This window comes from Chlamydotis macqueenii, chromosome 1, assembly GCF_036417535.1.
Source record: "Chlamydotis macqueenii isolate bChlMac1 chromosome 1, bChlMac1.mat, whole genome shotgun sequence".
In the NCBI taxonomy this organism is placed as follows: Eukaryota; Metazoa; Chordata; class Aves; order Otidiformes; family Otididae; genus Chlamydotis; species Chlamydotis macqueenii.
The window spans coordinates 122,466,996-122,599,907 of NC_141556.1; the positions used below are offsets into that span (position 1 = coordinate 122,466,996).

Here is a 132,912-nt window from a genome sequence, read left to right on the forward strand (position 1 = left end):
GAAAGGTTTTCTAAAGAAGAGTTGGGTTGTTTTTCCAAATATCATCACAGTTATTCAAACCACCTGTAAATTATGTGCAGCAAAATAGAGCAAACGTTGCACCCTCAGGAGTCTCCCAGCTAGAAGAGGAGTCATCGCCAGAACGACCACATGCCACACGGAATGATGTCCCTTCCCTGGGACCTTCAGTTGATATGATATGATCTGAAAGGCAGACAATTCCTGTGCTCAGCTCTTGCTGGCAGCTGCAAAAATCTTGGTGCTTTAAATTACTGGTGCCACCATAGCAATCTTCACCATGGCTGACCAAGCACCGAAAATGTAGAAAACTGCAGTCAGTGGCAGCACAGGATAAAATGCAACTTGTTTTTCTTCATAACAGGCTGGCATCATGCTATGTGTGACTTGTCACTTGATGTGCAGGCTGTAAAGTTGTGATTAGACAATCACAACTTGATTAAACAATCTCGTCACCTTCATGTTCTCACCTAAAAGAGAAACTTGAAAAAAAAAAAGGAAAATGTGATTGCACAGCTGTATAAACTAGCAGAGGGATCCCAGGATCTGTTAGTTCCAGAATTTATTTAGAATGATTTTTTTTTTAACTACCTAATTTCAGTTTGATGGGTCCCTTTGAGAGCTAAGCAGGTCACGTAGCTAAACTAAGCAAGAGCTTGTCTTCTTTATGAACTACTTCTGAGTCATGTTGGTACTCAAAGGGAACAGTGTCATGCATTAATTGAGTCTCACTGGTTTAATTTCCGATTGACAAGTAAATAGTGCTGGTTCTTAAAAAATTACACAACAGAAAAAACACTCAATAATACTCTGGTGACAGTTTTCCCAGGTACTTTTTTTTTTTTTTCTTTCCAGATCAGCACAAACTGCAAATGCAGTTGATATTGCATCATTTTGTTTCAACAGATGTTATCATAATTCATCGTATTAACATGATTGTACTGAATTTTGGCTTTTTTTACAGTTAAATTAACTTTACTTATTTAAAACAGCTGCATGTTTAACACTTAATAAAATTGCTGTCCATTTCAGGGAATCTGATTTTGTTCCAAAGCAAAATTCATGAAATCTGCCAAACTGCTGAGTGAGGAATCCAGAAAAAAAGGGGTATGGACACAGTTTAAGGGTCAGCCTTTCCCAGCTATTTACAGATGCACAAGATAATTTACGCCTCTTGATCTCTCCACAGGGAACTGTGCTTACTTTCCTGATAATAATGATTACAGAGAAATGAGCCTCTCCTTTTGCTGGTTTTGAGATCGTGCTAGCGTGAAGGAGTCCTGGTGGAGGAATACAGGAAAAAAAGGAGGATTGTGGTTGGTATCTTCTCTGTATGGGTGTCAACCCATCACCCTAGCTGGGTAGCACAAACCAGCCCAAGCCACTTTTGTCTCAGTTACACACTTGCTTTTTGCTGGGAGACTCCCATCACCGGGGAAATGCGTGAGATGGCAGTACCCTGAACACAGAATTTTGCCAGAAGCCTGGTAGATACTTCAGGAACAAAGGTATGTGCAGAGGAACAGGCCTCTCAGTTGTGTTTAGCTATGGAGGTCTGTGGGCTGAGAGAGAAAGTCTGCTATCTCCGCCGCCCCATCTCCTGCCCACTACGCAGCTGGGAGAAGACCAATGCGCAGTGGTTGATACATGTGGACGTGGAATACTCAGGGCAGCACAGGAATAAACGCCTTGCTTGCAAGCATGAGGTCCCACCTGTGCATATGCCCAGCTGGCCATTACTTTATTTCTATATGACAATCTAGGAAAAAGACTGCTTAGTTAATCATGAATTTATTGACATCCTTGGGATAGCAGTCTCACTGACTCACATCAATGAAGTCCAACTGTTTGAATAAAATCAAAAATGGCAAGGGTCACAGTATACAGATCGCTGCCTCTTGACATTTTCCTGCCCCGCTTGAGACAGCTGATGAAAAGAGGTGGCTTGGGAGGGACCTAGCAGCCACCTTCCCACACCTACAGGGAGATCACTGAGATGGAAGAGATGGGCTCTTCACAGAGGTGTGTGGCAAGATGGAGAGAGACAATGGACATATGTTGAAACAAGAGAGATTCAGACTGGACATAAGGAGGAACTTGTTCCCTATGAGGAGAAGTCCGAAGCAGAGCAGGTTGCCAGAGAGGCAGCGCACGCTCTGTCACTGGAGGTTTCCAAGTCCTGTCTTTCTCAAGCCATGAGCAACATGCATTAATCTCAGAGCTGATCCAGCTCTGAGGCCCCCAAGGCCCCTTCCAACCTGAGTTCTCCTATGATCCTATGATTACATTAACACTCACTGTTGGCAATGCATCTCCAACAGGTGGGATCAGCCTTACTGGAGCTCTGCCCCCCAACCTCCCCCTCTGCTGCTATTGTACCCTCAGAGAAAACAAGTTATCCCCTGGCCAAGGGTACTTGGTATTTTGTCATCACAGTTGGCTGTTGCAAAGTTGCTTGTAGGCTCTAGGTGAGCACTAACTCACATAGAACAAGATATGGGACAAGATGTGAAAGGGGAAAAACCTGTGGTAGGCTAAATTTGAGCCTTGAAACTTCAACACTGTAATTTCCCCCTTTGGTAAAACACACAAACGTGCTTCTCCTTCTGTTACATGCCATATTGTGGGGCACATCTTGCAGGTCATTTGTGGAGGTAATTCCCTCACGTTAGTGCAGTTGCACTACTGAGTATACAGTGGAACTGCTTTTGCAAAAATAAGAGACCTGATTATTGGCAAAAATGCCTTTGACTAAGGATATTACTCATTTGCTTACAGTAGCAATGACAGAGTCTTGATGCCATTTAGGAATACGTAACATGAATCTCAAATTGACTATGTTTTCACACCGTTTTCCTTGACCCGTTGACAATAAAAAAAAAAATCTGTTCCTAAGAAACTGTACATTTATAAAGTATTTTGCTTCGCACAGAACACATATTTTAATTTACTAATCTGTATGAATTGTGTTCTTGTAAGTTACTCAAACCTGTCCAGTATCTGGTCTGATCACTGCAGCTCAGATATGATGGCTACCAAGCACCACAAATTTTTACATTTCCAAATCTATGACTATGGTGAAGCAGCCACAGAACACAATTAATATGTTCCTACTTTATTAAAGAAGGCAGTTTCACTCATCTAAACATGTCCTAAATGCATAGGTTTAGAAAGATGGCCTCTCTCCCCTCTTCTTCATGCCAAATAGAAAAAAAAAATAAAGTCCAGACGAGAATCTTCTACTGCATCTTGAAGTCCCTTTTATCTTGTCTGTCCAGCCAGCATGGATCAGAAATGGTACTGCATTTTCTCTTTTTACCCAGAGACTGCATCCTTGGTGAGAAAAACAGTCCGTCTAGTCCAGAATCTATACTGCCTCCTAAATGAGAAGGGGTCCTCTAAATAATCCTCTATATACTGATGACTAACATCTACATTGCTGTACAGAGGGATTTAGATCACAGCTACATAAGAAGCTTTAATCCTGGCATCTTCTATTTTTGTAACCAAAATGGTTTTTGCAGTCTTTTTTTTTTTAGATCCTGTATTAATATTAATATGCCAATGAATTGTATAACATGATGGGTGGTATTTGCAGTATCTCTTTGTGATCACGAAAAGAGGTGGGGGAGCAAAAAAGGTGACACAAAGTTATTTAGGTTCAGCTGAAGCAGTGGAGGGAAAATAATTCCCAAAACTTTTGTCCAACCTCAGCACGTGGGCAGTGGGACGGTAAAGCTGTTGGTGCTCCTTAACGCAAAATCATGTCCAGTGGATGGAGTAGCCTGAAGCACTCTGCACAGTGCTTGGTCCTAAATCACAGACAACAAAGTCAGGGAAAGACTGGGACATTCACCTGGAAGCTCAGTGTAAACCAATAGTCAAATCATAAACAAGATGTTGGGGTACATAAGGAACGGGATGGAAAAGATACCCAATATTATGACATTACAGTGCCATTAAGGTTTAGTAATTCACCTGGAACACTGCATTTGGTTCTGGTCAGCCTAACGCTCTAGAGACCTACTCAGAATAGTTAATTTAGCTTAAGGAGCTTACTCTCCCCGAGATCCCTCTGCAAACGAGAGCGAGCTTTGGGCTCTCTCCTAGGAGGCATTTCGTGGTAGGTTACTGTTCTCCACCATCATTCAGAATAACCCGTTTTTCTCCATTAAAACAGAAGTTAATCTTCGCCCTTTCTCTATCAAGACACACAGAAATGTAAAGCACAGGTAATGAAAATTGTTAGGGAAGCTGGGAAAAAAAACAAGTTGAGGAAGCTGTTTGATTTACATAGGGAGCAATCAGAAGTATATAAGCTAAGGAAGTCAAGAGCAGGTAGACCTGGCACCTCTCCCAAGTTTTTCTTAATAAGACAGCAAAACCCATCATTGACATTGAGAGGCAGGGGATGAGAGAGGAAGGCTGTTCCACTCAATGAGGGGATAAAGCTTCATTACCTCGAGAATCTTGCAGGATTAAAATAATGTCATCCACCCCACAACTGATGAGACTACCAACAGTTACGCAAGCAAGGCTTAAAACTCAAGCAGTCACAGGGCTTGGGTAGCTGTGCTTCAAATTACAACTTAACTTTTTAATGTAGAAGCTGGATTCTCGTATTTGCCTTTCTTCCACTAACGAGCAGTTTATTCACTGGTTACCCACTCCCACAGCTTCTGCATTTCTCCCTGAGGTGTCTGGCACTGCTACCCCCTGAGACAAGATATCCCACCTGCTGGATCAGTCCTTGTGATCTCCTCAGCCATTTCCAAGCAAGCATACAGCTGCTAGCTGTGCAGAAGGAAAAGAGATCACAGGAACAGGCCTGAACGTGTACCTCAGAGCAAATGATGAGCCAGATTGCCGTGAGTGGAAAGCCACCCATTCCCTCACCTTTCCAGTGGGGTTCCTGCCAGGCCATTACTGCAGATACACATCATCATATCTTGGGTGAAAAACAGTGCTGAAAAAGATGACACATCCCACTGACCCTGGGGTGGATCAGCTGCACCGAAGCTTCGCCTATCAGAAGTCTGTCTAACCCGTTGTTACAAGCACTGGAAGATGAGGATGCTCTGCTCAGCAGAGGCGTGACGCTTTTCTTCACCATCCTCACCACTAGAGCATTTTTCTGTTGTAACTGCATTACTTTTTGTCTTGTCTTATCTACTATGGCCATTAAACACAGATGAAGAATCACAGCTCCAGAGAGGTATTTTGAACACCGAGCTTTCTTGCATGTAGCATCCTTCCCCACATTTGGTGCTCTCCTTAAGGCATCCAGGATGCAGAAGCACAGCGAGATGCAGTCAGTGCTGGGAAGGTTGGCTCCCTCTTACCTGCAAACCTTTTGAGGTCTTCTCCTTGGCCACACCTTTTCCTGCTATTCAACCCAGAAGCACAGGATACTCAAAGCTACGCAACAAATGGCCCCACCAGCCTCCAAGCGTTCCCAGTGCCCTCCCCTCCTCGCTGTGCATCCTTATTTTTAAAAGGGCCACGACTGCTCTCAGGTGCAGTTGAGCGAGAGATTGAGCGACTGAGATTGCTCAGTTGTGCAAGAGCACACCCACCGCTCACGTCTCTCTCTCCCAGCTCCTTTCAGCTCTGGTGCTCCCTGCATTTTACACCTATTACAGACCTCACAGTCTTCAGCATAGGCAGCTGCATAAGGACTGGCAGCAGGAACCAGAGGGGTTCTCACATTTTGCCTCTGTTTGAAATGCCCCTCCAGTGGTATTTGTGGTAAGCCTGCCCTGTTCCGCCCTGACGCCCCAGCACACATGCACATACACAACACATACAACCTTATGTGTGGCCCATATTGTTTCTCTTGTACCTATGATGCCTGTTTGCTCATCGTAAAAGGAAATTTGGTGGATTTGGAGAAAGGCAAATCATGTCAAGCTGCATCTCATTTTTAAATTTCATGGAATTATAAAACACTTGATTATTTGTTTTAGTCTTTTTTTTTTTTCAGGAGTTACAAAGATGGGGACTATTTCTAATTCCCTGGCTCCACAATTCCCTGCTCCTATTTTCAACAGAAGCACTATGTTTCTCCTCTTCTAGTCTTCTTCAAAAAAGGCACTAAGGTCTCTAAGCTTCTCAGCATCATAACTGCCAATTCTCCTACCGAGTAATTCTTCCCTTGGTTTCCCTTTTTGTTGCTGTCAAAAATGCTCTTAGAATGCCTTATTAGTATAAGCAAAGAATAGGAGAAGTATTTTGTTTTGTGCCTTAGACTTTCTGATTTTGTTTCTGTATGCTCATGCTGAGTTTTTTTTTTACATTCATTTTTAGATATTTGACCTAGTTTCTATGTTCTGTACACTCCCTTCTTGTACTTGAGATCATTGAAGAGCTTGTGATTTCACAGGTATCTCTTACTGCATTTTTATATCTTTTCTACACACTGGGATATTTTGTTTATTCAATCTTTTTTAATGAACCATCAACTCTTTCTGGAGCTCTTTTCTTCCATATATTCAGTTCCCAGAGGAATTTTCCTGCTAATATCCTCTGTGTTCATTAAAGTCGGCTGCCTTCAGGTCCTTTACCTTCAGGTTTATGTTGTCCTTCCTTCGTTCCCTGAGGCCTACGAATCCTGTAACTCTCTCACCAACATTGTCCTCCACCTTCACACTGCCCAGCTGTTCCTCTCCCGTGGTAGGAACTGACTCCAGGATTGTCACCTGGGAAGTCACTTTCTGTGCTGCTGCATGACAAAATGCCAGTGATGCACTCACCAAACAGACTCTGCCCTAGTTTATCACATTCTTCATTACTGTTGCAGTACTTAAAGACCCCATCCCAAGCCAATCAGCTTTGGTTGTTTTTAATGATTCTGCTAGCTGCTCACAAAAGAGCCTCATCTATTTGAGTTTCTTAGGGGAAAGAAGATGACTGTAATGGATGTGATTTTGTACCGTATTATTTCCTGCTGCTATTTAGAGATCAGGTCCATTGCGCTCTACCCTTTTTGTCTGAGAAGAAATGTACGTATCTGCTTTTCCCTCGCCAGTTCATATTTCTCCAGTTCACTGCTTTCCATTTCTTCCTCATCTACGCAGTCGGATGTAGACTCTGCAGAGCATCCTAAAGGGAGGGGAAGGCAGAGCTCTGGCAGCTGCTGAACCTTCCCTGCTCGTGAGACCTGACAGTTGCACAGAGAAGCGCCTCTTCACGGGCAAGACTTCTAAAGGAGATTACTTCATCCTTCCAAAAGGTCACATAAATTAGGCAGTAAAACTGCCCAACCCAGCAGCCACGATTTGTCTATCAGGACTGCTTGATTCCCCGTTTCTTTAATAGGCAGCTTTTCTTCTTGAACACAGACAGTTTAAAATTTGGTGCCGAGACCATGCTGGATCACTAAGTTTAGTCTGATTTGATCTTGTCATCTTCATTATGAACAGACCCTACATCATCTGAATCTGAAACAGAAACATCATAGCTACATTAAAAACCAATAAAACTATGTGCAAATACAAAGATTAACTCATTCCAACTTGACTTTTCGCTGCATGATCCTGTCCTCATCCACATAAAAATTATTCAGCCGCAAAAGGCCCTTGAGCATACCATGACATTTACAGCATCTCTGAGTATTTCTTGCTTATTTCTCATAAATTTCCTTTGGTAATAACTTAGTCACTCAGCAATGCTCTACAGTATACACATACATTACATGATTATCTCATATTTTATACAACACATGTTAAAGTAATTAATTTTCCCAGGCAAATGTCATACCATTTAGTTCATCGTTAGGAGCCAAATATTTGTGCAACCGTTTGTTACAAATATATGCATAACCACAGAACACTTCAGCTCCGTGGTATTTATTAAGTGTAATTTAAAGGGACACTGTCAAGGTTGTTACAGTCTCAACTTCCACATTAGTTTTTGTTCCACTTGAAATTCCCTTAAGGATTCAACCTCAATTCATTCATTCATTTGTTAACTATCCTTGCTACAGCATTTAGCACACAAAAATAAATGCCATCTCGCTGTGGTGTGGAACGTGCTAGTGACCAGCTAATTTCAAGCCCTAGCATGACAGAAGGGTTTCATCCTTCATTTAAACCGTCTTGAAGCTTTTCTTTGAAAAGATCTGGGGTTTGCCTCATCTTTAAGGTAGAACCACAGCAAAGAGGAATAGGTACCTCCTTCATAAAAAGAACGGAGTTTAATCCCAAGTTCAGACTGAACTCTAAGTTAAGACATTTCTTTCTGTGCTTACACAGGTTACCTCCAAACAAACAGACAAAACCCCATCAGGACAGCAGCTCTAATTTCAACAGATGGAAGACAAATTAGCCATGCACCATCAGGACTAGTTGCCTTGAAAAATGCATTTTAAGGGCACAAAACCACCTCTGATAGATAGTCAAGTCTTCTTCTCCCATCTCCTAAATTAGGTCTGACCCATACTCCTCACACACTGATACGAAAGCGCTTCAAAGTATATTTAGAGAGAGGAAGAGCAGCAGTGGAGCTGTGCAGTACAAAATTGTGCTCAGATACTTGACAGGCTGAACCAGACAGCTCCGTTCAAGCTAACAGTCCAATAAATCCTGTTCCCCGCAGACCACTTATTCTTCAGCAAGTTCAATCAACAGGTTTGGAAAGGGGGACGCGACACTTTTCTCACTTATTTTGGCCCTTGATGAGAAAAGCAGCAGTGAAGAAAAGAAGCAGAACCAAAAGCAGTACAAGTGGGAATGAGAAGGGACAGGAGGAAGCGCAAACCCAAGAAAGCAGAAAGACAGGAGAAAGAAATACTGAGAAGACACAGCAGAGCGACAGCAGAGATGAGGTTGGATGAGATGGAACAAAGCAGCACCGTGGTGAGACTTCTTTTAGGTTATTGTGAATAGCTACTTTTATTCAAGGAAGATGCTCTCAGTCTGGAGAGAGAAAAGCAGACCTGGGTGTTCAGAAGAACGATGAACTATAACACAAGCAGAGTGCCAAAAAGTCTGGTTCACTAAAGTTGGCGAAAAGCTGAAAGAAGATGTGATTGCTGTCTGCCATTACGTAAGGAGCGGGCATCAAACAGCAAAAAAGAGACATATTATTCAAAGGACAATGCCAAAACAAGGATGAAAAGGATATGTTTCCCATGAATGCCTTTAGGCTGGAAGTTAGAATAGAGTCCTAATCAGCAAAGGGATTAGGTTTGGGGTAAATCTCAATTCCTAACTTAGTCATAATTGACTGATTTCAGTCAGTTTTGAGAAGTTGGTATTGACCAAGACTTTTGATCCATACAGATGACCTCTTTACCATTAAGACAGAGCTTGATTAATTTAAGAAGCAATTTCTGGTGCAGTGCCTGCAATTGCCAATGTCTTGGTCTCTGCGATGGAGGGGATTACTGTCACTCCCTTTCTGTTATTATTCTGGCAGACTTCACCAGTTTTGAGACCACTGCTTGGAAACCCAAAATGCACTTGCTGCTTTGATATCTTACACTGCCTTAATTTTCTCTGTGGACAATGAGCTATCGTATTTGAAGCAGAATGGATGAGTTCTCAAAGGAGCTTTGATCTGTCCTAGATCCTCAAAGCAGCCTGCAAGGATAGCTTGAAAGCTTTTTATTTAAAATAAGTGGCATTTCCTCCCCTCTCATTTTAATTGAAATAGATGCTGAATGCAGGGCAAATTGTATTGTAAGCTTGATTGCAGAAAGCAAGTATACTGTGTATAAAACAGCCTTGATCAATAGCAGTTTCTTGTAATTGACTGCAATCTATCTATCTATTTATTGCCATGGGAATTTTAAAAATTGTTGGGTTTTTTGTTGTTGTTGTTTTGTCCATCAGCTGAAAAGATTAAGCTGGAAAATGGAGGATGGGAGTAGAGGGAAGAATCAATCAGTCACACAGCCTCAACCGATAGTGTATCCTCAAGGCAACTTGCAAGACTTGGAGAAATGCCGACAAAATTTTCCTAGGCAGAAAGAAGGAAGCAGACTGGCAAGTCTGGCTGAGCAGAGCCAGGGCTGGGGGTTTTGAGTGTCTTGCAGTGCCTCACTGGCTGGATAGGAGAGCTGTGACAATGGGCATGGAGACTCAGGCCACGGGCAAGTTGCACCACTGGTGGAAAGGAGGAAAGATGTGTATTAACACTTCAGCTGAGCTAAACCTCTCATTTTTGTCAGCAAGGCAGTGTTAGAGCTAAAAGAGGAAAGTTAGGAAATGTTCGTGACGTGGATGGGTTCAGTGCCATTGACATCCCAAACAGGTCAGGAGTAAAGGAAGGAAAACCAAATACAGCCAGGAGGGAAATGGCTGCCTGCCTTCTTTATTGTGGCCACGAGCGTGACCCACCATTCTGCAGCGTCTGACGCTGTCATGAGGTGTCTGGATGCTGCAGTGGAGGTGATAGCGGCATTTCCCTGACTTTCACGGGGCTGTCTGCGGTGGCTGCCCTTTTAGGCTGCTCCTGGTAGCGAGTCACCGTGCCCCCCTGCCACTGGGGCTTCGCCTTCCCAGGTGATTTGTCTTCACTCTGAAATAGATGTTATCCAGAGGGAGAAACGTGTGCTTCACTGTCTGTGCAGTTGACAACATAACTTGGAGGCCTCAACGGCATTTTGATGAACGGTTATGCTGCTGCCGAGTGCTGTATTCGTACTTTCCTCCTGTCAGTTTGTTAGGTGCATTACTTATCATGGTTTTTTCCTACTCTTCCCAGCAATTACTGCATGCTGTATTAAATGCGTGTCTATGGTTTAATTGCAAAAAATCTGCATTCGGCTTCGGAATTAAATTAGAGGCTTTTCTGTCAGGTTCATTTTAAGAGCGTAGCTGCATCTCAAATCAGCTCATATAAGGAGGGCGAAGAGGACCCAAACAGCTACTCCATACTGCAGATCTCACTGAATATATGTAGCGGGGGCAACTCAAACGTATCTAACAAGCCCAGAATATTTATTTTTCCTCTACTTTCAGAAGTGTGGGGGACTTAGGAAAGCAGCCCCTCGCATTCTCCCCAACTTCAATGACAGGGAAATCAGGCTGATTGCAAACATCTCTGAAAAGCTCACACCTTATGCAAAAGAGCTGGGTATCAGATGAGTAGGAACCTCAAAATGCGTTAAACAGGCACAGCAAAGTGAAACACGCTCACCGAGCTTGTTCTGTGAGACAGCAAACTTCTTCCATCAAGTTTCCAGAGGCTGATGAATTTGTGAGATGGTGTGATGGGGTGGGGACAGACAGGGAGGAAAACCAGCCTACCGCTCGGCCTCTAGCACACAGGCTGCACCAGGGAGGTAGCACCAACAGGGGTACTACGGTTCCCACCCTCCTCCCTTCCCCACATCTCACTTCCCCAAAAGGCATAACAGATCTGAGCGAGGTGACTCATGTGCTAATGTGCCTTATTAGGACATGCTGAATTGGAGCAATTAGCCATGGAAATGTCATTCTGGCTAAGGAAACCTTCCAGTGAGACTAGACTGGATGTAACTGCTTTTCTGTTCTCCTATGCCCCGCAGCATCGCCAAGAGAAAAAGGTTATGGGCCATAAGCCAAGGAAATTCACGCTTAATACCTTGCCTTCTTGGGGCAGGGGGCAGCTCCAGCAATAACGCACCAAGTGCCCATGTGGTACAGGGCTAGCACAGACCCACAGACCAAAAAATGCCCCATTTTCCCTGTGTGGGTTGTCTGGAGCACTCTACAGCTGTAGCCAAAAACTACAGTCTGAGTGTTGTTTTCTGGCCACTGAAGAAGTATCTTCATATGCTGTATGTTCAGTGACTGGTGAAAACAAAATGAATGAGGTAATAAAACACATGGGAAAACATAAGGAATCAATATTTCTAAGGATCACTGATGACATCAATTGGCCCACACTGCACCCCAATGAACAGCCATGTCAGGATTTGCCCTTTTTGCCCCTACGCTAGCTAGCTACAGGGCTGTAGCTCTCTCTCTCTGTGTACGAGTGTTTGATTCCTCTAATCCTATCGTCTACGTGATTTCTACAGTGACTGCTACAGCATTTGATATTTTTCTAAAACAAGTCTAAGGAAGAAAGTATTAATAGGTAATAATTTTCCATTCTTAATTTCTGGTACCTAATTAAGTGTATGTAAAATTTCAGATTATGTTCAAGTTTTAGTGTGCTTGCATGATGATCCACATAGGGCCATAATTCACTTTCAACTAGGCAGCATGGGAACAATCTAATTTTGGACAGGCCAGCCTTAACATGGCCTGTAAAACCAGTCCCAGAAAGAGGAGGAAGTAACGCGTATGATGGAAGCAGAGACATGTCTTCACAGTGAAGTGACACCAAACTATGCCAATTTAAGTCAAACTTTCCCGGTCACCTCTTCTTTCCAAACTTTCCTATTCTAAACTGACACAACTTGGAAGCGGAAGGTCTGAGTGTCTTCCACTCAGACAAATGGACTAACAAGAGCCTACCACCAACGGCATTTGTCCAAAGTAAGAAACTCTATTTTTTAAAAAATTAAGCCTTTTCTGAAAAGTTTTGAGTTGCTCAGGAGTTTACAATTTGAATACCCTTACTAATTTCAAGTTTGTTAGAAAAACTTAATCCCAATACAGAGACTAGAATCTCTGTCTTTTATCACAAAACCGGTATTTTCTGTGTTTTCCCCAGCTGTAGCTTCCCTCCTGCTTTCTTCCTCCTTTGAACTGTACAACTAATGCAGTCTTATGTACATTCACCCCTATTATCCCTAGAGTACTGTCAGAATATATAATTTACTGCTGCCAACTGCTTGCTTTTGTTGTCATTAACAATCTTCATTTAATAAAAAGCTTTTATCAAAAACAGTTTTTCTGCAGTACTTTTATTTTTCCCAGAAAAAGCATTAAAATCAATTTGTTTTCACTTGGTCTGTATTCTTGAGTGAATATAGCAAGGAACAAAAAATATAAACATGTGAGAGAAACCCCAAAGAGAAGGTAATGTAGGAAGAAACAACTCTGTTCTAAGGTAGCTTTTGGAGGCAAAAAAAAAAAATTATTGAAGACTGGTAGAAAACATCACATTGCAACCAGGCTCTTTGTGTACAAGGAAGATGCTCCCCTTTTCCACAGCTCCCTGCGGCTTCTTTACTGGGTGAGGCAGAAGGTAATCCTCTGCAGAAAGGTTTGACCTGAAGGTTAGAGGTGATTCATGGGATTTTCTGCTGGAAACGCACTGGACTCTCTACTGATGGCGTGTGCTTCGCTAACCTTCCTAAAGAACTGCAGCTGCTTCCCTCACATGTTTTTCACGTATAGCCTCTGCTTGTACTACCTGAAACCTTGGAGCAACTTATTCTTGATATCAGAAGTCTTAATAGTTTAAGACATTTCAACTGCCCTGCTATGTAATGAGCCACAAAAACTAAACAGGAGATACCAATTATGGAGGAAAAATAAAGTGAAAAGAGGCACTAACTCTTCACTATTGTGTTTTAACGATGGTTACTACCACAAATGAGAAGTTGTGCCATGGGGCACAAGGGGATTATGGGGATTCTGCCGCAGCTAGCCTGGTTCACTAATCTCAGAGAGACGCATCGGCACATACTAGTAATAAAACACACTGGATCCACATTCTCCTCACTCTCTAATGACAGCTTCCGAAACTGAAAAGTGTGTTGCTATCTCCCATGCAATATTTGTCAGGTACATAAAGACATATAGAAAGGATATCGGGGGATCACATGAACGTGCAAAGAATAACGGGCGATGCTGAAGAGCTTCACTGCTGAAATAGAGCAAAGACCCTTTCAGAATTTGCACAGCTCTCTTCCCTTCCCCTTCCCCTTCCCCTTTTCAAACTTTTGGGGGAAAAAAAAAATTCACTGAAATTACAGTGTTCAAAATCAGAACATTTTGGCCAAATACCAATTCCGACAGTGAATGCTGCAGAAGCGCTCCATGGGAGCAGTACAGGGAGCGCCTCCTAAACTCATTCTGACTGAACACATGGCCCGTGCTGTTGCACAGAGGCTGTTGCTTCTGTTTCAGGGAGAGATGATATGTTAAGGGAATGTCATGGTCTGATGCTTCATAGAGTATGAAATATGGCAGGGGAGATCCACTCCATCTATGAGAATAAGGACATTAAGCAACTGAAGTACAGCTCCACTGAGACAGCGTGATGGCATATCAGAATTGAAACATTTGGGTTTCAGCTAACTATTTTATCCAGAAACTCTTTTTTTTTTTTCTGTAAAAAGCACTCCTAATAATAAAAAAATATACTCATGAACAGCTTTATGTAAAATGGAGGAACGTAACGTAGCATGGTGCTGTTCTCTGGAGTAGGTTTGGAGATTTGGAATGCATCCTCCCTTATTAACAAGGAAAATGTTACTTCCGTTAAAGACAGAAACAACCCTGCCCCCCACAAGCCATCCATGAGAAACTCTCAGTGTATTTTCTGTTTGAAATTTACATTTGAGCATAATACCACCCACTGTATGAAATGAATGTGATTAAAATGATGGTTCCTTTTATTTTCAATTAAAATACTTTTTAAATGTTTACCTTCCTGCACTAAATGCAAATAGAGGTGCATAATACAGCACTGGGAAACCATAAAGTGGAAAGCCACTGACCTGGTTTCACCATCCCAGTGGGCTAAATTGTACACAAAAAAAAACCCCAAACCCCAAACCCCAAAAAGATGTAAAAGCAACATACCCCCACTCCCCCAAGCCCACCAGGGCCCCGAAGTAAAATGCGCTGTATGAAAGTCACAAAGTGGGAAACATTAAAAGTCAATTCGTGCAGATAATGGCAGATGTGGTGGGATTTGCCTCTCTCCATGACCCCAGTTCCGGAGTTATTTTAGGGAGGGGACACCATGTTCAGCCAGGGGTTACTGAACCCCAGCGGCTGGCAGGGAGGGGCCTACACTGAGCTTTGGGCCGGAGGTAAATTTTGAGATACTTGTGAAGAACTGGCAATGAATTCTGAAAAATTAAATAAACTAAAAACCCCCTAAAATTGTATTTAGCTCTCCTGCTGTCCCATGAGCCCCGAACCTTCACTCTCCCCCTCGCTTCTAGGCCTGCACCACCACACCTCCCACGCCCCGCGGGGCCTGGGCTCCTGAGGGCGAAGGCCGGGGCTTGCCTCCCTCTGGCGCCGCCTGGGCGGGCTGCAACACCGGGGGAAGCGGCGGCGGGGCCGGAGGGAAGGAGAAGGGGTGAGCTCTCGGTGTTCGGGAGCCCCCGGCCCCCCTCCTGCGCGGCACCACCGGGCCGAAGCCACAGCAGGGAGCGCCTCGTTGCGCTTGGCCCCGCCCCCTCCGCAACGTCACCGCGCGGTCTCCAGGCAACGGCGCCCCCAGCGGCGCGGGGCTGCCGGTGGGGCCGGGGCGGCCATGGCGCTGCCGCTCCTGCCCGGGACCTTCAGCGACCGGAACGTGAGTGACGGCGGAAGGGACGCCCCTTCCCACCTCCTCGCCCCGGTGCCGGGGCTGCCGTGGGGGGCGTCGGTTGGCCCGGCCGCCCCCCTCAGGCCGGAGGAGCGATACTGGCGCCCGCCCTGGCCTGGCCCGGCCTGAGGGGAGGGGCGAGGGCGGGGCGAGATGCGCTGTGGCTGTCGGTGGGGTCGGCCGTGGCGGGGGTGAGGCACCCCCCGAGGACTTTCTACCCACCGCCCCCCCGCACTCTTTACCCGGCAGGTGGAAAGCAGGGTGTGCAGACCGGATGTGGTTTTACCGTGAGAGTGGGAATGCTCCGCAGCCAGGCCGGGTCTGAGGGGTCTGGCAGCGGCCAGTTTGAGCTCTTGTTGAGTCTCTAACAAAGGAAAGCGGGGAGAGGCAGATACCCTCTAAATAAACCCAAAAGTCTTTGCAGAGGCAGGGGGAAAATGCTAGGGATGCTAAGGTGGTTTTTCAGAGCTGCCAGTGCTGTTAAATACCGATGGCAATACAATAACAAACTACAATAACAGACAAATAATACAATAACAAACAAAAGAGCTACAATAACAAACAAAAGAGAAGGCAGCCATCGCTAGTTCAGACTTGTTCATCAGCGATAGCTAGAAATTTGCTGAATAGAATCTGTACTGTGAAATGGTGGAGGAGGTAAGGAAGGATTTGGGCATGGCACTGTAGCTGGTGTCTTCAGGAGGCAGACAAAAAAGTCTTGACTTTCTTAATATTGTTAAAATATCTGGAAGGGAATTTGCCATTTTCACACTGCCCTTGTTTCTGCAGCCTGACGTACTGGGGTGCTTTGCTAGCTCCTGAGTCTGGCCCACCTTATGAGGGAGAGTACAGAAGATGATAAGATGATGTTCAGGAACATTTGCAAAAATGATTTGTCAAGACACGTGTATTAATGCCAGTGATACCATGAGCGTCAGTACCATTTCAACATGAGACTTCTCCACACTGGTAGCATCTCTGGGAGCTATGAATCAGCTTGCATTAAGGGTGGCCCAGTGTAAAACCTCTGGCAGCTCTGTGAAAAAAACAAGACAGGCAGACACAATCATAGCTGCCCAAGTGCTGGTAGAGGGAGCATGAAATTGCACAGAAATATGTGGACTCCCCAGCCTCACTTGGTTTGTCAGCATTGCACAGGTGCATTCAAACATAGGACCTTGTGCAGGAGGAGCCCAGCTTACAAGCAGTATCTTTCAGGCAACTGCTTCCCCACAAACAGCAAGCTGGTTGCCATTGTTTTAGAAGGAAAAAAAAATGGATCTGATGGTGAATACTCAGCCTCTCTTGCTGAATTCACATTTGTATTTTAAAGAGTTGATTGTGTATATAACACTTCAGGAGCTACTGAGTGGGCATATCAGCAATGGTGCACCATTGGTACACACCATTCCACCCACCTTTGCTGGGTGGAAGCAGAATAGCTCAGCTCAGAGTTATCCGGGACTTCATTGTTCTCAAAATTTCAATTTAACTTAATTGATAGGGATTATTGGTTTTGGAGCGAGTTGTCTCCAGAGCTCCACAGGAGCAGTGAAGAGGCTTTTTGATAGACATGGTGCTTCCTTTTTCAGAGAACAGGTGCAGTATGTGGCTTCACATGCTTGGGAAGAGTTACGTACGGAGAATTTTGAACACCCTATGCTGAAGTACATATAGTGTGTATATGTGTTATGAGAACTAAAGGTGTGAAAACCAAGTCAGAATTGCCACAAGACAGCATTGTAAAACCATCATTATACCCTTGTTAGGACTCCAAATTGCTAATACTGGTAACTTACCCTTCTCAAAAAGCATTTTTGATCTTTGCTTAGTTGTTGGCTATTAGATTTAATTTTATTTTCATGTAGTCCCACAAATGAGAGGCCAAGAAGAGCACATGTAAAGAAAAATAAAGTGTCACTGCTATAGATAAATTGAAAAGGACGAAAGTATGTTCACTGTTACTACTCTAAGCATTGCCATCAGTGCCTCTTATCACATAGAAACGACAGAGGCAAAGCACCCTTTGAAGAAGGACAAGCAGGGGGCAGGGGATTGCTGTTCCTGTCAGCCCTTGGTTTATAATTATGGGTATTAATTCCACTCTTATCGTTGTTCAAGCTACTGCTGCAATCCTCTTTTCTCTGCCCCTAATGCTTTCACCTGCTTCATATATAGGCCCATGAAAGGCAGAGGAAGAGGAGTACAGATGCATTTTGTCTACTTTGGATGTGTTTAATAAGGTGACTGGGCTGTCTTCAGAAAATCAGAGCTTTAAGGTAGTTAGGGACATGGAGTCTAACTTCAGGGCAGCAGGGACTGCACTGGCAAATGGGAAGTAAGAAATCTTTTCACAGCACTTAGGCATGTGTACCTAAGAGCCACTGGCCCTTGTATTACCCCTCCGTTATGATTATTATTACTTCTAGCTCACTCTACCGGGAACACTTACTTCCTCTCCAGCCAGGAGCAGAAATGCTTCATCTCTGTCCCAGAGCAACAGCAGCAAGGCTGGGCAGCTGGCAGCCACCTCTGGTGCTGGCACTGCGAAAGGCAGCAGCCACTGGCTAGGTTTTACTGGTTTTCCCTCCCTTAACCATAGCTGACTGGTGCCCGATTCAGCAGCTTCCCTGAGAGTAATGCTGCTGCTGCGGTCGTGCATGGCTGGGACAAAATCTTGCTGCTTGGGCATCACAGCTAATGAGACCGGAGGGAAACATAGGGAGGTGATAGGCACTTTTAAAACAGGCAGAGTAGTTCGTATGGTAACATAAGGTAACATTTCCTGTGCACTAAATGAAGGGCTGCGAAGAAAGGGACAGGCATAGCACAAGCAGTGTCACGTTTGGTGTTTGGTTTGATGGGGTGGAGAAGAACGATGGCTAGCAGAAGGCATCAGAAGCATAAAATATTTACTGTTTACAAAGAGAGTAAAAGGAACTGCCCCTGATTTTAAAAATCTCTTTAAAATCAAAATTAAAGTAGTTTGTGTACACACAAGTCCACCCATCAAATAAACCCCCTTCACCTCCTTTTAAAACTCTGTTCCTTGAACAGAAGTCCAAAGCTAAGCTGCTCATCAGCAGTGCTTATCATGTTTGCATGTGGGTGATCAGGAGATCTAACGATAGAGCAGGCTGGTATTTTGTGCACAGATTAGCCCATCTCCTGCTTGCTGGTGAGGCCTCTCTCTTCACAGGGCTGGCAGAAGTCAAACCCCTTCGCTGAGGCTGGGGAGGCCAGAGTCTGTGCTGGGAGTGCTGCTGCCCCTCGGCAAGGCTCGTGCTCCTCTGCCCTGACAGCCTTGGAGAAGTGCCATTGTCTACCTGGCAGTGGCAGGATGTGGTACTCACACATCATTTACCATCCTGTTGAATTAAAGAGTTTATTCATTTCTGTATTTTCACAAACAATAACTCACAGGTTACCTGTTTGAAAATTTCACTTCTTGTTGCCTACCCTTGAGAAGCGGAATTCCTCTCTTCTTTTGTTCCTGCCACTGAAGCCAATGTTTAAGAGCCATAGGGAGACCTAGGTACTGCATCTTCTGTCTACAGAGTCCAACTGATATTGAAATTGTGCAATAGCGAGATTTTCAGCTTTGTCCATACAAGTTATATGCATGTCACGTGTTTGTCAGGACAGAAAGTTGTGAATCTTGGTAACCATGTTTTATACTGCATGGGATGGAAGTGTAGTATGTAACAGGTTTACTCTGTTACTGCAGAAACAAGTTTGTGCATTCAGGATCTGGGCTGTGTTAGGCATGACACTGGTTGCAGTGCAGCAGCATCAGTACTTTGTTAGTGTTACTGGTCCACCTCCTGTTGTCCAAGGCAGCTGCCCCTTCTGATACTAGATTGATGTTCTTGCCTTATATCAGCAGCTAAAGGAGACGACCACATATTCGTATGGGTCAGGTTTACCAGCTGACCGGTATATTTTTGTGCCTGAGGTTTGAAATCCCTCTTGGAGAGAGAATTCTGTGCAACAATTCTGCATGACATTTCTCGAGAATGGGACAATGAGTTTATAGATGTCAGGAGGAAAATACATTCTTGAGAATATAAGTTTCTGTTGCAAACTTTAGTGGCGCAGCACAAATTCCCCATCTTCCTTGTTTATTGTAGGAGCTTGGAATTACTCTCAGTTATGCTACTGTTGCTGTCTCTGTTTCCTGGCTTGAGTATTTTCTGCTGCTCTGTGGTGCCAAAAGGGGACAGTTTTTCTTTACAGAGTCCTTGCCAACCTCTTTATAAGTAAGCCTGCCTGCTGTGCCTTCCCTTTTCTGTGCCTTGTCATTCTTTCCCAAACCCTTTCCACTACCTCCTGTCCCTCAGCCCACTCCCTCAGATCTCTGTCTGTTCACAACCCTCAAACTCTAATCTTCCTGTAGCTGCCTGTCAGGGTTGCATTTTGGACCCTTTACATTCATCTATTGTCTTCTCCCATGGTGTACCAGCTCAGGCAATAAGAGCAAGCTAATGGAATCATAGAATAGTCTAGATTGGAAGGGACCTTCAAATGTCATCTAGTCCAACCCCTCTGCAAGTAGCAGGGACATCTCCAACCAGATCGGGTTGCTCAGAGCCCTGTCCAGCCTGGCCTGGGATAGGGCATCTACCAGGGACGGGGCATCTACCACCTTTCTGGGCAACCTGTTCCAGTGTTCCACAACCCTCGTTGTAAAACATTTTTTCCTAATGTCTAATCTAAATCTACCTCCCTCTATTTTAAAACCATTACCCCTCATCCTTTCACAGCAGGCCCTGCTGGAGAGTTTCTCCCCATCTTTTTTACAAGCCCCCTTTAGGAACTGGAAGGCTGCTAGAAGGTCTCCCTGGAGCCTTCTCTTCTCCAGGCTGAACAGCCCCAACTCTCTCAGCCTGTCTTCATAGGAGAGGTGCTCCAGCCCTCTGATCATCTTTGTGGCCTCCTCTGGACCCATTCCAGCAGATTCATATCCTTCCTGTACTGATCCAGGCTGCTAATATTGACGCATCTTGTTCTGAGATGTGTTAGAGAGACACCATAGTTGCTGGGAACAATGTCTTAAGGTAGTCCTCTTTATAAAGAACCACTTAACCTCTGAACATACTGAAACCTCTGCAGCAAGCTGAGGATGATAAAAGATTTGAAAATTGGTAGCTGAAATATGGGTTTTCACTAAGCAGTGAGTGCTAATTTTGTTAGAGATGCTACTTATAAGTATTGCAGGAACTTTTACTGTTTATCTCATCTCTGTCTGGTGGTGACCTGTGCTTTCCACAGGGTAGGAGGTCACATGAATTTGACCAGCACAGTGTACAACATTTGCATGTATTTCCATTGCTTAGTTGAAGCAACCAGGAGACTATCAGCAGCCTAGAGTAGTTCAGAAACACCACAGTTCATCCGGATACAGGATTTGAGCAGGACCTCCACAGTGCAGGTGGGAATTAAAAATGAATACAGAGAAGAGGACTGAACTGCTACCAGCAGCTTCTGCCATAACTCCCTGTGGGACTTGGTTGAAAACACATAGCTCCTGAGACAGCATGTCTCTTATCCCTGGAAATGTTCAAGGCCAGGTTGGATGAGGCTCTGAGCAACCTGATCTGGTTGGAGATGTCCCTGCTCCTTGCAGGAGGGTTGGACTAGATGGCCTTTGAAGGTCCCTTCCAACCCTAACCATTCTATGACTCTATGTGTCATAGGGCTCCCTCATGTCTCCAGCTGCTGTAGTGAGAGATTTCCAGTTGTGTTTGGTTCAGCTGAAATGCGCCGCTCCCTGATGAGTTTGCTGTGACTCCGTACCAGAGTATTAAAAAGCAAGATGGAGAGAGCATGAGACGGTGTTCTCCAAGGACTGCAGTGACTGAGTTTGCAAAGCCAATAGCTGTAGTCAGAGAATCCTGACCTTTGTATTAGTCACTATTGAGTGTATCCTCAATATTTATTTCAGGCTCACCACACAGAAAATGGTCAGCTTTGTTTAGCAGCCTACTCAGTTTAGCTGCATTAGCACAGCACGCACAGTAAAGCTCTTTCCCTGTACTCTCACAGATTTCTTTTAGAAGTCATTTAATATTACTGTGGAGGTAACATGATGTTCTGTCACTATTTTAGGCTGGATGTGGTCTGAGTTCATTGGCTGAAGTTTCCCAAATGTCATTTTTCTCTTTTGTGATCTTCAATTATAATTACTTTTTCTTAAACTTTCTTTTGTCGTCGTTGTTTTGGTTTGGTTTTTCAAGAAATAAATGTACAGATGATTATAAGAGATTATTTTGCATATGGATTTAGGTGCTTTTCATGGAGAAGGGACTTATAAGTAATTCTACAATTAGGAATCTAAAATAGTCTTCCTGTTGAACCTTAAAAAGTTACAAGAATACAACAAAAGATTCTTAACAGAATTGCAGCTGTTGGGCCATGTATTTTTCATATCAAATTGTGAACGATGTTTCAATTTCATCCCTAAATTCTGGAAAATTTCCAGCAGGAGCAAACCTGGGTTGCTTTGATGAATACTTTATCACACTGTAGCTCGCCAAAACGTAGAAACAGATGAACAGCGAATGCTTCTAGAAGAAGCTTTGAGGACATAAAAAGCTTTCCTTTGCTCAGGAAAACTGCTACCCTCACTGTGCTTTGATAACTATGTCTTTCTCCCTATCTCACGCTTTGGTATTAGGGGGAAAATAATTAAATACTTGCTGTGCCAAAAAGTGGATCTCTTCTATAGCACCTTCAGTATAAATCAGATGTTTCTGCCTAGAAATTTCCCTTTTAAAAAACAGGTTGACTATAGTTATTCCACATTTGAACTGATAAATGTAGAAAGCTGCCTCCCATTCTGACTTCTGCCCAGCTCCTTATCAGCTTACTGAGGAACAAAATTATTAATAAAAGAAATAGAAGAAGAAAGGGCAGCTCAGTAGCACCCAAAGGAGAGAAAGAAAACCATCCCCAGTGCAGGTGCCATTCCCTGTCAGTGCCTGTCTGTTCCAGACTCTCGTACCAGGAGAGTGCTTGTGCTCACTTTTTCAGGGAAGGGGGGGATGACCACACGAAGATCTGCTCCTAATGCCTAAATGTCAGTGCTTACGCTGCGCACCGAAGCATGAAATTTTATATCACAGCTCAAAAAAAAAAGTGCTGATATGAAATATTTTATTTTGGGCACTATTCTTGCAAATATGCAGTTCTTTCTTAAATCTTGTTAAATTCCTGTTTTGAGCAATGCTGTGTGGCAGGGGGGCCCATGGGCTAACTGGTCATTACACAAACAATTATTTCCTTTTATTGATTTTCTGTTTTATTCAGTAACCCTTATTTGTGAGTTATAAACGTATGGTTCAGGAGTACTTCTTATTTTCCTTTGTATTGTTCTTTCAACTATCATATTTGCTGTGTGCCCTTGTATTCACCTCTTTTCAAAACATAGCTTACTTTTTATATACCTTCTTTGGGGAAGTGCTTCCATACTCCCAATTATTACTGTCCCCAGTATGCAAACCTTATCTCGTTTGGCAATGATTCTTTCAAAGGGTGCTGGTTAGCCCAACTTTTCTTAACCTAAGCAAGGTATGGCCATTGATTATTACGATACTAAAAAGAGTAATATGTAAAAATAGTAAGTAATTTATTATTTTCCATACCACTGTCCTTGCAAAAGGACACAAGTGGTATGCAAAAGGATTTAAAGGAAAGGTTAAGCTAAGGTAGTGATTGAGCTGTTCATCTCAAGGACAGCTCTCCATCCTGTATCATTCGATTTAGAGCGCTTCAAGGCAGGTGAACAGTTCAGATTGCAAGTTTCAGTGTGCAGTAGTTTGTCTGTACGCATGTTGAATGTTATGAGCCATGAGGCTGGGTAGCTGCCTTTCAAATTCCTCACTCTTTCGTATTGGCAGAATGTAATAACTACTCGGTTACTTTCAGGTTTGGCTGCTTCACTGTTTGCACTTGTTCCCGGAACTGCTGTGCTAAGTGTTATATTATCTCGGAGCACTTGAACATTGCCTTGATGAAAAACAGTGATCTATTCCTTTTCTTTGTTGTTTTTCTTGGCCTTTTTTTTTTTATTTCTGACAGTAACTTAGAGTTGCCTACACTTTTTGGGGGAGTACTGGTTTAAATATATCTGTGTGTGATATTAAGTGTTCCTCAGTCTTCCAAATGAGAGGCAATTTTGGCCCTCTGCTACTTTGCTGACATACCTGCTCCAGTGCTACTATGGAAATTTTGCTGTCCAGCCTTTTCCTCTACCCAGGGCCGCCTTTGTGCTCACCTGTAACATCAGTTCCTCCTCCTTCAGCCTCATCTTCTTTCATGTTCACCAAGTCCCAGGCCGAGGGAGGACACCACTGCGGTAGTCTCCAGCTCCCCTTACAAGATGTACCGGGGTGCAATGAACCAGTGGCCCTGCCCAAACAAAGTATTTTGAGGATTTGAAAGGGGGAGGAATAGCAGAATGAAAGGAGCTGAGTCAGAACTGCCATTCATGGGAGGAAGGCTCAGAGGAGCTTTCTGTTGGCTTTTCCTGTCTCCTCTCATGTGAGATTGATGTGTGGGGTCATTAGGAGATTGCTGCCCGATCGCAGCTCACACCAGCTGCCTCTGTTGGAGGGAACTGGCCAACAAAGCAGGCAGCTCATTAGGAGGGACATTCCCACAGGCGGGGCTGATACTCAGGTGAGGCCAGAGGCTTTTGTGCACCACTTCAAGACTGGCTCCAGCACCAGCCAAGAAATGCAAGAAGGCAAGATGGGTTTCCTTGCAGTTGGTTGTGGATATTTTTTAAGCACTCCATCCTTAATTGCCTGAAAATATAGTAATAATATAAAGAAATCACTACAGAGACCTTCTTTTGGAATAAGCACAGATGGAATGAAAATTCTGTCTTTTGATTCAGATCCAACCTCCTAAAATTCAAGTGTAGTCACGAGTACAGAGCCATTTATTTTGCACTCGGGGATGTAAGTGTAAATAAGATCTTTGACATAAGTAATAAGAGCAGGCTGTTCTGTGAGTACTCCTGAACCGTTTCCATTTTTCCTCTGGAGAGCTATGGAAAAGACTTTTCCCTTCTACCTTTTGCAACAGTTCTTGTGAGTGACTTGCTTCTTTCTACTGCATGCCTCAATCCTTGTTGCAGGGAAGGAAGGAGGGGAAAATGGCTGGCATCTCAGCCTGGGTAAATCACTGGAGTATTTTTCCATTTTCATCTATAAGGCTGGCAAATTGACCACTGAAATACATCACTTCACTTACAGCCCAGTTGTTCCAGGTTTTTAGACTCTATATTAAAAGTGATTATAAAGAAACTTTTACATGATTAATACCTAGATAGTTAACTCTTACAGAGTTAAAAACAAACACACTAATTTTTTTTTCTGTCTTTTTTTTCCAAACTTTTGACAGATAAGGAAAGAAAAGTTCCATAAGTCACAGCACTGGGGTTACTGCAATAATGTTGCTATGCTGGTTAGAGAAGATAAACCTGGAATAGGAGGTGAACCGTTACCTGGTCAGAAGCTGAAACCTCAATACAGTGTGTTTCCTGAAGAGATGGGAAGTGATGCTCCTGCTTGGGTAGCATTTGACAAGCAGGTTTGTAAAAATCTGTATCTGTATGTTTTTCATTAATAGCTACAGTATGACAAAGATGGTATAAAGGTGAAATTCAGTTAGTCAAATGCTTCAGGAGATTATTTTGTGAATGCAAAAAACCCTTCTTAGACAGACAAAAAGAGTGGTAACATCTATTTTTACATCATATTGGTATATTGGACAATTAATATAAACATATATCATGCCATACAGCAACATCTAAAAATATTTTCGTATTGGTGTACATATTCTACTGGATGTAATAAAAATAAGGGAGTGGTTGATATATTTCTTTTTAGTGAAAATAGTGACAGTAAAGGAATTACTTGGAAACCTGGTAAGAATGAATGTAAGGTAGGCCCCAGTCCAGGAGAAAATGTGCATGGGCACTTGGAAACCATTAACCACAGTCAAATGCTATGGGCTTGGAATTCACTTATGGCATCATGTTCATTGCTCAAAGTCCTGTTGACTTTGGTATGATCTGTTCGTGTGATCTATAGATAGACTGTGTCCGTTATAGACACAAGAATTTAAAACTAATATTTTTTTAGTTTGTAAGAATGTAATGACAATTTTAAAGTTAGAGAATTATCAAATAACTGTAATCTGTGGTGATCTGAATTTTGTAGTACACTGTGTACACTGTCATTACTTTCCATGTTTAAACTTATATTAAATTCTACTTAGTGATGTTTTATTTCTAAAGCAAAAAGCCTACAATCAGAGAAGAAAAATTATCCAGAAAAAGAAATCATTCAGCAGATTGCAGAAATGGTGCATGACTAAATGATTACAGTATTTAGATATTGGGAAGAATGGCTAATCTCATAATTTTTGCTTTAAAGGAACAACCATGCAGGTAATTGCAGTACAATTACACATTTGTCTCTTTAGCAGACCAGAACTACTACAAGAAAACGTAAAGCTTGAGCAGATAGACATGACTTCGGTTACCATTACCTCAGAAGTCCTTAGTATTGCTCACATAGTATTCCACAATGTGCTCAAGCATGAATTGCTCTATCATGCCAAAGGGTTAAGGCTTCAGCCAGTCCTGAACTTGCTTTATCGGCACCCTTCTTTCAACGAGGAGGTGTGCATTGGCTTCTCGGGGCCATACATAAGTTAGTTTATGAAATAAAGGGGTTAGGTAGGACACAGTGGGGGCCTGCCACTGAACGCGGCCGGTGAGATGAACTAGGTAGCCTTTCAACATTCCTTCTCTAGTCAGTGTATTCTTTCTCAGGGCAATACAGAACAGGAGTTTGCAGGTTCGGAACTGGCCTCTGGAGGGCTCATGTGTTTGTATTAATTGCAGACAGTTAAAGGGTACTACTACTCAACTGATTTGGCTTCCCCAGTTGAGAGCCTAGAATGCAGCTGTGTCCTCCAGTGCTGCAGTTTGTGACTCAGCAAAATGGACTACATGAAAAATGGTTTGAGTAGGGATTTATCTTTTTAAACATAGTCTGCTTTCTTACAATTTTTCTTTGGTTTCTAACTTTCAGCAGTATCCTAGTAATTGGAGGAAGGACAGGCATAAAACTTCATTATTAACTAGATTAAGAAATAGTTTTTGCAATTGCATATGCCTAATAGGAAGCAGGTGTAAATTTAATTTCTTCTGCAATTAAGTACACACACAAGGCCTCCTGGGCTTGAAAAGATGTTTATAATTTGACTACCACAGGTGCCAGGGAAACCTTGTGCCAACTTTACAAAATGCCACAGAGTTTATTCAATATTTGTTCCTTTTGGTTTTCATATGTAACATTTCATTTTTTTAAAGAGTGGGATGGGAACTTTGCATGCAACAATGTAGTACAGATGAGACCTGAGTTAGGAAGTGTAACATTTCAGGTATTTTTAAAATTAAGGTTGCTTTAAAATTAAAAGTAAGCCATCTTCTTTTCTGTTCCTTCCCCTCCTCACCCTTCCTGAATCATCTGTTTTTATCTGCAAAATTGCAGTTGGCTGCTGCATATTATTTCATACACTAGCGTGTTTTTAAGGGTATAAAGAGAATAATTTAAATGCAAAAGAACTTGCACAAACTCCTCAAATGAAGTAAACCAGGACATAGGTGTATGCTCAGTGAAATAAATAAATGCAGTGTATTTAGGACCTGATTGTGCTTGGAGATCCATGCGAACAGACCATTTTGCCTGGCTGATGTCTCATGAGACAACAATTCTCAGAAAAGATCAATGACAAAATTAAGAACATTTAGTAATCAAATAGGGCGCTTGAACACTATGTTTGTCAAACAACTATGCTGTAGTGGGACTGGCAGAATACGGAGAAGAGAGGGTGCAGCGTCAAAAAGGTTTCCAATGGTTGCATGGAAGGCTGAACCCCAGGATGTTCAGACTGGGATATAATGGTTCCACCATAGTACCTTTTAAGTCTCCTGGAGTATTCAAGAGATTTACACAGGGCTCCTGGTCCTTCCTGAGTAGTAGCTGGAGGCCAGGAAGGATACCTTGGTCGCCAGAAATTGCACTATACACCGATATTTAGACAAATGGAAGGAAGAAGAGATGTTAAAGGATGATAGAGTTGTTTGTGTTGAGTCTGTATGTCAGATGTTTTATCCAGTATTTTTGTGTTTGATACATGAAACAGTAAAATCCACAGGTAAAAGTCACATGTGGCCAGAATGAATTTTTACTTATTTTGAACTATTTCATCTTAGGTTGTTCAGAAACTTGCATGTTTTACTACTTAAACAAACTGTAACTGGTAGTGTCTAGATTCTTTTGTGTGAAGATTTAATGCCATCAGGTTTAACAGGTAAGAATTATATAATTTGAGTATAACTTAAATTTTATTTCTGTAATGGTGGCAGGTCACAGTGCAGGAGAGTTGACACCAAAAATGTGTCTGTCATATTGTTTGATGCATGCTGAAAATCAGTGGGATCTTAGCCTTAGAAATAGTTTGTGGAAACAGAGGTTTCCTCAGCTTGCGCTGACCCTGCCTGAGAGAAGGGAAAGTGGCCTGTTGAGAGGTCTGACTAGGACACAGAGCAGCTGTTCTTGTGTGCTCCTGAGCAAGCCACTAGCTCTCTCTCCCCAGATACAGACAAAAAGGTTGTGTTTGTCTATTAGGGTGTTTTAAAATCTCTGTCGTTAGTATTCATGAAGTACTTTGAGGTTCTCAAAGGCACATGCTGAAGGAATACAGACTATTAACTGGTCTGTTCTATGTCATACAGGGATATTGGCTAGCATTTTCAAGCCATGGTCTGCCAGACGTTCATTGAAACATAAGGAACAGCTAAGTTGTCTTTTCCCCCATGCTTCGTTTTGTCTAATGAATCAAGAATAAAGGTAATTGAATACATTAAATAGAATCATTGCAAAAAAAATGAAGTATGTATTAGAACTGATTTGGTCCAAATGTGTTGAGGGGGCAGGATGGAAACCTTGTTTCAATTATTGCCTCCTTGCACATACTTACCACAGCAAGCATCCTGGTAGATAATGCACTACTAAGTAGATACTTCTTGCATATTCCCTTAAAATTGGTCTTGGTGATTAAACATCATAAAATGATACCAAGAAGTGAAAAACTTGTGCAATGGTTTGCCAAGTTTGAGTTGGGATCTCCAGACATAAAGGCCACTGCAGTAAACCACTGAGCACCTCACCTATGAAGGTTTTTTTTTTCTTGCATTATTGCTATTGCAAGAGACTATGAAGACCAGTTGGTGTACTCTCTGAGATTCCCCACTTGCTGAATTGCAGAACCAGGTAAGTTTTGAAATGCCAGTATTGCACAGCTCTCAATAACACCTGAAAGATGTAATTTCTCTCTGATAGTCTTCAGGACCATTCATTACACAGCTTGCAAGATCTGCTTAAAAAGAACTCTCATTTCCACTTACCTCAATGGTAAAGCCATTACTGTCATAATGCACTTTATTTTCCAGCAGTTCTTTGAATGGAAGTCTAAAATTTGCTTCAGGACCTACGTAGCTGATTGTGCTATCAAAAGTGCTTTGTTCTGAAGATTTTCCAAGCAGCCTGCTGATAGTTTTATATTTGATTTATTTCTTTACTTTAGAGTTCCATCTCTGCTTAGATGTTGTGATAATAAAAATGCCAAGCAAATAATTTAAAATTTGTGATTTAATGTGGATTTCTATTCTTACATTTCTGAGAAATAAATCTACCTCCTGAAATCCATATATTTAGTTACTTATAAACTATACAAGTTTATTTTATTGACATATTTTGCAAAAGCATTGATGATTTTGCTGCTTTATACTTATTGTTTTTAATAGGTATTGTCTTTTGATGCCTATTTTGAGGAAGAAGTGCCTGACAAAAATCAAGAGCTATATAGAATCAGACACTGTAAAATATACTTCTACCTCGAAGATGATACAATTCAAGTGACTGAACCCCAAGTGAAAAATAGTGGCATACCTCAAGGTATCTGCTTGTAATAGCACTCTTCTTTTTTTTTGCCCTTTGTATCTTTCTTCAGTATCATCTTGGTCCACTTTAGTGGATACATAACATGACTTCTTAAAATGGATTGTAAGTGAAGAGCTATAATTGTCTTTTCTTGTTATGGATCATAATGTGAGGTTTTTTTATTGTCTTAGTTTCTCAAGATGCAGGTTTTGCAAGGCAGAATCCCCTCCTGCACTTATACATACAGTTGGTTTTTTTTAATATAGCTGTTTGAAATCATGTAATACTGGGTCTATTGTCAGTATCGTGTCACTTCTGCAAAAACAATTTGTGTTCTAGATCTCTATTTCTGAGCCTGGTTCCTCCCATCTTGGCACTGACAGTAAGTTCTCTAGCTGCGGCTTTGTAATTGTTCATTGGCTGCTGCAGTGTCTCTGCCATTGTTGAAGGAGAGTGCCTTTTGTGCCTGTGGCTGTTGGTTCTTTTATTATTGAAGTGCCCTTGGCACAGTAATTTTTCTTTGAGGCTTCTAAGTTCAGAAGATGCCTTGCCTCAGTGTCACATCACTGCACTTTGGCCAGCCTGAGGACTTCTGGAGGAGGGTTTACTAAGCTGATTTACTGGAGTATTAATGGACTTGGTTTACGTTAAGAAAATGTGACCTAGCGGTTAATACCCTGTTGCAGAAGGGGAGCACAGCTGCTGCTTCTTGGTGTTTATGGGCCACTGCCAGAATTAAAAAAGTTTTCAAGGGATGAAGTCCAGATAAGCAGGATGTCTTGGAATTAGTGTCTTGAGATGACTGCACCTCCCAGTCCCCAAAGATATTTTGTACGTTCTGGTCGATCTCAGAGCAGCAATTTTCAAAAATAAGTTAACCATAAGTTAACTACCGTATTCTTTTCCAAGATGAACAAATGCTATCAGTTTCTCTGTCTACAAAGTAGGATAATATTTAAAGATGTTACATGCATTATTACTGTTAGACTTGGCATAAAATTACCTGGGAATCTTTTCTTCAACCGGTGCTTCAGGCCTTGCTCTCCCTCTATTGAGCGGTTCTTCTTGCCAGAACACTTGTTGGTTCCTCAGCAGGAACTGATTTTGAATTCACAGGAATATGGTCAAGTGCTTTTTCAAGACCTGAAGAAAAGCATGTTGGATCTCTTCTCCTGGGAACTTAGGAGTTAGTTGCCCTCTCCCTGCACTCATACGTGTGAAGCTGGAGACATCATCGGGTTTAGGTTTTCCTTGACTTGTGTGTCATGCGAGTGGCTGTTTCGGGATTTTGTGGCTTAGAACAAAGGACCATTGACAAAGGAAGTGGAGTTAGCCTGAGAGGCAAAGGCGATGTCTTTGAGAAGGAAGGTGGAAGCCAGATTTGTTAAAGCAGGACAAAGCAAATTCAAAGATGATTCCCTTGAATGTAATTATAGGAATGAGTAATTTCCATTGTCTTTGTAGTATGGGTTGTGCAGGCTGCCCCTTCAGGCCTTGATGTTCCTGGCAGTCTAGTTATGATCCAGTGATGACAGGATGGCTACAATTTCCCCCTGTTTTCTTGGTTGTATCTTATGTTAATGGCTTTGGAGTCACCTTAGTGCTGGATCTAAAATTAACTGAATAACGTTAGAGAGAAACAAGAATTCTCTCAGTCTTCCGTGTAAGGATGTTTTGAAGGCCTCTAGGGCGTTGTGTGAGTACTTTATGTGGGATAAATGAGTATACACAGCATATTAAACTGATAGGCTAAAGAGAGGTATTCGAGGATCTCAAAAGTGCACTTAATTTTTTTGTTGCTGGTACCCTGGGCTGGTAAGGAAGTTCTGTATATTGATTGTGTTTAGGAAGGAAGAGATACTGTAAATTGAAAGACCCAAGGACTCTTTGGGATGTGTTTAGGCTTCACAGTTGATAAGAAGATTTGTGGCCTATACTTTATCATAAACATCTACATAAATATTCTTATTATCCTAGAGATTAATATGATGTAGAAGGAAAAAGGAGGTGGAGATGCCTACCAGAGGATACTTTACTCACATGCACTTGTGCAGTGACTTCATGCTCCATGACTGAAGAACAACCATGAAGTTGTTACGTTAAAGACACTAAATATTTGTTGTTGAATATATGCAAAAGCACTGTTTCTTAAAAATTAGTGCGTTGCCTCTTTTATTATATACATATGTCTCTTATATTATTCAAATTCCCTGTCCTGACTGGGAATTTGTAAGCCTGAGAACAACGGAAGCGTAACTGTCTGCATTGTGAAGCTGGTAAACTGAAGCACAAGGGAATGAAAATCTTGCCTGTGATCATGCCGAAAAGGTTAACAGGATGAGGAAGTGAACGGCACTGAAGCTCAGGATCTTAACCATAATGCTATCCTCTGCACGTCTGCTGAAATACAATGTTTTGGTTAATTAAAAGGCCGGAGGTTTGCGGAGGAGAGTTCAACTGTAGGAGCTTGGGTTGTTGAAAGGCAAACTGCACTGAACAAAAGAGCACAGGTGTGGGGATGTGGGTGGAGAAAGAAATGTGGGAGCATCAGGAACAGGATAGGCCCAGTCTGTGTCGACAGTTGGAGAACTGCGGCGGCAGGAAAGGAGTTGTGTAGAGGAGGAACCGCAAGAAAAAAAGTGATGGAAAAAGTGGACTTGAACTGTTGAAGGAAGAAGGTGGGGGTGACCTTAACCTGAATGTTTACCCTGGTAGAAAAATGTAAAATAGACAGCTCAAATAGCTGTTCCCAGGAGTCTTCTTGCAGAGTAGATACAGCAGTGGTGGAGTAGATCAAAGGCAGGTGGTAGGGTAGATCAAAGGTATATATTCTTAGCTTGGCTGGTTAATGCCTTGAGGCCAAGGGATTACCAGTACTTCTGCTGTAACCCACAAATGAGAGCTTGATGGTCTGAATGGATGTCCTTAGGCATGGTGGGATCAGAGAAATGTAGTAGTTTCCCACTGTACTCTCCACTTTGGGTAGCACTTGTGGCTCTGCAGAGTAAAAACCTGGAGAGGCTTATGAAGTGCGGTAGATTTGGTGAAGGAATAGCTGTCAAAGAAGTTAGAAGAATTTCTAAGTTCAATTATAATTTTACAAAACTAAAACAAATTGTCTTCAGGAAAAAAAGAAAGCACCAGAAAATGTGCTTTTACCATTAATCAAAATCTTAGAATGACACAGTAAATGATCTGTGGGAAATGTATTTCAATGACTTTTTAGAAGTGCATTATGGAATTGGCTGCTGTACTTGGATATGAATTTGGACAGATAAGTCGCTACCAAATATCTGAAATTGAAAGTTCATTTAATTTTGGAAACTGTGCCTTGGTGTAGTTTGAACTTTGGAAAATTTTAGAAGTGCTAGCAGAAATCTACATAAACAGAGAAATTCAGTGCAAAACAAAAGATTGCAGAGGCCAAACTGAACGTGAGAAACCAGAACCAAAGCAAAAAATACCAGGACAATCACAGTGCAAAAAAACTAACTGAAGATAAGGGAGTACAGAGCGAAGAGAAGGACAGTAAACTTGGCCACATAACAAACTCCTCTGTGTTCTTCCAGAGCCAGAATGCTAATTATTCTTCCCACATAAAAAGAAACTCTCCTATAGAGAGCCAGGCTAGATACGGCAGTGCAAGTGTTTTGTAGATCTAATTCCCAGTTAAGAGGACTGTGACTGGCTGATACTGTCTTATCAAAAGGTCATTTATGTCCCATGGGGTTGACTGTAGCTTCTAGTGCAATCCAGGCCCTGCAAGCTGGAGCAGAGTGGAGCAGCTGGCTGGCTTCCCCAAGGTCAGCCAGCTGAAAAAGAGAGTGGAGCTGCCTGCTGGCTGGGCTCCCAAGGCCAGCTGGCTGAAGAGGAAAGTACAAGCGGGAAAGTGAAGTTGCAGTCAGCTCCTCCAATATAACTGATTATCTAAGACTTTAAGACCTCCCCTGAGGCCTTGAAATAATTGTGATTTTGCCATACTTAATGGTGGCCAAATCGTGACCTTGCTATGTTCTGAGATGGGTGAATAAGTGAATGTAAGCAGCCCCCTTGTTTATCGGCGTGAACTCTGTGTTGCAGGAATAGTAGTGTTTGCTTCTCCTCCTTTCTGTGCAAGCAGTCAAAGAGTAACTCCAGGTGTTACTCGGCTCCCTCTAATGCACTCTTGAGTAGTACAGAGGGATTCGGAAAGCTGTGCTGAGGAAATTCTTGATACCACTTTATTTCTTCTGCAGAGCAGTGTAGCAGCAGAGACCAAATCATTTGCTGCCCAGCTTTACAAACTGCCCCGTAGTCAAAAGGCCATCACTACTATTAAGGTCTCCTTAAGCTGCTGCTGTGATTGCCGAATAATCAGAAGCCCTGAGAGAAAAGAAGATATGTTACAAATTATAGTGTGGGAACTCGATGCCATCGCCACTGTCAGAGAAAAGCAGTACCCCAACTCCCTTTACAAGAGCACAGTAGAGGAGAGCTGTAGCTTGACCAGGTGCAATTATTTAAAATAATGCTTGGTGGTGCAGTAGGATAGCCTGCTCAATAAGCTGACAAAAGACAAAAGAAACATCCAGAATAGCCAAGCAATGTGAGTATTGCACATGCCCAGATCCTCCTTTAACAACTTGTAGCAAATTTCTGGAAGTAGAAATGTCATTATTTTCCGGAAGGAAGGGCAATTTAAAAAATGCTGAGACCCAACCTCAGCTAATCAGGTTTTATTAAATTTCAAATTCAACACTACAAAATGTATCCTCTACATGTGTAGATCAGGCACAGTGATACCTTATAAAAGCAAAGAATTGCTACAGATATTATCTTTACAAGACATTTTCCATTAGGAAAGAAATTCTTATCCCTCAGAACAAAATGGACATGTGTATTATACTTTGAAAAGTGATATGAAAAACTAGCTGAAGGCTTATTCACCAGTTCTGAGGTGAATATATCCTCAGAAAATACCTCATATTAGAAAATTGTCAACCGTTATGTTTTCACTAAAATGATGATTCAACAGGAATTGTATTTAGGTGGAGAACTGTTCTGACTTAGCACATTAGCTGTTGACTTTTGTAGGAATGACCCAAAGATTAGCCAAAATCAGGTAAGATATTTTAAAGTATGTGTTTTGTTAACGGTAATGTGATGTAGTTTTGCATCATGTTAAAATGTGCTAAATACCGTGTTTTCTAACTAATATTTCCATGAGGATGCATCTTAAATATGTCTATTAAGTATATTTAAGCAGATAGAAGTTCAAATTTATTTTGCAGTTAAAAGTTAGTAACCAGCATGTCAGATTTGGTACATATGAAACATCAGGACACTGAATGAGTCTTAAATAATTATTTTCTTGGGAATGTAAAGTAAATCTGCTTTTTTTTTTTTTTTTTGCTTTATTCCTCTGAAAAAATAAGGGTATGTTTTCATTGTAGGAGTTAGAATTTAACAAACAACTCTGATAATGCAGTACTGGAAGGTATTTCATACAGATTAGTCCTTAGGGAAATAAAGCAAACAATAAAGAATTTCCACAGACTAACTTAGAAATAAGGCCCTTCAAACACCAAACAAAACCACACAGCAATATCTTTCTCCCTCCTCCTCCGCCTCTCTTCATCTCCTCTCTCTCCAGGCCCCACTCCACCCCCACCTACCTCCAAAACAAAATAGCAGTGCTGGAAAATCATCAAACGGTACTCAGTGGGAAACATTACCAGATGCACAGCTGAAGGCCACTGGAAAGAGATACAGTCCTGTAGTGAGAGATAATGAGACAGATAATTGTGTCTAATAAACTATTATTCTAGTAGTAGGTTAGAACTGGAAATATTTTTTTTTTAATTTTGGAATTTTTGTGTGTTTGCTGTAGTTGTCTTAAGGTTGCACCTTTTATAATTGTTGTAATTTTAAAGTTGTTGGGAAGCTATAGTGGCAAGGAATTATTATAACAGTATGGGTTGTGGTTCCTGTCTGGTCTTAGCCAGTGGGTATCCACATTATAAAGGTGGTGTTACAGAGGCATCTGGGCTGGTAAGCACAGCAAAGAGCCTGAGGTTGAAGACTGGACCATCTTTTTATTCTCTGCAGAGTTATTTTCACACAACTCTACTGAGGTATTGATGTGGCAAAACTTTCAATGCTGTCCTTTTTGTTCTCTGATAATGTTGAAAAAAAGAGTTCAGTCCCAGTTACACCGAACGGCTGTTCTTTGTGAGCTTTAACTTCACTCAGAATAAGTCACAGCTTGCCATACTTGCTGCTGCCTACCTTTATTTAACGTATGCGTTATGTATTTGTTTAATCTACTGAGGCTGTAGTTTATAAGTTTTTTCTAAAATACTTGTAGTATCAATGCTCTCAGAATCACAGTCCTTTCATTTAAAGACTATTAATAAGAAAATTTGAGTGTGTACTTACTTTAACAATGTTAAAATGTCTCTCTTTTTTCTTCTCCTCCTCCCTCCCTGCCTTTCATTTTCTTTTGGATAGTGTTTCTGTTAGACTATGGGTTATGAGTTCCTGGCTCTGTAGTTTCGAGATGAATTTTTTACTGCAGTCCAGCAATCAGCCCAGCTCATCTCTGTTCTCCCTATTTTCAGTGTGCTCCTTAAGGAAGCTCAGCTGAATGCTCCTACCTCCATGCTTGATAGGTGACACTTTTTCCCTTGGGTGGAAATGTTAGTTACATATGGTTCTCCTCACCCTGTAGAGAATACAGACAAATCTTGTCCTTCCCATACACCCCTGCCACATGTTTTTTGCACAATATTTTTTGTAATTTTTTAAAAAAGAAAAATTAGGGATACTCATGAGTACTGTAGACTGGTGTTGCTTTTCAGAAAAAGTGAAAAAGACATCTCTGTTCTTAATGAGAGCAGTATCTTTGCTATTCTCGTTGAAAAAATACTAACCTGTTATGTTTGCACCACCAAATGTGAATTTATGCCAGTGGTTTCCTGTTTGCTCTAGAAGGTGGTAGTTTTCTGTGTTAGTTTCAGTCAAATACTAGAACTTGAGATTTTAGTAGATGATCAGCACAAAGTATTGCTGTGAATAAAAAGGATCCTCTTATCTAGTAGTTCTTTTGCTGAATGAAGGATAATTTTGTTTGTCCCATATGGCTTCATCTGTTTTGGTCATATCAGCATAGAAAATTAGCAAGTCTGTGAAGTGATCCTTAGAGCAAAGGATTTCACTCTATGGATTTGTTTTAATTCTTTTACAGGAACTATTGTTCGACGGCATCGGATTCCACTTCCACCTACCCATGGAGATGAGTTCTATACTGTACATCATTTCAATATCAACACAGAAGTAATATTTTACGCCCGAAGATATAAGATTATAGATTGTGACCAGTTTACAAAAAATTTCTTGAGGAAGATGGGAGTTAGATTAAATCCTCCGGCAGAGCGTCCAGATGACCCATATACCAAAAAGCGGCAAAAGGTCAGATGAGGCAGTAATAGTGAAAACTTGATTTTAATAAAAGCGCTATTAGTAATTTGCATTATATAAAATATTTCTCTAATAGCAAATAGAAAGTATGTAGAGGTAGTTATTTCAATGTAATGGATCACAGGAGAAAGCTTTCTTTTTAAAGCTTTCTTATATGACTCACTGTACTTACACAGTGAAGTCCCAAATATAACTAATTTTCTCCTGATGTGTTCACACACCTTTTGAAACAGGACAAAATAATTGATAAAAAGAAAAGAATTCTTTCTGTATTGAACTGAAAAGAAAAAAATGGAGGTATTTTATGTTCTACTTACAATTTTGTTTGAGTTAATTTAATAATAATAAACACTTTTAAAGTGTTTAAAGGAAGATCTAATTGGAATTGTGGTTCAAGCACATGTATGGCTTCCTACAAACTCTCTTACTTGGGTGTATTCATATGTCATCTTTCGTCTCTACCCCACAGGTTATTAACAGCTCTTTGCCTGTGTAAAGCAAATTCTTCTGCCACGCAGAACCTGGCACTCTGCAGTTTTAAGACTTGTGAGGTTTATTTGAATGCAGTTCCCTCTTTTATGAGTATATGGGAACACATACACACCTCCTCCAAAAATCTCACTTGCAGCTCCTAGATGCTATGTAGATTCCTCTCTGCAGGATTTGGGGGCTTTTGTCTGGGAATAGTAGTGGGAGTGATGTTTTCTGTAGGGAATAATGACAGTTTCTTTCACTTCTGTTTTTCTTGGTAAATATGAGTGCAGATGGCACCGCATTTTTTTTATTGACCTGACTCTATTAGGACTGTTGGCCCACAATATGCAGCCTGTTGTGATAGATTCAGCCTAGTACTCTGGAAGCAAAAAATACTTCATGTGTCTCTTGCATTCAACTCCATCCTCCTGTTGAGAAAACTGCTGCAGCTCTCAGGAGCAAAAATGGAAATGAATTATGACTGAGATGTGTAGGACAATTTGCATGTCTTTGAGGCACTCTCAGGCCAGCAAATTGGTTTCAATTCATTCATACTTTGAGGCTTTTTGCAATCCCTCAGTGAAAAATAGTGTTTGTAACACATCTCCTGGTTATGTGTAGTAGTGACTCAGGCTGGCCGTGGGTTGCTTTTCCCTTACTCTGGCCTCATAGGTAGCAGGTGTGTATTAACACATGCTGAGTTGTCTTGATATTGGGAGATTATGTTAACATTATATATGGTACTGCATGACCTGCATAGATTTTTTTTTTTATAAAAACAACAAGCAAAACACTCAAGTATTGTGCGTATGTGTGCCTAAAGAGAATGGAGAGGGGAAAAAAAGTTTTGAGAAATAAGAGCATCAGAAGACCAAAAATTACTGAAATCTATGTCTTAATACTCTCAGTAGCTGAGAAGTTACAGAAAAGTTATCTAGTAAATTCTGGTTGCTTTATGTTCGCATTTTCCTGCGACTAATTTGTGGAAGGTTTTTTTTTATTTATTAAGGGTGGGTTGCTCTGCAATGCTTTGAGCAAAATTAAATGAGTTTGCACTAGACTCCTAATGGTGGAGATGGCCAGAAAATTAAGATATGAAGGAAAAGAAGGAATACAATGAGATAGAAAATGAGACCAATAAAAAATGTAGCAAGACTCTTGGATTCATATTTCTGTATTGTTGGAGATGACATCCCATGGATGGTGATGTTATCTGGCTCTGTGGCTGTATTTGGTTACTCATTGCAGCCTCAAGGGTCAGGAAGGAGGAAAGATAGTACTGGGATAGTAAATACTATGCATATGAACATGATGATGCCTGAAATGGAGAGAGTGCCACAGATCAGCAAGGACATTGGCAAGCAAAATATGGTTCTGCTCTCCTTGTTTTAAGGTTTGATGCTCTGAAAGAACGAGCCTTTTCCCTCTCAGATTTTTAAGATCAGAGGATGTATCAGTGGATAAATAGAAATACAGACAATGATATAAACTGCCCACAATCAATGTTTCTTTCTGTTCAGACAGCTCAGCTTACACTGTCTCATTGATATCTGTCACCATTCTCCTTTGGAAGCAATTTTGTAGAATCTTGTAGATTAGAAGGACTGTCTTGCCCCTTTAACTCTCTTTGGACATGATGGATTTTGACTTAGGAGAAACACCCTGTTTATGTCACCACTTATATATGTGACTGTAACTGACAGTATGTAAACACAATCCTCAGATTGGATCTTCATTCTAGGATTAGATTTAATGCAGTGCTACTGGTTGTGCAGCAACCATGACTGTAGATAGCATCTTGTCAGAGATCACATCAATTGCAATGTATCTTGAGTTGGAAATTTGTCATTTCAGACCTATGATGTGTGTATATTGAGAGGAGAGCATATATACCCAGTACCTGCCAACAATATGACATGACTCAAAAGTATCATAGTATTAACTATGTTTTAAAGCTAAAGGAAAGAAAACACCAAAAGGAAAAGAAAGAATTAATTCTTTATACCACATCATCTAGAAAAAATAATTTTCAAGGAAGTAAATCGGGAAGGGTGATGCTATTTGGAGTTGTAGTCATCTGACTACCATGGGCAATTTGTTGAAAATGGGAGCTGTACTATAAATAATTTAACAATTCTCTGCTCTGAAGGAACTTATTACAATAAAAACAAGGATCAAAACCAATCCAAATTGTTTTCATATATTTTCTGAGGGCACAGCGACCCTGTAAATAGTTCTTTGATAATGGCATAAATAGTGTTTCATGTATTTTAATTGTGTGGTGGCATTTGAAAATCCTAAAAGCGTGTTCTAAGATTAGATAGATGGTACCCTGCAGTTTGATATCCTGCTTCTGAGAGCTAATAGTTAAAAAGGTGTTTCTCTTAATTTCTCCTTTATCTGCAGTTTCTGGAAAGTATGAAGCCGTTGCGCCCTTATGAGCGCATTGACACTTTGAAACAATTTCTGGAGCATGATGGACATGTTTTACGTTTTTTCTGTGTGTGGCATGACCCAGAATCCATGTTTCATGACCCACGGGAACTTGTTCTGCACTATTATTTGTCTGATGATACTATTGATATAAAAGAAACTGTACCAGTAAACGCAGGCCGGGATGTAGTTCCACTTTTCCTCAGAAGAGATAAGCTTCCAAAGGTGAGGACTGAAAATTTCAGCTTATTTTAAGTTCTTCTTCCACTGATTAAGAAATATTAAATGCCTTGTTTTGAAAATCCTGTATTAGGATTGTAATGATATTTAGAATGTGTTATCAGAGTATTAATCATAATTGCATGATTTAGGTTTTGCACACATATTCATATAATAACTTAATACGTGGTGGGGAAAAAAAAGTGTGGACTTGTCACGGTTAAATTAAAAGGAGAGAGAATTTAGACAGAAAGATATCCCCCTGATTTCCATTCTCGCATATTACTGCATTAAGGTAAATGTATTAATAAAGCTGCGCAGTAATGGAAGTCCAGAAAAGTAATTAATATTGAAAGACAAAGTAATGTAAAACTGAGGTGAATTCAGATTTGATCCATATGAGTTACATTTGGAAGCTTTGGAAAAGTGCAGTTTTAGTATTCCAAAACATTACTTCTTTGTAGCAAGTCTAGAGTGATTTCTTAAAATTGAGTTCCTAGATTTGGAACCTTATGCAAGCCAGTTAAAATCAATAGAATTTCATGAATAAGCTTTGTCAGGCATTAATCAGGTGCTTATATGAGAAGGCTCCTCTCAGAGAAATCTTTGCGGGATTTGAGTCCTCTGTAACCCATTATGATTACAAAATTAATGAGCTGGATGCACTTCTGTATCGCTCCAGAAAATTCCTGACGATAGAATAACAGTCAGCCTCAGATGGAGTAAAACACTGGGGAATCTGTTCCCTCTTTTCCTTCTAATGCTGGTAATCTCTTTGTGATGGCATAGATACACATCAGATTTTGCAGTAAAAACCTGAACAGCAAAATATTGCACTTTTCTCACCTTGTGCATCCTGTGTTCTGAGATGCTGCTTTACCAGGGGCTCTGTGTTGACTGACCCCTTCTACCATTGAAGTGCATGTTGCAATTTTAAAGGCTGGCTTCTTCCTCTTAATTCAGTGGAAATTTTGAGAAGGACAGCAGAGGAGATCAGTCAAAAGCTGAGGTGTCAGGGAAGATGGTTTCACAAAATAACCCACTTTGGTTACCCTGCATCAGCAGTTTGTTCATAATTTTAAAAATTTGAATGTGTTTCCATATTAAGTTTGATATTACTGGGATAAATTACTATTGTAATTTGGAAACTTAAAACAGACATAAAAATACTAACAATTTTTTTCCAATAGAGTCATGCTGACCTGAATCTCCTGTATCTGTGCAGTGGTTAGCACAATGGGACCAATGCTGAGTGGTTCTTTTGCATGTTTTTATAATCATTACCAATCAAAATAATAGTCTTCAGAGCAGATGTTGACAAGGATGTGCTAGTTTGGATGTGCTAACCTTTGCTTTCTGTTTGCTTCCAAGAAAAAGGAGTCTTTACTCTTGGATACACAGTAAGATTCTGAATGCTTCTTCTGGCATCCGTACTGGCTTTTGTCATATACACTGGCTTTTAGACTCAGTAGTGTAATCTTACCTTACAATTTACTAAAAATTCTCCTAAGAAAATACTACAATAATAGTCAGTCTGTAAAAAAACCTGCTAGTTCTAAGGTAACTAAGTTCAATTTCTTCGCTGTTAACTGTATTTCTTAAGAGCGATCTCTTTTCTTGCAGTATGCCCCCACTGGGCTGTATCAGCCGGGCACAATCACCAGTCGCACTGTTCTCAATGTGTTTGGAAATTTAGTAGGAAACAGAGGCCGTTACATTCTGGATAATCGTAAGGTCAGATATTATTGAATGCTTCCAGCTGTTGAATGTCTTCATAGCAGTTTTTGTAATTTCTGTGATTGTTATCCTCTACAACAAAGAGAGTTATTTATAAAATTGTGTTGCCATTGGAGAATAGCTCAAATGAAAACTATTGAGCTTTACTGTATGTGAATTCCACGTTTGTGAAAGTGAGGTAGCTTAGCATGGGGTGAAAAATACTTGCAAATGGACTATGAAGGTTATATTTTAAATCACTCACACTACATGACCTAGATTTTAAGAAAGGTTGTGGGATTCGGAGATTTATAGAGCTGCTGTATAAATGTTCCATTTTTTATTAGACAGGAGCAGTGCATCAGGAATTTTACAAAGATAGTGACCTGAAAATAGGGACAGTAATTAATGTTTGGGGAAGGAAGATAATACTCTGTGATTGTGATGAATTCACTAAAGAATATTACAGGACAAAATATGGAATTGGTAAGTAGTGATAATTATCCTTTCCTTATGAGCATTTTTATACTTCCTACTTTGACAGAGCTGTCTTTGAATTTTATTACTGACAAAACATGTTCATTAAAACTTTTAGCAATAAAAAGCTAACAGCCTGTTGTAGGCTGTTAAACTGCAAAGCAGTAATTTTGCAGGTGATCCAGAAGGGCTTTCTTATATGTTACTCCATTGAAAACTAACACATAATGTACATGTTCTGTTCCTAACTGCCTCTATTTTAAAACTAGAATGACAAAATAGTCATGTAGCTAGACTGCCAAGTCTTCTTCTCTCCTTCCCCTCCCATTTCAATAGCTGTATTTGCAGTCAGAAAATAATAAAAAGCATGTAGTGAGTGGCTAAGGAGAATGTGCTCGATTATTCCCCATTATACTATGTTTCATTTTATATAGATGTCAGAATCCTCACATAATAAGATTTTCTGACACAACAGTAGTAGTCTATCACATTATTGGTTTTTACAATGCAGTTTTGCGTATTCTGGACCATTACAGTATGAATCCTGTGAAGTTCCAGCACAGAATTCTGGAAACATTAGCAACCATGTCCATAATGGAAAAGCATTTTGGAAATGTATAACAATAGGGGCTTTCATTTATCTGTCTCTGCATTCCCTCAGTCAGACTTGCTAATGGTTCTATTATGGACATCTTCCTGCAAAAACAACTTAGTTAATTTCTGGCAGTTTATTCATTCAACAAATATAGCTAAGTGCCTGACTGTTCAGAGATGGTTGGAAGAATCCTACTATGGCCTTTTTCTGACACTGTGAAACAAAATACCCGGTTAGACTATTTCTTTCAGCTCAACTTGTGATCAGATAGAGTGTAGTGTTTGGATCAAAGCTTGCCTGCTGCATTGGGGGAATTAAATGACATAGCACTGCCATTGCAATACTCAATTTCCTAATTGGCAAAAAATGTCTCATTAGGATTTTTTTTTTATAATAGCTTGGTGTGTCTATACCAAAATAAATCTCTTCTTATACTAGCCAGTGTGTGAGATAGCCATATTCAATAATCATAATATTATGTATAATAATAACAATGAGTCTAACTACAGAGATGTAAAACAGGAGGTTCTTCCCTGAGAATTTTTTCAGCCAAGACTGCTGCCGCTGTTTGGCAGCAATTTCCTCTGTCTGAGCAAAATGTCCTGGAACAATGAATAGGGATTTCTTATTCATGGCAGGCAATAAATGAAATGCAGCTGACCATTCTGTATCAACGAAGAGTTAAACAAATGCAAAGGCTCTTCCCCTCATATAGTGCTGGCTCAGTAATTACTGGTTATGTCTCTGGATGTTAAAAGTTAGTTTGCAAGTTAGGAGAAGTCAGATGTTGCTGATGTGCAGAATTCTGGAAAACTGGAACCCTAAGTGATCTAGTCTATTCCTATCGTTCTGAGACAGGATAGTGTATATACATAGATTGTCACTGACTGATATTCATATAGCCTTTTATCAGCATCCTCCAGTAGAGATTTCTTTGCCTCCTGAGGTATCTTGTCCTAACCTCATAGTTAGAAGTGTTGCTGAATAGCTACTCTGAAGCTGGTTTGTGTGAACTGAGAGAGTAACTTTTTTGTCTAACCTTTGTTGGACATGGAAAACAACTGCTCAGTATCCTCTTTTTATAACAACCTTGTACATATTTGAACGCTACCCTAATACACCATCTTACCACCTTACCCCCTTCCTGGGCCATTTGCTGCTAGGGGAAATCTTTCAGTCTTTCTCCATAGTCTGTTCTTTTATATCTGTGATAATTTTTCTGTTTTTTCTCAGTGCTTTCTCCAGTATCTCTGACTCCTTAACACAAAACACAGAGATGTGCTCTAGCTGAGACCTTTGGGAAACTGGGAAGTGTTTTGTACTTACCTTTAAGGATACATGATGGCAGAGACTCGGGCTCACATGAAAAAACCATTCATCTTTGATGCAGCCTGTCTTGTTCATGGAAAATACACAGTTTCTTAGAGCTAAGAGATTCTTACAATTTACTGTGAAAATCTCTCCTGTTTTCCCCACCAGGACTGAAAAAAAATGGTATGACTTTTTAACTAGAAGGGACTAGGCGTAGAATCAGGATCGTTTTTTGGCTTAGAAGCAGGTTTTGAGAGAGAAAGGGTGAGAGTTCACCTTTTATTCTTAGTGAGTTACAAATTTTGCTTGTGTCTGGTGGACGTCTGAGGTACTCTCAGTGGGCTCAGTCCCACAAAATGCCCGGTGTTCTGCTCCCTTCCAATTAAACACTGAAACGTGCTTAATTGCAGTTTGAGTCCAGGGAGACCACTTACTTGAGTAAGAGTAAGCAAGTAGACAAATTAGTTCTTACATCAAGGCACAGTGCTCAGCACCTCGTGGCATCAGTCCAGCTGTTTGTTATTGTGTTTTGACGTTACTCCCCTTCAATTTATACTCTTCTGCTAAAGCCATTAAAGAGGCCGACATTTATTTTTGACTCTGCAGTTTCAGCATAAGTTGCTTGCCAATGGAATTTGCCCTTTAGGAGAATTAAGGGCAGTTTAGATTTCCCTTGAAGTGCATGATTATGATATCTGATATATTTCTAATGTTGGTTTTGCCTGCTTTGCTCTTTATACTGTTTGTGAAAAGCAAAAGAGAGCTTTTCTGTGGGCAAACAATAGCTAATGCCCCTCAATAGAAAGCTAATGACATTACTGTCATGTAGCAGTGCTATGAATGCACGAGAAAATGCCTTAATGTGTGATATTATCTGTCCAGACTTGCTAGTGCAGCCTCAGAGAAGGAGAAAATTATTCTATAGCCATGTAGGTGTTGTGGTCACCCAGCTGAAATGTGAAATATACTGATGTGCAGTGGGGTGAAGCTGGTACTCGTTCTCACTAAATATTGTATCTTAGCACGGAGTTGAGTATAAAGTGTTCTTTCTTAACTACCAGATTGTTCCTAAAGGAACAAAACCAGTAAAATCTGGTTTCCTACTGGTTTTCATTCAACGTCCCGGCACCTCCCAAGCCTGTCTTGTTACTCCTTTTCGCAGCACCCTGCGATCCCTTTCCTGTCCTAGCTCTCCTCACCCTCCCACCCCCTCATTTCTCAGGCTCCCTCTCTGACCTGCTGCCCGGACAGAGCAGCGTGCGGGGTGATCGCCTGGCTGCTACATGTGTGCTTTTGGCCAGGCAGCTGCTGCTGAGTAACAGCTGACTTCTTGCTTTTCCCTCAGTGGGGGCATTACAGCCTGCTGCCAATTTTCACTAGACTTGTCAGAGATCAGAGTCTCTCTGGCGTCTAACCTCTCCACTACATGTGGTGGAGACTGAGCAGTGGCTTCTAAATATACTTGTCCATTTACAGATGCTGTTTTTCCTCAGGTAGCTGGAACACTCATGAAGTAAGACTCTGTAAAAGGAGATTTTATTTGAATCAGAATAAGTTTTGTTGTGTTTTAGCTCCATGGATGGTTCTGTGAGCACTAGATTTTCTGTAATCCTGCATGTAAAAGTTGTGAGAATGGTGGTATTGCCTTCTTATTTTCCTTCTTAACTAAATTGTGAAACAGACTCTTACAAAACCCAGGTCTCAGCTGTTTGTTATACATCTCATCTTATGTACAGAGAACATCGTGTTAACTATGTCATCCCTCCAGGTTATTGCCACCTTTTATGTTGGCCAAGGCTAGGGGGATTTCTCTCTCCTGTTCTTGGCTGTAATGCCCTGAGGTATCTCTCCTCTTCCTCTGAAGGTGCAATTTCTTGCCTGCCTGCTATTCAGTGTGGTTATCACTCTAGTCCAAAATATGTAGCACTTGGCTCTTCCTTGAAATACAGTTTTATCTAACGCATGAGTGTTTTCCTACAGTTCTTCGACCTAGGGGTAATCTTACAAAGTATACCAAAATCTTATGGTGTATATTGAAACGGAAAGCAGACAAGCCCAGTCCAGCTGGTTTAATGCTGCTTCTGTGACAACAAATTGTCCTTGAGGAATTTAGTTTTTCTCACTAGGAAGGCTATGCCATCTTCGAATTGTTTATATGCTAAAGATGTGGCTGGAGCTGTTTTGTTTCTTGCTGTTCCCAGCGCTTGTTCAAATCTCACTCAGGTTTTGATGTTGTGAGAACAAGTTCCTTGTATGCGATACGTGTTAAATATACTAGGTGAAATAAACATCGCAGTGCCAGCCCATCCCCTGCTGGGCATCAGTTGATGCGGTTACAAGGGGTGAAACTCTGTGGGGAAAACATCTGTGCTCTTCTTTCTGAAGTAGAAATTTGTAATCCTGGACTTCCAATGTACCCTCTACCCACTGTAAATTCACACTGAAAATGGTACAGCCTGGAAGGAGACAGCATTAATTCCCTTTTCAGACTGGACAGAGGTAATTTTCTTAAGAAACAGTTATAAACTTGAGAGGAACGCATTTTATGTGTAAGTGCAAGTTGTCAGTCCAGTTCTACCCTAACGGTGTGTGGCAGAGCAAAGATGAAGCGAGTTTTGAGCTTGGGCACGGCTATTGGTCTGCTGCACCTAGCTGGCTATTCAGAAGTTAGTTTTTAATTAGTTTCATAAACTGTATTTCTCCATGGAAATTTCTTTCTGGATTTCCTCATTCACAGGAGAGAATCTGAATACATAATCCTTTGAAATCCTGAAAACTGTAGGTGGCAGGAGGCTGAACGTGTTCAGCGCATCTGAATGAAGCAGGGTGGTTTTGCATCAGGGAAAGGATGGGAGCCAAAGCGCTGAACTGCTCCTAGGACTCGGTTTACTCCAAGCTTAGGTTATGAGGGACTTAAAATACTGCCGGGGGCTAACACAATATCACAATATTGCTCTCGAACAAAAACGAAACTACAAATTATAAATCTGATTTTCACCCATATGTGCTAAAGTACATACAAAGGGAAATGCTTTAGCATTTCTTAATCAATGCCTTGTGCATTGAGTGTTAATGTGCATACTCTGTGGCCTGCATGTAAACACGTTAGCTTGTCTTTTGGGTTTATCAGTTTGACGGAATGCCGGGGCTTCCCAAACTCTTTTGGCACAAAGTGTGTGATTTGCAACCGTGCAAAGAGAAGGGGTTTGTTTCTGCAAAAAAAAAAATACGCTGTTGCAAACCTCCGGACGTGGAGGGAGAAAATATTGGTGCAGATTAACACCTTGCGTAGTTAAAAAAAAAAAAATTAGCGCTGAGGTTTATAAAGAGCATCGAGGCCCAAATCCGAAGCAGCAGCGCCCCGGAGCTCAAGGGGAGCGGAGCGAGGCGGGGCGGCTCTTCCCGCGCCGCCGGCCCTGCCGCGCGGGCGCTAGGTGGCGCTGTGGGAGCGCGGGAACCGCCCGCTGCCCGCGGCGGCGGGAACGGCGCGTGAGGAACGGCCCCCTGAGTTGGGGGGGGGGGGGCGGCGGCTGCGCCCCACCCCGGCCCGGCACCTGCGGGTGCGGGGGCTTTCCTGCGGGCCCGGCCTTTCTGCGTCTGAGTCGCAGGCGGGGCACGTGTAGTTTTTACGGAGAAAAACGCGAGCATGGTTTTGCAACACCCCCTTTTTGACCGATTCAGGTGAAGGTATCAGCTTCTCGAGTCAGACCCTGTTCTTCTAAGAGGCGGAGGCCAAAGGAGAGCTCACTGTGTTTTCCAGTTAAAGAAAAACTCAGACGTCTGAATGCTGTCTATATTTTTCAACTTCATGCTGCTGTTAGGCAAGTCGGATTTTAAGAGAGTATGTTGCTTTGATCTTCTGATATAGCCGTGTTTAAAACATTTTAATCACAAACCAATTCAGAAAATGTTCAAAGCGACAACAGTTTTGTCTTTCTCTTCTGTTTGCACCAAAACCCATCTTGCAAGCGTAGGTGATTCATCTCTCTTCAGTTCTGGGTAGAAAAGTTAAGTTTTAAAGAAAAAAACCTTTATTTCATGGGGTCCACTTTTATACACTCGAAGGGAAGTGACTATCCCCCTCTGCTCAGTGCTTGTTAGACCGCATCAGGGTACTGTGTCCCCTTTTGGGTCTGCCAGGACAGGAGAAACATGGCCCAGACAGGGCGAGTTCACAGGAGGCCCAGGGACAGTCAGGGCTGAGGAGCGCCCCGGGGAGCAGGGCTTGCTCGGCTGGGGAAGGGCCCTGAGCGGCTGCCTGCAGTCGTCCATGGTGGGGTTGCTGAGACCAGGCAGCCTGGCTCTTCACAGGGGTACACAGTGGGAGGGCACCAGACAACATGCGTAAGTGGAAACAAGCGGCTCAGAGTTGGGTATCAGGAAAAGCTTTCCTCCCTGGGGCAGGCTGCCAGGGCAGCCTGCGTGGGCTCCGACTTGGGAGGTGTCAAACCCCAACTGGATACAGCTCGGAGCAGCCTGGTCTGGCCTGGGGCTGACCCTGTCCTGAGCAAGGAGATCACGCTAGAGAGCTCCTGAGATTCCGTCCAATCTGAATTATCCTCTGTTCCTGTGATTTATGTCTTCATTTGCCTCAGGTTTGTCCATTTACTTTCTTCCATTATACAAGCTACTCTTTCCCTCTCACCTTTTCTGTTTTCCATTAACCTTATTTAACCAGCAGACTGTATTATTCTGTTGGAGTTTTATATGAACCCCACTGGCAGCTGGAAGCTGTGTTGCAGCAAAAGAGCAGTGCAGGGAAGCAATGAAGGGCCAAATGGCACAGCAACATTTTCACCAAGAGAGGAGTAAGGAGGGGCCATAAGGCAGCAGGGCTTTTGGGAGCAACCCCTATGGGAAATGATTGCAGGTCCTTGACCAGACATGGCTCTGCTAGGTCAGGAGAGCTCTTGCTGTGCAGCTGGGATAGTCAGGACCATTGATTACTGCAAAGAAATAATAGAGACTGGAGAAAAAGAGTAAAAGCTTCCGAAACTCTGGATAAAGTGAGATGTGGACTGAAGCGATTGGCTTCAATGTGCCAAGTTCTTCTCATATATATATATGATTTAAATAATGAATAACATTTTATTTATTTATGTATTTATTTTCCTTTGGCAAAAAGCAGAGGTCAAGAAACTCGTAAGCCAAGTATTTACTTAATCATGTTGTCTCAAAGGCTAAAACTGAAAACATAATTTAGAATTGTTAATTTATTATTTTATCCCATTTTGAAACTATATTTTTCTTCCTTTGGCCTGTGTATCTTAATAATATTTGCCAAACATTTTAAGATTATAGATGAAATCTTGAAACCCTTGAAGAAACAATAATTTCACTGTTGGCTTCCATGGAGTCTTTTTCTAACCTATAACAGTAAAAGGCATCCTAGTTTGACTTTGATCAGTGCTCTGCTACGTAAATGGGCTAACAAATATTAATATTGGAAGTTTAAATCCTTAGTAGAATGGCTTTGTCACAACAGTAATAAATAAGTCTTGCTGTCTTTGTTGTAGAAGATTTCACCCCAGTTCCATATAAGGCCCCACCAACTCCAAAACCACAAAAAACGTTTCCTCCTTATAATGGATTTGGTTCCGAAGAGGATTCTTTGTGCTCCTGTATGGGCCTGCTTCTCAAGCCTCCTCAAAAAGATTTCAAGAAATTCATGGAGAAAGACAGGTATTTCAGTGAAAAATAATTCTGACTTTTTATATTATGTCTTTTTGTGAAGGAGATAAATGTTTAGTAGGGATTTCTTTTTTTTTTTTTCAGCAAAATATGCAGCTCATCAGACTTTTAAGGGACAGGTGCATGAGCACTTATTTAGTGACATAGTACTCCAATTTCCTCTGAACTCAGCAAAATTTCTCTTTCGAGAAGGCAAATATTCTGACTCTCCCATCCCCTACTTATTTCCCTTCTGCTGTCTTTAGTGGGAGTTTGATGGAAGTCTTAGTCCAGGAGTTAGTCAGGAATTATGTATGCTTCAGCAGTCCAGCATTGATTTGTTTTTCTGTTTACTTTCTGGCATTTACTTTTTTTTGTCTGCTGAATGTCATGCAGTTTACTGTAGCAATATTAAAGCATTAGCCCTTTACCTTCCATTATGAAATTCTTTGTCAGGCAGTGGTTGTGGAAGCCTAAGTGGAAAGCGAAGTCACATGCTAGGGATTTACTGGTAGAACCTCTGTAAAAGAAGAAAGCTGTTAGAAAAAGGCTTGGGAATGTATTGGTAGTGCATATGGCGATACTGTGAATCATTTAAAACACAGTCACTGAACAGATATCCAGCTAGTAAGATCATCTGGTGACCTGATTTTGTGGAGATAATCCTAGTATGTATTGCTATTCAGAATTTAATTGGAAAATATACATACTTGGTTGTGTTCTTCCTTTATAATTTTCTGGAAATAAACTTGGAGCTTGATTTGTGACTGAATATGAATACAAATTCATTCCAGACTTGTGGCAGAGAAGTAATTTTCCCCTGAAAATGATTCCTTTCTATCTGGCTGACTCTAGCTAGTTAATTTAAGCTGAAAATGTTTTTTGACGAAGCAGGGAACCTTATGCCATTTCCCTTCTTGGTCCAGGAATAACACAATTAATGTATGTTACAAAACTCAGGAGAATGCACCTCTTAGCTTTGAAAACTTTTCATACTTTGTTTTTTTTTTTATTTTTTACCTCTTCTTTTGCTTTTTAGAAGTGGCATGGAAAGTAACATACTGCGTTTTCTTGCAAAACTGATAACAGATAGTCCTATTGACAAGGATCGGAAATTCATTATTTCCTACTTCCTGAGTGATGACACCATTTCAGTTTTTGAACATACACAGCAAAATACAGGTAAGATGTAGTCTTGCAGGACTGTCTTGCAGTCAGTCGCAGTTGCCCTGCTTATTTGGTTAGAGTTTACAGTAAACATTGTGGCTAGACTCAGCAGAAGCAGGGATGTGAATTTTTAAATGCAATGGGAATTACATCAGCGGGTCTACTGCATTATTTTGCGTAGCTGTATGTCATAGTAATTTATAATCTTCATCACTCAGAATAATGCTGCTCATTGTATGACAGTACTTCACAATATCTTTTGGGAACTGAAAGTTTAATGTATTTGAACTTTTATTACATTTTAATTTGAAAATTTGGCCTTTAAACATTTGCTTTTGTTGTGGATAACATACATAAATTGTATTGTAACTGATGATAAATAGGGACAGGAAATGTAAGACAGCAAGAATAAAAGAGTAAATCCTGTGTTTTGCAAGACTGTGTTATGACGTTAAGATACCTATACAGCATCTATTGTAAGAAGCAGCTCATGAAAGCAAAACAGCTGTGATATTTTTTAACATACTTTATCATTAACCACGTAGTGTTGAGCACATAAAGAGTGAAGATTGCCCTGTGCTAGTGTCTGTACCTGTGTATGTATAATACTGAATTGAGTTTCAAGAGCCAAATTGACACTGTTTAAGCAACAAATGCTTTGTTATTTCTTAATTGCTTGATCACATTTATCCTATTGCTGGAGCATGGTCACCCGGTGTTGTCATGGTTAAATTATTTTGACCACTGTTGTCTGTTGTAGGCTGCCTCCAACTGAAGATATGAAAGGTTTTGTGATTTTCAAGCATCTTTTTGCTTCTTTGGAGGGACTTGTGCATGGATGGAAGAACACAGCACTGAGAAGGATGTCAGGAATTCAGAGAGACAGGGAGGCCTTGGCTAAGGATAACCCTGTTGGAGAGATTAGTGTATTTAGTGTATTTCTGCAAAGCCCACAAAACATCTGCAGCAGCAGTTTCAGAGCAGTTAACATCCAGAAGTGCTCTAGCACCTCTCAGCATCCGCAGTCGAAGGACTGACTCTTAAAAGCTGCTGCCAGCCTCTGATAAAACCACAAAGAGAAAAAAACTCAGGAAATTTCTCTCAAAGGCAAGGGGAAAAGAGTAATAGAAGGTTTCCTTAGTTACCCTGTTAGGCTCTTGTGGAACCTCACATCTAGCTCTTTTGATACTCCTTGAATTGCCCTGTGTCAGCTTCTTGGCACAGAGCACCTTAGTATGGTATTTCAGGTGTGCCCTGCAATGGTGACCAGCTCACTGGACTCGGTACTCCCAGCTCACCCTCTAGAGCAAAGACTGTCCTAGGGAGGGCTGTTCACTCCCCCTTGCTTCAGGCTCTGGTGCCAGCAGTAGACTTGCTGAGATCCAGTTATTCAGCTTACAGTTAAGGACTGAGTAATCCTGTGACCCTACGCTTAAGCCTTTACTGAAAATGATTTCTGATGTTAATTCTTTTCAGACCTATGATGAACATAACGTCCATAAAAAATAAAGGTGTGGTGAATATCTAGACCCTTCTGTATTGCTGGATAACTCTTTCTGTGCCAGTGGTGCTACTAAGTCATTTTGAGTGCCGTGCGCTTGAGTAGGTTTTTGGGAAGGCTTGAGCCTTTTCAGTGCAAAGAACTAATGGCATTTGTGCTGGTATCCAACTATGTTATGAATGCATAAATAGGGACCTCACCCCCAATTCAAATACAAGCAATTCTCTGAGAAATATTTTGAAAATGTGTAGAGTACCTGCCTAAGTTTCAGTGAGCATTCCCAGTTAGCCCTGCTGCACTGCAACATCAAGATTTAACACTCTTTATGGCAGCAGTACCCTGTCATCATTATTTTACTAGTTTCTTGCCATCCAGTGGCTTGTAATTTATGCAACTTCTTTTATTAAAGCTAAAGATATATATATATATACATGTATGTATGTATGTATTATGTAATGCTGCTGTGAGATCCAAAAGCAGCTCAGTTCTGCACTAGTGAGTGACATGTTTGATTAACGTTCTTTATGTCTGAAGACATAAAGGATGTTAAGGGTACAGCCGCATGGTTACATTAAAGAAGTCCAGTGAACAATTTGAATCTTGGACCCTCATCATCTGTATTACCTGCTCGGTCACTCCTGGTTCTCGTTTGCACCATTCCAACTAGACGAGGCCCCAGAGAGGCCAGGGCTCCTCCTGGAGGATGCTTAACTCCAGGAAACTCTCCTGCAAGGCAGTAAAGTCAAGGCTGCACCAGGTTTGGCTTGCTTCGCCCTTATCAGTCATCTATCACTGTCCCAGGAGGTTTTGGACACTCAAAAATCCAGGTCCTTCTGCCACGATCAACTGCAATACTTACCCTCAGTTTTATGCTGTAAAACACCACTCTGTTGCACTGCAACACAACTGTCACATGCCTCCAAACAGTTTGAACACAGAAAAATAATAGCTGTGTTTGAAGACCCCAGGTTTATCACACAGCACCCGGAGCAGAGCTAGGGCCAGGCACTATGCAGTACAGATGTGGTCAGTCGGTCAGGTTCTCAGCAGCGTGGGTTCCAGATCAGATTTTTCTCCCTGGCTTCTCTTTGTCTTGGAATCAGAATACATGTTGAGATTGCAGCTGGGGGCCCACTGAACATTGCTAGTCAAACAAAATATGAAACAATAAATGGGCAAGTTTTCATACCAACAATAACAAATGCTTTAAGATGCGTATGAAAGTCAAGTATCTGTAAATGGGTTTTTTCACTTTCCTGGGATGTGAAAGTGGATGGAGTAGCTGACTTTCAGATGTGGTAGATAGGTGAAGTGGAAGAGTACGTCTAAGAACTGGCAATTGGAGAGTTTAGTGAGAACAGCCTTGAAGAGGCAGGATAAGTAGTAGAGATGGCAGGGAGGCAGAGCAGCAGTTGGAAGGAGGCCTGGGACTGCAGAAGTTTCATTGTTTCCACCTTCCTTCTTTTCTTCTCCCTTTCTCTTCTCTCTCTCTAGCCCTCCCTCATTCTAGTCATGTCTGAAGGAAAAGTGAATGGGTTTCTTCAAGGTTAAGAATGAGAAGGCTTTGCAGAGGTCAAATAAGAGCAGCTAGGAAAAAGGAGTAAGGTGTGCAAAAGGGGAGCAAGAAGAAAATTTGTTGTGGGAAAGAAAAGTGTTGAAGGGGTTGGGGTGGGAGAGGGGATGAGTTAAAGCATGAAATGGCTCCAAAAAACCAACTTGACCATCCCTTTTGTGCCCAGGTTCAGAGGGCTATTTTTACCTTTTTATTTGCATGAACTGATACAAATTGGCAAGTAAAAATGTTCCAAATCTCAGTCTTAAAATGGAAGTAATAAAGTTGCTCTTACTTTTCTCAGTCCAGCAACCCGAAAGTTGCAGAGAAGTACTTCACACTATTATCATAGAAACACGGAATCATTTAGGTTGGAAAGGACCTTTGAGATCATCAAGTTCCACTGTTAACCTGACACTGCCAAGTGTGCCACTAAACCATGTCCCTAAGTGCCACATCTACGTGTCTTCTGATTACCTCCAGGGATGGTGACTCCACCATTTCCCTTGGTAGCTTGTTCCAACCATGACAACCCTTTTGGTGAAATTTTTTTTCCTAATATCCAATCTAAACCTTCCCTGGTGAACTTGAGGCTGTTTCCTCTCATCCTATCACTTGCTACTTGGGAAAAGAGATTGACGCCCACCTCCTTTCAGGTAGTTGTAGAGAGTGATAAGGTCTCCCCTCAGCCTCTTTTTCTCCAGACTAAACAACCCCACTTCCCTCAGCCGCTCCTCATAAGACTTGTGCTCTAGGCCCTTCACCAGCTTCATTGCCCTTCTCTGGACACACTCCAGCACCTCACTGTCTTTCTTGTAGTGAGGGAATCAAAACTGAACACAGTATTTGAACTGTGGCCTCACCAGTGCTGAGTACAGGGGGATGATCACTTTCCTAGTCCTGCTGGCCATGGTATTTCAGATACAAACCAGGATGCTGTTGGCCTTCTTGACCACCTGGGCGCATTGCTGGCTCATACTCATCTGGCTGTCGGCCAACATCCCCAGGTCTCTTTCCCCTGGGCAGCTTTCCAGTCACTTTTCCCCAAGCCCTAGTGTTGCATGGGGTTGTTGTGACTGAAGTGCAGGACCTGGCACTTGGCCTTGTTGATTTTCATACAGTTGGCCTTGGCCCATCGATCCAGCCTGACCAGGTTCCCCGTGTAGAGCCTTTCTGCCCTCAAGCAGATCAACACTCCCGCCCAACTTGATGTCATCTGCAAACTTACTGAGGGTGCACTTGATCCCCTCGTTCAGATCTTTGATAAAGATGCTAAACAGAACTGGCCTCAATACTGAGCCCTGGGGAACACTGCTTGTGAGTGGCTGCCATCTGGATTTAACTCTGCCCACCACAGCTCTTTGGGCCCAGCCAGTTTTTTAGCCAGCAAAGTGTATGCCCATCCAAGCCATAAGCAGCCAGTTTCTCCAGGAGAATGTGGTAGAAAATGGTATCAAAGGCTTTACTAAAGTCCAGGTAGACAACATCCACTTTCCCTCATCCACTGAGTGGGTCACCTTGTCAGAGAAGGAGATCAGGTTAGTAAAGCAGGAAAATTAGTAACACTGTGAAACTGTATTTGGAATGCATAGGGCTGGACATCTTATCTGACACTTATTGAGATGGGAGTCAAAGCATGAGAATTTTGTCTCCCCATGTAGGAGATCACAATTCCTTTTTTACTTAGTGTAAGACCAAGCCAACAGCTGTACAAACACCTGCAAATTCTGATCTGATCTTAATGGAAGAGTGTCTTTGGTTGTGGTGTTTATTTTGTGCTTTGAGCCTGGCTCTTGTAGATTTCCATCAAAATTTCTTGTCAAGTTTCAGTGTAAAATCTGTAATCTAAGAGATATTTTCGGTTGTTTTTTTTTTTTTAATACAACATGAAGTGTACTAACTTGTAATGTTTAAAAAACAATTATGGGACAAAGGTTTTAAGGTAAGTTTCCAATCTAAGTGCACAATTGCAGGGAAATACAGAGACAAGAGTGAAATTCCAGTCTTACAGTGACCGGTTCTGTTTAAGTATTACAAACAGTTGCCAAGATTTCATATTTGTTTTAATAGCGCAGTGAAAAGAATGTTTTATTAGAGTTACATTAGTGATTTGAATAATTTTTTAATTCAAGCTAGACCTGACCATTACCATAGCATATTTTTTGTCTTTTGCTTTTATGGTACTAGTAAAGCAATTAAGACAGACGTCTGATCCAAACTCTGGTTTAATAAGTAGTTTGGATTTCACATTCATTTATAATTTTGACTATAAAAGACATTTTATTACACTGTTCATCAGCCTTTTATTGGACTTGCATCACTGCCTAATATGTAAGATGTCATTAAATGTTACTAAAGTATGCTTTTTGGCTTTTGTCTTGGAAGCTCAAATATAAACAGGAAACTCACCCCAGGCACTCCAGAGTTGTCATAGGGCACGTATCCTGATGAAGCTAAACATGTGACAGAATGTTTTCTAGGAAGCTTGGTATATGTAATGCAATCTTGTGGTGCACCAGCAGATATTACTGGAAAGCAAAATGATCCTTCTCGTGTCTTACATACCCTTGAGCACTGCATGCAGTTTCCAGTGGCATGAATAAAATAATTATAATGTGAAAATAAATAATGTGACATAGCCAGCTTGCAAAGGAAATAACAGATTGCCATTAAATTGCATTGGCAGAACAGTATGTGGAAGATAGTGTCATGTCACTCCTGCTTTTTTTTTACGTTCAAAAGCCCTTAAAAACAAGTTAGAATTACAATGCACCGGAATTCATTATCTTCGTAGAACTATGCTATCCTAAATTGTGATTTTTTTTTCTTTTTTTTTTGCTTTAACAGTTCAAAGATAATTGCCTTCATCTTGCATTTTGCATCTTATGTTTCTCAAGGGTCAGTCCCAAGGCTGGCGACAGGGTTATGGGAACGATTTGAAGAGGCACATTTCTGTCTCATTTTAAAGAAAAGAAAAAAGGGGAAGGTGTTTGGCAGGCATTCAAATGAGACATGTCACAGAATGTGCACAATGTAACTGTTGCTGTGGGCACTGGCAGAAAGAGTTCTTTTAGCAATGAGAGGGAGGGAGACAGTAGATTATAAGACAAGAAACTCAAGGATTAAAACTGATATTTAAATACAAACCAGCTGATTTGGGTTTTCTTTTGGGTTTTCTTTTGTGGGTTTTTTTTCCCCCTCAAGTAAAGCCACAATTAATTATTTACAATTCTATTCCCATAGGGATATTTGGTGGAAAGTTCTTGGGAAGAGGTCGCATTAAGAAGCCCGGGCAGGAACTCTTTAAGAGTGAGCCATCTGAATACTTCACGGCTCAGAATCTGTTTGTTGGAGCCGAAGTTTGTTTCCATGGTCACAACTTTCTTTTGGTGGATGCTGATGAGTACACGTTCAACTACATGGAGAAGCATGCAAATGAGGTGAAGCAGACTCTTGTTATTTTAGATTATCTTTAAGGACTGTATCATATTGATAGATTTTTCAGAATTATTTATACCTAGTTTCTTCACCCAAAGTTCACAGCCCAGTGCTCCCTGTCTAGCAATGGATTTAGGAGATGCTAGGTAGGGAGCCAATGCAAGCCTGGTCACTCTTTACTGTCCATTGCCCTTCTACTTTCTCCACATCCACTCTTATTGTAGTAGGGGTTGTCAGAAGGTATATCCCTGCCTATTCATTCGTGAGACTTCATGGACCTCTTGCCTCTGGATTGATTTAACCCTTGTTGAACCTGCAGATGCTGGCTGCTTCCACAGCTTTCTGTGGCAGCAACTTGAGAAGTTCACTGCTTGTAAAAAAAAAAATGTAAAAAAAAAAAAGATAAAATAAGTAAATATCTTTTATCTGATTTAAACCAACCTCCCACTAGTTTCAATGCTACTTCTCGTGTCCTGGAGCTTGGTGAAGAACACCATTCGTCCTATGCATCACTTTCATAATTTTGTAAATTTCACACATTCTTCCCCCTCAGCCTAATCCTATGCAGATAAGAGTCTCACCCTTTTTAGCCTGTCCTTGCAAGGCACTGTGAGATGTGGAGACTGGAACAGTGCACAGTATTCAAGATGTGGGCACATCCAATTTAGAGTCTTATCGATGAGGCTATTTTATTCCCTGATTTGATTTTTTTTTGAGTTCATACGTATTTATCTGCCAAAATGTTTCCCTTTTAATATTAGAAATTCATATCACAGTGAGGAATTCAAGCTTTCAGTTTGCACTGAGTTTCACTGTCTTTTGGTGTTGCCTTCAGAGGGCAGAGCAACAATAAATAGAGAGCTGGGGTGCCTCTGCTGATGTGTACGTTATGCTAGCAGTCATCACACAAATGGCTGGTAAAAAGCCCTCCTTTGCCAAAGCCAGAAAGTATCCAATAGGAGGAAATTGATTGTCCTGCAGCAATTATTAAAGGGGTCAAAAAAGAAAGGATACAGGGATGGAGAACCACAGAAAAGTAACAGAGTGTTTTGTGGGATTTTATGTTGGTTTGATAAGAAAGGTGGATTATTCCTTTTTTTTAATGATTAAGTTTGTGCTGCAATATTTGAATACATGTACCCTGGTATACTTGGAAATTCCTGTTAGGTGCAGCTCTGACCCAGTCACTCTGAGATGCATCTTAAAAATGCCTCAGCTCAGGAGGCAAGGTGTTTCTGCATCCCAGTGCCTCTTCTGGATGGTTGCTTTATCTCGTCGTGCTCTTGAACATCAGCCTTTGGACTAGGCTGTGCTCTGAGGGCTTTGGGGCAGTGCATATGTTTCATAGCTCATAGTGGGCAGCAGCATGAATTTCAGACCTTCTCCAGAGCTGCCCCTTTGCTTAGGCTTGTTGAGAGTACCCCTAGGGAAGATATCCAAGCTACAAGATACTGTCCTCTGCCCTTTTGTCCAGATCTTTTGTGGGTGGAGAAGGTTCTTAGTGCAGGTTTAATTGTTCCCTGTCTGCTGGTTCACCAAAGTGAGTGAACCTGCAGGACTCCCAAGATGCCAGTAGCCCTAGCACAGTCTTGGGAACTGCGAGTCTTGATGCCATTGTGCTGCTGAGGCAGAGGTAGATGCAACCTGACCCTGTGCTGCCTTTGGGCCACACGTGCAGTTCACTCAAATGAAAATAGCAGAACAGTGTGATTTCGTTGTAAATTACTGCTGAGTTAGCACCAACTGCCTTCCCTGGAATATTGAGGAAGGTCTGCAAAATGCTTGCTGATGTAAAATGCTACGACTGCTAATGCTTTAAGCAGTGAAATATACAAAGCTATATATGTTATGTTTTCTTACTGCTAGGCTGTTTCTCCTCCTAGTAGAATCAAAACCAAAGTTGTTCTCCAAAACGCAGAGCGCATCATTTGATTGTAAATGTTCTTTGAAACTGCTGTTTGCATTGATTATGTTGGATCAAACAGATGAGATCTTAGTTTTCCAGACTGAATGACTGTATGTTATCAAAACAAAATCTGCAAAATGGGAAGAAGCAACACTAAAATGCTTCTTTAAAGTGAATTTTGAAATATTCTTTGCACAGCTAAGATTTTTAAAACAGCTGGTAGAAAAAAAAAGGTTTATTCTCCCAATGATAGATGCTTTATTCACATCCTTTGAATAGAGCGCCAGTAGTAAGGACACACCTTGTTTGCCTCAATGAATCGGGGCGTTAGATACTCAAATCACAAGAACTTCAGCAATTATTAGAGAAGAGCGGAGCCAGAAGATGATTTGAAGAGGGGGAAACAATTTTAAGATGAGTATTTGTTGGTTATTTCTAAAATTAGAAAATTTTTCTTCTGAATAGACAGATATTTTCTTTCAGCAGAACACATCAGTCCATTTTCTGAAAATTGGTGAAAGAAATCCAGATGGAATCTTTTTCTTCTGGAAAATGCCATTTTGACCACATTTCTGTAGGCATATGTTGATTTAGATTAAATTTTGATTGGTAATCATAATGCAGGTAGGAATTGATTTTGCTATCATTGAAACATTTGTTTGACACCATTATTTGGAAAGTTTTCATTTTCTCTTTCAAAATTTTGTTTATTTTATTGTTACTAAGTTATGGGGAGAGAAAAATCATTGGGTCTTGTCATTTTTATTGCCACCTGTACTGAAAGTAACTTTAAGGATTTAATCCTCAAAAGTTTTTAACACTTTTAGATTATTTTCCAATGTAAGGAAAACAGACTTATTTATAAAGTGTAAATTTGCTTGCAAAGCAGAACATGTGTTGTGCACAGTCCTACTGGTGTTATCCAGGTTTGAGGAGAACTCTTTCAAATAAGGCATCGCTGTGCCTCCTTGGAAATGAATTAATAGTCTTTGAAACAGTCTCAATTGTTCAGACTTTGTAGTCTTCTGCAGTGCAAACATGGAGGTTGTTTTTACTTCGATTGAATTCCACATAATAAGCTCTGAGTTAAGCAAGACAATCAAACAAAACTAGATTGTGACAACTGGCAGGTCAGCAATTACATGGGAAGGGAGGAAAGTGACTAAAGAGTTATTGCCATGCTGCAGATACTCGGTGTCTGTGTAGGTGTTTGGAATATGTAGTTTAGAAAAAAGATGTAAAAATAACTGCTTTGATAATGTAGAGAAGGCAGTTTTTTAAATAGACAGAACACTTTGTCCATCTTTAAATACTCCGCTGATTGATTTATTCTATCCAGTCTTTTCTCAATCTCTGTTCCTTTCTTTTTCAAAAAAGCCATGTGCTTACGGCCCAAACAATAACAGCTTGGGGAGAGGACTGAAAAAGTTGCTGTCTCTCAAACTTCGTGATTGCTGATCCAGCTGCTCCACAGTACTGCCTTGCATGGCGTTGCATGCCAAGGTTTTACCTGGAGCAGTTTTGGCGTATGCAGCAACTGTTTTCTCGAAATATGACTACGTTACCTGCAACTGCTGATGTATTTACTAAACTTGAATCACTTTATACTTCTCTGGCAGTGTCATAGGGACTTCAAATACCCTTTTCTAGATCCCGTGGAGCTAATACAATGCTGTAGACAGACTTCAGCATAATTGAGAGTGAGGCCCAGTCTCTGTTGTGATTAGATCCTTAATACTAGTTGTCCTAAATTTCAAATAACTGCTAGTTAAAACAACTTTGTTTACTGGAAGAAATGGGAGAAAGCTATTTTTGGACAGTTCATTATGCTTTGTAAGTTAGGTAGAGCATGACATATGTAAAGGCATATCAGATATTCATGCTTGGACTCAACCCCTATTTCATGACTAAATACATAGATGTTTACATTTTATGTTAAAAATGAGTATAGCACTTAAATCTTTGGTAGAGCTCTAACACAACAATCTGAATGTAGAGTGGAAGCTTAAGTGTTCCAGTTCTCTTTATCTAAATTTAATTTTATTTCAATGGCCTGTATTTGGAAGAAATAAGCATTCTTCTTACATAAGAGGAAAAATTGGTTGCTAACAAATTTCCAGTCTGCTAATTCTGAGTATATAAAAGCATACTCAGTCTAATACGACAGAATATCTGTTCAACAGTTCATTGGAGCAAACAGTGAAAAGATTAGTTTTAACATGGTGAATTTTATTAATTGAGAATTAAGTGAGATGCAGCAATATAAAGTGAGGATCAAGTTATTAGAACTGTACTTTAAATGTTTCTACTTCTGCTTTAACAAGTCAATGTTTGAAGCAAAAGTAGGTGTACTTCTATGTAGCTGGAATAAGCTTTCTGAGAGTGCATGATCTGATTATTTTTGTTTAATTGTTTATATTCACAGTAGGAAGCCTTTTTTTTCCAGTAGCAAGCTTCTCTCCAAACTTAACATGGTGCTGGTTTTTGGATTTGAAGTGAGACAATGAAGAAACTAATAATACTTCACAGTTCAACATTGTCCTGCATCCTGGCAACTTTTGCTGGTACATGCATAGTTGGTTGCATAGTGTCTTTCTCTCTAATCAATATCTTGCTTTCTTTGTTAAGTTCTCCGTGGCTGATATTGGTGCCATCCTCAAGAAACTGAAAGACATAGTTGAACCTCGTTCTGGCGAAATCAGACAGGTGTTTGCAGACACTGACCCTGAGCATACCAAGGTGATTGAGTATGACCCTTTCAGGTAAGACAGTGGATTTTGGTTTTTAATATTTAATGAAGGCACATTTCCCAAGAATGTATAGAGCATGACTGTTTCTTGATGCTTTCTGCACATGTAAGCTGACAAATGGCATACATTTGTTTTGCATTTACTTGGAGACTGTGTGAAAAAGAAAGTGAATCCATGCCCCAGGAAAAAAGAGAAATGTGATCATTTCATGTAAGCTGAAAAGCATAACTAAAATCTGTCTGCTTTTTTATGGAGCTGGCACAAGGTGTTGTGAAGAAGGGCAAGTCAGCAGTAATGTATACACTGAAAGATAAAGAGAAGTTCATCCTAAGAGTCAAACAAGTTAATTAGTAGTTTTGAAATTCAGGAAGGAATGTTTGAGCTGCCTCCTGCAAATGGTGTTATTTGGATTTTGAATCATTGATAAAGAAGAGTGTCTTCATGGAACCAAGGTGTATTGAAATTATAGGATGCAGTGGTAAGCATCTTTAAAAAAGACTGGAAAGTAGTAGTGAGAACAATAATTAATGCTTGGATAGTAATTTCAGCATAGATAGGGGGAGCAGAAATCGGAATTCTGGCAATGATCCAGATATGGTGATGGGCAAATGTACAGATACCTGAATGAGGAAATCATGCTCAAATGCAAGCTGATTGCAGTTTATCCCACAGCCGGAATACTTGAGCGTATGAACTGTGGTGGGTACTGATAAAGTTAATGATGTGGAACAGAGGAGGAGATTATTCCTAGAAGCATTTGATTTTCACTGTGGTAATATACTATATATTTAGGAACTGTCATAATAATTAAAGCATATAAGTAGATGTATATTGCGTGGAATGTCATCCCTATAGGAATGTTAACCAAGGCAGAAATTGCTTCTGAACTGTCTCAGAAGAGATATAGATCAGCAGAAGGTTCTTCCAGCAATTCAGAGTGAAAGTAGTAAGAAATGAAGATAAACTGATATTCAGAAATTAAAAATATGTGATTAAAATGTAGAATTTAAACTAAGAGAGGCCACCGTTATTGGCAGTTTTTGGTCAAAGTATTTCTAGACTCAGATATTTTACTCAACAGAATAAAGATTTTGAACCATAAATTGCATTAAGAGGGAAAAAGTTATTACTAGAGTAAGAAGGGGAGAAAATAGAAAGTTAATGTATATCTGGAGAAACTTTACAATGCTTGGAAAAGAGTTTTAATTTATATACACAATAGCTGTTTAAAATCAAACAATTATGATTTCAATTCAAATTATGAAATAGTCATCTGCAAAACTTTATCTTCTTGCACACACTAAGAGCTGGTCAAAGTTTCAGAACATTTGCATGATGGAAGTGGTGGAGCACACTTTTAGAAGGGATGATTGTGCAGAGAGATTTTTATTTTGTCAAGGAGATGCTCAGTTGAGTGTAAATTTAATCACAGTCATATTCTGTGCAGCTGTGAACAGCCCAGCTGTTTAATTTAGAGTAGTGCTGTTCCGTGGCATGGACTATAATATGTCTAGTTTTATGATAGCACTCAGTTTCAGCAAGAAAAACGCAGTAGCCCTCTCCATCAGCAAGAGAGAAAGCAGCTGAGCCCATGTAATAAATGTTTTCTGGGCCTCGGTGCTCAGCTGGGTTAGTCTGAGCACCTACTAATGGTCTACATCCCTCCTGCGGTGCGACCGTGGAGGGTCTAACAGGAAGCATTCACATTGCCAGAGGAAGAATTTGCCTCTAAGGAACATTTAACTTTTGTGCTTTATCGTGATAGTAGATTTCCGTCTGTTCATTCATATGATATCCAGTAATCTAAGACTCTCTTTTTTTTTTTTTTTTGTTTAATCTATGTATCTTCTTTTAGAACCAAAGAAACATTTTTAGTGCTGAGGGTGAGAGCGCTTCTTTGCATATATGAAAAGTCAAAAATATTTTTCTGTTAATGGAATATGTATTTTTCTTTCAGTTTTGTATTTTCTTGTGCACATTACTTTATTTTTAATATGTTGTGGCATTTCATGATTATAACTAACTACAAATGATTATTTTTAGTACAGGCAATTATCTGTGTGATAGCTCCAACCAACATGATAATCTTCTTTCCTTATCTTAAATACAGCTGAAGCTTTACTATGCTCTGAATTTGGCTGTTCAGATGTCTTCCTTTCTACCTATATGAGCTGCATTTTGAAGTACATCTATAAGCATGATGTAGTGAAGCAGAAATGTAATTATATAATTTACTGTAACTACTTTCAGAACACAAATCTACAGCATATTGTCCAGGAAATAAGCACGTGACGTACACTGGAGCTATCCCCTAAGCTATTGTTAAAACTATTGAAAGTTTTGTTAAAAAGAGAAGAAAAAAAATAACTAAAACTTAAATGCCTGTGCATCACATGTTCCTATGCAGACTGCTTTTTCTCATAAGCCACTGGCAAGACTGTTCACTGTTAGAGACAAAGAATCATGCGGGTTTAACAAAGATGCCTATCTTCAGTTCAGCTTGAGAAACAGCTCTCTTAAGCAGTTAATTATTATTTCTTCTTTCTTTACCAAATTCAGATTGCAATCTGTCTTATTCTTCTAGAACGAAAAAAAAAAAGTTAAACAAAAGATAACTAAGCTGTGGGAACAGTTGTTGCAGCTTGTTTCTTTTTGTCAGGAAGAGTTTAGATGTGAATCTTGGGTCTCACTCATTAGTCCATAGCAATCACTAGAATATTCCTTAATTCCCAAATGAGACAATAATTTTATCTAGGGGTTGTGATGACTTGATTGTCACAGACTGGCTTGAGAAAATAAAAGACTTTTAAAATCCTGACAGTGGAAAAATATGTGTTATGTGTGGAAATCCAGTCTGTGGAAATATTCAGATGGATGTTGTTATCTATATGCTTTCAGCTTTGCCAGCTCAAACATCTAGAGTGCCAGGCTTATCAGGCAGTATTGGCATCTTCGTTGTGTTTGCAGTAGTGTTACTGCAGGCTCTAGGAAAGAGGCTCCAGTTTTGACTGGATCTCTGAATGCTGCTACAATATAAATACTGATCTTCAGTAAGGGGAATAATAATACTGACAAGATAATGAAAATATTAATAGCTGGACCGAGTTTTGGTCGTTGAGTTTGCATAATCTCAAATAAGGTTTGCTTTTGTCAACAACTTGTCTTCTTATATTTATCTCCTATCATTGCAAATAAATTTTTCAGATTTGTTTAATGTGAAACAAGCAGCAGTTGAATCAATGTAGACACTATATTGTGTTTAGCATCCTTTTCTGAATACCGTGTAAGTGCAAGCATATTTGATGAAGAGATATCTTCATTTGAACAGGACTGCACAAGCCTCTGAGAGGAAGCAGAAGAAAAATTAAGTTTGTTGATAAAACTTTGCAGTTTGGAAGGGTACTAAGTTTCTGTGCTTTCAGTTCACATGTGGACGTTAAGAGACTCGTTATCAGATTAATTCAAGAATTTAATTATTCTCAAGGCAGCAGTTTGAGTCTTGCATCAGAACTTTGTGCATCACTAGTAATTTCTTCCATTTGTTTGCAAAGATCAGTATGTAATCACAGTGTTTCAGTGCCCGCAAGGGTACCACAAGGTACAGCTCTAATTGCATCAGCAGTTACAGTGAAGTTTATTCTTAGTGCAGTTTATCCAGAAGTATTATATATAATTAATCTAATTTTGATTGAGGCAATTCTTTTGAACATGACTTCACCAAAGACAGACATTTGGGTTCATGACACTAAGCCAGGTTTGACAAGAAGCCTTGTAACAGCTGAGATAACCTACAATTTGGACTATTTTTTTTTCCAGGAGAGCAGGATGCCTCCTAGGTTTCCTTGCATACCTCACTGCTGGTGTTTTTCTTCCCTTATTTTGTGTCAATGTCCAGGATATATGAAGAACTCTGTAATCACTGAAGGCAACAAAACCCCTACTACAATGACAATGTAGTCTTTAAAATTAGTCTTTCTCCTCCCCTCCACCAACGACAGAAAGCAGAGGGAAGTTGTTCTGAACTGTAATTGCTAGTCCTAGTTCTTAAGCTCCAAAGCTTGTGTCCACTTGCTGAAGTGTCTTCAGGAGCTTACCCAGAAATCACTCCAGCTCTGTTACCAGTAACAAATTATTGCTATCAACAGAAATGACTAGTTATTCACTGCCAGCACTGGCCCATCAGATGGATCTCAGAAACATTTCTTCTTCCTTGGATTGGGCTGATTCATCCAAGCAGCACAAGCAATCTTGGGAGAGCACATCTCAGGCTCTTCCTTGTATGGGATCTGATTCTCCACTGACAATGTCTAAGCATAAACTGGTCTTACTACTGCCTCCTGCCTTCAATTCTTGTCAGGAGGACTTGTGATTACAAGTTGGATGTAATTTCCTGCCCTTTCTCTGTGACCAGTTTCTGTTTCCCTTCCCCCAGGTTTCTCCTGAAAGCTACGCAACAGTGCCAGCTTTCACAATGCCCTGTGAAGTGTGGCTTGACACTTGATTAATATTCTGTTCTCTGTTGGAATCTTTTGCCCCACTTCTCCTCTGCTGTTGTTAATTCTCTCTCTCTATTTTATGCAACTGTTGTGCATTCTTTGTGTTTATAGATAATTAATCGTGTGCTGCAGAATGCAAAATATAATTAGGAGGAAAACAGGGTAATACCATGTTAGTTCACTATCTTGTTGGGTAAATGCAATGACAAAAATAATCTCTGCTAATATTCCATGCCAGTATAGCATCTCTGGCAAAAGGCTTCAGTCATGATTATTATGTATTTTTGTATGTATAGCCAACTACAGAGGAAATGCAGACATCCTGCAAAAGTTTAAGAGTTCAGGTAACTTCCTTTATACCTCCTTGAACAGATCTGGATTTCAAATTTAAGTAGATACATTCTTTAAAGATCTAAATGCAGCATTTTATAATGAGTGCACTATAATCCCCCCTCCCCTCCCACCCCCCGAAATTGAGTGGTTGTTAACTGGTTTTAACTCCTTTACTTAAAACTAATGTAGGCTGTTGTTTTTGTGAACAGAAATTTGATAGTCCGGATCACTGATGGAGCATTTTCAGAACATGAAATTATCACTCTTGGGCGCTATTACAGTGTGAGAGATGAACGTGAAATGGATCCCCAATTCCTCCTTGCAGTGGCTCAAGAACAATTAAAGAAAAATGGCTTTGAGAATTTTGAGCAACTGTCTGCAGTGCTTATATACAATGACCGTGAAAAGTAAGTTTCCTATATTTATCTTAAGCTGTTATTTGGGAAACTCTGCCTGTAAACCTACCTACTTTCTGTTTGTTGCTGAGCAAATGGTATATTGCAGCCAAATAATATTATTTGTAGTGTTAAGCCTTTCTCAGCACTTGACAGTAGACAAGAAAAGGATAGACTTTTTGTCTCTTTCTCATTTTTTTTTGTGGACTTTTTATTATAGCTGCTGAACTGAACATTCTGTGACATAATCAGGTGCCTGTTCACAGGCAAAACACAGTATTTTGAAACAAAGAGGAAAAACAGTGATTTAAGGGAAAAAAAGAAAAGATATGTAGCTAATTCTTTATATGACTCATTTGCCCTTTTTGTTCTCTGATGTCACAGATAAAGAATTACAAAGAATCACTAAGGACCTCAACGTGGGGGAGACAGGCCACCATGTGCGCTTCAAATTTCTCAGTTTTGTAATAGCGAAATTTCATAAAACCTTGTTTTCTTTACCTCTACTCTGATATTCCTCATGTGTTTTCCTATTCACAGCAACATTCACTTGAAGTAAATCTGGAAAATACCTAATGTACACTTCTCCCCCTCTCTTTCTGTTTGTGTAGATGTGGAATGCTGCCCCATGAGAAGTGCAGGACTATTTGCAAGTCCTTTAAGTTGCCACTGGCAGGTGATAATCTGCAAGCTTTACTGACTGCGTAAGTTAAGGGCTGATAGTATGACCTGCATGCATGGGTGCAAATCAATTCTGAATGTCTACTGCAGACACAGTTCTTAAGAATTTGTCCTGTATATAATATTAATCATTTCATGATGCTGATTTTGTCCCTGTACACATGTGAACTTTCCTATTTATAGAATGTTTATAATTGACTAAGTGCATCCATCTTAGAAACTTCTCTTCATTTTGTCTGGCACAGTAGATCATCTGGGTTTTGCCGGAATTCTGTGGAATTAGTCTTATGTGAATCAGTTACTGATACTTCTCATTACCAATGAGATTCACTTTTTTTTTTTTGCATTGTTTGTTCTTGTGTATATGTAAGGTAAAAACAATAGTCTTATGAAAGGACATTAGGTGAGTTTTAAGAAACACACCAAGATGAATACAAAGAAATGTCCTTGAGTCAAGTAGACAGCATCTAGTAAATGAAAGTGGTTTGCTACTCTTACTGATCTCACCTGAACATATTTTATTGTAATTTTTAAAAAAGGAAAGCAGTAGTGGCATGGTTTTGGTATTTTTCCATAGCACATTTAATTGTTTCGAGACAAATTGCTTGGCTAGCTTTATTAATGGTGACAGAAATGAAAAGAACTAGTGTTCAGTGCATTTGTATTAAAGGCTAGAGTTCAGAGTAACCTGTGATGTTTTGAAAACTCATGTCATATTGAGTTTGGTTTTAATGGCCAGATTTTCTGGTAACAGGTTTAAATGTGTGTTCATTGGTCTCTTCTTTCCCTTGTGGGAAATCCTTAAATGTTTTGTCTGCTTTCAAACAGTGTAAAAAGCAGAAGCAGATCTTGTCTACTGTCATGTTTAGATGCTTTCAGGTAGATATGCTTGATTTCAAGAGGAATTGCAAACTAAGCATCTGGATTTATCAAATAGTGAAGACTCTTGTCAAGCAGAAGTGTGAAATCCATTTTCATTAAGCATCTTCGTACTGCAAACAAGGCTTCCTACTTAAATCATTATCAAGAAGATTGCTTTAAGAAGCCTAAGGAGCTATTTTTCACAAAGCCCCTGTTTCCAGACCAAAAACTTTCAGAACAGTTCCCTGCGGTAGGCAGATAGACAACTTTGGCAATTTGCCATTCATCACTGCTGACAGTTAGGGTACAAGCATTAGTCATCAGAAGCATGTCTGAATTTTAGCATTAATCTAAAATTCATTTTTTAGAACTCCCACTAAGCTGCCCAACACAAAAAGTGTTGGAGGACAGTTGACATCCTGTACTAGACAAGAGGTTCTCATAGTTTCCAGTTCATAAAGGCTGAAATTGAATAGATGCACAGACAAGGGACTGGAGATTTTGCTTACATACTAACTCAATGCAGATGAAAAACGGACAAGCCTGACACATCATAGACTCTAGAGAAGTGTTTATTGTTTATGAATTTCTACCAAGGACAGCTTTTGTGAGATGAACCTTTTCTCTCCTGAAGTTTCAGTGTAGGCAGTTAAAAAGGAAAAGCCCAGTACACTGTAATAAAAATTAAGAGATAAGCTTAGAAGACAAGGAGGAGACTAAGGGTTGGATTTCACTCGGCGTTAGGCAGGTATCCATGACAGCTAAATTAGGATTCAGCCACTGTAGGTTCTTCCTGTAGGCGATGGAGGGGAGAGTTATCTCCTCAGACTATGTAAGAGCTGGATTTATAAATTCCCATCCATTTTCCTTTGTTTCCAAACAGGCTGTGGCCAACCTGTATTGCAGATTTCTGTATGAGGAAGGTGAATTGTGTGAAGCTGGACCTCAGAAATTAGTGTGAGAAGTACTTCACATGATGGAGTGCTATGTGTAATGCCAGTGCAAGTTACAATGTCAGCTGCTCTGAAAGATGGCAGTTTGTGTGGTGAGCCACTGCGCTGCAGATAAGAAGGAAGATTGTCACATTCTTAATAATGTGTGGAGTTGGCACTGCTTGGTAACTGCATTGTTTCATGAGAGTGCAGAGTCAGAGAAAGATTTTTTTAAAGTTTGTTTAATAGGAGTTAATTTCCAGTAATCTGGAAATCGAAGAGTAGAGTTGGCTGAAAGAGATTTAGACTTTTCTCTTCCTTTTCTCCTGCTTTCTGGAGTTTTCTCAGAGGCTGAAGAATCACGAAACAGGCAGGTTTATTGTTAATGAAGAACTATCTCACTGCTGGGGAGTATGCAATTCAGTGTAGGCAAAGTTTGTCAACAATGTTCTTTCACTGGGTTTTTTGGATAAAGAAGCACGTAATTTTGTGTCCATTGATGTTTCTGAAGCAAGCGGTGGTGGTGTTCCTACAGTGTGTATCTGTATTTATGAAGGAAGAAAGTGATACAAAAAAAATTGTTGGATTGATTCCCTCTAAGTCAGTATATATAGCTAATGTACTAGCTGGACCCTATTCAGCTATAAAGTGATGCTAGACAATGTGATCAGATAATAGTTCAGGATTGAAGATATATGTTTATTCAGCTTTGCTGTCTGAGATTAAGTGGCAAAGACTTTCTGTAGGACTTAATGGTTCTATTTTTCCATTTTGAAAGGTAATACTCTTAAAGTATTTATTATTTACATTTGTAAAATATACTGCAATGATCTGTCACTTATGAAAGGCATGAGATGGGACTGGAAGTTACTGTCTAATTTTGTGGTCACCTCCAGATGACCCAAGACTTTGTTTACTGTACCCAAAGACCATTCAGTTTCCACAGAGTGTAGGGAAAATTAGCACAAAGACTGTGAGGTTTCATAAGACCCTTTCAAGTTGTCTGTCTAGAGTAAATTTATATTTTCAGTTGTGGGCTGGTGGAATAGTAGGATTTAGGTACCCAACATTTTTCCAGTTTACCTGAGCTGGCTTATTCAAAAGTATTTCCTTTCTCCATCAGCATTTTCTCAATTTTTTAATTACAGGGCAATACAGACTTTTAATCACAATGTATTAAACAATGCAGTTGCTACACAATTGTTTCTGCCAGAAAACTGTAGTAGTCATTATAAGCATTTCTGCAGGCATAATGAACAATTATAGTTTGTTTAATAAATAAATATTGCTAAAGTGCTTAAGTAATGAATTCGGGAGTTTTTTCTGTTATTTTTATTTACTGCAATACTAAATATATGCTAACAAGGACTTAAAAAGATGCAGTCCTTCCCCAGAGGGTGTGTAAACACCTGGCAGATAAGAAAAAAAAGGAGGGAAGAAAGAATGGATCTCAAGTTTACAATTATTATATGTTGATTGTTCCTCATTAGTTCTTAAGTGTATGTCCCTATTTTTAAAAATATGTCTTTTAATTTCTGTTAAAAGTGGCTGTGTATTTATTCACCTCTCCACAGTACCAGGGTGGAGACTCTGGAGGGGGGCTTGTTGTTTCGAAACAGTTAATCCCTATTGTCTCACGTAAGAGTGCCTGATAACAATGGGCCTTCTACATGTTCTCAGTCACTAATCGGCCAGGACAGGCCCCTCCTGGTTGCTCAACTTTTCCCTGATTTGTGACTGGGCAATAGTTTTTTACCTAGTTGCCTACCTAGTTGTTTTTTTAGGGTTGGCCTGTTTCTTTCAGGAAGCAAACTCTCTCTTCCTGCTACAGCAAGTATCCTGGTAGCAGGAGCAAGATTGGAAATGGTCACAAAATTGTTCTGCTTGTTACCTTTGTTGCCTGAGACTGTCTATGCCATTTGTGATGAAGAGACTTTCCAGCATTAATGTTGGATCTCTTAAAATAAAGTATTTTTGTTATGCTGAGGAACCGATGGTTCAATTTGTAGTTTTGCAAGATGTGAATAAATGTATACACAAGATAGTAGCCATTATTTAATTCATATCAATCAGCTGCACGGACTTGTCCATGCTTGCCGTTTTAAATCTTTTCATATGAGCAGTTTATGGCAATTTAGGTGTATACCTGTGTATCAAACAGGCTGAAGAATCTAATTTTCTTTGAGGTTAAAGCAGCATGATGCTTCTCCTCTGTTCTTACCAGATTAGCTTCTTAATAAATATTCAAAACTAAGGAATTAAAAAAACTCTGCATGTTCATTAACTTTCACATGCATGTTTGGGTTACAGATTTCTTGATGGGAAGGAAAAAATATTTTTTAGTAGCCGTTCTCCACCAAAGCATCCTCAGGAATGGTCACAATGTGATTTAACCAGATTTTTAAAATATCTAGAGTATTTAATTATGAATATATTTTTAGAAGCAGAAATGTGCAATTGTTTCTATAACGTCAAAGAAAGAAGAAAAGCTCTGCAAACTATGATAGGGATGGGGAGTGACTTTCATAGTCTAAAATCACATGCCTTGGTGAAGTCATAGTGTAAAACTGAAGAGGAGCATGGTTTCAAGAGATCTTTGTTGCATCTTCTTGATAAGACAAATCTAATTTCCTTTCCCGAAGAGCAACTGTCAGTTTCGGTCATATTAACTCCAGCCACTGAAATGTATGACATCTCTTCTGTGGTAATGCACGAATTGATAACATCTTAGTCCATCTGGATACTCTGTACCAGATTGCAAGTGTGTGCATTTAGTAGATTGATATAATAAGTCACAGCAAGAGAGAGATCTAAAGAGTAGACTTTTATTTTTTTTTTGTGGATTATTCTAGAGTAATATTTTAAGCTGCTTGCTGTAGCTATTTAAATATAGGATTTAGGAATCCCATTTCTTCTGCCTGTCTTAAAATCTTTGATTATAGTTAACTTCATGCCCATATTGTCATCTCAGTTTGCTAGTGCTGTTGCATCAAAGGACTTTTCTCCTTGTTGATGTTTGTTGAAAGCAGAAGCAATGCCTTCCTTGACCTCATTGCCTCAACATAAAGTTTAAAAGTATTTACATGCCTTGCCTTGTTCTTATATTTAAAAATCCTTCTTATACAGCTCTGTGTCTTGGTAGTAGACTTAATCTCTTGACTTTTCACAACAAGCAAAAGATAAATACATATATAGTAAAAGAAAAAAATTATTGTCATGATAGTTCTGAAATTCAAAATCTGTGTGCCATAGTATTTTTCCAAGAGGTGTAAGCTTTTTAATTATCTTGTTACTTCTAATATGAAACTCCTTTCTTTTCCCAATTGCCACCTGCAAAAAACCTGAAACAAATAACAACCTCCTAGAAGTGGGAATGATAATTTTCTTGTGTATTGGATTTATTCCTCAAAAGTAAGGCTTTATGAAAATGTTAACTTGCATGTGAGCTATTTTAAAGAAGCAAGCTATCATAGGAAGGTTTCTCATGGCAATGTTTCAGGCTCCTCTTTAATACGGGTAACAGTAGCATTCTTTTCTGACTTTGCTTTCATCTTCAGCATAACTCACTGTACTTAACATTCCAGTTTATCACTAGCATCTCAGTTTATGGCTCTCAATATATTTTATTATTGTCTCTCCTGCTGACTATTAAATGAAAGGGGTGGGGGGAAGAGAAGGAGGGGATGAGTTGCAGTTTATTGCAGTTTATTTTTGTCATAGATTTATTTCTCCTCTTCTACAGTATTGTTTTCCCAGTTTGTGCTGTAAATTCTCCCTTAAAGTACCTTCATGCTTAATTATTACCAGAACTCTCTGCAGTGATTGAAGGGTTTTGAGGCCCGTGTTTTGTGCAGTGCTATTTCTTTAAGAGCACGATAAAATGATTTTCTAAAAGACTTGTCTCCTGGAGATGATCTTATTGCTGTGCAGTAGTATTTGTCTCACCAGATTACTGGGCAAAAATTTTTTTACCTGGTGTTTCCTGCCAAAGAATAGGTATTGAGTCTTACTAGTTATATATGTCTCTCCATGGACCCCAGTGAAGTACAGACGCCTCCAGGGTGTGCTTATATGCCTAAACCCGGTCCCCTTTATATGTAGGTAGTGTTAGGTGAGACAGATGTCATTCACAGAAGCTGCTAGTACAGTATTTATAGCAAAGCAGTTAAGCTGTTCATTTGAAAAATTATTTGCATGGTAGCTTCAGCTTGCAGGTATCTTTCAAGCACTTGACTAGTCCCATTGAAATAAGTTGTTCCCAAGTGCCTTAATCACCTAAGTGTTTTGCTGAATTGAGGGCTTTTTTTTTCTGAAGCTGCTTCATCCAAATCAATGGCAGAAGGATGATGTGGCTTACAAATCTGTTCCCGTGGGGTGTATTAATGCAGGGTAATGATTTTAGAAATTTCGGGAAGGGAGATAGCATATTCCCCACATACCTGTAGACCTTAGCTGGCAGTGTATATATCTTCATGCAGTTACGGGACCCTTGTAACTAACACAAATACATATTTGTTCCATGGAAATAAAGAACAATGCCATAAAATGACTACCAAATGACAAGGGTTGTGGTTTTTAAATCTGGCTATTATTTGATAGGTTAGAGAGCTGTCTGTTTGTCAATTGTAAATTGATCCCAAGATATGTGAAAACAGCATTTTTGAAAGATTGCTTATTTTCAGGACATGACTGTAGAAGCTATATAAAGCAGGTCAGTTGTTATAGCACAGCGTTCTTGTATCATTCTACCTATCAAGTTATCATTCTATCTATCAAGCTGGTGAAGAGTCTTCAGAACAAGTCTTATGAGGAACGGCTGAGGGAACTGGGGTTGTTTAGCTTGGAGAAAAGGAGGCTGAAGGGAGACCTTATAGCTCTCTACAACTCCCTGAAAGGAGATTGTGGCCAGGTGGGTGTTGGTCTCTTTTTCCAGGTAACAAGTGGATAGGATGAGAGGAAATGGCCTCGAGTTGCACCAAGGGAGATTTAAACTGGATATTAGGAAAAATTTCTTCACTGAAAGGGTTGTCAAGCATTGGAACAAGCTGCCCAGGGAAGTGGTTGAGTCGCCATCCCTGGAGATATTTACAAGACATGTAGATGTGGCACTTAGGGACATGTTTAGTGGTTGACGTGGCAGTGTTAGGTTTATGGTTGGACAATAATAAGGTGTAAGTATATGAAATAGAATGTATAATATACAGGTCCTGATGGCTTGGTAGTGTTTTTCTGCACTCCTGCCAGTGCTTGGTTATAAAAGAGTAAAAAATTATTACCCAAAAGGTAATGTATTATTATGCTGTAGATACAACTTTGTTTAAAATTTCCTTTAACCTTGAGTTATGGATATTCTGCATAGGTTTGAAGATGACCACAAGCAAGTGGAATATAAAAAGTTTGTGGACGGGCTGAACTGGAAAAAGAATCAAATGCCTGCTTTCCAAACAATGAAGGTTTCTTCCAAGGTAAAACCAGTCTATCTGAGCAAAGGAACAGTACAGTTCATTGATATAATTCATCCAACTTTAACATGAGTGTTTTGCCCAGTGGAGACCACAACAGTTTTCATCTTTGCTTATTTGTGCCTGTTTTCTTCAAATAATTAATTTTTTTCTTGGAGGCTGAGAATGAAACAGGGAAGTTAAACAAAGATGAGTAGCCCTGTAACAGACTAATAGGTGTCACGTCTCTGTCACGTTTTTCTGGAAGAAAAAAAAAGAGAAGGGGAAACAGGTGTATTTCTCCATGAACAATGGACGTGAATACCAGTTCACCCACAAATATCATTCTCACATGTCAAACAATCTGTTTGCTTGCTGAGATAGTCAGGAAGTACTTTAAACTCCACTGACAGTGCAGAAAATGGCTATGTACTTTTTATAACTCTACAGAATTTGTACATAATGCGCCACATCACTAGTAGGCGTACAGCAAGAGCAGTGTTGATGGATAAGGTTTGTATACCTCTACCAGCCTGCTACTTAGGGTAAGTAAAAATGTGGTATCAACAAACTGCAGAGATTAATCTGATCTTGCCATCTTGTGCGGAATGGAACATTTTAAAATAGATGACGCATAAGGCAACTATGCTGATTTTTAAAAACTTTGTAACAGACAAATCCGAAGCCCTTCTGCCAACACGTAGTTTTGCTGTTCTGCCCTAGCCAATGTGTTGCTGTGCTTGTACAGAATGTGTTTGATTGTATTCAGACCTTTTAGAAAAATAGCATTCCTTTGAATTCAAGTTCAACAGTGACAGAGTTTAAACCAATATGCCTCAAATTCTGTGCTATTAACCTGACTCCTCTCTCTTACTTGGCTTACCAACTCTTTCTTCTTTAGCATCTCAAACTGTCGATGATGTCTAACGAGGGCCCAGTGCTGCTAGTTTGCTCTCCTTTCCATGGTGGTTTATTTTTCACTTTGAGAATAATTTTTCCGTCTTGTACAGATAAAATCAAAGCCCTTCCATGGATTTTAGACAGCAGTCCTGTGGTTCAAAGCGTGCATTAGGTTTTGTTCAGTGGGTATTCTTTTTTTTTTTTTAACAGAAGAATTCTGTGTTTAGGTTATAACCCAATATTTAAACAGTGACTGCTCACAGGAGATTGTGTCAGAAGGGGCTTTATGAGCCTCAGTACCACAGAAACAAAAAGAAGGTCAGAGCCTGTGCCCAGAGGATTTTTGCGTTGAAGATGATGCTAAGCTCTGTACCAAAAAACAAGAGTGAAAGAAGCAAAGGCACAGCTATACTTGCTGTTGAATGTGTTTGACCATTTTTTGACCCTCCCAGGATGGCTTATCTGGCAATTGAGCATGACCTGATTTTTGGCAGGTGGGGGAAGGAGATGGCTCCTATGGTGGAAGGTGGGGTGCAAGTGACAGTGGAACCAAACAGCAGCCTTCACAAATTGAAGGTGTGGAGGAAAAGGTGCTTGTGAAACAAGTGGGAGGTTGAAGTGGACATTTGTGGTGAAACATATGTTCTGATCAGTGTAAGAGATGAGATTTTGTTTGGGTATGGAGAAGATGTTATCTTTGCTTGGAGGACAGCCAGTGGATGGACTTTCCAGGAGTGGCTGATGCCTAAGAGCTCCAGCTGAGAGTGATGCATGGACATATGGGAGGAAGGTTACAGCTGAAATCAAAACAGAAGAACGAGCATCAACTGTGTCCAAATTGGTGCCAGTATAGTTTATTAATTTTTACTGACTTTATTATTTTGTTAGTTAGCTGCAATACCTAGACTATCTTTGGTACAGTACAAGAATATTTTAATGAAGAGATCAATGCGAAATGGAAAAAAGCAGAGAAAGGAAGGGATTTAAATCTTGTTCAACTTTAGAATCCAATTGTCATTCTGTTCACAACTTACCATGAATTAACAGCAATATTTTGGGACTACAGTACTTGTATGTTTAGCTGACTTTTTGCTTCTTTCTCTCTGTGTCATTATCTTGGATGATTTTTGACATTGAGGCATAGATGACTTGCAAGACTTTCAAGTATAAGCATCTTAACGGAGAAAATATAGCATTATTTAATTTGAAAAGATCTGCAAAGGGGCTAAGGATAGAAAATATTTTTAAGAAAATAGTCTGCAAGATTGATAAAAATATTCATGTAATAATCTTTTAAGAGAATGTCCTACATAAGGGTCCACTTCTTCACATATTTGTGAAATGAATCAGCTCATTCAAGGTTATGTTGACCAGCTTTTAATTATTCTTATTTTTAATATTATATTCTAAGATATTCTCTGGGTTACTAATTTCAGAATGAAGATGACTGGAGTGGACAACCACCATCCCTTCCTGTGAAAGGGATCAATTACTTACCTCTTCTGGATGATCTGTTTGGCAAGGAAGAATAATCCGACCTGTGCAAGGCACTGCTTTTGGATTAGTGTTTCAGCTCCAAAGCTTACTTAGATACTGAAAACTTGTCTTGTAAAACATATAAAAATCAGATATAGGTTTTATTGCGTTTAATTTCTTATTCCAACATAGATGTATACTTTGTGTTTCTCTGTAACTCCTCCTAAATCAACAATACTCTTTCATACTTATATAAGCATAATTAAAACTATATCCTTTAATCTTTGTGTCTGGTTTTATGGAGAATTTACAAGTATTCAGAAGTCTTTGAGTCAAACAGAGCAAAATCTGACTGACCCTGCTTTGTTCTGCCAACAAAAGAAGCTGTTGGATGGCCTCTTAAAGTACTAGAGCGGAGTATGTTAGCACAATAAGGTAATTCTATTCAAATTTCCTCTCTTGCTCTTTAGCTTATGTCTCTGTTTTTACAATATCCCTGTGGTGATGTTTAAGTACTGTTTGTGTCAAAGTTTGTTATTTTATGGAGGAAATACTAGCAAGGTTTTAGCACAGTATAAAGTTGCTCTGGTATCAGAGATAATTTTAGCCTTACAATGTAGAAGTAAATATTTTGCAGGCATGACACGGAAGCTATCAGTTCTTGCTTTTTATTTTAAATGTGACTCAGATTAGTAGCCACCCAAGTTTACTTGGATGAGGCATGTATGAAGAGAACATATTTCAGTACAATTTTAGTGTGCAACTTGCACACTTGTGCGGTAACACTGTACTTGCCCTTTGAAAATTAATTGATGCCTTTCTCTTTGCTCAAAATCACAATGACTAAATGGAGTTCCTGGTAGTATTTCTGTATCTTTTTAAGCTTATGCCAGCTCAAAGCCATGATTAGATCTGAATTTACCGCATGCTTTTGTGAGTGAAGTAATTACCCTAGTTTAAAGAACGGAATAGCTGAGGTGAAGGGGGAAGCTGACTCATCCAGGGCGATTCCCCAGGGGAAGGGGAAGAGGTGTGCGCCAGTGCACCTCTGCTGGTGGCCAGGAAACTCGCAGATTCAGTAGGCTGAGAACTCTGCGCTTTCTGTAATCTGAAATGACAATTCGAGGAGGAAGTGTTTGATTTAGAAGGATGAGAATTCAATGTATCTGAGTCCCCGAACTGAGAGAAAGACAATAGTTCAAACAATAACTTAATTCAGTAAATCTGTATATTTTTGGAAACTTAGAGATCCCTTTTATAATTATGATTCTATTTAGAAATATCTTGCTGCACTTTACATGATAGTGTAAATGAAGTTTTTAACCGTATGTCTTCTCTCTAGCCCCTCAACCAGCTCCTGGGAGTAAATTCTTTTCCCTCCATATGGCAAAATATGAAACTTCTGGCAGCTTTTTACCTTTTTTTTTGTCAGAAAAAAAAGGACTTGAGGCAAGGCATGATTGTGTGTGTTGCTGCTATTTAGGAAGATGTTTGCAATAAAATGAGGAAATGGTTGTCTATGTCCAGAGGGTCAAAAAGAAAACTGTGAAAACTCATTGAAATGCTCCAAGTTGTAGTCAAGACCATCTACTCCTTTTTGATCCAAAAGAGGAAAATGGTTTCTTACATGACAAAAAAAATGTCTGACCACGGGGATAGTGTCAGGAGCCAAAACAATAATAACTTGTGTTTGAAGCCAGTTTGGTGAAAGCTGAAGAGTTTGAAAACGTGCCACCAAGACTGAGCTTGACACTATAAATGAATGCAGTTGCCCTTGTAAATTTTTAATGTTCCCCATACTTCAGAAGGATGTATTTCAGTTGTGGAAATCTTGTACAGCTGAGGGTTTCCAAGAAAGATTGACTCTGAACATTTAGAAATTCCCAAGTAGCTTGTAGAGATGCGAAATTCACCTTAGATTATTTTCCTTTATGTGTATAGGACAGAGAGTAGCCCTTTTTTTCAGGAAAAAAAAAACAAACAAAACCAAACTACAAGATATGTGATTTCTTTTAATTTCAAGTGGAACCCTGTGTATAGGTCTGGTCAATCATGGCCTGGTCTGGTCAGGGTCAAGAAACATGACTGCAAACTGGAACCAGTGCAGAGAAGAACTAGAAAGGTGACCAAAAGAATGGAGATAGGAAAGGAGAATAAAGGACTTATTTAGTGAAATAAAATGAAGTCTCAGAGAGAATAAGACTGCTCCCTGTAAATGTATTTTGGCCAGGTGAGGAAAATAACCTGTTTCAGTTAAGAACATTGGTAGTCTTAAGAACAAATGAGTGTAATTTGCCACGAATAGATTTAAACTAGACAACAAAAGGTGGCTTCCCACTTCTAAAACAATGAGGGTCTCAAACAGCCTTCCAAGACTAAAGTATTCAGTTCTGAGGTTGAGGTGGGTCATCTGAAGACAGGAATTTTAGGATGCTCATCAGTACCTTTCTGAATTATTATTCTCACTTCTCTTTCTCCTCTTTTCCCATGCATCTTGCATAACCCTGACGAGCACAAAAGGATCTCCTAGAAGCAGGGCAGACAGGGCCTGAAAAATATTTTCAGTGCTTGTCACTGTGCTCACAATGTGTCATAAGCTGTGGTCTGATGTGTTATAAACACTTTTCACCGGGTTTTCTCTTTTACAAGCAACAGTGCTTCCAGAAGGGAAAACCCTAGCCAATGAGCAGTCCAATAATACTCTGTATAATGTGACTTACAGCATATGCTGCCCAGAATATTTCAACCTCTCCTCTAATCCTGCCACCAGCTTCTTCTCTCTTTTCACATTGCTGATGAGGGGCCTGAATGAAGACAATACCACAAGATTATGTTTCAAGATGGCAGGAGGCCACAGCTTTAAAGCATGCATCATATAAAGGGGAAGGCAGCCTTCACAGTTGCCATTAATCTCAGCTTTCTATCTCTGTAGGGGAGCCAAAGATATCCTCTTTCCACAAGTATCTGTGCTGTCCATGGCAGGAGCGAAGAGATTCACATTACAGTACCAGCTCCCCGTCTCACTGCTGGGGTCTGCTGCATGTTCAGTGTTAATTTTTATTTCCTCAACTTGGCATTTGAGAATAAGAGGATCCAAGTTCTCTGGAATAGCTGCTGCTGCAAGCAAATGGCAGGCTGCAAATGGCAAAGAGCACAAGTCTTCTTGTGCAGGTGGTATGCTGGTTAGCTCATGGCCTCGCATCAGTTTCTGCTCCTGTCCAGTTCAGAGTCACCAGCAGGTGGGTCCCCCTTAGACATGGTAGCCACAAGCACCCATAGACAATCTGTGGACAAAAATGAAGTTCCTCACCAGGCAATATTTTCCTGTGTCCCACTCGTCATATAGACATCTGGTGTATTTTTACAGATAGAGCCGTTTGTACCAACGTCAGACCAATGTTCATGTACATGAGGCTCTGAGCAACCTGATCAAGTTGGGGATGTCCCTGCTCCTTGCAGGGGGATTGGACTAGATGGCCTTTAAAGGTCCCTTCCAACCCCAACCATTCTAAGATTCTACATAAATGAAAAGATGCTGAAGTCCTCCTGCATTTGTCCCTCATGTGCTCATGTGAGTTGCTCCTACTTCATGGCAGGAAAGCTCTTCACAGAAAATTTTGGGCTCAGTTGACTCCTATGTCTGCTCTCTCTTTCTTGTGCTTTTAGCCCAGGAGACATTTCTGCCTCCCAAAGGCAAACTTTTTGTGGGAAAACTGCAGGGGTCCTTATTCCACAATAACAAAAATATTGGATGTTTTCAGTCACTTGACAGCATTCAGAGAAAAGCAGTCCATATATCACTAATAGTAATTCACTGGTCTCTTGCTTGCTGGACCCTTCTCTGTGTTCCTGCAGTTTGAGAAATGGAACTGATTAGAAGAATTTTCCAGTTTTTAACATCTTGTAGTCATACATAGGTTCTTCAGTGACAGGGAGGGAAACATTAGTTATTTAAGCAATAGTGTCCTGTACCCTCAGTAACTAATCCATTGCATATTTACTCGCAGCATTTCTTCCTCTTCGAGGTGGCTCAGCCCAAGTATGATGAGAAAGACAGAACATCAGCATGTTTGTGAGGAAGTTAAAGTACCAGGAGGAAAAAATGCGACAATCTGAGCTCAGTCAGCTTTTTAAAATTATTTTTAAGTTTTAGAGATCAGTATAGCTAACATCTGAGAGAAAAGTATCTTGAAGACTTTTTAAAGTTGCTGGGTTTTTTTCTGAATTAATTTCTCATTGTTGTTTGATTAGGATAGTGACTCAGATTCAGTCAGAAGCAGCACTCATGTTTTAGGCAGTGGTCAAACAAGCCAGATAGGGGCATGGGGAGAAGTCCATATCCCTACCAGTTTCCAATGTGAAGTTTAAAACCAGTGAGGGAACATAACCAAGAAGAGGAAGGAAGCTAATATAGCTACATATATATATAGTTAATATATTAAGGTTATAGATTGATTATATAAACTCTTTCTCTGCACAGCTGGGCATTTTGGAATCATCTGGAAGTTTCTTCTGGTATGTATTACACACAAATAAACTAGCTATCCTCATCTGCCCTTCACCCTAGCCATCTGTCCTCTTTATTCTCCTCTTTCATCAGGCTAGTTTCATATTAAGAACTGTGAACAAAGAGAAGTAAAGAAGCTGATTCACAAACTTCTCTGAAATCTGATGCAGATCCCTGGCAAGCAGCATGGTGGAATGATCTGTAACAGCCGAAATTCATTGTATCACCTAACATTGCTTGAGAGAGCTCCCACTTTCAAAGGCAAATCTGTCAGAAGAATGGCATTGTCTTGAAAGACAAGAGGAAGACCTTTTGCAGAGCTGCTGTGGTGCAGGTGGGGTGCAGCCTCCTTTAAATTAGCATGGGGTTTATGGGTGAGACTTCAGTTCCTTGACTTCAGGTGTCTACAGTGCAGATACCTGTAGCTCTCTGGATCCCTTACTTGCTGATGGAAGGGTGATGGGCACCTTTAGGGAGTGACTAGCCCACAGAAATACTTACAGGAGACATGATATCCACACACTTGCCCTCCCTCTGCACTGACTGTGAAGGGATTTAAAGCAGCCAGCTAAATGTAGATGTTTGCATTACTGTCAAGTGAAAGGAATCCCACCCTTAGGGTCCATCAACATTGCTAGAGGAGCACTGAGGTCAAGCATGGTCACTGCTTGGCTGCTCCCCACCCTTACTGCAGGTTGCAGCCACACTGCAGTGAGTATGGTATGTGTAGGATGGGCTGAGCTTCAGGCAGCTGTGCGTAGTCTGTTTTGAGCTGGGCAGACCGAGCAGACAAGAGCGTGAGTCCACGCTACAAGCTGACTGTGCATGGGATCCCTCTCGTGTGGCATTGTGGAGCTTAGGCTGAACAGAGACTCAGGGTCATGCTTAGCAGGAGGACCAGACTGTCCTCAATGACCTTGACTCAAGCTCTGGCCAGTGAGTCTTGGTCAAATTTCACTACAGCTAGGTAAACAGGAAAACTTGGATTGATTTAAACAGATGTAGGATTTATCTTATTAGGGCTCTCTGAGAATCTAATTTAGCAAAGTGTTTAAGCGTGTGCATAAGGTTATCCCTTTTATACAAAGCCGCTTGAGTGTCTGCAGAAGACTTGCAAAAATATGTCAAATGAAGCACTGGTGGAAATGCTTTCCTGACAAAGAGGAATTCCTGATTTGAAGCATTTAGGAATTAAATCATTGTAATAAAAAACCCCACCATACAAGAAAGTAGCAGTGAAAGGAGGGAATATAGAATTGTCTGGACATGTTTATACAGGCTATATATTGTGTGTTGTTATTGCAGTTCTTCTACAATATAAGCTAGCAATTAGCAATTAAATTCCCATTATGGGTTCATGTTGGTAATTGAGATAAAATGTGTGTAACTGTTTTAAACCTTTCTTTTAACTAACCCAAATACTGTAGTACTTATATAATTTAGAGATAATATCCCCATTAGTAGAGTTTATGACTCAATAAACAGCTCCCACAAGTTCATAAAAGCCCAAACTGTAAACACCAGGACTATTAATGCAATAGAAATTCTGTGCCTCCCTATTTTCTTGGTGGTCTAGATACAGCAAAGGGAAATGCTATCTCAGAAAAAAAAAACATTTATTCTGGCTATATAAATATAAATGAATTGTCTTAAAACCCATCTGGAAATTTCCTCTCCTCCCCATGTCCCAGGTGGTCTGGCAACAGTGATGCATTCTGCTTTTGACTGCAGGCAAGAGCAAGAGCTCCCATTTGAAATAATTTACATGAAAGGATTGCATGTAAAAATGCTGGTGGTATCCTCGCCCCGCCTCTCCCTTCTGGAGAAATGGGAACAAAATCTTCTCTAGAGCTGAGTTTCAGTGTACTTTTCTACTGTTATTATTCTTTTTTAAGAGGAAAAGCCTTATCGAAGTGCCTGGACTTTACAGTTTTTGAACCTCTCTGCTGCTGGCATTTTTTTCCCCATTTTGACAGCTAAATGAATTTTGGGGAGGATCATCTGCTTGCCTGGAGGTTAATACAAGTAGGGGTTTTGTAGCTCAAGTCTCTTTCCATTTGGAGCTGAGGAAAGTGATTGATTAGGCCATTTGCAACAAAAAATGTACTTCTTCCTTTGTCCGAAAGAGCTTTATTTCGCAGTATGGTAGGGTGCCCTTCTGCTTAGCAAATCGTTGTGCAATGAACCACCTCTGGTCACTTACTTTGTTCCTGAAGGACATTTCTTCCTTTGCTGTTAAAATCATATTGTCTGAGTTCATCAAGATGCACGAAGTTTTTGTCATCTCTAGCCAATTGGATTCAAGTGGATGTGAAAAGCTGTAGGTACGAAAAAGAGCAACAGCTCTTTCCCACCCTCTCCCAGTAGATAACTCATCCTGGGATGAAATACACAGTTTTCATTTGTTTTGTTGTTGCATCATGTCTTCTGGTTTTGCCACTTTTGTGTGAGGGTTTGTTTCCAGAGTAAGCATCTCAAGTGTCTGTTGGGATTTGTGTCTATCACCTCACTGCTGCTGGATTCCTGGCCTTTACAGCTACGAGGGAGTCTGGCCTTTAGGACCCCAGGAAAACTCATTTTCGCAAAAGGCAGAAGCTCACATTTTGTTCTGAAGAAGTGTGGTGAGTAGTGAACAAATACGGTCTCTTTTGGGCTTTGTGCCATTTACATTTCATTGGCCTTCCCCATTTACTTTGAAGTTTTATGTTTCCATAACAATGGTATCAAGCAGGGAAGCACTCCCTTGGGAACCTGCCTGTGCTCGCTCTTGCCCCATGTGTAACACTCGCTGGGTAAAGTTTCATGTTTCATGGCCTTGCAGCACGTTCAGAGATGCCCCTTTTGATTCCCTGTTGGCAACCACATCATGAAGACAACCCAACACCCAAAGCAAATAAAATATTCAAATTAGAAAGACTCAGCATCTTAATGAAGGAAAGTTCCTTTTTGGAGGCAAACAATCACGAAGGACCTGAACCATTGCTGCTGAGGTCCCAACAGTTTCACCATGGATTTCTGGGGAACAGAGTTTGACTTGACTTTATGGGAAAGGGCAATTGCTTTGCTGCTTTCCTGCCCTTGCACACAAAATCCTCAACTCATCTCAAGGTAGTCCACATGCTTCAGCCACAGCAACCAGGTCCTAGGACTGGGTCAGATCCTGGCAGATCCCAGCTCAAAATGCAGTATTGCAGGTATGCAGCTATGGGGGTCTGTGACTGACGCACTCAGTCCCTTAACCAAACTAGTGGTAGTTTGGTACAGACTTCAAAAAAAGATAAAGGCCTAAGTTGTAACCAGGGCAAGAACTCTCTAGTTCCCATCTGTTCTCTGAAAACCCACAACAGAGCAGAGTGACACAGGGAGCATCGATGCATATGAGCTTGGAACACCGCTCATGTGATTAACACATGAACAGTGAGTGGCTTTTCCAAGACTCATTTATCAAGAAACAAAGAAAGTTGTGGAGACAAGGAGTCTCATGCATACCTTTTCCACCACATGTAATTTGACTGTGAGCCAGCCACTTTACTCCATAAATATGACAGCCTAAGTGAGCCTTCTTTGAGCTCTCCCTGCTGAGCAGCCTGGCTGCATGGCAATGATCTCCCCTTGAGCTGGGACACCTCTCAAGGTTGCTCCTTGAGGCAGAGAGACCTCTCACCAACCACAGATCTTTGGTAAGCAACTGATATCATGCATAACCTTGAATTTATATTGATTTATGACTTGGTAACTTCAATTTATGTCTTGGTAACTTTGATTTTTGTCTTGGTAGCTTTGGTTTTGTCTTGGTAATTTTGACTCTACCTTGGTAACTTTAATGCTCCCTTGGTAGTTTTGAGTCATTGTTCAAATGATTGTGCAGTACAGTAATGGAGTGAATCTTGCCATAGAACTTTGTTAAGTTGCACTTTTACAATGTCATATTTCAATAAAAACCAGTTTTGCTGATGATACCTTTGACAGTGGTTCTTTAAGTGATCTAAATCACCCATTCGTGACAGGGTTGCACCGCCTCCTCTGTGGCTGCAGCATTAGCAGCTCTGGCTCCCGGTGCCTGGTGGGACAGAAAGCCAGGAGGAGCCATGCCCTGGCTCCTAGCAAGACGAGAGGCTGGATCAAAGCTTCGTGCAGACAGGAAAGATGGATGGTGACTCCAGTGCCAGCTTCACATTCAGCCTGTGAGTGGGGAGGTTTTGGAAATAATGCTAGCAAGACTGCATAGGGATGGGAAAAGGAGTAATTCCTAGGTATGAGATAACATTCCTGATGCCATGTAAGTATGCTGATGAGCAGGACAGTTTCTGAGATTCTGCATCACAGAAAAATGTCTGTAATATTGTCTGTCTGTTCTACTACATCTCTGTCATCCTGTGTCAACAGAGGGGATTTGTGGAGTATCAGAGAGATTTTCGTTAGAAACTCTCATTAGAATTAATGACTTTTCATTATCCTAAAGTACACCTTAATCTAAGTATATGGGTGGGCTGTTACTTGAATTATAGAGAAGAAACTGGACATCTCAGGTTTTACTCCATTGTATGCAGTTATGAAATGCTCCAAAGCCTTTGAGAAGTTCCTGGTCATTCAGAAGGAGCAGGATTGGGTCCTTCTCTCAGGTTAGAAACTTGTCATTTGAAGGCTGCACGTGACTGCAGGTCTCATGGGTTGCCCAAGTCCCTGCATGTGGCTCGGGAGGCAATGGGGGGCTGTTTTCCCAGAGCAACGCTCTCTTTCTCGTGGGTCAGGGCGATTGCGTGGTCTTCCTCCTGCTTCATCAGCTGAGGCTTTTAAATACTCTGAGACTGTTTAGCCCTGCCCTGCAAAGCCCCTGGCTGAGCTTTTCCTACCCTGACGGTGCATGAAGAGCTATAGAAAGAAAGAATGGTGTGAGAATTGACACCTAGCAAGGAGGAGGAAGAGCTGCACAACTAACGCGTGGATGTTGATGAATGCTTCCCTCCCATCACATTCTTTTTATAAAAATGTCCCATTGATGGCATTTGAGACATCTCTGCCTCAATGTGCCAAAGGCTTCTCGTATTGCAGAGGGTAAACCGTAAATCAGAGTGTGAGATAAATTTTTTGCATTTAATATTTCTATTTTAATCCATGTTAGTCATGCTAAGCGTGCATCAGCTAAGGAAAGCAATCGATTGACCATCTCTGGGGAGCATTTTTAGAGTAACTTCGGGTCCAAAAGGTGAAACCCAAGTTTATGGAACAGGATGTTTCCAGCACAGGTGAGTGGAAATCATTCTCGAGGTGATACAGTATAATGTATTTATCTCAGGAGTACAACCAATAGATAATGTACCAGGGCAAATAGATTTTACAGTATGCTGTTGTAGCAGCCTTTCATCTGTGTGCCTAAATATTCAAACCAGAATAGCATCCTTGAGGGAAATGGTTACTGTCCTTCTGGAAGATAATAATGCAGGATTCAGCATAAAAAGTTGGCCTCGTGCAGTAGACTGGACTACATCGGTTAAAACAGTGATGGTAATGTAAACAACAGATAGATGGCTTTATTAGGATAGTAATGGGACGGTCACCTCTTCCCCCTCCCTACGTGCATCACTCACTGTATCTGCTCTGGGTAATACAGTGGAGAGAAAATACAGACCTGAGTCTGCCGGGAAAGAAAGGGTGGGTTGCACCAGGGCACATTGTTTCTGAGGGTCAAGACATTTTGGGGAGGATGAGTGAGAAGGACGGGGAAGGACTTGCTACATGATTAGCTAGATGATTACAGTTAGGTGAGTAAGCCTTGCTTTGCCCTCTGGGAGCTCATGGCTTTTGTTTCAAGAGAGCCAATGTGTGTCAGATGGCTGAAGGCGACTCGTTAAACAACATATGCAAAATTACTCCAGTATTGTAGTGAGAAGGATCAGGAAGGGAAAAAGAGAGAGATAATAAACATTTATTTTCTTTTAACAATACTGAAATCAAGCTTTTTTGTTTGTTTGTTTTCAGGGCCAGTTCATGAGGTTGCTATGCTCCCTGAACCTCTGTTCATGGCTGTTGCTTTTCCTTATCCGGAGTGGTCTTCCACATACAGTGAAAGCCAGTGTTATGAGTTGGGTACGGTAAGTGTGACCAAGGAAAGCTGTGTCTCTGCCAGGCTGCACTTGCCATTTAAGTGGTAAAGATGTCAATGTGTATTTTTTTTTTCAATTCAAAGTGTGATGCTGTAATGTTGGGCTGGTGGGAACACTGCTGCACGCAGTTGCTAGGGAAACATCTTCAAGTTCATTTTCCTTTGAGTTTTGTCGTTCAACTCCTAGCATGGCCATAATTGTTCTTTTAAAAGTGGAACATGTGAGCCATGAAGGGGTGCCAGTCACTGATGTAAGAGCTGGCATTGACCAAACGCTCTGGCTTCAATCTCACCAAGAGTCTTAGGTTCAGCAGAGAGGTTTCTGCAGGTGCTGGGGTGGGTGTCAAGCAAAGCAGCATCAACATAGATTTGAATAATGTGTTGAGAAACCCCTTCAATTATATCTGCAGCAATGATTCAAGTTTAAGCTTATATGCTTGAGATGTTTTGCTAGACTTTGTATTTATGTTTGAGTAGCCTTTTCTTCTGGCAGTGATGCTTCTTGTTTTGTTAATGAGTCTGCTAGCAGTGCATTGATAGGCTCTGTAATGAAGCAAAATATGACAGAGGTTATTGACACCGTACTCAAAACTGATCAGAAAATTCTCCTCTAAAGAGTAAGTGAAATGACAAGCCTTTTTCTGTGACCTTGACCGTCACAGAGGCAGTGATGGAAGTTGTAAACACCAACTTTTTTGGAAGAAGATGCCTCTCAAAATAGGTGCGTCTCCCAAACATTTTTATGTCTGAATTCTCCCTTGAAGAAAGGCACAAAAATCAGGCACAAAATCACTCACCCCTCTATAGGGACTGAGCTGGGGACTAATATTCTAGCGGACAATTCTAGGAATTGCTCTGTGAGCAGAGACAAAGCAGATATTTTGGAAAAACAGTTGCAGTTTTGTCATCATCTCTCTGTAATGCCTGTATGTCAGCAAAGTTGTGAGTGGAGCCTCATTGTCTCATTACACAGACACAGCAGGATTTGGCTTGTGATCCAGAGATATCACCCTTGAAGTAGATTAGACAAAAATTGGAAAGGGGTTCTCAGAAGTGGGCCGTAGTGGTCCATCCAAGATTAGCATGGCAGACCTGAGGCAAAATCCTGGCCATCTGAACCCCTAAATAGCACCTTCTCCAGCAGGCTTCATCTTCTCCTTTTTCTTTTTGCATCTACCGCCCAGGTGACATCTCCAGAGGAGAGCTGCTCTCGCCCAGAACTTGCCAGCTGAACCAGGATGAGATCTTCTATGGATTTTTGCATTCCTGGGGTCCCAGTGTCCTGCACTGGGTGGCAATTTGCATCACAGAGAAAGAGGGACACATGGAGGCCCCCACAACCCCCAAGGCTGTGCAGGAGGGTGACCCACTCTGGGCCATGAGCCACTCATGGGCAGGCTTGACCGCTTCTCCTCGTGTCCTCAGTCTCCATCACAGCCCTAAGCTGCCAAGCACAAGGAGGATTTTTTGGAGTGAGATGGGATCCTGGACGTCAGGAGAGAAGAAGAATGATCCTGCACCGGCTCCCTGGTCCCCATCCCCCGCTTTGACAGAAAGTTGGGTCAGTGTTGTTTTTGTTTCTGCTTCTTTCTCTCTTGCCAAAGAAATCATTGTGACTAACTCCTCATCATATGTGTTCCACAGTGTTTCTGGGATCAGGTCTTTCTCATGAAAAGAAAAATAATCCCTCTTGCCTCCGCTCCCAACTATCCCTTAACATACGTAAGTGTTCAAGGAAGATAGGAATGTATTTTAATTAAGATCATTATTAATAAGTTCAGGAGCTATGAGTTTTCCCCTCTTCATTTAAAATGAATTATGTTTTGGAGGAAAATATATCAATCTTACAAAGTTTTAATCTGAAGGGACACCTCTTAATTAAATTAACTAGTGAAAAGGAAATACTTGTAATAAGGGTGCAAGACAAATATTTATACCATGCACATTCTAATTTATCACAGCCTTAAAAGAGTCCATAAGGTTTGTTTTTCTTCACTGAAATGTGACGCATTCAGATATCATTCTCATTTATAAATTAGTGTATGCCACATGGGATACCCCGCTATGGGTTAAGGGTATTGGCCTGTGAGTGATATACTGCAGCTGAGAGAGCTGTGAAGTGAGGATGAGTAGTCCTGAAATGCAAGCCCTAAATTTAACATTACCCAGAGGCAAACACAGCCCTGAACTGACTCAAGGGTGGAGGCAAGGCTGCACAGCCCTAATGTATTGTCATGTGGGAATGCACAGTGTGGTGGTGCTGCTGCTGATTTTGAGGGAGAGAGGTGAAAGCACCCACACTCCCGCCATTAATCTGCATTTGTTTACCTAGGTGGTACCGTGATGGTACCCATGGAAGCCCTGGGTAGGTGAAACATTTAAGTGTCAGCCAATTTTTAAAGCACTTGATAGATTGCATTAATTTTACAGACAGTGCTTTCATATTTGTAATTATGTTCATGATGCCCTCAGTGCTATAGGTAACTTCTGCCTCTGTGGGTTTTACTTAGCATTTTTTTGCAATAAAACACAATTCCTATACGAAAACCTTTGCTGATGGATTTACCTTCTCTAATGTCTACATGAACGCTCATGCAGTGTTATGCGCACACACGCACATACACACACTCAAGTGTGTGAGACAGACAGATGAGTCAAGTATAAACTTGCATAGTTTTACCCTGTGTTGTACATTTGATTACATTTTTAATGGATTTGGTGTGCAAATTTCTACTTTGTAAAACTGAGAGTAATCATACTGAAGGAAAATATAAACACCAACCAATATGCACTATTATTCCAGGAAAGGAGTGTGCACAGGGAAAGCTGTACCAATATGACTGAAATTATAGAGGCAAAATAACGCTAGTCCGTTTCCTAGGGTAAGAGGAGTCGAATTGTGAGCTCAGATCACAGCATTAATTGCAGATGCCAAAGTACATGACAATTTCTGGGTGTTCAGTTGATGCCTTGTATTATGTTTCACCCACAAGAGGCTATAGAAGCAAAATTGTGAATACAAAAATGGAGTTTATGAGGGAAGAAATTGCCAGTGCATTTTGCTGTGCAAGAAGTAAATTAAAACTTTATTCAAGGAACAAGGGCAAATTTTAGTTGTGGGCATACTTTGGCCCAGTTTATGGAAGAAGTTACACTTTTAACAGGGAAATTAGCAAAGATAATTGAACTTGTCTACAGGGAATACTTGTTGTTCTTCTAATTATTAATAAAACCTCACATTTGAACATTTTATTCCAGATATATTAACTAGAGCTAGAAATAATTCAAGAAAGAACTTGAGAACTGCAAACTAACGCGCTGACCTTCTATACTGGGAAAGTGTTGAAAATTATATCACAGATCAGAATCGATAGACATGGTTGGGTCCCATGTTTGTGAGGTCGATAGTGGAAGGAGGGAAATGCTGCTTCCGTGGGGGAAGGTCGGGCTTCACAAATCTGTTGGCAGTCTTTGCGGAGGTCAGTATGTGACTAAGCAAGGCATCACAGATAAAGCGCATCCAGCTTTCCAAAAATGGTGCTTTGCCCTAGGCACATTTGAAAGCCAAGCTGCGGAGGGAAAATGGCCCAAGTCCTCTCATGGAGCTGCTCTAGTCTAGAAAACACTGTAGATGTATGTGGTATAATCCAATATATTAATGAAACATCTGGAAGAGGGGATAAATAGTGAGTTAACTCCATTTGCAGAAGATGCAGAACTCTTCCGAAGAGCCAAGCCAAAAGCAAACAGTGGCAGGAGAATCTCACACTGCTGAGTGACTGGGAGATAACATGTCAGGGGAAAGTCAGTGCAAAGTAGTGAAATAGAGGGAAAGCAACAAAATGACCACTGCTTATCCAACATTTGGCTCCCAGCAAGCTGTTGCCATCTGGAAAGAGGATTGGAATAATGATGGAAAATTCTCTGCTACTCAACAATGGAGGAAAAAAAATAGGCAATAAGTACTAGAAACTACCAGGAAAGGAAGTTGTTATTTGAATTGTAAGCCATGCCGTGCTTCAGCCCTCCTAAAATGGATACAGGAGAGACAGAGGTACAGAGAGAAGAAAAAACAAGAATGAGGAGGGCTATGAGCAAGCTTGCGTGAGAGGAGTGATGAAACAGCTTATGAAAAAAAGGCCTATTCAGGGAAAGAGCCTATTAAGTGTTTTTTGTAATGTAAGAACTAAGAGTCTTCCAAGGACATTATGAAGTTTAAAAAGAGAGCAAGAAGGCGTTAATTTCGCATGCAGTGTAGCTGTCTTGTGCCCATGTCTTTGCCACAGGAAGCTGCAAAGGCCAAGAGGGTAGAGAGGCTCAAAAGCAGATTAGACAAATCGGGAGAGGACCAGGCCATTGGTGACTGACAAACATGGTGGTCCAGCTGTAGCTCCAGCTCAGGAAGTCCTGTGATCACTAAGCGCTGGGAGCGCAGGGGGAAAACAGGAAAGGCCCCTGGGTGCTTGTCCTATTTCCTCTGTGCTTTGCTCTGAGCGTCTGCTACTGGTGGCCATCGGAGGCAGGGTACGCGGTTGGACCGACCCTTGGTCTGACCGCGCAGAGTAGTTCTTATGCTCCTCTGTCTCACTGAGAAATACAGATGTGCTGTGCTGACATCTAAATAAAATAAAATGATCTAACTCTAAATAAACTGAATGTTCTCCTTGAACTAAAAAAGAACCCCAAAACAAAACAACAGAAAAAAGAAAACCAACAAAATAAAACCAAGATAATGTTTATACTGGGAAATGTGCGTTTTTTTTTTCTTCCTGGATAATTCAAAAACAGCTGTAGGGGTTTTATTCAGACTCCCCCCCTTCAAAGTTCACTTTTAGGTTGAGACAAATGTTTTCAGTGCCAAAGAAGACATTTGAAGAAGGCTGTAAATGAGAGAAAACAGAGCTAAAATGCAAATTGTGTTGTGCTGCAACCTTAACCAGTAATCTTACGATTTACAGTAATTTTGCTAACATTTGCTTATCTTCAGCAAGAGAATGGCTCTGGTTTAGCAGAAGCTGTGTTTTACTAGAAGGATAAACAATGATCTTACTGACTAATCAGGATTTCCCAATGTTGTCTCATGAAGATTTCAGGAAAAATCTCCTCAGAAGAACGCTCTTGATACTGGTGCTGAGAGAATTGAAAGAGCGCATTAGACCTGACAGTGCTCAGCAGCTGCTGGGACAGGCCCTGTGCATGTCACAGAACCTAAGGAAAGCTGGAATTAATCTTGGTGGCAAGCGCAGTGGGGGATTTTGCCTTCAGTAAGGACAGGATTGCCCAACACTTCCCATTATAAGCTCTTGCTTGTCCTTTCTCATAACGTGTCAAGCTTCAGCTCTTCAGGCTAGAATTGTACACATCAGATTATCTTTCCCTAGCTTAGAAGTTTGGGAAAATGTCAATGCAATTGAAAACTTCTGAGGAGGAAGGGAGAATGGAGACAGAAGTGGGGGCTTACAAACTACCTGCCAGCTCATTCTTGTAAAGGTTGCTAAGTTCCCCTGGAGATGTGGCAAAGACTTGAAACGTGGCAAAGGACCTGGTGTCAAGAAAGTGTCTTTTCTTGCTGTCACCACAAAAACTATCTGTCAGTTAGTTATGTGATGCTCTAAAGTCCCATTTTTACATACTCAGAGATAAGCAGACAGGCTGCTAATATGTCAGCAGTACTGGGAATGCTCCTATCCCATTGTACAATTCCTGTTTGGTGGGCACCATCCTAGAGAAGAGGAATTGCTCTAAACAATGTTTTGAGGGGGGTAGGAAGAATCATGCATTCTTGATTTGGCTTTTTCCCTTGCAGGAGCTAGAAGCTGATTTTATATGAGCATCAGTGGTGTGACTTCAGGCCCTGCTGGATTAGGGAGTGCTGCAACTCAGTGTGCAACCTTGTCAAGGCTGGACTTCAAGGACAAGGTCCCAGAACTTCAAGGAGAAGTCACAGCACCCTCCCATCTTCCAGGTGGGGTCAACCTTGTGCTCCAGTGGTAACGTCAGAGGCACGATTGTGTATTAGCAGCCATGGGTCTCCCTCTCTGAAGGGGAGCTGAGAAATGACCAAGGGTGGTAAGTACCAAAGAGCTGTTGACGTGCATTTAGGACTCCAGGAAGGAACATAGGAAATTTGTACTTCCTGTTCTGCCAGAAGCACATTTGATGAAGCTACCATCATATATATGTGCAGAAGGTTTGAATGAAGGGTCATTATATGTTACATTAACTGTATTGCAAGAGCGTTAAAGAAAACAAGAACAGGAGAAACTCTTCAATCCATGAGAGGATTTGTGTGATGTCTCAGAAAAATAGATCTTCTTGTTAGCAGGAGGCCTATCATTCTTGTGGGGTCATTGGAAGAGACCCAGGGCCTTTTGCACTCCGCATGTGCAGCATAAAATAGCTTTGCATTTACTTGATCTTTTTCATTATGTTATACAACCTTGAGGAAAGAAAAGCAAGCATCGAATTTGTGATTTATGGCTTGATATTTACTTGCCGTATCCGGGTGCGAGACCTAGTCCAAGAAACAAAAAGAGACTGTGAGCCCAGAACAAAAGCTACACGCTTAAGGACTAAATGTATTTTTCTTGGAGTGCTGTCACCACTAGCTCTGCTTGGAAAGCCGACCGCCTGCTCACCCTGCGAGGGTTTCCAAGCTCATGTGCTTCCACAATGAAGTCTCCCTCTCTTTCTCTCAACACTCTTCACACTTGGCTCAGTGGACTTTAACCCTCATCCTCACTGCTCCTTGCGGAGGAGATTCCTGCACCTCATGGCTGGGCTGAGAAAACCCCTTTTTAATAAATTAGCACAGTACGATGGGGTGCGGGAGCATCTGGCACTCCCAGTTCTGATTTATTTCTGCAGCAACACACAAAACATCGAGTGATAAATTATTGAAAGTCAATGGGCCCTTGGAGAATAGGGCCATGATGAATAGCGAGCAGTTGGCATCCCACATAACGGTGTGTCCTGGAGGGCTACCTAGGGAGATGGTAAAGGGAAAGAAAAGCCTGAAGCCTTTGAAGGATACAGCTGTTAGGAATGTCTTCCTTTCAATGAGAGATTACTTTGATTTTTAATGCCTTATTTCAGCAATGGGAAATGGGATTAGTAGTTGGCTGGGAATAAATAGTAACCACTAAACTCACTTTCACCTGCAGCCTGGTCAGGGCTGATATAGAATGACAATGAAGCCGAATAGTGATTTACCCTTAATGAATTTTTCATTAAGGACCCCAGGGGCTCCCTTAAAAGATGTTGTAGATACCAGAGCTGTCTTTTGCAACTTCCAAGGCAGGGAAATTCACAGTCTGTGCCTCACCAGTAATGAAGCCACAGTGTACTTGTGTGGTATGGAAATCAGAATTATTTTGGAGTCAGTGTTTAAAGATACCGGAACAAAGGCCAGATAGTGTAAACACTTCCCGATTGCCCTGGTTGTGTAGGATTTTCACAAGGAGCAGTGGAGGCACCACTGAGGAATACTTTTCCTTAATGATCCAGGAGCTTGTGGTCATGGGGAAAAAATCTCCAGGTGAGGGGATCTGATGACTGCGATTGCTGCAGGGGACTGCTGACTGGGGCTGCTGGGTGGCACTGGGGCAGGTGATCACTCCCTGTGCCTCCATCCTGTAACTTAGGACCTGGGAGCAGAAAATGAACCGTCAGTCATGAAAAACCAGTTGACAGAAGGTTTGTTGTACATCAGATTGTTACAGCAGCCTTTTTCAAGCCTGTACGTATTGTGAATTTCACTACATCCTCTAAACCAAAGTGTTCCCATTTTTTTGCGTACTTGGATGTGCGAGTTAAACTGAGCCCTGTGCCCAGAGGTGAAAAATGAGAGGCAGGATGAAAGCAAGAGAATGTAGTGCTCTAGGCCCCAACCAGCTTGGCCTGACTCAGGCTTTTCCTGCAGGATTTCTCTTCGGGAGGGCATGCATGTAGCTGTGCATGGACATCTAAAGCATCCTTGTGCAAGCACTTTGAAAATCTTGAGCTGATGCTTCAGACTGCCATGGTTTTTGGATGATATGACTATTTGTCGGTGTTACAGCTGGCAGCCAGGCTATATCCCACAGTCTTATTTGGGAGCACTCTCATTTGGAAGATTGTGTCTGGCAGCTAGTGATAACTTCACTTTGGCTCCAAAATTTTCATTTCAGTGGCCAGAGAAGCCACCAAATGCTACATCTTCCTCTCTGCTTCTGCTTCAGACAGCTCTGCTTTCAGATACATGAGTTTGAGGGAGATGTTCACATGCGTATCTACCTCAATGATAAAAATGTCAGTACAACATTTTCATGTTTGTTTTCTTTCGTCTACCTCTTGTGTTCTCTTCTCTGCCTCTATCTTCTACTGTAATGTGAATTTGTATTTATTAGTTATTTTTTAGTAACTTGGTAATTCCTTCCTGGTAGTGTTTTTTTCTGCTTTGCTTTTGGCTGAACTACATGTTTTGGAAGTCCCTAAAAACTGCTAGTGAGATGATTCTCATAAACCGCTATGAGTTACTCTAAACAGAACACCAGCGTAATTTATAATTGCTGGTTGGAAACCTCCATGTGGGTTTTTGTTGTGTCGGTGAGTTGCTCAATGGGCCAGTTGAGCTGTTTGTTTTAAAACGTCGCGGGCTGTTGCAAAACTGCAGGTGTGGAGTGGTACAGGCGCCCGCAGGGTGGAGGGAGTTCAGGATGACGTGGTCACGTACATCCCATGTACATCAGCGGCAGCTCCAGCTTTCCCTGCTCAGCCTGGGTTGTGGCAGCATGTTGGCTCATAAAAGCTAGTGTTGGCTGCACTAACCTGGGAGTCACCACGTATGGTGCGGCGTGGATGAACTTGTACTACTTCTCTGGAGGGCTTCACAGCCCAGGCCGGGCTGTGGGCTGGGAAGGGTTGGTTCAGGCTACCTCCAGTGTTTCAGTCACTTCTATTTACACCCTGAGTGCTGTCTTATTGCAGCTATTACAAGGCAATGGCTACTGACTTGCCCCTATGAAGGTGCTTATAACACAGCCACGTCAGGAAGTTTTGGTGCCCATTTAAAACCTTCCTCCTTGCCTCCTACTCTCCTTAACTCTCTCAATTTCCAGCCTCTCTTTCTTCCTCAGTGACATTGGCACAGGTTGCCCATACTGCCTTATCTCCTTTCCCCTCCATCCTTACTGCCAGCCTGTGTTTAAAGCTCCAGCAAAGAGACCGGGGGTCTGAAGGAACATTAGAGACCGAATTACTTCCAACAACCTATTCTCTGCTTCCAAATGCAGACAGCAGTGCCGACTCTGCCTCCTGAGCTGTGAGAAACCATTGGGATGCAGCAGGTACCTACTCTGCTCATGCAGGACTTTGGTTTTTCTGTAGTTAAACTAGTGGTTTTCATTAGTGCACTGCATAAAACAAAAACACAGTATATATATGTCATTTAAAGTACCTTAATTAGAATAAATTCAGCACTGATGGTATCAACAGTGTCCTTCTCAGAGCATGAAAACAAAACATTTATTTTTTTTTAATGGAGCTTTTTTCCCCTCTGCTTCTTATATGAACAGGGGCTTATTATCACCATTTCCACTCCTATATTCCATATGTGACTCCAAATCAAATCCTGAGTTATTTCATCTCTTGCCTGGAAGGGCCATTTTAACGTATCAAAATCAGCCTGACTTACATCTGCTTTGCAGATCGTCACTGGCATACTTTTAAAACTGTTATGTGCCTATAATGACGCCTTCCTCCCCTCCCCCAATGCTCCAGTAACATCAAGATTTATTGAATCTGAAGGTCCAGTTGTGACCTTGGCTCTTACTTGCTAAATCTGAACCTCTGGGGTCTATAAATCTTTGTGTGCTGTTCAATTTATAGAAGTGAACATCTGCTTATCATACAATATTTAAGTTGCAGGTGTATTCTACCAGTAAAATAAACACGTGAGTTCACGATTGCCTAGGATATCGGATGTTAGACAGATCCCGAAGAGATGGCGATGGTTTCGCCTGTTGGGAGAGCCCTCAGCAGGAGCACTCACCATTGGCGGAGCTGCTGGATGGCGAGGTGGCTCTCAGGGCTCTGTGTCACCAAGAAGGGAAGCTTTTACCCCAAAACATCAGCCTAGCCATCCTACCATGCAGAGAGCCATATTGGGCTCAGACGCACACAAATCACGTAAGGGAAAAAAAATATAATCTTCCTGCCTCTCTTATGTCTGACAGGAGAGGTGTCAGCCCACATAAGGGTGGCCAGCTTTCTGCACAACCTGTGCAGAGAGGCACAACCTCTGCACGAGAGGCAGAGCAGTGACTCTGTTTCTTCACTCACAGGATGAAAAATACAGTGCACCAGAGAACACAACCTCAGAGCGTGCACAGAGAGGGAGAGACCTACGAACCCCTGAATGAGAAAGCCTGAAGTCTCCACAGTCTAAGGAAAGCATTACTTACCACAAATCATTGGAAAGGGAAAACAAAAGAAGCAGAAAGTATTCACTGTGAGTGGAAAGGAGAAAAGAGGAGGTGACTAAGCAAATATAATTAGAGAGTCAGCAGTGGCTGAGGTGGGAAAGAGAAGGGCAGCACAAAACCAAGAGGACTTTGTATTACTCATAGGAGGTGACCAGGACAGAGGATTTTTGACAACAACTGAGGAAGTCAGGGTAGGCAGCAGTTTCACTGACAAAACAAGGAGGAGATAAAATGAGTTATTAAAATGACTGAAAATCTTCCTAGTTTGGAAGGAAAAAGCTGAGCTTTAAATACTGCTTATTTTTTAAGGATATCTCACAACAAAACTCCTAAGGCCAAGCAAACATCCCAGCTAGATTGTAACTCCCTGTTGGGAGTTTACCCTCCCCTCTGTTCTTTTTGCTCACTGGGAAGGAAACGTGGCCATGGGGGCCAGCCAGGAAATGTGGTGTACCTGGGACCTCTTTGAGCACGCGATCTGACGCCCTGCAGAGATGAAGGAGCCCACTATTTTTTTACGATGAGGGTGGTGGAATGCTGGCATAGCTTGCCCAGAGAGGTGGTAGATGCCCCATCCCTGGAAACATTCAAGGCCAGGTTGGACAGGACTCTGAGCAACCTCATATGGTTGGAGATGTCCCTGGTCCTTGCAGGGGAACCTTTAGAAGTCCCTTCCAACCCAAACTATTCTATGATTCTATGATAGAGCCGTTCGGGACAGTGGGATCACTCTACCCAGGTCCTCTGCTCTCCCCATGTCTCAGGGCCAGCCACACCATGCACAGAAGTACCACTCCAAGTAGCTCCTGGAGAGTGACTGAGCTCAGAGCTGTGGTGAGTGTGCATGGAGGCCAGCTTTTCTGGTTCCCCTTCACCCACACGACTGGCAGGGGCAGAGCTCTTCTCCCAGCTTTGCCTGGGAGATTCCTTGTAAAGGGCTTTGGCCCAGCACGAGGTGAAGTGTTAATCACAAGCAGGTAGCAAAAGTGCCTTTGGGAATGAGGCGTTTATAAAAGTATGTTTGCTTTTTTAAAAGTGCTTATGCTCCCTTTTCAGGATAAAGAGCCTCTCTGCAAGAAGCCCTGTTCCCACGCTGGAGCATGGGGCTTTCTCCTCCCAACGAGCTGGCTGGCTGTGATAGATGCAGCTACACGGCATGGCATGGTGCTGGACTGAGCAACTGGCTGGGGTCTCGCAAGCCACATAGCTGTGCCAGCGATGGCCTGGCCTCAGCTAGGAAGCCCTGTTTTACAGGAGGAGAAAGGAGGACCAGCACTGGAGTACTTCTGAGGTGGAAGCCTGGACCCTATTCCTCCCAGGCACGTGGCTGGCCACTGTGCTTCTCCCTGCTCACTGCTCCCTTGATGCTTCAGGGTGGACAGGTGGCCCTGGGGCAGCCCATGACAGTGCTGGAGCTACTTTGCACAGCCTTGCACTGAAAATGTGATTTCACTAATTGGAAGGGTTGGACGTGACATGAAGAGTTGCAGTGCTGCGGGATGTATTTTACTTTGCTTTTATTCCTGCATGTTCCTGCGGAAGGCAGAGCCCTGCAGCCAGAGATGGTCTCATCAACCTGTTGCACACATTTTGGAGGGTGATCAGCTCAGTTCATTAAGTTGCCCATGAAGGAGGGCAAGAGGGCATCTAATTAATGTAACAAAGTGCTTGAAGGAAGAAGATTGTGAAATATTTTAGGACTATCAAAACATCTATTAATATATTTCAAGACCTTCCGTAGTTGTTTTCCCCTCCCTCCAAGCTACTCTAACCCCAGTCATAATTTAGCATGAGGCACGAATATCTTCACTTATTTTACCCATAAAAGAAGAAAATTGGGAATTTGTTCAGACTGCCAGGAATCTGGAATTTGTTGATGAATGGACATTTGGCTGAACATAGTGAATTCCCAGCTAATTGAAAGCAGATAACGAAAGTAATGCATTTACCTTGAAAAACATAATTTTCCTAATAAATAATTGAAATGGCAATCTTCTGACAGATGAAATAAGAAAAAAATACTAAATAAATTCAGGATTAATTCCTGTCCTATATATTATAGTGTACTTAACAGTCATACCTTATGAGGAGATTAAAAACTATAAATCTTTTTTTCAGCACAGTCCCAGAGAGCACTTTGGTCTAGAAAGTGCAAGGGCCATCCTTTTCAGGGGAATGTGGTTTCAGTCATCATCAGCCCATGTTTCTGTCTCCAAATATCATACCTAGGGAGAAGAATGCAGAAGCTGAGGGAAGAAACCAACCTTGCAAAAAAAAAAAAAAAAAAAAGGGAGTAGCCAGCATGATCACAAACAACTGAATTAGCATCTTTGTAGGTGTTCACCCTTCTCATCTCCTTCCTCTCAATAAGGGTGGGCCAGCAAACCTGTTTCACATTGCACTGGTGGGGAACTAGCTAGATATTACACTGCAGTCAAGGGGCAATGATTTTCAGCTAAAGGAAGGTTAAAGGTTGAAAACATGTTAGCTTGAAACACTTGCAGATGATCTGAGCACGCCCTCCATTTTAAGGAAAAAATAGCGAAGGATCCAAACAAAAGCATATGGGTCCAAATAGCTCCGTCTGGGTAGGGCTATGACTTGGAAACCCTCCTGGATGTAGAAGCAGGTTCCTCCCATCTTTATGCAACAGGACCAAATTAAGCTCTGAACTCCACCAAAGTGTAGAGTTTTCAAAATGCAAAGGTGAACTTTTTTATAGCTTCATTTTGGCGGTAATAATTTTTTGTGGGATTGTGGTTGGAGTGGAACAAAACATTCACAAAGAGACATTAAACCTGGCAATTTTTAATCTGTAAAACTGCAAAACTTGGCCATACTAATTGGAAGGGTTATTAATCCGGGTTAAGTTTGGAATTACTTTTCAATGGATTGGCAGCAGGTGGTGGTTTTGAAAAAAGACCATGGAAAACTTGGTAATTTCACAAATTTTTAATGGGAAAAGGGGGAAAACCGTGGTGATTTTGCTTGAGTAGTGATTTAAGACTTTAGACTTGGTCAAACTGATGGACTGCAAGGCCATGTCAACTAATAGAACAAGTCCTGCAAACTGAAACTTTCCCACCGAGTGCAGCAGATCTACTCACAGAGGTACTTCCCATCAGATCAGCTCTTTAGCTGATAAGCAGCAAGAGATGCATCCAGCTTCTTCATAAAGTCAGTGGGCAAGAAGTTCTCCAAGGCCACAAAAGGAGCTGAAGAGTATGAAGAAATGGGATAAATGGTTTTAAACCTCTAGCTTCTTTGCTAAAAAGTCTTCACTAGTTTGCAAGATCTGGAAGTTCTATTAGCACAGGGAAATTGCCATACTCTGAAGATACAGTTAAAAGAACAACTTTTGAAAAGCTTGATGGTGACTAAACATGGTGGCTGCAGACATCATTTTGTGTATCTGTAAGAGCATCTAGTTGGTAAAAGCAAATAGTAACTTCAGGAATGTTTGAGCACTCTATTGTGTAAAGAAAGGTCTTCCTAGTTGTCTCAGTGGTGAGACAGTCTGCTGGGTGAAAGACTCACTGAAAGTAGGTGTCATCACAGACAATCTGTTTTCTCAGATTTTTAAGGTTAGAATCTGGTTTTTTAAGATTCTGGTTAGAATAAGGTTTTTTAAGGTTAGATCTGAGGATCTTCTAGACAGATCTTCCTTGTAACACAACCTATGGGATCTACCTGGGTTTCTTCTTTCTTGTTTAACAGTATTTTTTTTTTAGAATCCTCCAAGCTTTATTAGAAGCTGCTCAATAACAAGGAGCATATTGGTGAGTAATTCTGGAAGTTAATTATTCTCCCTTCCGAAAAACAGTGTTTTATTTCTGTCAGAATGAATCTAACTTCAGCATCAGCCCATGAGATTTATTAAACATTTGTCCAACATGTGGAGGAACCCATCTTTGTGAAAGCTCTGCTGTCTGTGCAGCCGTAACTCATTAGTATCAAGTCGTGCTAGAGCCTTCCTTTGGTCATGTCACATAAATTGAGCTCTTGAGTCTCCTAGAGTAAGGCATGCTTTCTATACTGTAATAAATGTAGTGTGGTTTTTTTCAGGATCCTTTTTCTGAACAGCAAAACAATTGTAGGAGTCACCACACCATTGTGAAACACAGAAGATACCTTGCTCCTTAATGGGCCCTGCTTTGCGCAGCCAAAGGTGGTCTTGGCCTCTTTAGACACTGAGCTCGAGTTTGACTGACTTTCTACCAGGATCTGGAAATCTCCTCAGAATCACTGATCTCCTCACTTGGTAAGTCTGGCCTCCTTTGCTGTCCCTTACTTGTGTTGTGTCACAGTTATGAAGCAAACCAGATTAATCTCCAGGATTAGCTGCTACATATTCGCTGTTCACCAGTCCCTCACAGTCTTTGTCTTATTTGTCAGCTCCATCAGCAGGGAATGGTTTTTGAAGAGTGAAGGGCCAAGAGCTCAGCTCATGGGATTGGCCAATTCCCCAAAGACAGTTTTATTTGAGGACCTATCAGTTGGTAAAATAGTTCAACAGTATCATTTACATCAGCACTACTACCTTTACCAATTAAACTTGTACATGCTCCAATGTTATAAAATTATTTGGATAGGGTCTGTTTTTAATAAGCCCATGATAATTTCAATATAATTCTATTTTATCCCCTTTAATTCTTAATAGAGTCCACAAATAACCATTCTATTATTTTGCTCAGATTGTTGTTAGGCTGACAGGCCTATATTTATTCATTTCATCCTAGTTACTCTGTTTAAGTGCTGGCACAACATTATCTTTCCTTCACATCTCTAACTTCTCCAGTGTTCCAAGACTTATTCAAAATCAGCAGCAGGGGTTCAGTGAACATCTTTGCCTCTTGGATGCAAATTATTCAGGAACTGCCAATTAAAAATTTCTAAGTTTAGAAATTATTGTTATAAAAGAAAGGGTTGTTTTTCTTACATAAGATACAATGCATTATCTGGCTTTTCCTCCAATACAAGCGGGAAATATTTACTCAACATTTTTACTTCTTTGGGTTTATTATTGGCAGTCTTAGAAGCAATGTGGTACCTTTCTGATGATCCTGTTTGTAGCTAACATTAAAAACTCGTGCTGACCGTGGATGTCTACTTGTATCATTTTCTTACCATACTGCTAAAATTTACAGCCTGTAATTCATATTAATTACCATCAATTTACTCTTTTTTCTTCAATTAGTGACTTCTCTGGAGTTAAGTCTTTAGTACAGGTTCTTAACTTACTAGACATCAGAGAATCGACTCCAGAGAGACCGCTTATGAATAGCCAGCAATAAGAAAAGGTTTGACCAATCTTGACCCTTATCAGACACCAACAGGCACTTAATGGTGAAAGACATTCCTCACAAACCACAGGATTCATTAATCTTGGTCATGACTGATCTGCTGTCATTAAGCAGTTGTCAATCATCCATGTTTCTCTCTTTACATTCTTCCCTGTGATATTTTCATTTTTCTGAAGTCAGGCTTTTCAAAATATCCTGGGGGCAGGGGCAATATGATGATGATGATCCCCACAAACGCAATCCAACCCTGATGGCTTGTGTCTTCGCAGCCACTACTTTGCATTGTCTGATCTGCTGGTAACCTGTAAAGAAAAAAATCTAGCAGAGTATGTTGCACACCAGATTTTACACACTACGTGTTACATACTGCATATGTTTAAGTTATGCTAAATCTTCTGTATGTCTGAATGTGCCATAACTGTGTTGGTACATTCAATGGGAGGTCTCTCATTTGCACTACACAGGCTGCAGCACCCGTGACAATGCAGTTTTTTGTCCCTATCCATCATAATCCAGGGAGCTAAATTCAGTCTTCCTTGTTGGCTCTGGAGTTGATGCTGGTTGTACCCATCTCAGACACCATTTCTGAGGACACTAATCCATAACAATATGACAACATTTGTTCCTGATTTGCTAAAAACTCAGAAGCAGGCCAAAACCCTTTTCACAAACAATGCAAGTCCTCCTTAGCTTTTGCTCAGCTGATCCTCCCGAAATACACAATATTGATTTAAACATTCCAGCCATGGGAATCTCCCAATAGATTTCAGTGAGAGTGACCAAGTCAAGCCTGTGTTTCTTAATGCACAAAAATTGTTCCCCAGTTTGCTATACAAGCAATTACAGAATGTCTTCCTTTGGTCTTTTAAGATGTTTTTACTGAACTTTCTCATTTAGTGCTAAAGTAACAGTCAGATCTTCTCTTGCTTGTCACCCCTCTGTTCCAGCGTGCCAGGAAGGTTGGTTCCTTCCTGAGACGGAAAGTCCCCGGCCCAGCACAGCCCCTGCACCAGATAACAGAGCCAGATGAACCACAATCTAATGATAGCTGCTCTTGGCATTTTAACATGGCCAGTAGTGATTTTGCTTATGAAATAAAGTTTCTAGCTCTTTCTCATGTAGCACAGGAGACAGCCTGTCTCAATGCAGATTGAATTATTATAATGAAGCAATCATCCTTTTACTGCCAGTCTTCCCATACACTGACAGGGTTGTGCCAAGTGATAAACAGAGACAATAGCAAATGCAGCTAAGATATTGGCTGGCTCCCTCTAAAAAGTCCCCTCAGGTCTTTACAGAGGCATGGAAGGCAGTCTAGGTTGGGCCAATGTTCTGTGATAATTAGGATAAGGATAAAGAAGTGAAACATGAGGTCATTCTTCTTTGAATGCCTAATTCATTACATTTATTAGGATGGTCTGGCTGGCTTTCATATTGATTTAACATAAATGTGTAACTTCTCGATATCTCCAGCTTTATTTTCTTGTTAATATTCAGTTTTGAGTGAAAAGCACAGAAAGAATAAGCTAACTTGAAACAAACTGGTCATCTATTAGCAAAGGCTTATTCTGCCTTTTGTATGTGTTTGTTGGATGCTAATGGTGAGGCTGGATGTTAATGGTGAGGCTGAGGCCAGTCATCTTAAAAATAATTCTGCAATGAAACCAAGTTGTACTCGGGGCTGGTGGCTTGCTCTGACCGCAGAAGTGGAGTCTACCTGAAGCAAGTAGGCACCCAAGGCTTGAATAAACCCAGGGCAGGATTCATCTCGCCTGGCTGTAGGAAGCTAGAAGGAAGCTTCTGTCTTCAGTGGAAGAGAGTAAGTTTATCCAGGGCCTCAGTCTTCCTTCCCTATAGTAGGTGTCCACACAGCCTTCAGTTTTAATTAACCACCATTACTCATTCTCAGCAGCCTCAAACTCTGTGGGCAGTGCTGATCCCCTCAGCAGACTGCCCAAGGAGCAGAGTCCTGCCCAAGCTGAATGAGGCTGGCAGAGTGCAGGTCTAAGCCAGCTCATCATTTTGTGCTGAGTGTGCGGAGGTTTGATCTATTTCTTTAGATTTCAGAGTTTGCAATTCTTACAGCTCTTCCCTTCTGACAGTCCTGCCAGACTTGGAATGCTCTTCAGCCATTTGGGAAGGTATTATACTTGCAAATCCATTTATTACTTTGACTTTGGCATTCTCATTAGAGCCCTGGCTGTACATCTGAACTATTACCCCAGCTCAGTTTACCTTCTTGTAAACTTTGCTGATATGTGAAGTGTTGGATGGGTCCTGCGTAAAGCATATTGCCCTATTAAAACACATTTAAAGAGTCTTGTAAACCCTGGAGATTAACCCCAATGTTTATGGAGAGTTATAGATGCTAATTCTTGCATACTTGTCATTCCAGAGCATGGCCTGGTGGCAAACATTCTTGCTACCCCACAGCATTTACGTCAATGGGATTTGTCCATGCTCTGATTCCTTAGGACAGAGAAAAGAAATGGTGGGAAAGAGAGAAATATGGGCATTTACCATCCTGGACTGCATTAGCTGGTCATAAAATCTTGTAGCTATCTCATAACAGGAGACCTCGGGCTGGGAAATAGCAGAAGGACGTTCCCCAGAGGACAGTTTTAGTTAAGAACATATTGATAAGAGGTGGTCTTGTCCTGTTGGAAGAAGAATTTTCTCTTTCTGTTTTTCTTAATGGTCCTGTGATGAGGCACATCTGTGTATGATCTTCTCTCCTCCCTGTCCTGCCAAACACACTGAGCTGGCAGCAGCCACCCCGCAAACCTTCAGCTTCCTCACCAGCTCTAGGCATCTTAATCTGCCCAGCACTCATCAGTTTCTTCTCTTCTGGATTTAGCAGATTTTCAACATCTACAAGATTCTGTCTAGTGGTAAAATAGTAAATAAAAAAGTGATGAACTCAACTGTTTGGTGTATATGGGTGTAACTGTAGGAAAATATGTTCAATGTGTTCATATAAATGTGTATATATATTGGTTCAGTGCATTTGTGCGTGTGGGTGTGCACGTGTACATGCATGCACGCACAGTTTAATGCATATTTATATGGCTAAAATAAATCTGAGCAAATTCAATTTGCCTGAGCTGACATCTAACTATACCACTGCCTTTGCTGATATCTTAAACAAGTAACTTTGTAGATCTCCATAAAGCTAATCTCAGCAATGTTTTGATGGAACAGAAGGCATGTTTTGGTTGACACCATTTCTTTAGGAGACAACAGATATATCAATTACAACACTCAGTGGAGCCACAGCTAGCTCAAGAATTTGAACTTTATAGATAGATGGACTTTTTGGGGAGAACTGAGTTTTATGAGAAAAGACCACCATGAAACCACCACGGAAGGAGATGATGAGGATGGAAAGGTAGTGCAGCTCTGACTAAGTGCTTTGGGAACAGCCGCTGGCCAGAAAGGTTGTGAAGGGTACCTGTAAGGAACTCCTTTCCTGATATTGATTATTCCTGTCTTCAGGAGAACAGGTCTTTATAGTTGTTTTTTTTTTTTTTCTTTTTGCCTAATTTGTTAAATAAACAGATGCCATCAATAAATCAACTGACTTTATTATATTCTTAATTTGATACACTCTTCTGGATTCCAAATTTTAGCTGACTACTGTGATTAAGACAAGTGAGGTAGATGGAAATTAGTTGTCCTCACCGTAGCCAACTCGAAACTATTTTTTTTTTTTATGGAGAAGGGTTTTTTTTGAAGCTTGAATGAAGAGAAAAAAGTGCTCTATATGATTGCAAAACCAAGAGGCTATAATAGGACAATTAAAAGAAAGTAGGTCAGACAGTCCTTTTCAGTTAGACTGCTACTTGACAAAGCTGGGCTAATAATTTGTCAGCAAAAATCAGACTTATTTAATATCTTTTTTTATCTTTCTAATGTATTTCCAAGAGAGCTCATTATTTTGAAAGCATTAATTAATCAACAATACTTTCTGGATAACCTTTGAATAATATTTCTTATTCTCTTGGCCCGGAGCAGGTCACAGTGAATAATAGATGCTTATGATGCTCTGGTTGCATGCTTCACCATGTAGCATGCTTCTGCTATCTGCCTAAGAAAGTGCAGCTTAAAAAGTCAGATTTCTAGTAACTACATCTATTACCTTGCTATAGCTATGATGGAGCATAACAGAAGACACGCTCACCTGTTTAAGAAGATTTTATGTGCGACATAGATGGTAAAAAAGACACATTTCCTTTGGCTTTTGGAGCATGCTGGGGCTCCTGGTTTCTAGTAGCAGTTAAATCTTCAGAAGCTCTTTCACTTAGTCCCTTTGCTGTGGGCAAGCTCAATAAACAGATATAACTAAGAAAGGTGTGTGAAATAACTCTTGCAGATGACCTGTCTGCATATCCACAAAGTTTGATTGTGCTCCCAAACTGAAAACCTAAAAGGGTGCCCCTATAAAAAGCCACAGCATCCAGCTCCAGGTGGTGCTGAGCACAGCCATTTTACACAGATGTAGCATGCAGCTAGTGGGTTTTTTTCTCAGTGTTTAGTATAGTAAGAAAGAAATAACCACCGACTACCCGATGATTAGTTTTCTACTTTCTTTAGTGATGATTAGTTTTCTACTTTCTACTACACTTTCTGCTTCTGAAGGCACATTTGCCTTGCCTTGTTTAAAAAAAAAAAAAAAGATATGGACAAAGTGTCATCCAAGTTTAACTTAGTCCTTAAAACTGCATCCACACTACATTGCAGAGTAATTCTTGAGGCACTCATGAGAAGACTATCTCCTGGCTGTGCTATGCACCTTCAGGGGCACCGTCAGGTTGGACTATCTTGTACCTCCTGGGAGGAAACATGGGTGCACATGGTGTTTCAGGCCCTGTTTATAGTGCAGTCTGTATAATGCAAATGTATAACACAAAACCTAGCACTCTTCTGTCGGTCTTTCTTGGTTATACTTTGCAATAATGACATCCTTCCATGAGCAGTTGTACAGGCACAGCACAGAAATGTTACTGATAATGGTTGATTTTCACCTCTTGCCCTTCCACAGCATCTCCTTTAGGAAACTTGCCTCATGTAGGAGCAGCTTCTGTGTTTTGCTGACCTGCACGCTGGCACCCAGAGCTGGGGTTACAGCGAAAATGAAGCCATAACACCAGCAAAGAGCTACAGGCAGTTTTGCCTTTGAGTGACTAAGAAATCTGAGTTTGTTATCTCAAACAGCTAAAACTCAGGCAGCCAAAATTACTTCATCTTGGAGCAGTGTAGAGTTGGATGAAGACAGCTCCTCCACAGAGGGAGAAGAGGAAAAGCTCCCCTTCCTAATCGTTCGTTAATTTAATGCCTGACATGGGATCGCCAATAGTTTTAAATAACAAATCCCTTCAATGTATTTGCTTATGGGAGCTGACTGCAGCGGCTGATCTTGCCTCATGGCATGGACGAGGGAGCTGCGTGCTTTTCCCGTGGCTGCGTAGCATTCTTCCGAGCACCACAGCTTGGACCCTGGGGCTACCAAAACAGCAGCCAAGCATGGGCGAAATGGACCGCACCCTCTGTAAGTAGAGAGTCTCCCTCCAAAAAAAGAGAAAAATTGTATAACTGGTAAAGGATTAGGTGACAGAAGGCTGGCAAATTTTGCTCATATCCTGGGAGCTGTAGTGGCTCCTCAGGATTAGTCTCTCCACTGTTTTTCTCTCAGTGGAATTAATGTAGACCTTTGTTTTGCAAAAAGAGCAGGCCCTGTATGCTGCACTTGAGCAGGAATTTCTTCCATGGTCACAGTAGATATTTGTGGGAGCAGAAGTGGCCATGGGAGCGTCTGCAGTCTTACATCTGGTGTGCCCCCAAAGGAGTGGAAAAGCCTCCGGGCTACTGTGTGGGCTCCCTCTGCAAAGACCTTGGGATCAGGTGGTGGGCAGCAGAGATCAGGCTTTCAGCATTATGGGGAGAGCCCAAAACATCAAGATTTCCAAGGCACTAACAAATGTACCTTGACTGGATCTGGTTTATTTCTTCCTTAGTGAAGAAAAGAAAATACGTTGTTGTTTGGGTCTGTAAAGAAGACTAATTGGGAAGAAACCACCAGAGCTGAGCGGCTTGCAAGGTAAAGCAACACACAGCTATGGAATTTGGTCTGGATGAATGATTGCTTGATTGTGCAGTTACTGAAAAACATGGTTTGAGTGGCAGCACAAGCAGTTTGTTGTAAAGCCTTGGGAGACACTGGGTTCCCACTAACTGTAGGCTCCCTTGCATCTGCTGATGAGTGAGGAGTCTCCGGGGGAATGCGAGCTGCATGGCAAAGGATGGTGAATGCCACAGACTCCGAGAATGCTGGTCTAGCTGCCTGGCAGTGGGAAAGCCAACTGGCATTCCTGTTGGAAGCTCGGGCTCTTTGTGGAAGCCAAGGCTGCAGCATCACCAAGCAAACAAAAAGTGACAGGCTCAAATGAAAACAATTTGGTAGATTGAATGGAATCAGTCAGACTTATGTTGGTTAGAAACATGCCACTCTGCCTTTCTGCTTGTGAGGACATAGAGGTTGTAGCCCAAAATGACGACCACAGAGACAGCAACCAGTAGCTCATTGTTTGTGAGAAAGGCCCTGTGTTAATTGTTCGTTGTCCCAAGCAATTGCTTGCTGCAATCAGTCTATGATTGACTGGTAAAAAATATCTATTGCCTGCTTCTAAAAAAGACTCTTCCTCCCATACCTGAGCTTGTGGTGTGGGGCTTTAGCTGGCTGAGCACAGGAAAAGGAGGCTGCTCTTAGGTGGCTTGACTTTATCATTCATACCAGCTTCAGCCTGCCTGGGCTTGGGTTAGCACTGAATGGGCCATGGCTTAGCCGGGGCCGCCCACAGCTGCTTCCCTGCTTCAGCTCTGCATGGGGACTCCTTTGGATGTGTGGGGCTGGAGGGACATGTAAGTCAGCTTGTCTGGTCTGACCCCTGAACGGCATTTCCCTGTTTGGATAAGCGCAGCAGAAGAAAGAAGGTGCAGATCATGGGAAAATAGTGAGAATCTCCCTTGATGAGCCAATTACTCAGACTTTCCCACTCTGATTTTGTCAGGTGCCTCTTTCAAAAACCTTAACTCACACTGTTAGGAGTTTAATTTTAGGCTCATGCCTCCCACATATGGCTTTTATACTGTGGGAAGCCTTCAGACATATCACACTTAATCTGTTTATCCTTACTCATTTTCTTGCCATGCTTGATATTTGTTTTTAATCAAGAACAACTTTTCTGTCTCATGCATTCATCCAGCTAAATGATAATGTGTAGTTCTCCTCCAAGAAGTCACTGTGTGCTCACTGCATCATTTCAAAGCTGGGCTTGCTGAGTTGGGTGGCAATATGGCTTTTTCTTCTGCCGCCCCTGACCAGCCAGCACGATTCTGAGGCAGTAAAATGTGTTATATTTTATTTTGTGCCTCATCAAAAGAAATGGCAGATGAATTCCCTGCCTGTGGCCAGCTGTGTAGCACTTTGAGAATGCTTGCAGGACTTTTCCTAGGAGGGGAGTTAGTAAGGACAGAAAGATTCCTGCTTGACTGACACTGTCCATCTGCTTTTTAGAGAAACCTCAGTGACTGAAAGCTTGGCCCTTCAGAAGACAGCAAGAGCTTTGCTACACCCTTTCATAAAACCAGGATTAAACTCACCTACTTTTAACACAAATAAAGCAAATTTTGCACCCAATACATCTGACACATTTCCCATGGAATTTACTAGTAGCTGAAATGGGATCTTGGATCTGAAAGACAGTAAAGTCAGAGCCACAACCATATTTCACTGGGGAGCCTACGCTCTCATACCGCAGCTGATGCTGCCAAGGCAGAAGTACATGGAAGACAAATGCAGACGTTTTAGCTCTGCAAACCTCAGAGTCAAACTAGAGGAAGTACTGGATTAAAAGAAAATAAATTCTTGCTTCCCTTACAGTCATCGAAGCCATGATGGAGAAAAAGGAAAATGCTCATCCACAACATGTATCCAGACAAACTTGAGTTTGCAGGGTGTTAGAGGAAATAATTTCTATGAACCCAGCTTTGTAAAAAGATAAGGAAGAAGATGCATGTGGGTTTTTTTTTTGTTCAACCATCACATTTTAATCTTCTTCTTTACTTCTGTTGGCTATTTCAGGGAATGTTAGCTGTTTGGGAATACTTGACACACACATCAGGTATTTTCCATGTCAGAATCACCATTTAGGAGATATCATTATATTTTTCAGCACTCATTTTTATCTGTTAGTGCAAGAGATGAGAATGAATCTACATTTCCAGCAGAGCTGCCTGGGTGGGATGAACATCACATACAGCCTCCTCACAGATGCTGCCAGACACTAGCACTTTAAAACTGCTTATCTCTCAACTTCCATTTTTACATACAAAATACCCTGCAAAAAGTGCACACTCTGGAAAGGTCAAGGGTTCGGTAAGACATAACCATACCTAATTTCTCTTTTACCCTCCCCCTCTTGCAGAAACCATCCTCTAAGCCTTTTCTTTTAACATCAGCCTTGCTCTGGTTTATATTTTTCTCTGTGGCCAAGTTTTACAGTACCCTGCACCAGTGTTGGTCTGTTCCTTCTCTGCTCCTTGGAGCATCAGCTGCGATGTGGGAGTACTGAGAGGGGCTGCACCCCAGAGCAGCGACATGACACTGCCAATGCACAGAGGGAGAATGGGACACACTTGGGCTGCTGTTTCTCTCAGCTGCAGATGCAAAGACAAGCTTTAGCTGATCTGCGTGCAGCCCTTGGGTGAGCAAAGCCCCGGTCTGGTGCTTATAAGCTTCTTGGTGTCCAAAGTGTTGGTGTTGCCTTGGTTCTCAAGTGGCTGCTGGGGCTGATGAATTAAAAACTTACCTACATTTTGCTTTCCTGGAAGATGGCATAGTCATGGGACAACTGGGAAAGTGGTAACGTTACAAAATCCAGAGAGTGAGCAGTTGGAAGGGAAGAGATACTTAGTCAGGTGGTTTACTCTTCTCTGGGCCAGAATTTCTCCCCTGCTGAAGAGATATCCCACTATTAATTCAATGTGTCTCCTATTATGGTGACAGACCGTTTTGGTTTTGGCTTCTGTCAGCACCCATGTAACTCAGTGACTACTCCTTTATGGAAGTAACCATTAAGGACTCATACTCCACAGGCAGGTGTAAGAAATGACAAATAAAAAAATCCATAACATCAGTAAAACTTCTAGAACAAGAACAAGATTTGATTTTTTTAATTGTATTTCAGACAGAAACAGAAAACACGTCTTTAAACTTTGATCTTCTTATAGGTCATTGCTAAAGTGACTATAATCCTAGGTTAAAATAAAATATCCTTCTTAAGTCCTCTTTAAGTTGGTTTTACCTACATTTCAGTTAGGTACCGAAGAAGCAAAACAAAGCAAAGCAGTTTTTAGTCTCATAAATCAAAAAGCTTTCCCCATCACACTAAAGCTTTGTGCCAGAATTTATTTTACAGATAAATGTACACATATGCTCTGCCTGAAACACCCACAATTGCTAGAAAACACAGAGAGGTTTTGAAGGATTAAAACAGAGCATGGGACCTGCAAAGGGAGCTTGGCTAATACAGGGGTTTTTTTTCAGTTCACTGGCAGTACTGAAAGAACTAAAACACTGTTTGTTTCACGTGGCCTCAAAATGAGAATATTCAAAGTGAATTGGATGAAGAGAAGAGTAAAATAAATCATTAGTGGCTGAACAAAATGGCTTACAGTGCCTGAAATCAAACATTACAAGTATTTAATTGAAGCTGGAACCCTGTTTTCAGTCACGAAAGTGCAGCATTTCATCTTAGAAATGCAAACATGCAGTTGTGTTTTCATTTTGCCAGGGTCTTGTAAGGTCTCATTTTTCTGACCAGTCCAACTAGGCAACATTGGACACAAATTAGAACTTTTTTTTGGGGTCAATTTGTGTCACCATTTTCCAGGAAAAATCTGTAACCATAAATACTGTCCAACTGTCCAGCCAGAAGCCATGATTTTACCTGGTTCTAATTTGTATAAGTGTGATTCACTAATGACATGCAAATGTTAGGAAATTATCAAAACCTCTCAGTTTTACAGCAGACATCTAGTTTTTTATCCTTTTAGGGTAATATAGTACTGAAAAAAAGAAAGAAGACACTGGTCTCTGCTACCTCTTTGGGGAAAGGTTTTTCTCTGAAGCGTCAACTCCATCTCCCTTGCAGCTACACAAATCGTGGAATCTGCTACAGCTGCCTGGCATAAATAAGTTTGTTGGCTCGAAGTGAACAAGTTCTTGAATGTTGTAATCAACTAGCATTTTTAATGGTGGGAAATCTCCCGTCTCTCAATGGGCTCTTACCTAAAAGATGTTATAAAACAGACTTTTACCATCCAATCCTAAGGTTATGCAGAAAGCTATTGAAAATGCACAATACATGTTATTTTACATAATAATGTTTTATGTGCAGCACATATTCTAAGTTATTTGCTCTGCAAAGACCTGTGGTAAAACATATGTTCACCTCAGTAACATTTCCTTTTTGGTTTTTAATTTGCAATGCATATGGTTGTTGAAGAGCCAGTGCTTTCCTATCTGTGACAGCCTTCCATTTGAGAGCCAGGAGAGGAACAGACAATGGGAAATCAATATATCTGTCAACTTCGTCTTTCTTTCTGGCATATTAGTGCACATCACAGGGTGAGATCCTCAGTTGCTGAATACTGGTCCTCTGTGTGTCTCCTCTGTATAGCACACTGTGAAGTCCAATGGTTGTAATGCAACAACAAAGCAAACCCACTAAGCCTGGAGCAACTGCAGTGTTTCATAACCCAGAAGATGAACACAGTGGTACTGCCAGGACTGTCAAAACAGCTGTGCAAACTCTTAACCCCCGGGGAGTTTAACGTTGCACCTCAACCCGTGGAGATAAGGACTTTGTGAGAGTTAGCATTTGTGTTAATTAGAAAAACTGAGATGCTTCTCTGTTTTTTTCTTTTGATCTCTGTCATCCATGGATATGTGTGCTCAAGCTGGAGAGTATTCCTTTGACTAGGAAGCCAACATTGCTTTTTGTTTCTTGGTAGTGTCCCACAGGACTAGCTCCCTGGACAGAGTGGAGGAGGATTTTCAGAGGGTTACTAAAAATCTTTTCTTTGCTGGAAATTGTGTACAGACCCAGGAAACAAACACAGAGGCGGGCATGGAAAAGCAGCAGGCATTAAAAGCACTATCACATGCTTCTTTTCCATTCTCAGAAACCCTGGTCGTATACGCTGCTTGTTCTCTCTGAGGAAGAAGTCATGGGGGGGAAGGCAGGGGGGGCATCTTTCAGTTCACTGAGGAAATTATTTCTCTCTGCCCTTCTCAGCATAGGAATGGGAACCCTCCAAGGGAGTCCAAAGGGATGCACAGTCCCAGAAGGATGTGCTGTCGGTAAAATACGACGCCTTGCACAAGTTAAGAAATGCAGCAGACGTGCATTAAATCATGTTCATTGATGGGAAAGACATTTCTACTCTGGGTAAGATCACATCTTTGGTTCTGCAAATTTACTGCTCGGCCATGGGGGGTTCGTGGAAAGTCCTGAGTATTCTGGTATGAGCTGTGCTGCGGAGGTGGGGAAGGTTTACACCTGCCTTGGGCTGGACCACTGTCAAAGGGCAGTGCAACTCTCTGACACGATCCAGTTCTGGACTATAGAGGACAGCTACTCAGAAAATGAGTCTGGAAATAGCAAGTTGATGAAAAACCAAGAAACCAATTAAAAAAAAATTAAATCCTTCTCAGTTCCAGAGAAGTCTAGGCTTCTGTGGGATCTCAGTTCCTGTTATTTATTTGCATTGTGTTGCTGCCCGCAGGTCCTAGTGAAATGCCAGCAGCCTGATGTGGCTGGCACTTTAGCAGTAAAACCAGTTGCAGTGGCTTTCTGGCCAGCAGTTTGAGCAGAGAGTATAGAAAACAGATGCAGAGGGTACCACTGACAGAGAGGCAATTGCTATCAGGATAAGCTCTTGCTGCTTCACAGTAACATACTATGGTTTTAAATTGCTCAGGGTACAATTTTGGCATGTCATCTTCCAGTCTTCACCCTGGCTGAGGAAGACTATGCCTGACAATGTGATGTGCGAAGACTGATTTTTTTTTTTTTTCCATGGGTACCATTGTGCAAAGTGAGGACCTGAGCCCATCAGAAGGAGCTTGATGGTCCACACAGGCCTGCTGGGCTTCCTCTGGCACTGCAGTCTCTGTGCTGGAGATCTCTAGGGGCTAGGGTGTTGGAGTGGCTGGAGTCTTGTATCCTTTATCAAAAACCTTCTTTCAAAAGAAGAATAATGGAAAGAAATGTATGGGTGAGGGAAGACTGAAGGACAGTATAAAAGCAGCTAAGGTGCAGTCTGTGAGTGAGAAAATCACTGGGCATGTCGGTCTGTACAGTGCGGCACTCAGCCAAGCTGTGACACCATGCACTTTTTGTCATGAGCAACAAAGTAAACAAACTTCATGGTCGCTTTGTAATTTTTAAAAAAAGACCCAGGCAGAGAGACATGTCATGGGGAGCACAGGGAAAGTGGGATTTTGGTTTTCCAAAGGCAAGCAAGCATGATTTTGGCAACTGCCAGAGACATGTGATCTCCCCTTAAACCTCCCACCCCAAAACAAGTGGTACTTGGCAGAGACAACCCCAGCTGGTGATGGTGGGGAGAAGGTAGCCCATCCTCACCCTTCAGACTGGCATCTGTTTGTAGGAAGTGAGTCCTGAACAGCAGCAATTACCCCCCACTCAACCTTTCGTAGCCAACTGTTTCACTCTTTTTTATGGAGCTAACTGATCCACAGAAGCCCTCTGCTCCACAGCCAGAAATGATTCGCTGTTGTTGTTTTTTTTTTTTTTTGGCAGTAGAGTATGTTTGCTCTACACCAGCCCATCCCCTCTTGGGGGCTCTGTGGCAGATAGACTGACAGCTGGGTGCTGTCCTTCGCACCCTGCGTGCCCAAAGCCTGTCACAGCACCCTCAGGGGCTCAGCATTGCTGAAGGAAGTCATACATTGAAATATGGGGCATGGGGCTCAGTCCCCTTTGCTCCTTTCACCAGTGATGTCAGCTCAGAGCAGGGTTTTCATGGAAGCTGGTACCTCCGGTGGGTCTGGATCTTGGTCAAGAGGAGGGTGGGACTGTGAAGCCATAGGCAGGGAGGGTAAATGGGTGGCCTGGGCAGTCAGTGGGACCATTCCCTGCTCTGAAGCAAGCTCAAGTGTATCCGCATTGCCCCTGGCAGCCTGCTCATTCCCAAGCATTTTAGACTAGTTCCCCACTTCTATGCCCGAAGTCTCTCAGAGATCCCCAGTGTAGCTACCCCATGCTGGCAAGTCTGTGAATTTGAGCATTTAATATTGTTTCCCTTATTATTTACAGCGGAACCATTTTTCTAGCCTAAACAAATTATTCCTTCATCTTTTCCCCATAAATCATGCGTTTCAGTCCCTTGCAGCTCCTCTCGCTCCTCTTTTCTATGTGTTCCCATCTGCCTGCATCCTCTGCAGAGCCTGGTGCCAAGGTCTGGGCACAAGGCTGCTGCTCAGGGGTCCTCAATCTGGAGCAGAGCGGAGTAATTGTTTACAGTACTTACTGGCATGTCCCAGAATGACATTTGCCTTTATTCCAACAGTATCACATTGTCGATTCATGCTCACTCCCCACTTTGCTCTGACTCCCCAGACCGGTTTGCACAGCAGCCCAGTCCATCTCACCAGCTTGTCTTTCTGGGCAACCGCGTTTTCCTTCCCGAATGCCACCCTCTGCATCCATCTCACTAAGTTTCACCCTGTTGATTTCAGATCCATTCTATTTTATTTTATCAGGACTTCTTTGAATTCCAGTTTTGTCTATGAAAGGGCTGCTCAGGCCTCTCCAGCCTTATGCTGTTGAAAATCTTATTGAAGCCAAGACAGACCATGTCTACAGCATACCTTGACCCATGACTCTGTCAGAGAAGAAAATTTGGTTGGTTTAACATAATTTGCTCTTCACAAATCCACGCTGGCTGTTTCCCCTCCCCTTGTTATCCTCTGAGAGTCACAGACCGATTGGCTGATAATTTAGCTGAGTATTCTTCAAGGTGTCAAACTTTGGTTGACTGCTGTATCATTCCCTAGGTGGTCTTTCTCTTCCTTTCTAAAGCCAGGTACCATGCTTTGCCCTCAGTAAATACCACATCTCAAAATTCATTTACACCTAGCTTATTGGGAGCACTCTCCCTGGGATTGCCGGGAGCACCAGCAATACACAGTGAGTACATGGCCAGTCCCGTAGGTAGATCTACACACACTTACTGGCCAGCTTTCAATGAGCTATATGTTCTCTTAAAGCAGTTTGCTGATTTCCAACACACAGCAAAAGTGGTGTCATAGGAGAAAAGGCTGCTGCAAATAAGTCAGGTCAAAATCTACTGTTTAATTCTGGGAGCTCAATTTGTCCTATGAGAGGTGGTTCTCCATACATAGGTCTAGAAGCAATGCCTGAGCTGACCAACAGAACCACTGTCTTCTGCTTTATTTTTGGAAAGAGTCACAGACAGTTAGCTCCTCCAGAAAAAAAAAAAAAAAAAAAAAAAAAAAGGCAACATCCTTGAGTTGACCTCTCCTAAAATGTCTTCTGGTGTACTTCTCCCCTGTTCCCTTGAGTTTCATTGCTGAGTTTTCTGAATTTGGGAATGATGCAATTTCCTTGATCTTAGTCTGGTCCCCCAGCCACCTAATCCTGTGCTACTTGCACCTACCCACCTGACTTAAATCCCTGTGCGATACTTTTTGCAGATGCCTTCTTTAAAGATAAACATATGTTATAATAATAGTAAAATAACACATTACTCTCGCAGGCCTTCACACTCGTTAACACTCATCTGGATCTATGCAGCCTCATTTTTATGCCTGTAATTTTATTTCCATAAATTCTAAATCCATACCTAGGCTGTGGGATTTAATCACAGGTAACTAATGCCTTTCTTTATGAATCTTACTGTTTGTGCACTTAACTGTAGTGCAGAGTACAAAGCGCAAGAGAAAATGTCTTTCCTGGGGACCATATGTTAAAAGAATAAAGCTCCAACTTAATACTGTCGCCTTGCAGAGTAGCCCAGTCAACAAACCACTATTAGATCATGGCATAAATATCGACAAGTTCCAGAGTATTGTTTAAGCCTGTTGCTATAGTAATTTGAAATTTTGTTCTATCAACTGCTTAAAAAAGGGGGATGAAACAACATGTTGGTATTTAATTCTTCTCAAATTTACTGCGCTGGCAACACCCGAAGCAGAATAATCTGCTTTTAAAATAGAAGTGGAGCATGGGCACCTCTAAGCCAAGTTACTCTGCATAGGCTTCCACCCTGGAAATTATCTTTTCATATTAATGCAGACGAACAGTCTTTTCCCTGCTCACTCAGCCGATGCTTTAAGGTTCACAGCTCTAAACTGGATGACATTGCCTATTTTTGGAGCCATATAACTTTATAATTTCATGTGAAGTATAAATGTTTTAATGGATAGTTGCAGTAAGGGCATAGGGTCACGTAGCGAGCTTTCCCGAGCAGCAAACGCCGAGGCTCTTAAGCACAGCGCAGGAAGCCATGTATCATCCATAATGTATGGATGACCTCTGAGTAGACTTTCTACAGCATGAAAAGATGGTGTGAGTGCATTGGGGAGCAGCAGAGATGAAGGTCAGGAACCTGGGCAAGCCTGAGGGGACTAGATTAATCGTAGGATGCGACAAGGGATCAAGTGTCGACTCCTACCAAAGTTACTTCTTCAGAGCTGTAGCAACTGTGTGAGGCTCATGTCCCTTAGCAGGACCCGACAAACTGACCAGTAATAATTTTTCCTTGTTTCTTATGCATTTCCTTCAGGACACTTGGTAAACCACAGTACAATCTTCTGAGACTGCGTCAGTACAAAGATGCTACTTTGAGTGTGTAATTTGAGAAAAAGTTTCTTTTGCATTTTCTCTGAAGTAGGTAACATTCTTTCGCCACTCTGTTTTTTTTTTTACTGTTACCTTTATAACGAGTTAGAGGTGTCCTGCTAGGTTGTTTCTTAGGATTTTACAGTCACTCTTTCTTAATATAAAGCTGGAGTTTAACTCTTAGCGGTTTGTAATAGTAAGGCTCTGGAAGGGAAAGGAAAGTGCTTTTGAGCCTGTGGTACACACATTGTGCTGGTCTGTAAGGCAGCAGACGGGTGGTCTGTGGACAGATAAAAGAAGTAAGAAAATCAAAGCATGCCCATACACATTGGAGAAACAAACAAACTAGGGAGGGGAAATGGACTTAAAAATTAACATCTGAAGTTGAGCATCAATTGGATTTGGCTGCAGAGGAAAAGCAAATTGGCAGCACTACACAAGCTGGTTCTTGAATTTTTTTTTTTCAAGATTATGCATAGCTCTTGGAATAAGGAGTATTAAGAAGCACTGTTGGGCACTACTGCCCGCACTGTTGCATAAGAGTTGTGAAGCCTGCCACTCCACCATGTGAAATTTGGTAAGCGCCTTTGTCTAAATGTCTGTGGATAGTACAATTGCTGTTTGGCACCATACTGCAAGTTATTAAATAGATGGCTGTCTGCTATGAAGTTACTGTGTAAAGAACTTTGATGGCAAAGACTGATAAAAGCGAGCTTCATTGGCTCGTGCAAGCCAGGATTTGTCACTCTAGCAAGCCTTGGTGCCTACCTGGGCACACTCACAGTCCCCACCACTCTTTGCAAGAACAACCCTGGAAGGGTTAAATCTTTCCATCACCAGTGACTGACTCACACCCCTGGGTCCAGTCTTTCTCTGAGGAGCAGCATTTCTTTCACCCTTCTCAGTGCTTGGAAACCAGGAGGCTGGCGCCCTGCCCACGGCTTGTTTGTCAGAAACTGGGATCCTTTATTTTCTGAGTGCATGGCCGAAGAGCAGCGAGTGTGCCTGGCCCGGCCTGGCAATGTCCTGCAATGTCCTGCAATGTCCTGGAACTGAAAATGTTTCTCACGGCTCTGGTGACTTGCTGCTAGTATGGTAACAGCTCCCAAGTCCCACCGGATGACATTTTATTTTTCCCTTTTCTTTTTTTTCCACCTGGCAGCCCTGGCAGGTACAAATCTACTCATGGCTCATTAAACCAGCTTTTTTTTGTAAGGAAGGCGTTTGTCTTCTCTGCACTGATCTTGACGTGCATCACTCAGATGAGAAGATGGCCTGGTGGAGGGAGTGGAAGGAAAGAGGAGCAAACCCTCTGCTCTTGCGCTGCCAACTGCTCACCCTCCACAACTGCCACAAACAACCCTCCAAGGGCTGACCTCTAGCTGAATTTCACACAGGGCAGATAAAGAGAAATTCAAATGGTCTTATTTGCACCTGCAACTCATTTGGAAAGTGCCAAGCTGCAGGTGCAACCGAAAGGTTTGGGACCAGTTTCTTTTTGTTCTTTTTTCTTTTTTTTTTTTTTTTTAACCCTGAAGCACCTTTGCTTGGGCTGCTGGCAAAATTGCTAGCTGAGTGATGGGGTCAACAAATGCTTTTTGCACACTCGTTAGGTCTCACATTTGCAGGGCTCCCCACACAGCTCTCATCTGGATCCTGACACACAGAATTTATAAATATTCAAAGGTGACAATCTAGACATTTTTGCATAAGTTGTCTGGGCAGTAGTGACCTGTAGCTGCTGCTCCAGCCTGGAAACTGAGGTAGTTTGTGTCTCTTCATCTCCCTTTTCCATGGAAAACAATGACAGACAATTTCGTTTGGCATCACCTACAACATCCTGCCCCAAGCACTCTCAACTCCTCCTGTACAAAAAGCATCTGGGGAGCTTTCTCACGGCTACAGAGGGCGATGTGCAAATTTGTCTACTTGTGTGCATGGTGCAGCCACCCTGAAGCTTTCAATGGCAGCGGGGGAGCTGCCTCTGAACCCTTCTCAGAAGTGACCATGATACATAACCTATCCACAGCTATTTTCAGGAGCTGCCTGTGATTTTTACAATAATGTGCACTTTCTGGGCCAAACTCTCTATTGATATAAACCAAGACAGTGTCAAGGACCCAGTTAACCAAAACCAGCTGTGAGGGTGGAAGGACTTATACCACTGAGGACAGTTATGAGCTTGCACCACCTGCTCAATATTTTCTGCTGACAGGACTGAAGAAGACGACCTCTCATTTTGGAACCTCCCCTGCTTCCCTTGCATCTTGCCAAAGAGGGCTGGTAAGGAAGCCACGTTGCATGTCCCTGTCTCCCTGAGTGTAAGAGCAGGCCTCTTCCCTTAGGGCCAACAAGAGTTTTGTCAGATACAGAAACTCAGGAAATGTCATGGCTGCAAGTTTTGGGTGGAGGAGGAGGAAGAACATGGCCCACTAAAAATCAGCACTGTTGGGCTCACTAAAGATCACAGGTTGAACTCTGGTGCAGGACCTTTCTGCAGATGCCACTGGCACCATCAGTGAGAATTAGTGGAAAATTTGGACCAGTTTGCAAAGCAGTAGCTTGGAAATGAAGAAAAAAATAACTTGGAAAAGCAATATTTGGTGAAGCTGTGCTATTATAACTGAGAAGAAAATATGCTCAAAGAAAATATGAATGGATGGCTAAGAGGACAGTTCACCTAAGTCCCACAGAAAAAATATTTGAACAACCTTAGAACACTAGCACACCCAAGGAAGTCTTGCAGGAGTTATTATTCTTTAGATACGATCTCTTTTTTTTTTTTTAACATTACTTCTTTGCAATGCAAGGATGGTCTCTGAAGTGCCTCTGTAGGGAACTGTAACTCTGTGTATGGTATCTGTGAGTTTACAGAGGGAATGCGAGCAGGCAGATGTAGCCATCCTCTAAAGAAAAGGCTCTTGAAAAGTGAAGAATGGCCCTACAAAACTGAGGCTCTCTCCAATAACTAGGGGCAGTTGGCAGGTCTAAACATTGTACAGGGCTAGATGTGGGTATGCATATGCAAACGTGAAAACAGATACAAAACCAGGTAACACTTATTTTACTTAATCCTTGGTAGAGGCACATTCCTGAAAGTAACTAGAGCACTGTGTCTCACGTGCATTTCAGTAAAGCTACTTCTGCAGTTGAGACCATGCCGAAGGGCAGGCAGCCTCGGCTGCATCAGGTTGCCGTGCTCCTGGAGCAGACTCAGGGCTGCGGCTGGTGCATTGAGTGAACAGAGCCCAGTGTTGCATGGGATTCATTGACACTGGGTCAGGCACGGCAGGGAGAGCAACCACCACCGTGAGTGCTGTGAGGCACAGCCAGCACAGCCAAGCTCCTGGAGGGGGGAAGAGCTTCCCTGGGATCCAAGAGATGGGAGTAGGTATTTTACCCCAGCTTTCTGTCCATCATATTTGAGAAGTCATTGCAGTCTGATGACGTTCCTGATGACTGGAAAAGGAGTAACATATCCCTCATTTTTAAAAAGGGAAATAAGAAAGACCCGGGGAGCTACAGGCTGGTCAGTCTCACCTCAGTGCCTGGCAAGGTCATGGTTTCCTCCTGGAAACCATGCTAAGGAACATGGAAAATAAGGAGGTGATTGGTGACAGCCAACATGGCTTCCCTAAGGGCAAATCATGCCTGACCAATTTGGTGGCCTTCTATGATGGAATTACAGCATCAGTGGACAAGGGACAAGCCACTACCTGGACTTGTGCAAAGCATTTGACACTGTCCCGCACGACATCCTTCTCTCTAAACTGGAGACACATGGATTTGATGGGCAGACCACTCTGTGAGTAAGGAATTGGCTGGATGGTCGCACTCAAAGAGTTGTGGTCAATGGCTAGATATCCAAGCGGAGACCAGTGACGAGTGGTGTTCCTTAGGGGTCAGTACTGGGACTGGCACTGTTCAACCTCTTTGTCGTCTATGTGGACAGTGGGATAGAGTGCACCCTCAGCAAGTTCACCAACAACACCAAGCTGTGTTGTGCGGTCGATGTGCTGACGGGAAAGGATGCCATCCAGAGGGACCTGACAAGCTGGAGAGGTGGGCATGTGCCAACCTCATGAAGTTCAACCAGGCCAAGTACAAGGTCCTGCACATGGGTCAGGGCAATCCCAGGCACAAATAGAGGCTGGGTGGAGAAGGGATTGAGAACAGCCCTGAGGAGGACTTGGGGGTACTGGTGGATGAGAAGCTCAACATGAGCTGGCAATGTGCACTTGCGGCCCAGAAAGCCAACCGCATCCTGGGCTGCATCAAGAGGAGCGTGGCCAGCAGGTGGAGGGAGGTGATTCTCCCCCTCTACTCCACTCCCATGAGACCCCACCTGGAGTACTCTGTCCAGCTCTGGAGCCCCTAGCATAAGAAGGACGTGGACCTGTTGGAGAGAGTCCAGAGGAGGGCGAGGAAGATGATCAGAGGGCTGGAGCACCTTTCCTATGAGGACAGGCTGAGAGAGGTGGGGCTGTTCTGCCTGGAGAAGAGAAGGTGTCACTTTCTGATTTCAGACGAGAGGAAGGCCCCCTTGCGTTCTAGCCGACCTCAGACGAGTCTGGGGGGCTAGGGGCGGCTGGACCGATCTCTCACACACCGGAGCGTGGTTTTGTTCGTATTCTCGGGAACAGAATTAAGACTCAAAACGGAGTCAAGTGCCAGGTAACTTTATTAACCCGACAAGAAGTTTGTAAATGGAAGAGAAAGGAGAGAAAGGAAGGAAAGAGGGAAAATAGTTTCGGTTGTAATAGCTACCAGCACGGAGCTGCAGCGTCCCGACAGTTCAGTTCACTCGATGGGGTGACGATCCGTCCGGTGTTGGTCGTCTCGATGTCGGTTCCGTGGATGTGTATTCCGGCGAATGTGTATTCCGTTGAATGAAGTGAAGTGTAGAAGCGTAGAAGAAGAAGTCTGAGTCTGTAGTGTCGAAGAAGTGTAGAAGTCTCGAAGTGTAGAAGAAGTAGTCTGAGTCTGTAGTGTTGAAGAAGTGTAGAAGAAGTCTCGAAGTGTAGAAGAAGTCTCTCTGTCTCAGTCCAGAAATGTCCCTTTTTATGTTGGTTGTTTTCATTGTATTTCGAGAGCTGGTTTTCCTAGCCGCACCCCTCACCTGGTGGCGATATGCATGCCCATTACCGGGTGATCCATTACCGGGCGATATGTATCTCTGGGCGCATGCCGGAGGCTAGGGCTAGATTTCTCAGAACCAGCTCTGCATTCAGGTTTGCAAGACAACAGGAGTTGCCTTGCAAGATAACGGGAAGCCATTGCTCTGGTGGTGGCCCGCTGTTTCAACAATGTTGAGACAAATTTTTGACACAGTCTTTTACAGAAGGGTCCAGCGAGACCTTATAGCAGCCTTCTAGTACCTAAAGGGGCCTTGTAGGAAGATGGGGAGAAACTCTTTAGCAGGGCCTGTTGATATAGGACAAGGGCTACTGGTTTTAAAATAGAAGGAGGTAGATTCAGACTAGACATCAAGAAAAAAGAAAATATCATGAGGGTGGTGGAACACTGGAACCGGTTGCCCAGAGAGGTGGTGCATGCCCCATCCCTGGAAACATTCAAGGCCAGGTTGGACGGGGCTCTGAGCAACCTGATCTGGTTGGAGATGTCCCTGCTCCTTGCAGGGGGGTTGGACTAGATGGCGTTTAAAGGTCCCTTCCAACCCTAACTATTCTATGATTCGATTCTATGATTCCAAGTCAAGATCTTCTTTGTATATGATAAGCTAACAAGTGGAGGTCACCTAACTATCCCTGTGAGGTGGAGTTTAGTTTCCATTCTGATTTTTTTTTTTTTTTTTCAGAATATCTAGTCTGCCTGATTTAAGCATATCTTCTGTTTCTCACTTAGTGCAGGCCTGTCAGTGTGAGAAGCACCTGAGTGCTGTTCCTTGTGGCCCAGCAAAGCAGATCTGTGGCACGTGTGTGGCATGTTCTTCCCACAACGCTGTCATGGGGAGAAGTGCTCAAGTGTGTGCAACATTAGTGCAGTAATATGCATTTCACCAGGCTTGTGGACAGACATGGTATCTTTCTTTAGACGAGCTGATACTTGAAAAAAAACCCCAAACAGGCAAATTTGTGAACACGTAACTCTTTCCTTGGGACTCAGAACACAGGTTAGAGACAATAACTCTTTGTTCAACTCAGTTGTGCTAGCTGACCGGTCAACTTGAGAGAAAAAGGGCAGTCACAGCCTGTGGGATCAAGATAAGGTTTTAGCAAGGGAAGGTGATAACACCTTCTTATTCCTTCAGAGCAAAGCAGGGAGGAAACAGCTTGGCAGGCAGCCTATGTGGAACGAGCATCATTCAGCTAGATGGAAGAAAGATCAAAAGATCAAAGTATGTCTTAAATACATGGACTTTGTTGAGTTCATAACTGTTTTTTAATCTAGTAGGGTTAAGCATTTTCCTTTTCAGGGTTGTCTTTTGGAGTTGTACCAGAAGCCACCCAGTAGAATGACCCTCCAAGAGATCAGAGGGACGTTTAGTGAGAAATATTCTCTATGTGGTAACTGGATGCTATGGTCCTTTATTGTCCAGCAGAGTTCACTCTAGCACATAAGTGTTTCCCAACGGCATAGTTTCCATAAGTCCTGTAGTGCATGCGTGTCACGTTTCATGGGGAGCATGTGAAGGCTCCCTGGATTGCAGTGGGGCTGCTCGGAGGGCAGTTGTGGCGGTGGCTGTGGAGATGGTCTTATGGATTTTTTTCCTGTTTGTTGCTGTTCATTTGTCAGAGAGGAGTTCTGATTATGAGTTTGCTGAGAGTGAGGGCTATTTAAAAGTTAGGAAGCTAGAAGCTGGGTGAAATTTCTTTCAAAACATATGGTCTTCTAACGCTGGTTGTGATTGCTTGCTGATTTGCCATGTGGATCACATTAGGGTATAGTATATGAAAATTGAGGGGTAGAGACAGTCAGTTGGTTTGGGGTTGATATTTTTTTGGATAGAAGCAAGCTTCTGGATCCTCATTCGCTGTAAAGTAAGAGTAGTTTCTTTGATAAAGCAAAACCCAGTCTTACACCAATGAAGTAAATGCCATCATCGCTCTCCTCCAAGTGACGAGCGGTCCCTGAGAGTCTGCTCTAAGGCGCAGCAATGTAATGTGTTTTGAATGGTTGCAAGCTGGGTGGAGATCCATGTGTTGATCTGCAGGCATGCTTGTGCATGGAAGATTTAGTGTGTCACTTCTCTAATGACAGTGCCCCTGAAGCTGGTGGAGGTGTAAGAATATTTCAAAGACAGCTTGATGGCATTGCTGAGTACTGAATTTGCGATGGGAATTGAAAACAAAGGACAAGCTTCCAATCCAGATGGTGAACATGTGATTTCTGAATGTTGGTTAAAGCATAGGCTTGGTGACATAGTTTTTTAAAAAGAAAAGTCTTCTGTGAAATTGATTATAAAGAAGTTGGTGTATTTTGGGGTAAATTAGGTGTCTATGGCCTGAATTCATTGAAAAAAAATTAGTGGGTTCAGGGATGAAGTGGGTGAGGTTGGTGGTATGCTTGGGTTGGGAATCTGTGACTACATTTTATTTTGTAGGTTCTTAAGAGAGGCTGCAACTCTCTCACCAGGGATGTTGTTGTGCAGGCGGTGCTTGGCTGCGGTATCGTGAATGGTGATAATTTGGGGTGCTTCATGTTACCCAGCCCATGGAAAAAATCCTCAGCTTTCTGTGTGATGAAGGGCTGAGGATGGTTTCTCTGCCTTGTGATAAATTCTTCAGGAAAGTTGGAAGCAGCCGATCTGCCAAAGCTGGAAGTTTTTTGTACGCGTTGTTGGCTTAGGAGAGCAAAAGCACTGAATTCACAATTGTTGCCTCAGCGCAACCTTTGTGCGCCGCAGGGCTTCCCAAACTCCGCAGCCAGGCAGCTGACCGGCCTCCGCCAGCAGCCGGGCTCCAGCTGCCAGTGCTACGTGTGCACGCATGCAAAGAGCCGCCTGTTTTACCGGCTGCCTGACCTCCCGCGTTTCCCCCTCTTTTTTGCTCAAATCCTCCCGCGGAGGAAGAAGTTGCTGCACGGCTGAGGAGTTGCACGGGCAGGGAGCTAGGGGCATGTACTGGGATTTTTCAGTCATGTTATCCTGACTTGGGAAGCTGTTTGTCCTCCTTCAGTATCGCAGGCAGCCGGCCTGAACAGAAGACCTTATCCTGTGCTCCAGGCCAGTTGTGCTCACAAAGGTCTCTTTGTTACACCCATGTCTGTTGCATTGTTCCTCTTGAGCGAGACTCCCCTGCCAAAGCCCCGGCGTACTTGGCTCTGAAAGTGCCAGGCTGGTAGCACAAGGAGTGAACTCCTGCTCTTTCCTCCTGTCCTCCTTCCTGCATCCTCCTGCCCCATAGATTTCCTCTTTCTCCCACTACGATGGGTGGGAGAGCTCAGGGAAGACGTGGTGGTTCATCCTTCTTGCAGCCACCAGCCTCAACTGCTCCTATGATACCTTGTCGGGGGGGAAAAGTCCTGCTGTTCAGACAAGTTTTGGATAGGTTTGCCTAGTGTCAGACCTAGCACCTGGTCTTTGAGCAGATGAATGGGCTTTCAAAAACAGGGCTGGCTGCTCAGCCTGTGCAGGACTGAAGTGCTAAGCTCTTCATCACATGAGAGGGTTTTTAATGCTGAGCTGGAGGGCTCCTTAGTGTGTGTGTAAACTACGCTGCCAGGCACCTGTGAGGGTCTGACAGCTTTTTAGTCTAATGCACCCGTTTCTGGGCCCTGGGGCAGGACACAGAGTCAGGACAACAGACTCTGCAATTGCTGCGCAGCCAAAGGCTGTACCTTGAGTTCCTATGGCTGCAGGCTTTACCTGAATTGCTATGAAATATTGTTAATGCTCTCTGTTTTTTTTTTTTTTCTAGTCAGCTTGCCCTGTACTTCTGTGTGTATTCACTACTGCACTTTTCATTACCTTAAAGGAAAATCAGGAGAGTTTTCCAACCAGCATTTCTGTTCAAGCTGATTTGTATTTCATAACAGGAGGCTTAACAGAGAGGTAACAGAGGTAGGGAACAGTAAGGACCCTCTCCCTTTCCTCTCTGGCTCCGTGTGTCAGTCCTGAAAGGTCCCTCTAAGGCATCCATGCTCCTGTGGCAAGCACCAGTCAAACACCTGTGAGCCAGATGTAAACAGCTGCATGGTAGGTGTCATTTGTGATCCAGCCTTAATATAAACCATGCTTAGGAATGGTTACAAATGGCTCCATAAAAAAGACAAAATGCATAGCACAGGTAAGTAGCACCTCTTTTCTTATTTCATCTTTCCTTTTATCTTGTTTGCTTTCATATCTACAGTATGGAGGACGCTTTTTGCAGCGGGATGAATAGCAGCTGAATTTCATTATTCTGGCCTTGGTGTATTAAATCGCTTAAGTAAATGCTTAAGTCATGTGCTCAGTCCAAGCATTTGTTTAACTGCTTACCTGAGCAGGGATACTTCAGTGCTATTGCCTACCTTCACCAGTCCTAGTGCCTAGCCTGGCAGGCTGGCTAATTCTCTCTTTGATATTTAACTTGGTGCATGTACAACTACCCAATTCAAGAGTTTCTGATAGCAAATCCCTTTAAATACTGCAATCCCTGGGCAGCACAGACTTTGCAAGGGCATTGCCCTAAAGCAAGGAACCTCCTGAAGATCCCTCTGGGTAAGGGTAATGTGCCTTTTGCCTTTGGGATATCGGTGTTACAGGCTACAGTTGTCTTTGTTCACCCCTCCAGGACTGGCTTTTCACTACTTGCTTCCTATTACGTTTTCAATTTTTTTTATACTTTGGATTGATATCAGAAGCCCCTTTTTTTTTGTTTGTTTGTTTATTTTTATTTTGAACGTACAACTTCTTGCCTTGTCCAAAGGCCGTTGTTAGCAACTGTAGGGAATGCACCGACTATTTTCCAATAGTCTGTGTGCCTTTGCTGACACCTTCAACAAATATATTGAATTTCAATCTGGATCATTATATTTTATAATCTCACATTTTATAATCTCGCATTCTAGGCAGTTACAATTTGATTCTCCTGTTTTTGTGAGCTATTCACATTTTTATCAGGCTGCTGAATAGTTCATGCTGTGTCAGATCATGCTGCTTTCTCTGTAGTAGTTGTATTATAAGCCCCCAAGGAAACATATTCTGTAAAACAGGTTTGGCTCAGACTGGATGTTAAAACAAGATAATGAGAATCTTACATTATCTTTATTTTCTTTATTTCCATTTATCCCCTTCCTTCCTTTTCCTTCTTTCCTTCTCTTTCTTCCTTTCTTTCTCCCTCTCTCCCGCCCTCCTCTTCCTCCCTCCATCCACACCTGACATGTATCTGTTTTCATTTGCTGTATAGGGTGGGAATCCTCAGGAAAAAGAAAGCTTTGAGATTGTTCTTGCCTACCAGAAGGCCAGGTTGATACTGAAATGAACTTGTAGCCAGAAGGAGCAGAATCAAAAGGTAAATGACAAATAAAGGCAATGTCAATATACTGCTTTTGCAAGCCTATCTCAGATACATTTCAGAAACCTCTAGAAAGTGGAGTACCTTTAAGTAGACTTTTAGTGTTTTTCTAATCACACCTCAATAAAGCACTATGGACTTAATACTTACAGTCAATTGCTTCATGTTTTACTTTATAAAATAAACAGCAGCCATTAACTGGTATGCTTAATCGTATCCTCACTAAAATTTTAAGGATCAAATAAAATACAAATCTAGTGATAACAAGCACATGTTTATCAGGTAGGTTTGCATGTGCATGCAGACCTACAGCAACTGCTCACTATAGAAGGGAAGCAGGGCTGGAGATTACGTCAATGCTCCCTTAAATCAGGAGATTAGTTAATACCAGTGGTCTCTTGCAGAGGTGTGTATTCCCTGCCATCTCCGAGACGCTGTTTCCACAGTATCATTTTGGCGACAAGTCCTGAAGAGGTGGGGAGAGACCGGAGTCGAGTGTCTGCTGGTACTATCGCATGTAAACATGGTTTACTTAATCTTCAGATGTCAAAAGAAAATGTAGAAATGTTGGGCTCGGCTGGCAATACGCATTGTAGGTTGGACACTTGAAAGTTAGAGATTCAGCAAATATAATTCTTTTTTGCCTTGTTTGCTCTTGCTACCTCCCCACCCTTTTCCCACCAAACACTTCGCTCTCTGGCCCAGCAATAAGTTGAATCATTTTTGTTCCTGTTCCAGGAAGTTCTAACAACAAATTTCAAACTTCAGAAAGCAAGAAATGAGACAAAGGAAACACATCAACTTGTTTTTTTTTTTCTTGAGAGTAAATTTGCAAAATAGTATTTGGATAACAATTTATAAGGACATAACAGAAAATGGAAGATCACATTTAAACATATTTAGTGTCTGGACAAATTCTTAACGTGAAAATGTCACTTTGACTTTCTTTGAAATCCTTCCATTAAGGTTCAGTATTGAGGGGAGAAAAAAAAGGGAGAAAAGAGCAACAGATAGGCTGGTTTTCTCCATCAAAAATGGGATTGTAACGTGATTTTCATTTGGAAAGCAAACAAGAAAAAAAAGTAGACTTTGCAGGGTTGAGTAACCCTTGCCTTACTGACACTGTACTTGAATTTAAAGGAGAACTGTACATTTCATTGATCTATGTGTACAGCCTCTGCAGTTATGCTGCAAAGGAAAGAAAAAAAAAAAGTTACGCCATCTTTGTATTTGATCTAAAGGCTCTAGCTTGTTTTGGGAAAAGGTAGTACAGATGGACCAAGTTAAAAAGCAGTCACGCAATGATTCCCAAAAACTTCCAACCCTACATCCACCTTTCCGGACCTATATATAAAAATGACCTTCTATTTCAAAACGGCAAGACCCCGTAGCCCCTGAAGGCAGTCACTTTCTGGTCCCTGGCATTTGGTGGCTGGACAGTGCAGGCATCCCATGGATGCGTTGGGAGGTGGCATAGGCCCTTTTCTCACCTCCCTTCCTGGGTTGTGGGACAAGTGCCTTCCTGAGAAAGCCCATTGCTGCCTAACATGACTCAGAGCTGCTCCAACCATCTCCTTGTGTTTTCCTTTCTCACATATCATTTCAGTTCCTCGATGTCAAAATTGCCCCATCGCTTAATGGGTGTCTGTGCCCCACTGTGTGTCACTGGGCACAAAGGCTGAAGCTGAGAGGTAAATTTTGGGGGACCAGTGTTCCCAACTGACCCTGCCAGACCTGTCCTTCTTCATATGGGTGAAGCGTGATGCCAGACCATGCTTCAGCCAGACTTTCCTGCACAAGGGCTGAAGGGGTTGTTCATCCCCTTGTCTTTAAATAAGTTGAAGACAAGAACAAAAACTTTCAAATGAGATTCATAAGTCCCTGCTGTGTCTTACCTTTTAAGTGTTGCAGAGTGCATGATGCCAAGCAGGGATTTTTTATTTATCAGGGACCTTTGCCACCTAGCCCCGGATATAAAGCCAAACAATTTGAGGGACACAGCAGGGTTGACAAGGGAATATCTTAAGTCATTGCAATGAATATGTCTTTGGTCTGTGCCTGAAAACCACTGCCCTACAGAAGTACTGTGTTTATAAACGAGAGGAAGTGCAGGATGCTGATGCTCTGGGTGCTATGAGGGGTTGTACCCGGACTAACATAGCTTAGGGGCGGCGAAGTGGTGTTGAGATAGCCCTGTCCCTGCCACCCCAGCCCCAAAACTCAAGCCCATTTCACTGGTTTTCTCTGGCAGCAATCACTTTTTTTTTTTTTCTCTGCCCTTTTTTTAAGATGGTCCCTGCCCATCTAGAAACTGCTAATGAACAGCAAGATTTTGGCTTGCTTTTGGGACCCACCATTCATTGGATGGCAACTCTGGGGCATCAGAGGGACTTGGACATGGTGATGTGTGCTAGTGAGCACTAGAGCTTGTCTCTCCAGATGATGCTCCTGCCTGTTCCTGGGCATCCGGCGGCAG

At 41.6% G+C, this 132,912-nt stretch overlaps 1 protein-coding gene across 2 annotated transcripts; it reads left to right on the forward strand.

Annotated features, from left to right (window-relative positions):
• The first annotated feature begins 15,369 nt into the window (after positions 1-15,369).
• EFHC2 (EF-hand domain containing 2) lies at positions 15,370-77,934 on the forward strand. 2 transcript variants are annotated; one of them, XM_086740106.1, is made up of 15 exons: positions 15,370-15,435; positions 24,856-25,044; positions 29,336-29,486; positions 36,697-36,920; positions 39,810-40,061; positions 41,679-41,789; positions 42,119-42,257; positions 49,671-49,836; positions 50,864-51,006; positions 57,288-57,484; positions 62,017-62,150; positions 67,177-67,374; positions 67,974-68,066; positions 75,196-75,301; positions 77,614-77,934. In XM_086740106.1, the coding sequence occupies exons 1-15, from the start codon at positions 15,394-15,396 to the stop codon at positions 77,707-77,709; spliced, it is 2,241 nt and encodes a 746-aa protein (XP_086596232.1). In that variant the 5' UTR covers positions 15,370-15,393; the 3' UTR covers positions 77,710-77,934. The 2 variants fall into 2 exon arrangements, with proteins under 2 accessions (XP_086596232.1, XP_086596239.1); XM_086740113.1 differs by having other exon boundaries at positions 49,674-49,836.
• Positions 77,935-132,912: the final 54,978 nt, after the last annotated feature.

What these genes read in the sequence shown, in the direction of transcription:
- EFHC2 (XM_086740106.1), top strand. Translation starts at nt 15,394, where the DNA reads ATGGCGCTGCCGCTCCTGCCCGGGACCTTCAGCGACCGGAAC. An exon ending in ATACCAAAAAGCGGCAAAAG is followed by an intron (nt 36,921 to 39,809) that starts GTCAGATGAGGC and finishes CTTTATCTGCAG; the next exon opens with TTTCTGGAAAGTATGAAGCC. An exon ending in ACATACACAGCAAAATACAG is followed by an intron (nt 51,007 to 57,287) that starts GTAAGATGTAGT and finishes CTATTCCCATAG; the next exon opens with GGATATTTGGTGGAAAGTTC.